A 110,528-nucleotide genomic window follows, 5' to 3' on the forward strand; every position below is an offset into this window, starting at 1 on the left:
TTGCTACAGCACTAAACGTTGACCGATCAACCGCTTTTTCGGCGTTTAAAAAAGATGGGATTCGATTTGAAGCTCGATATATGGGTGCCCCATTTGCTGACCGAGAAGAACAAAATCAAGCGAATTTCTGCAGCCGTTTCTTTACTCGGGCGGCTCAATAACGAGTCGTTTTTGGATCGACTAGTGACGGGCGATGAGAAATGGGTCCTCTACAACAATGTTCAGTGCAAACGGACATGGAAACAATCAGGTGAGCATGGTGACGCAATGCCAAAGGCCAGTTTGCACCCGATGAAGGTGATGCTCTCTGTTTGGTGGGATTGCAAGGGCATAATCTATTTCGAGCTTCTCCCCGCTGGCGAAACGATTGATTCGGACAAGTACTGTCGCCAATTAACCAATCTGAATCGAGAAATAAAAGAGAAACGTCCGATTTTGTCAAATCGCAAGGGAGTCGTCTTTCATCACGACAACGCCAGACCACACGTTTCGAAAAAGACGCTGCGCAAACTGAAGAACCTGAAATGGGATGTCTTAACGCATCCACCGTATTCTCCTGATATCGCACCATCTGACTATCACTTGTTCCGGTCATTGCAAAATTATTTAAATGAAAAAACTTTGACTCTTTGGAGGCCTTAAAAAACGGCGTCTCTTCGTTCTTCGAATCTAAATCGCGCAGTTTTTATGATCGAGGCATCCGTATGCTGCCAGAACGTTGGGAAAAGATTATAGAAAACGATGGAGAATATATCATTGATTGAATAAAGATTTTTGTTTGCCTAATCACTGTGTGACTTTTACTCACAAACTCCGCACGAACTTTTGCACTCACCCAATACTTTGAAGTTAGAAAGAGCATTTATTGCTGTCGTTTTATCAAGTTAAATATTAAAGAAAGATCATTCGACTCAGATTTCGTCTTATTTGCGACAAATCGTCCGTTGAGATTTAAAATGTGTGCTGCGTAATAAATAATTGATAATTATTCAATTTACAGGGAGTGAAGCTCCAGTAAATTTGACCTTGACACATGTTGAAGTCATCTTACTGAGCAACTCTCAAAAGATTTTAGCCGTCGTTGATTGAAGAATTATAAACATAGGAAGTTTCATAAATACAATGTAGTTTTCAGCGTTTTTCAACACTATATATATTAAAAAACAGATAGAGTACTCATCAATTTTTTTTAAACAGAATCTTTACAAAGCGTAATTATACAATAATAATTTTATTTGTTTATCATATTCTATTTCATGATGATATTTTATACGTTACAACGCGGCCATAATTTCGAAAAAATGTATCAATACGTTCGTGTTATTTATATTTAAAATAGAGTGATTAATGTTTACATATTACAATTCTACCTACACTGTGTCAAAGAAATTCATGTTCTATAATTATACAATTTCTTCTGTTAATAACGTTTTAATAAATTCAATAAGCGACGACGAAGACTTACAATGTGATACTTAAACATATGTTGTTAAAATCAACAACACATATCAAAGTCAAGGTCGTTGGAGCTGACTCCCTCAAACTGAATAATTACCAAAGGACGTTACGTACATGTACATATGATGTATCGCTGCCTGCTTTTCTGCATCCGTGCATCCTCCGTCTTCGCTTCTCGATCTAGCGCACTGCTTCTAGCTGCTCCGTCGTAACATTCTGGATAATCACTCGTAAGCGGTGACACTGACGTTCGCGAAGATGCAATTTGATCGGAGAGACGCGTGTTGAATAACACAATGCTGACAAGAACCAAATGTTTCATATACGACAGAATATTTTATCCATGACCGAATCGAGCCAATGAGCGACAAGCATATTTTACAACACAGAGCATGTGCACCGCGTGTATCAATTATTATAATTATTGTTGAATATAAGTAAAATAGCTCGTCGCTGCCTCTTGAAATATTTAATCGTGCTCTCGTTGATATCGCGTTAATTAACGCACCTTCAACAAATTCTGTCTATGTAAGTATCAATGTCGCGAATGATTATCCGGAATGTCAGCACTAGGAACAGTCAGGAACCAGGATGCTGAATTGAAAGCAAAGATAGAGAACAACAGGAAGCTGGGATGCGAGTAGAGATACATCATGTATTTCCAACGTATCGAATCAATTATTATGCAAAATATCTCTGATTTTAACGAGCACTTGGTAAGTTGAGAATAAAGAGCGATCTTTGAATATAAATCTACAATATCAATTACATTCCCGATCAAGAATGCTTTTATATTTCTGGAGATTGTCCATTAATTCTTCGAGTTGGAAATTTGCAGGATTATTGTAGAACTGAAATTTCGTCTCGGACATATGAGAGTTTTAAGCACCGATCCGAAAAATATATAACATTTTGCGCGGAGCGATCAGCGCGTAACGGTGAAACGCAAGTTTTGCATTCGATTAAAATACATCAAACAGCGCGTTACGCATACTTCGTGGTGCTTTCTATTAAGCGACAGCACCACGCAAGCTCGATCAAGTTGCAAACGCACATAGGATAGTATAGTACAGAATGCATAAATTATACAAGCTAAACTAAGCTGGCTCGTCTGAATACGGCCTAGCATGCGAGGATGACGAAGTGACGTTCATTAAAGCTCCAGTTGCAACAATTAATTGACAGAGCGCCGCAAGCTCGCTGGGACGTTATCATCGTTGAGCGACGTGGTGTTTGAAATTGAAAATGAAAATTATTCTTGCGAGAGAAGTCTTTGCCTCTTTCGTCGAATTGTTGCAAGTGCAAAGTGCAAATACTTTGGTCATATATAAAATTCAATGTATCACTTGCGATTTATTCGCGCATTGATTTTACCTATGGCAATAGTCTTAATTAGCAAGAACAAGAGATGTTTTTCACCGCTGTGAAACAATCCCAATTAACACAGAACAAAAGTTGCGTCCGATAAAAAAGTGAAGAAGAAGATACGCGCTGGCTTTGCCGTTTGCATCTCGGTACATAATTAAGCAATCATTTATATTCCTACTTGAAAGTTGCCGCGTAAAATTATTAATTGGGATTAATTATAAAACAGTTGATACTTATAAAGTGTATACATGAGTATATATGAATGCAAATTATGAAAGGAACGTTAACGGTGTCGACTTCGCGACGGGTACGTTATTTCGATTATACACTTCGGCGATACATTATTTAGATTTACGTAGACATGAAAGCCAATCATATGGCAGCGATTCTGTTTGCAGCGCCCATTAGAACTGTTATAATTATCAGCTTCATATAGCAACATCTTTGTTGTCATTTCTACACGAGTTGTATTTCCCATGGGAAATGTATCATCATATGGCTATAGGAATAACAAACGATCTCGAATCACTATCGTCCATTGTAACAGTTAATATATCCCGCATTACTGTAAGCGTAGTTGCAATGTAGCAACGCGATAATTAAATATGAACGCGATGATCGCGTTCTCATATCCTTATTTTTCTTCATTTATTCATTTAACGTTTATTCATTTAACGTTTCGTCAGACCGGAAAATATCCCCTCTGATTTAATGACAAAAGCTCTCGCGCGGCCAAGTGTTCATGGCAGTTTGGCAGCGTTCTACTTTACACTCCGCTACGAATCGTGTCCTTATGGAGGCGGGCATCGCGGCGAGAGAAAAATTCGACTCTGGCAGGCATACCGAAAACCATTTGAATCGGAAATGCAAGGATAACGAATCGACGATACAGTACGCGTCTATTGTGCCCGCCAAGAATCGCGGCGCTATATTCACCTGCGGACCCCGGTGAGAAACCGTTTTCTGATAAAAGATGCCATTCGCGCGGTGTTGCGACCGGCTTCCTAATCGATATTCTATACAAAAGCCACTATTCCATTCCGAATAATAAGAATAATAATGAAACCCGAGGTGTGTGATACACGTGATCAGATAGGATTCACAATTCGTGAAAGTTTGCGCACACTGCACTGCACTCGAGCGTCGGAAGCGTGGAAAGATTCAATTTCCATGCAATTTCTAACTTAGGAATTGAATGTAATTTCGCATAGAATAGCATATCCATCCGCGCCTAGCCGCGCCGGCGTCCAGAATGTATTCCGATAAACACGGAGAAGAGGAATATAAAAATAAAATTCGCGATACATCGCGATATCACTGCTGCTCATAAAATATGGGCATCGATAAAATTATGCGAAAGCGCTCCGAATGTCCCAATTCAATTTTCCCGGAATCGGCACCGGCCAGCGGCATAGGAAAAAAATACAAAGCTCGCGGAGAAGTAACAAAAGCGCGAGAGAGCAATTATTTCTCTAACGATCGTTACTTCGTACGCGGTGAAATGAAATTGCTTCCTCGATCGCGAAGCCACGCGACGCGAAAGCACCGCGAAAGCACCGCGGACAAACAAACGACGGCGCCGGCGGGACAGTCGGGACACTCTCGTGTTCTAGAGAGGAAAATCAGAGGATCTAGCGATGAACCCTCGCTTCTCCCTCCCGCTTTTGCCTCTCGCACGCCCGCGTGGATCTCGCCTTGCCCCGCTTGGGGTGCAGCAACTTCACCGACACCTACACACAATACACAGCACATCGGGCCGGACAGCGGCGGAAACACGGAGGCACGGGGGAGCCTCAATAATCGCTGTTTACCTTGTTCGCCGGCACGCACGACGACGATCGCACGAGTCGCCAGTAGAACGACGGTGAGGGCGACGTTGATATGCAGTGGATAGCGCCGCATCTCCGAAGCGAGAAGGGCCAGTCGCTACGTGCTGTCCGCACGCTTCTTCATGCCACCACCCGTCGCAAAGTTCCTCGGGGTGCTGTGGTGGACGAGCCGGAGATTCACCGTTGAAAATTACCGGGCCGAGCGCGGCTTAAAGCGTGTCTCGCGCAAGAGCACTCGTACTATCTCACTACCGCGTACTGTCCTCGCGGAGTGCTGCGAGTCCAGTATTTCACCGTCGCGATCGCGCCTCCCTCATCGTTTCATCCCGTCACACTCCTCCGGCAACTTCCGGCAACTCCCATCTATCTTAGGTAGTCGCCGTCTATTTTTATATCCCTCTCTGTATATCCGCGCCTCTGTTTAGTGTGCTCGATCGTGAGCGCACGATCGGCGACGGCGACGGCGGAGGCGGAGGCGGAGGACGACGAGGACACAAGGGGTTGTGTGCAGGGGTGAAGAGAGATCGCGCGCGCGCGCGCGCGCGCGCAACCGATCCGTTGCCGGCCGGAAGGTGCTTAGTATTGTGTGTCTACCTGGGACACAGCAAACGGCGCGCGTCGAAAAATGCGAAGAGCGTCGGCGTAAACGCTTCCGGCATGTCGACGGGAGTTATCTCGTGCGACGGCAACTCTTCTCGACGACCAGGCACGCGGCTCGCGGCCGCAACGAGTGCTGCTCGTAGGAATGCGCCGACCGTGCACGATGAACCGAGCATGGTGCGAACGGACACGCCGGTCGGTCGTTCACGTCCGCGTGTCGCCCGCGTTCCATCGACTGCGATTCGCCGAGAATGCCGATCCGTCGTTCAAGTATCGATCGGGGTCGCCGAATATCTCCGATGTGGCGGATTTTCCTCCGATTCTTTGCGCTCGTCCACCGTCCACCGTCGATGCCGAGACCGAGGCGCGTCCGCTGCGCGGTCGCGACACTTCAAGTCCTCGTAGACGAAGCTCGGCTCGAGGGGGATTCGGTAGTCGATTCTTTCTTCTCGCTAGATATATTGTAAGCGAGAGTATTATACGCGGAACGCGGAGAAAGTCACTCACTAATCCGAAGATAAATTAGACCGTCGGTACGATTGATCCTCCGATTAAGATAGTTCTTTGCTTCTTACAGAACGCGCTGCCGCGATATAAATAACGTTCGCCCATGTCGCGTTACGTACGTCGTCGTACGTTGAGTAAGGTAAATGTCGATAGCGATCAAGTCAACTAACGCGCGGCAGATTCGATGTGTAGCGATTACACGGCTAATACACGAGTAACGGCGGTCTAACTCCAGTTTCTTCCGCGCATCCCCATCGCTGGCTCTTCTTTCTGCCGTAAATCACCGACCGCCCCTTCTATAATCAGAGTCCTCTCCTCAGAGCGCTGGAGCGAGCGTTCAGCCGAGGATTCCTGGTTAGCCCTGCTCTCGAGGGTTCTCGAGGAGTTCCGAGACTAAGACGTCTCAGAGAAGCCGTATTTCGCGACGATATCGCCCGACAAACGCGAATATTCGCACGCGCGGCGCTTAACACACGCGGAGACGCGGTCGCGCAGTCCTGAGGATGAGGCCCCATGATCCATACTTCAGTCTTAAACGAAGACTATCGCGCGGGAAACTTTGCGGCGGGCAAACTTTCCTCTCTTGAACTCGTGAAACTCGCTTAACTGCTCTGCGGGAACGGAAAGAGCTATTCCGCTCTCTTTATGTTCTCCATTCACTTGCCGATCGCGCACATTCTTCGAATTTCGCTGCTCCCTGGCTGTACCTGTCGCGGTCGCGGTCGCGACGAGAGAGATCTACCAGAGACCGGTTATCGCTCTGTCTGTCTGTATGTTTTCGCTCGCTCGCTCTCTCTCTCTCTCTCTCTCTCTCTCCTCCTTTTCCCTCTTTTATTACGGCCGCGCCGTCACCAAAACACCGATCGGAAAGCCCGGTCGGACACGAAGACCCTCATTGGTGTCATGTGCGATCGCACGCGTCGAATATCGCAAGGTCGCACAAACATTCGCGCGAAACATCAATGTGTCCGGCGGATCACCAGCACCACCCTCCTGCCCTCCGGCCGGGGCCCCGCGATAACACTCATCGTCGCTGTGAGATCTATTTTCAGTCGTTGTGATATCGCTTGTCACGCGAGGATCCTCCGCTCACGTCCGATCAGCACGAGGGACGAGATGAGGGTGAGCTCGCGGCGTGACACAGGACCGACAAGAGGAGCGAACCGGGCGGCGCGGCGCGGCGCGACGCGCGTGCGGGCGGACGCGGGCGCAGTGGTGCGAGTTCTCGACAAGCCCGCCGCTCTCGCTTGTTCGGCGGCCGAGCGGCGACGACGCCGGCCGTGCGAGCCCGAATGATCGCACCCTGCTGCGCTCAGCGCTGGGCGCCCGTAACCTGGCCGCCCATCGCCGCGCACGCTGCAGAATTCGCACGATCCGGCAGAACAATGATATTCTTTATCTGATTGCACGTAAAGGTGAGCGTAATTCGCGTTGCATATTGTAAATTACGGTAATGCCGGAGCGAGGGAGCCGGCACGATTCTCCAGTCATTTTGGCGTCGCGACGTAACGAATGCTTTTAATTGCTTCTTTCGGGAGGAGAGAGAGAGAGAGAGAGAGAGAGAGAGAGAGAGGACGATTCCGAGAGTCGCAGAGAAGAAGGTAATGTCTCATTTGAATTTTCGAGTTACGAGACCATCGTTATGACTCGAGTTTACGTTCATGGAAAGAGAACGTCCGATTGTTACAAGTAGCGATTATCACGCTAATAACGCGCGTTGTCGAGGACGTTTAATTGCACGGACTTAGATATTTGTTCGCATTAAATTAGAGCTTAAACACGCCAACGATAAGCATCTCTTCATCGGGGCGGACAAAGTTAGCGGAATCTCCTCGAGAGATAATTTCTCGCGAAAAGAATAAGTTGAGAACGCGGATTAAAATGTCACAGCAGCTTTCGTTCTCTCGTAGATCGGGTTCGTTAACTGTTTCTCGATATTTATATTGACATTTTATACGCGTACCTTATTACTTGTTTACATGTTGTTTATATCTAGTATAATAAGATAGAAAAACTGCGAGATTTTCTACCCAGGAAATCCCTCTCGTGCACTATTGTGCACGACTTCGCGTCGTTTCGTGTTCGCTCATGATAATTCCTCTCCTTCATTGTGCGCGATGCCCGTAGCGCGCGTTCTTTCAAGCGCGAATTCATTCTGGCGAATTTAAAGTCGATTTTTGTTAACGAAAGTAGACGAAGCGTCAATCCCCTATTCATGGTCAGTATATTTTGTTTTCCCGCGGTATATATTTTGCATACTACACAGGTATACAAACATTTGAAAAGCAATGAATAACTACATGTTTTTTCTGTACTAAATAAATGTTAAAAGAAAATATTCTTTTCATTTTACGCTCCAACTATTGCAAAATATACGCAAAATTCTCTCGATACGTTCATTTTCGTTGATCTTTAGTTAAAATTAAAGTTGCCAGTTAAAATAAAATCCTACGATGATTTAATCCCTCCGTGTTTGAAGTCAAATAAAATTTAGAGCCTCGTTATGGACGAATTTCCACTTTCGAAACTTTACTCATCAAAATCTATTGCTATATATATGTATATATATATATCCTCGATAACTTATAATTCAAAAAGTACCGCAATGTTGAGAGAAATTCCATTCTTCTTAATTTGGCCTTGTAGTATCCGCGATAGAAAAAGAACGCATCCGGGATACCTCATATATCCATCAAGCATTTCACGATAGCAACTTTGGGAATTGTTTTTCAGAGAAATTGGAAATGCTCCAAAGAGGACTTTCCATTCCACTGCAGCGATATCGAAGAGCGCACGAAAGTAAATGAAACTTCAATAATCGATATGTAAATTCAGCGAAATAATCCTGATAATAACGCTATGAGATTGTACGTACACATGCACGATATTCTCCCCCTGGATTCAGTTATAAACAGCTAATTTGATTAAGAAACGATCAACTGTTTCTAAATAAAAAAGAAAAGAAAGATTTCTCGATATCGCAGTCAAGTTCTCGACGCACAATGCGTCGCACACGTCTGTTTTTCATGATTATATATTTTACGTAACTTATGTAAAAATCGAAAACCATGCGAGATTACTTTAATTTGTAACTTAACAATAGAGTAGAGTAAAGTATTTAGCGGAGCTGTAACAATCTCGTACGAGCAATTGTACGTATTGCGTGAGCGTGTCTAATGAAAAATGAATTTCAATGAATGAATTTCGATTTAATTTGTTGTTTAGTTTCATCCCGAAACAGAGAGGCCGAGATATTAAATATCTAAAAGTTAAAGTTGTTTTATATTTAACATGGAGAGAAACTGCATGTACTTGAAAAATGGAAAACGTACGATTTCCGGGGCAGCCCGTACGTGAAGGAAATCTTAGCAATGCGCATTCCGACTGTGTCATCCTCTACTTGCGAAACATCGCGAGCACTAAAGGCGAGATATGGAACTTTTCGTGAACCTTTCGGTGTTGGGACTGCTGATCTTAGATCTTTTGAGAGATTGAAAGGAACTTGCCATCCCTTGAACTGTCACGATTTTTCCCTGTCGACTGTTCGCCACTATTCAACCTTATCGACGTAGAAAAATTCTGACTACGCGAGTACTTAGTAATAAATGATTTCCCGACAGAATTGTAAACGTTGTTGTGCTCAAAATAAGAATATTTAACTACTAAGATGTACCGTATGATATATTAATACTTCCTTTGGATATATCAACAACGTTTCAAAATTAACATTATATTTAAGGCTAAAAGCTCGTTTGTCGTAACAACGAATTTGTCGAACATATCGATTTTCCGTCAGATAATAAAATTTCAGGGTTCCAAAGTTCCTTTCGAGCGTGTTACGACGTCTTTCATATTGGTCCGATTTATATTTGATGTCCAATACGAATAGATATGATTCACGAGCTTCAATTATAAAAGCCGTCATTTTCGAGAAATATCTCGAGATCGATCAAAAGACGCAGTCTCACGTACCGATGACAAATGCAAGTCTGGGAACAGATTTGCATCTCGCGCTGGCCTCATCCATGTAAAAAATGCGACGAACGGAGACGCCACGGGTGGGATTTAGCAAAGTATCAGTGATGCCACGTGATTAATTAAATACACGACGATAAGACCCAGAACGGAGAAGTGCTTCGGTCGCGTGATGATAGAATGGAGCTGCCATTTCCAGACACCTGTGACTCTAAATAGCGAACGAGAGAAAGATAGAGAGAGAGTGAGAAAGAGCGGGAACATACCCAGTGGTTCAATCACCTCTCGACGGTCAGATCGTTGGTCGTACCGACGAATTCCCGATAGACATTTAATTATCTCCGGTCAAACGAGGGACTTTTAAATTTCACGAAAGCCCGCATACCGTTCCGCCTGGTCGAGCGAGTCTGCTCGCTACGCGCAATTAGTAACTACACGTAGTACTACAGTAAGTATCGTATCGTGAGCAGAAAAAGAAAATAAAACAAGATGTGGCGAGCTGTAACAGGATATACGTTTAAATTGAGATGTTCGGTTTGATATAGCGACGCGAAGTTCGCGAGAAGTAAAACAGTGCGACTTTGTGACAAAATCCCTTATAAGAAAAATCTCTCTGCGAGTGAAATAACAACGCACATTATTCTTTTTTCAGTTAGGCTATTTAAATTCGGCTTGTTAGACGATTGCACAAATTAATATTGCGATATGGCAATTGTTTCGCAAAAAATTTGATGATATCAAACCGTTGATCGTCGATGTTATCGCACTTTGCGACAAGTAAAGATTATGAAAAATACAACGCAATTGTAAAATTCAGCAAGATGTCGCGATTAATGACAGTCGTCATGACACCCCATCACACATGAATTTTTTTAATATTGAAATTTGATTTCGGATTCGGATAGAATCCGGTATAAAAATACCTTGCAATCGCGAATGGAAATGTGAGATTGAATCGTGATATACCAGCCAGAGATTGTTATAAACTGCGGTATCACGAGTAAATTTCAGACCGATCTGAGTTCACAATTTGTGATAACAATCTATTTTAAGTGGAGAGTAGAAAATTTTTACCGCCGGCAGGACTCGGAAAAATATATTTCAATCCGTCCAGCAACAACTCATACGAGATCATCATCTTTTCGCACAATATTTAAATAATTACGATAATTACTTACTAATAAAAATTAAGTAATATTATTATATTAAAATATATAAATATGGTAATTATTGACAAAAACTTATTTTTACAGGTAATCTTGACCTCTTGACATATGTTATAAAAGTAAGAATATTGAACAACATTTTTTATGTTTTAATTAACAATCTTATATTGTTTTTGGGATATACATATGCGTCAATTAAGAAAGGAATGTCGATAATATTCCAAAGCCCTGTCTCCGCGCGTATCAAGTACTATTTTGTATCGATTTTTCATAAACCCCTTATACTATTTATTTTTTAATATATACAATATTGGAAAATTATACCGCATTTATGAACCTTCTTTTATTTATAACTTTTCAGTTAACAATGATGGATAACATTTTTTAAAAGTTATTTGACAACATATGACAAGATCAAACCAATTGAAGTTGCTTCCCCTCTTTCTATTGCAAACTTGCATCAAATTTTTTTTTAAATTTGCACAATATAATATATCCTAAAAATAATATAAAACCGCCGATTAAAATATAAGAAAAAGTTATGTATAGTATTCTCTTTACAATATAAGTAAAAGTGAAGACCATCCATGAAGTCGAAGCTTTTGTCAATAATTACCCAAAACATTATATAAGACAATTCTTGCAAAATAATCTCATACAGTTCAGAAGTTTCCAGTTGCACTGCAGGAATATTGCAATATTGCAAATTGCAAAGTAATATTGCAAAAACATTACAGAGACATGCAATTACAATATTTTATAAGCCGAAATGATCCAGTAACTTTGCAAAAATAAAATATTAAATATAAAACAAATATACGTTAGAAATTCATATATTTCTTATTAAATTGCTCTTATTTATGTCCAAAAATAAATTTTATAATAATATTTTTCCAATATACAAGATGTTTTTGATTTTTATGAATAAACTCTGCAAAGGTAAATAAGCAGAAATATAAGAAAGCAAAGTTAGAATAAATATAGGTTCAAAATTTCTATGGACCTATGATACGAATGTGTTAAATTATTTTTAACTAATTTATAATATATAATTATATAGAGTGAAAGAGAGAGGTAGTAATTTCATACACGTTGCCACATATATGTTACGTACCTGATACCTCAGATTTTAATGAATGAAAATTACGAATATATATAGGAATCACAGATAAAAAGTGACTATTGGTTAAAAGTAATACTTATATAATCATTAGTTTATATATATTCACTTTTTATCTGTGATGCTTATATTTATTAGCAATATTTATTGAAATTTTAAATATCTATTATATAACATATGTATGTATGTTTGTAGCAATGTATGGAATTATTACCTGTAACACGTTGATATGTGTTATTAAGATATTTCTGAGAGTATATATTTTAACGCGTTGCTATCATGTTTTATCGTAGTTTTTGAGGGCAAACATTTCAACGTTGCAATAATCTCACAACAATGTTGCAGGAACGTTTCGTAACTTGCAATATTACAGTATTACAATGTAGTGTCTATGCGATGTTCCTGCAATAACTCTATGTTACATGGGATATAACCAAAACAAAAATATTAAATAGAATGTTATGGAATATAATATGTATCACGTATGATATGAAATCATATAACTTTCGTCATGTTATTTTTGGTAATATGTAATATTTTTTCTCTCCTTAGTTTAAATCAAAGGTAATTCTTTATATATCACGTATAAATTCTATAGAATGTGCTACCCTTTAGCGGCTACTGCCTCCATCTAACGGCCGCACACGAAAGCTTTTAAAAAATCAGCTTATTACCCTCACCGAAAAAGCACAAAAATTTTTGGTGTTTACCGTCAACTTGAGTGTCAGTTGAAAGTTTACCATCAAGATTGTTATTTCGAATGTTACCCTGAAATAGTTGGACTCCTGAAATAGTTACTCTGAAACAGTTACCTTTATTTAAGGTGTCATTTTCGGTGTTACCATAAAGTACATAAGCGTCGATTGACTTTCAAGGTGAGTGTAATTTTTGGTGTTACCGTCAAATAACTGGGTGTGACGTTCATTTTAAATGTAATGTTTGGTTATGGTCAAGTAATTCAATGTCTATTGAGTGTGACTATTCATTTATGGTATGAGTTTTTATGTTATTGTCAAATAATTGTGATTTTGATTTTGGGTGTTATTTTCGATGTTGCTGTTAAATAATAGAGTATTAGTAAAGTGTAAACGTGTAACTGCTAACTTGAGTGTTGTTTCCGGTTTTTATCCTAGTGTTATTCATAAAATAAATATGTACTTTATATAATAATTTTTGTATAAATAAGGTTTAGAATAATAATCGTCATTATATACAAATAATTTTCGAGTCTTTATGTATATACTTTATTACACATACACACGCAAACACACACATACACACACATACAAATAGGAAAGTATATATGTAAAAGCTCTCAACAATTATTCATATGTATTGATGATGATTTATACATAGAAAATTAATGATTTACATCCAGAATTCACTGATGTATCTTTATGCATAATTGTCTATAATTTGTATAGCTTTCTGTTTGGTTATAGTCAAACCGTTCAAAAGTTACAATTTCAAGAAATAACCAAAAACTAATTTTGCCGTGTGTTGAGATTTATGAACATATATTTCAATAAATAACAAAGTTACTTTGTGACCATTTTCTCAATTGTTTGGGCGATTTGACTGTAAGTGAAAATTGTAAATGAAATGGATAGTATTACAAACAACTAGTAACGGCTCTATCTTGAGAAATATCAGTTAATTCTTTTACTCAAACTCGACTGTGAATCATTATTTCACATTTTTTTTATTTTTCAAATCCATTAAACTACAAACACAATAATAACATTTTCTGAATTCAAAGGTAATGGTTTTATAAACGGTTATTAACTTCATAAAAATATTTCAGGATCAATCCTCGTTTACGGATTTCCTTTATTTGGAAGTGACCCTATTTCAGGATATACCACTATTTGAGGATACTCCTATTTGGAAGTACACTCATTTGAGAGTATCTTCATTTGATGGTTCTTTTCATGATTAACCCTTATTTGCATGTTAACCACCAATTGAAGATTGGAATCGAATTTACACTTATCTGTTGAGGATTTGTTTGAGAGTATTTTTATACCCACTATTAGGCGTTTTTTTCGTAAGAGCAAAGCCGAAGATCACGGATTCAATTCCTGGCAGAATCCAAACATCATATACGATCACTCCCCCCTCTCGGAAAACAATGGCCACCGAGAATATTATATCCCCAGCTTAACAAAAATCTTCTCTAATCTTTAATACTGTCGTTCGGAGTCGGCGTTAAATTATTCTATATATATGCGGGTAATTTAAGTGTGCAACGGATGTATATTAAAAAAGAGAGATCGCCAACGTCTAAGATCAGCAGATGTGGCGTATCAAGGATTTTTAAATTACATGTATTTAAAAAAAATGTTTCAATGTATCTCAGGACATTCTATCAACACGGGGGATCTAAGTAGATGTACTAGATTTCCCCGAAGTATATACGGATGCAAAGACAAAGAGCAGTCTTACAAGAACGATTGAAAGTACCGCCCCCACTATCAATCAATTTGCGCAAATTTTAGATAATAAATAAAAAACAGCTAACGTTTGCAAATATCTTTTTATAATACTTTTTTATATCTCACATAGAGAATATATATTGTGATGTGGCATTGTTTTGATCTCTTTCAATATACATGCGTTGCGCACTTAAATTATCCGCATGTATACGGAACAGTTTAACGCCGATTCCGAACGACAGTGTTAGGCCCAGTTCCACAAAATCAAGTTTAAACCATGATTATCTGAACTGACGTTACATTTAACGGCATAGTTAAACTTATATCGCATTCCACATCGTGTTTTTAACTGTAATTTACTTAAACCTATAGTCTGTATGAAGAAACTGTCAAAGACTTCTCTTTCTTTTCAAACGTAGACTATAATTGGTTGTTTCTAAAAGTGGAAAGAGGGAAAATTGAAATAAGCTGGATGCTATGATACCTAGTAGAGAGCAATATATCTGTTTCGTATCAAGTAAATACTAACCAACATTAACATTTGCTCTATTTGTATATAAATATTAATTTATTAAAAGGTGGAAGTCCAGTGTTAATAATAATCAATTAGTTTATATTATTGATTTGATTGAATTTATCATGTAATAATTGACTTTTATAAATAACTGTTACTCTGTTTTAGAATATAATCTGTCGAAGCAAAAAACCCAATATTTTAAATTAAATTTATATACTTACTGTTCTGTTTTATGAGAAATTTCATGCTTGATTTCTGTTAGAACTGCAATAACAGATTCTTTTGAAAATCTAAATCGTGCATGAAAATCGACATTATCAAATTCTCCCAAATATGATGGTCGTCTTATTCTTATATTTCTTGTCCGTCGATAAATTAAGTTTTCAAAATCTTCATATTCAGATGAAGATAATATGTATTCTAAAGCCATGTCTTTTTGGTGTTCAAACGTTCAATATATTTGTCAACTGAACTCCAAAAGTGGGATAGTCATAAATTTGTTTCTCAAATTGATGGTGCTGCAGTGTTAAACTTCGTTTAAATTCGTTAAACGCCTAAAGTTTTGGGTTTAACTTTAACTGTGAGAAATCAACGTTAACCATGGTTTAAGGCAGTTGTGGAACGCAATTTTTCGTTTAAACTAGGGTTAACGAGTTAAACTTCGTTTACAGTAAGTTGTAGAACCGGGCCTTAGAGATCAGAAGAGATTTTTACTAGGCAGCGGGATATAATTTTCGGTGGTTTTATTTCGGTTTTATTATGGTTTACCATTACCTTCCGGGAGGAGAGCGATCGTATGCGTTTCTGCCGCGAATCGAACTCGTGATCTTCGGGCTTTGTAGACTAGTGCGCTGTTTATGTCACGCTCGCTCTCAATGAGACATGTGACTGTTTTGTATTATATATTCTCTACTTATTTTAAATTACAAAGGTATCAAATTAATTTGGCTAGGGGCCGGTTTAAAGCCCGTATCAGACTATGGATTGGGTTTGAGATTGGATTGAAATTTGACCAATTGGAGAAAAGAAAATAATCTCAAATATAGTAAACTTAGCCTTGATTGGTTAAATTTCAATCCAATATTCAATCCCAATCCGTAGTTTGGGCTTAAGGATCTCTATGGCTGCATTCAGGGAGACGCTATTTAGAGCTAAAAACATGCTCTGTCTTTGTTACTTATTGCAATTGAACAAGGACAGAGCACGCTTTTAGCGCTAAATAGTGTCTCCCCGAATGCAGCCTATATACACCTAATTTACATCTTAAGCAGTAATCAGACTAGCGATTGCTGATTGAATTGCAATTGCGATTGACGATTGACGATTACTTTTTAACCAATCAGGGCAAAACAGGCACCGATTGAGATGAGTAATTGCCGTTTAGACCAGAGCTGGAGACGATCTGCATATTTCGGACGAAATTCAAAAGGTGACACCCACCGTCCCCTTGCCAACGTTCCGCGCTCAGCGGCCGAGGTGACGATCGCGATGCATTTAGGTCCGTCGCTGTATAAGAAATCAGCTGGAGCGCACCCTCGCGTTATATTATTATTAAAATTTTTTCCTCGTTTAATAATCACTTTAAAATATATATGTTTGTGTTTTATATATATATATATGTATATACATATATATATACATATATATATATAAATAACGCATAAACATATATATTTTAAAGTGATTATTAAACAAGGAAAAAATTTTAATGATAATATGACGCTAGGGTGCGTTTCAGTTGATTTCTTATACAGCGACGAACCTGAACGCATCGCGATAGTCGCCTTGGCCACTGAGCATGGAGCGGAGGCAGAGGGACGATGAGTATCACCAGAGAGGAACATAAGAGCGGCCAACACGGCGTTTTCAGTGACACTGACTTTCCGCACTGTGAAAGGACGCCATCTGCATCCACTTTGAGAGGGGAACTACGATGCTACATCTGCTTTTAGGTTTCGGCGGTAAAACCTACATGTACTGGCAGTCTGTACTACATCCATTTTCAGGCGGTTCATGTCCGTGCTACAACCATAATAGCGTACTTGACAAGTACGGTCTTGCACATTGTTAATATCTCCGTTTTTATTGGGAACTGAAAGTCGAGCTTTATAGTGAGAATAGGATAGGTATAGGACTATATTGTGGTAAAAGCATGTTTCTATATCTTGAGCCGTTTAGGAGACAAAGACCCATTCCTGTATCTTTAACCGTTTAGGAGATGTCGAAGGTTAAAATTCTTCAACTTGTACCGTCAATATCTCCGCTTCTACCGGGAATCGAGAGTCGAAATTTAGAGTGAGAATAGGGTTGATACAGGACAATATTGTTGCAAAAAAACAGGCCTGCATATCTAGCCGTTTAGGAGATATCGAAGGATAAAGTTTTCCAACTTGTACCGTTGATATCTCCTCTTCTACTGGGAATTGAGAGTCGAAATTTATGATGAGAATAGGGTTGATACACGACTATATTGTTGCAAAAAAAACAAGCCTGTATTTCTAGCCGTTTAGGAGATATCGAAGGATAAAGTTTTCCAACTTGTACCGTTGATATCTCCGCTTCTACTGGGAATTGAGTGTCGAGTTTTGTGGTGAGAATAGGGTTGATACACGACTATATTGTTGCAAAAAGACAGGCCTGTATCTTGAACCGTTTAGGAGATATCGAAGATTAAAGTTTCTCAATTTGTACTGTTAATATCTCCGCCTCTACTGGGAATTGAATGTCGAGTTTTGTGGTGAGAATAGTGTTGATATAGGACTATATTATGGCAGAAAAGCGTGCCTATATCTTGAGCCGTTTAGAAGATATCGATGGTTAAATTGTTTACCTTTACTGTTAATATCTCCGTTTCTACTGTGAATTGGGAGTCGAGCTTTATGGTGAGAATAGGATTGAAATAGGACTATATTGTGGCAAAAAAACGTGCCTGTATCTTGCGCCGTTTGGGATATATTGTAGGTTAAATTTACTATCCATCAAGTTCGCTAACTAGCATTTATCTCTAGAGCGCTTCTTGAGAACATTCCATTCGAAGGGTTAATCCGCGATAGAAAGTTTCTTATGACCGGAGACCGCTCTTGTTTAAGGTTACATTGCAGCAACAGTATTGTTATCGGGCAGCCTTGAGACGGGCTGCTACCATCCATCTGTGACTCCTGCCTCGCCTTTGCGATTACCGGTAAATTCAGTTTTCTCGATTGCTCGCGCGATTTCAAGTAGCCATAATATATGGCGAGAATACATGGCAATATATGGCAATAATATACAGCAACAATATATGGCAATAATTCATGGAATATATTTTTCGTTACAAGAGTCAATGCAAATTTACGGCATGCACAATGTAATAATAAAAGGGCTTTCTGCGAGCATTGAGTCAGACACTCACCGATGATAATATTGATGATGTCCTGTTACATCCAACCAGATCCACTAATGTCCGCCCATGTCCGCTGCCGCTCTCCATGTCGCGCAACATCCATCTTGCAGCGCGTCTCACGTTGATGCTACACTTTCATCACACTTCCGCGACGCGGTCGATACGCGGTATTAGAACGGCGATATTTGCGTCAATTAACGAACGTTTTACTCGCCATCGGTGAAAACTTTTTGCGCGCTGCGAAACGGACTCTATAAAGTTGATCGGCGAAGAGCAAGAACTGTGTGAAAATTTATTGACACGTTCAACGGATTTTTACAGCGTTTTTCGCGATTGCGTCTGAAAAGTCGCCAAAATGTGGGAGTATCAATATCTACGAGTGAAATATTCGCGAATGCACACGAGGAAAGATTAGACAGTCAGAAACCGGTCGCCCCCAGGGAGCGCAAAAAAAGAGGAACGGGGCAAAGTTTTCACGCATGAGCTCCGTTATGACGAAGTTTACGTTCGCGATACTTTGGCGAAATGAGAATTTAAGCCTTCTTTGTTAGCAGCGCGGGTAAAAACGCGTATTTTGATAACCGCAGTCGTGATATTCAAAGGCACGCGAGCGAGGATACCTCAAGCTCGGCGTGCGCTGGTGCAATTTCTGCGCGCATTATACGCTACTCGAGACAATAAGGATCGTGGATCAATGGACAATATTGCCAAATAATTCTACAGCCTGTTTTGCAAATAAAAGAAAAGTAGCTAACGATATCGGCATTTAGGTATGAATATATTTTATACGGACAATTGAATATTGTCAAATAATTAAATCGTTAAGTAATTCTGCGGCCCGCTTGAGAAATAAAAATAAAACAACCGATGATGGTATCGCGTTTGTACATATGAATATCTCTTATTCAGATGACTGAACATCAAAAGAGAATCATTCAGTATTTTAAATCTCGTATGTAATGCAGGCTATCGATCAAGTAATCCCTTGATTGTTTCGAGCAATGTATTTTAGTCAACGTCACAAATACACACATGCAAGAATCTATTTGCAATTTGCATTGACTCGAACGATATTTTTTAGTCCCACATCCGTCATGCAGAATTTTGTTTCTCTTTTCATTTTGACTCACCGAAACGACTTGCAGTCAGAGCCGACCACGTTCCGCTTCAACTCTGTAACAAAAAATTCACATTTGCTCATCAGATCAATAGACCAAGATTTTGACCAACGAGTGTGGGTGAATAAAAAAGTAGTTTACCCTCTGCGATTGTAATTCAAATCGAGCCGGAAATTATATCCCAGCTCTAAATCGCCAAGGGTCAAACAGAGGAGACTATAGTAAACTTGTAAACTTACCTTCAAGCCGACTCTGCTTGGCCCGAACCGGATCCTCCGGTGCGGCATCCGCGTCCACCGGATTGCTGTTGCTTTTCGCAACAACTGAAACAGAAAAATAATTTTCTCGGTTGATAATCTGCGGTAGAGAGAGAATATCTTTGATCGGGACGAATCGAAAATACGGATATATTTTGATACGGAATTTTCATCTTTATATTTTTGTTCCAACATTGAAAATTTAAATGGGACTTGAAGCTTTCAAGAGAGCTGATGAGGAATAAGTTACAAAGGCAAAGATCGTAAAGGGTTAAACACAGATGTGTAGGAAACTTGTAAACTTTACCTTCCGACCGACCCTGCTCTGCCCGAACCGGATCCTCCGGTGCGGCATCCACGTCAGCCGGACTTGCTTCCCGCAACGTCTGGAACAAAAATTTAACGTTCTTGGTTGGTAAGCTGCAGTAGAGAAAGAATGTTTGGTTGGGATGAGCGGAGAATATTCACTACGATTTTTTTCTTCATTGACATTGAATATCTAGATAGGAGCTCTTGAAAGAGCTGACGAAAAAAAATGACAACAAGAAGCGGAGACAACAGTTATGTGCTCTCGAAAATACTCTTTTACGAATGGACATTTAAATTTAAATCCCGTAACGAGAGTAAAGACTTGAAAGAAGCGCTGACCGAAAACAAAAAAGGTCGCAGTCTAATAAGCGGTATGATGTTGAATATTCTACACAAGACCAGTATACTCACATGGTTGAGAATTATTCAGAATATTTGATTGAGAACATGATGAATTAGAGATCCGCGTTCATGGACCGTTATCCGTCTCTGTCTGGATCAATATCTCTTGTATACAATAACGCAATAAATAATTAGACAGACAGAGATTGACGAGAGTAATTGCAGATTCATAAAGTGTCTATGATTACTAGTCGGATGATGACGGATCGTAAATGCCGAGCGCTAAATTCCGACTTCTTATTCCCGGAAAATTCGTCAAACGTCCGCTCTCGTTATCGGAGACCTCCCGCATAATAAATTATTCCACATACCTGGAAACGTGACGTATTGCTGCCGGCGTCCTGCTTTCCGGCTGCTGGAGTCCTCCGGATTTCACTCGCTCACTAATGTCGATACTCGCGATTCGACCGTGTGGTTAATCAACGCAATGCCGACGCGATGCTGATTGAGTATCTCAAGGACCGACGAGATATATTTCTTTCAATTATACGAGACGGAAGTGACGAGCGCGTCGCGCACGGCTGCTGTTGATGGAATGAGGTCGAATACACGAGGTGCGCGAGTATTATAATACGAAGGGCAAAAAGTGTCGTCGCTCGCGAGCCGATCAACACAATCGGCGCGATGTAAATATTGCGGGCCTCGGCGGCGGTTGAAGCAGGAGAAACTTGCCCTTGGGCGTCTCTTCTTGTCTCGAAGGTTCCAAAACGATGAAGGGAATGCTAAGAGGCCTGTCAACTGTATGCGATATTGATGCACTCTATTTATTGATTACTGAAAATAAAGAAAATTACTCTGTCGAAGCATCGGACATTTGTTAGCTTTATGATAATTAAAGAGGAATGTGTACGATTAGAAAATGTGTTAGCAACTAATTGTACAGAGTGTTGAAGTTGTGACGCCGTTTTCGGAGAATAATTAAAGGTAGCATGGTAGCGTTAAAGAGAATTTCATCCTATGCGAATTTTGTCTCGTTCTTATTAAATGTTAGTCCTGTATAAAATGTCGTATTTAAAAGTATTGTTTCGCATTCACGAGATTTTGTCGTGAATTCTGCTTTGCGGGAATCTCAGATTGGATCGCGGGCCAACACTTTTCAATGCGACGGGGAATAGAACGTGAAAATCTTGTATGCCTCTGAATCCGAAAACAATTAGGAGTAGTGAATACTTTTCAATACGAAAGTTCGCATTTGAAAATTATCGATTACGATTGAAGGCATATTTGAAATGAATTGAATCCTTTTTGATGCGAAACATTCACCATTGCCATCTCGCATTTAGCGCAGTGAAATTTAATGAGAACTAATACTTTTTAGTCCCTTTCTTCGGATCAGAAAGCAGAATTCAGATGTCAATATTCAAAATGTCAATACTTTTTAATATGTTTCAGTTCGACATTTTATACAGGGAGATTATCCGCTGCGGACAATAACTCTTCTACTTTTCATCTAATATTCAGTGATGATAAATAACATTTAATTGCATTCGTTTGGCTTTTTTTATTTCGAAAATAAAAAAATATATACCAGGGTGAGATTTCACCCATGACAACATCAACGTGATGTTCTTTGATGTCTTTTTTAAAAGTTCAAATATTTCGTCGACTTGCGAGATATTTATAATCGGAGTCTCGTAGCGTTAATTAACACGTGCTCCTCCGAGCGGATCGAATGCTCACCGACGGCCACTGTCAGTGCCACGAGCGAATGTCTGGAGCGGACGGGATGCTGAATTGAGAAGCAGGACGAAGGGAACGGGATGCGGGCATTATGCGATACATCATGCGTCTCCAGACATGTCAAATCGTTTATTATAAAGGAGACTTTGATACGGCAACATGTATTCGAAGATTTAACATTTAATACGTACTTTTATTTTTCTGCTCCTCCCCCTCCCCTGCCCCCGCTCTTTTTAGACCTCCGGGCATAGTCTGGTATAGAGATGGCAACTATGGTTGCAGCACGGACATAAACTGCCTGTAATAAACTGAAAATGGATGTAGCACGGACTTCCACCACATGCAGATTTTACCACCGAGACCTGAAAGTGGATATAGCATCATAGTTCCCCTCTCAAAATGGATGCAGATGGCGTCCTTTCCCAGTGCGGAAAGTCGGTGTCGCAGGAAATGTCGTGTTGGCCGCTTTCAGGTTTCTCTCTGACTGGCAGTGTATTTCGGAACGCAGCCTGACGTCGCAGCTTGCGCATGCGCATGGAAGCTTCCGCGTGAGAGAAACGGTCTGTTCTTTGTAGCTGCATTGCTGAACTGGTGCAATAAGCTAGAATGAAAAAGCCTATATTTGTCTCACTTTAACTTATTACACCAGTTCAACAGTGCAGCTACAAAGAACAGACCAAATATCTTGCTAAAGCACATCACTGCCGGTTGCGGACAATCAAGCTGTAAGTTGTGTCTGACGAGACGTCTGTTATATCCGACGAAATCAAAAGAAATCTTGAATTTCAAATTAAAAAAATGGTCTAAAAGAAGGTAAATTTACAAATTTATTATATATAAATAATAGTTTCGGCAAGTAGCATTATTAGTAGGAAATATCTACGTTCAAAATGTAAGCGTGTTATGTCGGTATATAACCAGAAAATATGTTTTTATTGAACAACCAGTTAAATCAATAATTCCCTGCGATAATTATTAAAATCAATGTTATAGCATGTAATTACAAATATTATTTAACACAATTTAATTCGGTAATATATAATATTTGAAATCTTATGATTTAGTTGCATCATGTTACAATTAATCTTTAATTGTAATGCGAAAACGATTCCTTAAACTTAATAAGAATATTTTTTTAAGGAATATATATATAATTTTTATATTGTATTATACTCTTCCACTGAATAAAAATGAATCTGTAAATCTCTGCAAATTATTAATCTCTCTGTTTATTAATGAAAAGTAATGAGTATAATATATACATTTATATATCAAACTTAAACTCAGTTTGCAATCATTAATAAAATTAATCATGTATTTGCAATTAAGTTAATGTTGTTTGCTTTTGTTTTCATCAGAAAGATATTGATAAAGGATAGTTGATTGTACTCTTTTTTTTTTTTTTACTTAATGTATATAGCCAAAGAAGATGGGAAAGAAAGTAGCTGCTGCACTTTTGGTAGTAAAGAAGATTGAGCCAAAAAAGATGATCAACCTACTTTTTGAAAAGAGGAGTAGAAATTTTGGAATTGGTAAGTCAAACTAATTTGGTACATTTGTAATTTAAAATAAAAAAAGAATATAATGCAAAATAGCCACATGTACTTAAAAAGATGTTTCAATATAGATAATATCCAACAGAAACGAGATTTAAGTAGATTTGTGAAATTTGCTAAATACATAAAAATATAAAGGCAAAAGACCATTTTAAAAAAACGGTAAAGGTCCCACCACTGATAAATGAATTTTCACAAATTATAAAAAGTAAATAAATAGGTAATGTTTACAAATATATGTCTAAATATCTTTTTATAATACTTTTTGATATCTCACATAGAGAATAATGTGATATGGCATTGTTTTTGTGTCATTATAGCTACATAGCTATTCAAAGTATTGGAAAAATATAGACTGAAAACTGCAATCATGAAGAAGACTAGGCTGAAAGCAAGAGCTGAACAAAAGGTTACGAAAAAAGGGGATACATCGATGAAAAGACCAAATGTTATTTGTAGTGGAACCAATACAGTGACCATACTGGTGGAGCAAAAGAAAGCTCAATTGGTTGTCATTGCGCATGATGTTGATCCTATTGGAGGTTAGATTTAATTTCTTATATATGATGTATAATGCAAACTTTTTATATTATTTAACTATGATGACTGAATTTCTTCACCTGAGGACAAAAAGACATTATTTTTGTTCATACGATGACACATGACACTGAGTAATATTATATTTTCATGTTGATGTATTTTTGCAAATAGTATTCGCAATAATATAATATTGCATGTTATGCTTCTTTATCTATAGATTATATTATTCCTCCCTGCTTTGTGTCATAAAATGGATGTCCCATATTGCATCATTAAACGCAAAGCACGCTTGGGACGTTTGATGTGACATAAGACTTGCACAGCAATTGCCCTTACTTAGGTATGCAAAATTCGGTATGCAATACTAGTATGCTATGCAGACTAGTTATGAACATAACTCGATTCTTATTATTTATATTTTATTCATACATGTATCAATCTACATGACGAATACAATAAGAGCCAATCCAATGACAACATCGTGATATATGAAAAAATATTCTCTAACATAAATTTTCATGATCTTGATTTCTCTACTAATACTTTGATTTTACTGATATGTCATTGTTTATTTCAGGTGGATTCTGGTGATAGGGCCAACTTTGCAAAGAGTGTAGAAGCTATAAAGACGAACTTTAATGACCGATATGATGAAATCAGACATCATTGGGGCGATGGTATACTGGGGAAGTAAATCTGCAGCAAGGATAGCCAAATTGGAAAAAGCTAAGGCTAAGGAACTCGCTCAGAAGCAAGGTTAATATCATTTGTATCTTCTGCAGATTATCAAATAATAAAGGATAAAACATTTATATCTATATTTATTCGACAGCATCCCAATATTCACACATTCTTCCATTCTATATAGTATATAAAGAGTTTATATTAATCTAAAATAAAATAAGAAAAATCCCGTTCTCTTTTGCTTTAAATATATACAGTTGTAATGAATATTCTAATTTCATATTTTCAAATCTTCTTAATAAGTTTTTCTAGCCTCTTAATACTACCAACTTCGTGTTCGGGGCTGTCGTGTGTCGTATGACTCTTGGCAGCATACGCGGCATCCGCATTTTCAAGTTGCTTGAATTGCTCAAGCAATGGAACTTGTTCGGTCTTTTTTAATCCCTATAAAATACATATAAATTCTCTGTATTGAATATTTATTCACTTGAATATACAAACAATTGTAGTATTATATATAAGAAAAGTTACCTTCATGTCCAAGATTTTTTGGAACTCTGAGAACGGCAGGTCAGGCAATCGCATTCTACACTGTTTTACATAGTCACTTGGAGATTCGATTGGAGACATCACAATTTTTAATATCATTTCAGCTTTTGCCATTCCTTTGATGACAACCTACATAATAAAGGAGATGAAAAAAAGTATTAAATCAATATTTAACGTTCATCTAACTTTGTAGATTACTCAATTACCTTTGCATACGCTAGCGGAGCTTTCCTTTGTACTTGATAACCCGTCGATGGAAGATCCAGCAAAGCTGTTTTTAACATATGAACATCTAACAACAATTGTTCGGCGCCGACAGTGTTCAATGGTTTGCACTTAAACAACTGTTGTACTAATTTTGGTATAAAAGAGCTGAAATAAGTGTAGAATATAGGTTGAAACTTTGAAAAAATTTTACGCATTTTTACGCCGCGTATGTGCAGTAAACATTTTACCTCGCAAATTTAACGCAAAGCTGCGTGAAATATTTTCTACAAGAAGACAGCCTATCTCGTATAGTGGGTATTGTCTGTCGAAGATGCGCGATTATAGTATTAACGTAATTACTTTGATCACCTACAACTTCCACTGAACTCCATTGTACCTATAAAAAAATATATTTTTGTCGTATGATATTACTAGATAGTTTTCATAACACATATACATGTAATATGTTATTATATTGTTTTTTTTAAACAATGCAATATGGCATTTTAAATATTTTATAGCATCGCTATTATATGTAACTGCCAATTGCAGGTCTTTTCTGTATAATTTACCTTGGTCATTACAGTTAAAGCAGAATCGCAAGCAGTTTCTAGATCTTGAACTAACGACTGAATACAATTCTTAATCACACTGAAAATAATTGTCAGGAATAAATAAGCGTAAACTGTCGAATGATTAATAATATTACATATGTAGGAATTAATAATAAAAAAATGTACTCATTAAAGATATCCTGTTCCTGAGACAAGTTAATTTTTCCAGAATAACATTTATCTGTCTTCTCGCGCAGCTTCTCCTCCAATTGCTGTGTCGTTTCTAAACAATACTCCGCTGTCGTTAAGATGCTGAAAATGATATATTTCTATAATTATTTCCTTTAAAAAAGAAAATAGGACATAATAGGAAAATAGGAAATAATTATATAGATAAATAATTACCAGCATATCCGAGATTGTTCCTCTTTGTTGAGTCTGGCAGTTTCTCCCTCTTTCAAAAAGCTCTGGAAATTTTGGATAAAACCTGACGTTGACAGATCACGAAAGTCACGTGTGATGTTGCTCATACTCGTGCCGATTCCTACACTACCTGCGATTCTATATAACAATATTGTTGAATACGAGTAATTCTGAGATTGTCCTGATCTATGCAATTCTTACACTCACTTGGGTAAATTGTTCTGCAGGATCTTATGTGCATATTCTCGCAAATACTTTTGAAAAGTCTCAGCGAGACTTAACATAATAATACCGGTGCTCAGTTGTGTGCACTGCAGCATGCATTTCTTGTAAAACACGAACAAATCGGCGCATGAACTCAAAACACTGCTAGGGCCTTCGATACCGTCAAATTCTTTAGCGCCCGGAGGTTGTGTTTTAGCATCAGACACAAATTTGTCCATGAGATCCGCCAAATTGCGATCCAAACTCTCTATATAAATATTCAAGTATGACTCGAAACATCTTCCAATAAGATTTGCGAACGGGGACGGCTTTGGCTTTTCAACTTCAGCCTAAATGAAAATGAAAAAGCGATATGTATTCTAAAATATCGATTTATCGATAAAAATGTAATTACATAACAATGATACATTAAAAATAACTTTGATACCTGTTCATTTTCTTCAAAAGGATTTCCTGGTACTTGCTCGGCTAAGTCGTTACTGACTGTTGCACTCTTGGCATCGGTAGACTCCAAAGTACTACCGACGAAACGTTTTGCCAAGAGTGACTCAAAGTTACTGGTCCTCTGAATTGCGTAAAGCAATAATTTAACATCTATTTCACCACGTCTTTTGTTCATCAGTTTAGCAAGATCCTCGCGTGTAACGTGGCAAAATTGTATCGCTATTCGTTCGGAGACTTCCCAATCTTGGGGAAAAATAGTGCCGAACTTTGACTCGAAATCGAGTAAATGTTTCTTTATCCACGCGTATCTTCGATCTATCTTGTCCAGCCATGCAAAGTCTTGATTTTCATCGAATAGATGCGCGTATTCTTGCAATTGAATGTTTACAAACCAGACAAGCAGGTCTTTCCTGCGAAAGAGGGAAAAAGTGAATCTCTCACTGCTTTGATGTCGTTGACATTAATAATGTAAGTGAATATAAATTTTCGATATACATACTTCACTTTAGGATCTAATACTGATAACACTAGGCATCCTTCTGTTAATTGATTAAAGTGCTTTGGATTTTGGCCTGAAAAGGCCTGCTTGAAATCTGCTGTAATCTGTTGGGCCAACTCCACATGAATTTGACGTACCTTTCATTAGAAAAAGTTAACATTTTAAAAGGATTAATTCTGCAAATTACCAAGGAGATGTAGCTTATACCCTTACTTGGTCAGATAACATCTTCACTTGTGGTATATCCATGTAATTATGAAAATGTTGCATTACTTCCATCACTGCTTGCAATGGTAAAATAATTTCACCATATTGTTTCTTTTGTGTCAATACTCTGGAGTATAATCAAGAGAAAACATGATTAATATTCATATAATTTTTAAAATAATGTCTGAGTATGTGGTATATTTATATGTGATATATTTATATAATACACACTTCAAAGTATCTACTCCTTCCACAAGCATGTGCAAATGATTCAGAGCTGTAATCGAAGCTGTGAGATTTCTCTTAGCGAAATCTAATTGCTTAATATCCCTTGTAATTTCTTTCACCACTTCTTCGGACTGTTCAGCCTTATCTTTTATATCTTTTATATGGTCAAATAACTTCCTTATCACCTTTTGTGCATCTTCCAATGCTGCTCTACCATCCTGTCCTACATTTGTTTGACCACGTACCACCGACCGTATCTCTTTATCAATAGTATGTATTTCAAACTCCATTTTATTCACTACATCGTCAATGTTTGACAAAGACTGTTCGGTGGGAAATAAAGAGTTTATATAGTCCACCACATTGAAATTCGACTGATCCAACGGGTCGTTACTAGGTAAAACCTGTGTGATATGAAAAATAACATCACAATTGTGAAATTCATATAACAAATATTCAATATTTATAATCTAAAGACATGTTTTACAATCTTAATAACTGTCCTTGATGAATCGCACATTTGTGAGCGTGAATGATATTGGTGCTCAAAGAAAGACAGGCATGGAGAGAAATACTTTTATTGAAAGAATCATACATCGTACAGAGGAACTTTTGCAGGAAGCTCAAACGAGAGAATTTTATCTGCCACGTGCTCGTCCGATATCTCGCGAAGGAGAAACAAATGTCTCGAAATGTCGAAATGACAGAAGGGACATTGTGCGACCGTAATTACAGGAAGGCGACGAATTTGACAATAGATTCACGAGGAACCTAACCTGCTCGATCACATTTTGCACGTTCTGTGGGAATGTATAAACCGTAGAGCGCAGCTCTTCTAAATTGTCCTCTTCATGGCTTTCCATTATGTTACCAGTGAACACGAACTCGTAATTTCACACGAGCATCGCGTTACAACACTCGATCCATGCGTGCGGATTGTGACAAGGTGAGGACGAGGCAGCTGACATGTTTAGTGACGTTTGCACGAGCGCAACGCGGCGCGCGCGCGCTTATCCAATGCGAGTAATAGGCGTTGCGTAGACACGGCGACGGCGAGACCGATCGATTACGCTACATAACATACATTTTATGGAAGTTCTGACAGTAACTGATTCGCATTATCTTTCGTACGTGGCCTCCGAGACTGATCCCGAAAGTTGCTCATACGTCACGTCGGGGTTTTTTACCATTTTCTCGACCCGATTCCGGGCGGTTTAAAGAGTTCTCGTCCCGTCAGTTGTTTATCACTTGATATACCGTAACTATGTATCTTTTTATGTATAAAAATAATTTTATTGCGTGCACATTTATATGAGACATTTAGTACGACACGACATAGGTCAGGCTAGTGAGAAAAAGAAAAATAAAGTCACATTTCTCGCAGCTTTTATTAAAGTCTATCAGTGGAACAACGGCTGAGGTCACCTTCTCGAATGCTTAATAGACTGAAAATTAAGAAAGAAACAATAAAATGACTGAATCGATAATTAAAACAAGATTAATAGGAGACTTCTTACCGAACTCTACACTTCTCTACTCTTCATAATGACAACCTCGAAATCTTTTGTTATTTTAAGACGTTCATCTCTCTCTTTCTGACGAAGCATAGATGATGATCATGTGTGATATGTAAAATTATTAATTTAATCCTATATGAAAATTAACTGTTCTCGATTATCAGTTATCACACGCAAATTCAATTCTATGATAATTAAAGCAAACAAGTAGCAGCAGAAACGGCGAAATCCATCGACCTTGAAAAACAATGTCGAATCTCGTGGCCAAATGGCAAAAAAGTCGTAATTTCACCGAATCCTCGACAATGATTTTTCGTCCGGCGCGAGTCGACGCGAAGAAGAATCGACAAACGGCCGTCTTATCGCGTAAAACCATCGTATTTTCGTCCAATTTGGTCGAGAAGCTCGCGCGTGGCGAGCGCTCGCTCCGGCTTCGTCGTCATCATCCCTTAATAAATCGCGAAAGGCGGCCGCGAGAGTTCCACCTGAAGTACGCGTCGCGGCGCCCAGCGCCGCGTCGTCGCGCGTCGCGTCGCTCCGCGTCGGTGGGGGTCAGGTCGGTCGAACGGGGAACGGTCGAACGATCGAAAGGCCCTGCTCTCTCTCCTCGAGCTCAGTTGTAGCGCCGACATGGCACATGAAGTCGCGTCGTAGTTTAAAGGCACACTCTGTACAAACTAGACACGCACGCTCTTTTTTTTCTCTTCCTACGTATCTCCGTCTCGTCTCGTCTTGTCTTGTCTCGCCTCGTTCCGACCTGCCTCGCCTTGCCTCGCCCCGCCTCGTCTCGCCTTGCTACGTAGTGAGCAACAGATATACGTGCACGTAGAAACGGAAAAGCGAGCTCCAGCGAAAAAAAGAGAGAGACAAAAAAAAACGAAACAGAGAAAAGCAAAATGCAGCGGCCGGCCGGTGACTGGAGAAAAGTCCTACTCGTGTACATTTTGCAATTATTTTCATGTAAGTGAAACGCGCGCATGGGCGCGCGTGCTCGCGCTCGTTTATATCCCTCTCGATAATCAACATCGCGCTCCCTCCGCACGCGTGTTTCTCCTTGTGCACTCGGTTCCTCGTCCCTTCAACGAGCACACACATACACACCACGTCACCTCGAGGGCCTGGCACAGCGCCGGCAGCCGGAGTGAGCGAAGTCACTCGGCCGGATCCGTCGTCGCGGCTCCCGCCGCGTCGTCGTCGGGCGTGAGCTCGTCATCTGACCCGGGCCGCGTTCACCCCGCGGAGAGTCCTTGAGACCCTCGCAGGTCTCGTTCACGTCTGCCGATCCGTCGCGAGGACGATTTTTCCTGGACGAACATTTCATTGGACGCCATCTTCGTCCCTCCTTATTTTCGACGTTAAACGTCTTGGCATCAACGCGTCAAATGTCACATTTTCCATATCGACTGCCAGACGAGAAATGACTCTTCGTCGACGAAAGCCCGCGTCTTCCGACGACCGAAAAGCGCTGTATTTTCGATTGTCCGCAGCTGAAGAATTATTGATGTCCCGACGCTGCCCGCGGAGAAAAATATTGACTCCGGGTTGATCAACACAGAGGCGTAGATAAGAGTTTCTCGGCGGAGCTCGAGAGCACTTCGCAGGGGTGGGTCTCACCCCTTCACGCCAGTCGTTTGAAAATAATCGCGTTCTCACTCCGGCGATCTCCGAAGAATGATCTCCTCGTTTCAACGATACACGAAAGATTCACGAGTCTTTGACGTTTTTTTCCCGTCAGCGACCAACTCGCGTGATTTTTCTTCGAATCAACAGCAAATTCTTTCGGAGTGAGAGAGAGAGAGAGAGAGAGAGAGAGAGAGAGAGAGAGAGAGAGCGAGAGAGAGAGAGAGAGAGAGAGAGAGAGAGAGAGAGAGAGAGAGAGAGACGAACACCTTCGCGTCTCGTTGTTTTAATGTCCTGCAGTGTCTCGTTGTCCTTGGTAGAAATTGTTGCGTTGTTTCAGTTGACAAACGATGATGGTGGATGTTGCAAGCTGTGCAATTCAACACCCTGACGTTATTACACATTTTGCGTTTCACAGCAGTTAATAGTCCAGTGCATCTTTATGTGCCCTCATTGTTTTCGTGACGGAGAATAATTCTACGCCATGTTCCGTGGGATATTTTCCGGAGCGTATGTGGAGCGACACACCGTTAGCAGGTCCCAATGTTAGCAGGCGCAATGTTACACCGTGGGTAGAAAAAATATTTGTACACTCATCCATTTTAAAATAAATTTGCACAACAGAGGAAAATATTTTCCAAAGTGCACTCGCCGGGGTAAATATTGCTTTTACTTTGTATCAATATATTGAATCGCACACCGTGAACATGTTTCTCTCTTTGTCGCATGCGTACGATTATCCTAGAAAAATATGTCGCGTGTGCAAATACTCTACTCTATCCTACACTGCTACATTTGCTCCTGAGCCAGTCATTGTGAAAACACATTGCCAAAAATGGCAGTTATTTAAGTAGTTGTATCGAGCTTGCGCTCGCGCGGTTCTTAAACGGTTCACAGATCTTGCTTTTAAATGCGAAAAGATTTTCAGACAGAGCGACGTACATTAGAGACGCGTGTGTATATCATTTTACACATCACGACCCGCGCTTTGTAGCGTGCTCTACGCTTTGCAGACTACTTTGATTTCACTTTGATTTACGACAGATAATATTATTTTTGAAACGACCAATTAATTTCTTCACAGAATAACGAGCGCGACGGGACAAAGCCGCGGTAAATCGACAAAGCCGGAGAGCGGATCTTTTTCATTGAACCGCTTAAAAAACATGTAACGCGTGTGTATTTGTGTGTGTGTGTGTATGTGTGCATGTGTTGAATTCGACAGGCCGCTTGCAGCGTAGGAAATTCAACAGCGAAATCAATCGGCTCGCTCAGCTTGTGTTCACGCCGGAGTGAATAAAATTAGAACTCTTCGTTTCGTGCGAGCACACGAACACCTATCATTCATACTATCCGGTAGCAGAGAATCACTACAATGTACCGCATTTACTACGAGTCTTCAATGGCCTCTATTTGGCTGGGCACACGTACGACTCACATGTCAATATGACGCATGAACGAAAGCCGAACACGTTCAAACACTCCGGTCGCCGCACACGCGTAATTTTTCACCACCCGCTGATACATATCACTTATGCACGACGACTTACCTCCCCGTTGCCGTTTCTGAGAATGTTTCGTTGGTTGCGATCGCGCCGTTCGCATAAGTGTTTCCATCACGAAGTACCATAGAATCGAGTCAGTGTTCGTGACGAAAAGTGACTTGACCCAATTCAATCTAGTCCAGCCCGACTTTAAAAGACGTATGCATCGCTAATGCGTGCATTTATTACAGACCCGAGTGCATAAAACATTGAGAGCATAAATCGAAAGTCGATCATGCAATAATCGTAATTTTTGTCGCGCTTCATTCAACGTACGATGGAAAGAAAGAAAGAGAGAGATACAGATAGATAGATGGATAGAGAGAGAGAGAGAGAGAGAGAGAGAGAGAGGGAGAGGGAGAGGGAGAGAGAGAGAGAGGGAGAAAGAGGCGTTCGAGCACCGTCCGTTAAACGAACGCGATCCCGTAGTAATGTTAAATCGATGATACGTTGCAAACGTACTTAACAGCGCTTTGTCAACGTTTCCCTCGCAGTGGGAACTTTGTACAAGTCGGAGTTACCGCGAAACTAGAACTATATTCGCTCCACGCGGGAAGGTAATGTCAAAGGAAATGCTCGACATTGCTGTTTCCCGAAATTCCAGCAGACAAAAGCTCTTGATAATGGTCCGCTGCTATCTTAATCGTTAATCGCGAAATTCCTGCTCTTTCCGAAATTCCGCCGCTCGATGGCCCTTAACAATTGTATACGCGGTTCTCGATTTGCCAAATATTATCTCGATTTCTCCATCTCTTTACCTCTCTCTCTCTCTCTCTCTCTCTCTCTCTCTCTCTCTCTCTCTCTCTCTCTCTCTCTCTCTCTCTCTCTCTCTCTCTCACACACACACACACACACACACACACACAGCTTGAAAATAATTCTATCATTTTCTCGCAATTCGCGCGCAAACTGCTAGAGTTTAGCGATTAAAAGTTTGGAGCCGTACAGCCGTACAGCTTTGCGCTCATATTGGCTCCAAATTAAAGTTGCCAAAGTTTCCCTTTGTGAATATACAACTGGTATTATGCACAAGGTAAATAAAGCAAAAAGAAATTGGAAAAGTTCGCGCATGATATTCAAATGTATGTATTTCTTTTGCTATCAAGGGTGTGATATATATAGTGAAAATGATTCGGATAATTTTATTAAAATCACTATACTCACAAGTATATGGGATAATAAAAGTTGATACAACTTACTTTGGAAATAAGAAACTACCCGGAATTCCATATATTTACTAAACGCACGCGACTATTTTTATCACAAAATAAGTAAGTCGGTGATAAACGCAGAGAAGTCTCGGCGATACATCGTCCAACAAATCGAGAATCCAATAAAAGCCAAAAGGTCAATAAATCGATTTAATTAAAACTATCGGAAATAGATATGTTTTTTCGGTTACTCAAATAGCGCGAGTTTAAAGGCCATTGCGCAAATATCACTCGGCTCTTTATCGACTCGTTGAAATTGCGATTTTATCCTAACGGCGCAGTGTTTAAAATGCGACTTTTGAAAAGGAGCTTTCTGACGCGTTCCGCATCACGCCAAAGTGAAATCACGAAGGCCATTATCGAGGGCATTTACATTCCCGAGATTACACGAGATCCATCGCTGATTTATATTTTTTTCACGCAACGCTTCGTGCAAAAACCGCCCGTTGCAAAACCGCGATGCGGCACCAATACGAAGCTGAGCTCGAAGGGCACGTTGAAATATTGCCGGACACGCGTTTCCAGCGAAAATTGCGAAGCATTAGCATTATCCGGCGACACGATCGACCTCGAAAATAGGCCTCTCGTCTCGAAACGTCTCGAAATAATGCCGTGCGTGCGGCGGTAACGCGCGCTTTCACTCTGATCGATACAGTAACACCTCCCAGCAACAGGGCAGGCTGCCACAAGTAGTTACGGTCAGCCGAGGACCCTCCATTCTTCCCGTTGGATTAATTCACTCGCTGTCACGTTAAACACGGCCTGTCCTATGAAAATCGTATGCAACATGATTGCCGATCGCGATTGCGTCTAATCGAATCGCTAAGCGGCGACCTGACGTTTCGTCATTACTCTTTATAATTTACTTCGTCCGAACAAAGCTTCGAGGCTGGTAGATTGCCTCGCAACAAGAGGCGCACTTTGCCTTTTTGCGCGAGATGCCTCAAATTCCACATTTTCCCTTACTTGTGGCGTTCTTCTCCTTGTGGCGTTTCGGAGTCGATTTCTCCTTCACGAAAACGTCGAGCAGTCGACGATTTTTTAGTTGCCATCAAAATCAAGTACGCGGAGTGATGAGAAAAACCTTGTTTCCCATTTCGAATTTCTACTGAACTCTCCATACCTGGGTTTTAAATTTGATATCTCTAGTTGCACGCACGAAATATAACCTGTATGTAATCGAATATAGGTTTATGAGCTGCGACACCCTTCGAAGTTAAACTCGACTCATAGGCGGCTCCGAGCGAATATCACGCAAAACATTGATGACATGAATACATCGAAATAGCGGTTTTATGACCTAAAAACCTTGATTTATTTTTCCCGTGTATAGCAATTTTTTTGACATGTTTGGTCCATCGCGAAACGTTCCACGTTTGCTGTTTGTAGCGCATTGTAAAGAAAAAAAAAGAGAATGCATGTAGGCGAGACACAAAAAGATTTTGACGTGTTAAGAGTGGTGAGAGGAACCTATCACAAAATCTGATCGAGTGCGGGCATCCTAAAATGCAAGATATTTTGCCTCATGACGATTTCCACCTACGAAATTCAACCTCGAATTCTCAATTTTCCATTCTCACGTCCGCTCGTGTTGCAACTCACGTTGTCATCGTAAAAACATCAATCAATCGGGATAGCGTCGCGTCGCGCGACTTTTGCTCGCGCACAGCTCCAAAACAATGTATTGTCCAAGTGCGGCGGTTATCGACTCTCGTGTCGATTGCCAAAACTACACGCTGTCACGTACGTACGGTTATTTCACGATTTTCAGACGCGACACCGGCGGTGCACATGAATGTGCAGCTGATTGCACCGCAATATGTGACATATGGCGATACGGCCACCCTAGTCTGCAACCATACTGTCTCGGAAGAGCTGCTGCACAAAATAGAGTTTATGAAAGGCGAAAAGAGGATATTCAATTATATAAAAGAAAGGAATCCACCATACATTGCCGGGAATCGCATCGAGGGCGCCAGACTGGAGGTAAGCGTGATAGAATATTTGCATGCGCGCGAGAAATCGCATGAATTTTCAAAGGTATCTTTTGCCAATATGAATTTCTCCGAAGTCTTTACTCTCCTAATTGTTTGTAAATTTATCGTAATTTTCAACGATACATCGAGATGAAAAGCACAAGAACGGAGGACAATGTTCGATTTTACACGAGACAGTCGCGTGTATCGGTGAATCTTGTACAGCGCTGCTGAAAGTAAAAGTTTAACAGTTAATTTCATATCAGCGTTGGTTCACTCCAAGCTAAATTTACCCGCTAAATCTCCGTCCCATTATACATTATTTTTAGATGAAAATAAAGACTCGGTTAAGCTTCAAGGGGCAATTAATGTTAATCAACTTTGCTGAAACCGCTGGCAAATATCTCGCTGACGTTGCTACATTTGACGTGCGTCAGTTTTGCTTTGAAGTTCATAATTATCTCAAGAACACATCTTGTCGTCGCGTCGTAACTGACATGCAAGTTCAATAACTCCTCTGCGCAAACTTCACGCCCAATTTATATAGCTAACATCGATGCATTGACCTTTGCTTCTTATTTCATTCACACAGATTTATATATAACCGTATCTACATGACCGCCTTATAGACGTGAGAACTTAAAAATAATTTCTGTTTTCGCGACGAAAAATTGATTGAACGATCACGTGAAGCTTATAATTCGACATGGATCTGTAATATTCGATGACACTTGCCGCGCGAAAATAATACAACTCGACGAACATGATCCTTGAGTCGTAGAGATAATAATAGATCTGAACATTTTATGAACGAAAGTTTGTAAATTCGGTTTGAACTTGGTTTAATTTCATTTAGTTTCACGCAGTTGTCAAGGTTTATGAAATTGCCTAACGCGACGATGTACCAGCCAAAAGACTCGCTAAAATTAACATTCTCGTCGTTCTTATTTACGAAGAAGATACGTAAAAACAATCGTCCAGAGACAGAGAGAGAGAGAGAGAGAGAGAGAGAGAGTTCCTTCCAACTCAATCGCCGCGCCGAAGTCGACGACATCGTGCCAACTCGTCCTGATATCACTTTTTTCTGATCCCTAGGTAGTTTATCAAGTACCGAGCGTGTTTTGCCGCAATCGTGCACTTTGTTTCTTCATCGTAACAATTTTTACGCTACATTCTTATTACATCACCTTTTGCTTATATAATGATATATCGCTTTATTAACCCGCCGTCCGACATTACTACGACAGGCGTAGATGAAAATACACCGCTAGCGTCGATACGTGAGCTACGAGAAAAGCTCATCAGTTGTAAACAAAAGTCCAAAAATAACCAGGACACCCTCGATAACGTAAGCTGGATAAAGTGTCCAGAGCCCCTGTCTTTCGCCAATGGTTAAGGGAGCGAGGCTAACGCATTTACCTAAGGCGTAGTCTTTATATATCGACACAAAGCAGAGCTATTTACGTACGTGTACGTACACTCTACCATATAGATACCCTCCCCCTCTTTAATCCAACAGCACTGAGTCGCGACGTGTGGCAGAACAATTTCCTTCGCAAATTTTCGCGACGCCTGCAAGCGATGTAAGCGCGCGCAACGCGAATATATTTAGAAAAAGCAAGGAAGGAAGGCAGGAAAGAAAAAGAAAAAGGAAAAAAGAGAAGGAAAAAAAAGAGAGAAATAGGCGGGAGAATCGATACTTTCAACAAGCCGTATATAGAACATAATAACGTCGCGAAGTCGGACGCTTCGCCAGCGAGTGGACGCACGAGTAACGAGAGAGAGAGAGAGAGAGAGAGAGAGACTGGCCATGGTAAAAATGGAACATCCATTTCGCAAGAGTGGCAAAACCGCGCGCTGTCGAGGAGACGGCGATGCAAACGCCGAAAAAACACCTGTCACACCTTCGCCTGTGCGATCGTTGTATTTTTCTCTCTTAATGCCCCTCCGCGCGTCATACGCTTTATTCGTCTCTCGCTCGCCGAAAGTACAAATCGAGCGAGTTATCGAGCGACGTTACTTCTGAGGAAGATGATATCTCGCGGTTATCACGGTGTATCGCATGAAAGGCGTAGACTTGACAAATGAGCCACTGAGAATCATGTGCATGTAAACTACTTAATAACGTGGCCGAGCTAACGTGACAGTTCTCGCAGGAAGTCTCTCTCCTCCTTGTCTAGTCACTGTCTAAATACAACACGACTGTTATTCAACAAGTGGCGAGACGATAAAGAAATCGCCGCGACTTATTATCGCTCGAATTACGGAATTGCTCGAGTATTTATATCGACCGAAAGCTCTCGAAAATTCTCTCACCCCCTTCGGCGATACGCCGATTTTTATCTCCTCGGCGAATCAGGCTAATGTTTAATCGCACACGCTAAAGCCAACAGTCCAGGCGGACACGCGGACTGTATATAGCAGGGAAAGCAGAACAACCGTGAGCTTGGACTAAATTATCCGAAGTGTTCTGTTTGTATTTTCAGAGCCTCATACAGCCTCGTTACTCGTGCATCCACTCGGTATAATTGAAAGGGCCGAATGAAAGGAATACAAGTGACAAATCCTAACAAAACGCGTCATTACCCAAGGTCGCACTCGGGCTTTTACATGAAAACAAACGTAGCGTTCTTCAATTATCAAATTTGACACGTGTGAAAACGAGGGAGCGATATATTTGCAGGAAACAAAACAACGTCACAACGTATACTCGCGCGCGCGCCTGTGTATTTTATTCTCTCATTGTGCAAACACAATTCTCCTCTGCTTAATTGCTAAATCCGAAGAGTCCGGAAAAGCTGGCAAGGAGTGCGAGAAGCCGCGCTTTGAAAGGAGGCAACTTCGTCGCGACGTGTGTGTGTGTGTACGTTTAGGTCATCTTTTCCGGAATTTGTCACTTGTGTCCTTTTGAGTCCCGAAGGGACGCTTAATTGAGAGGGCGTGTTGTACAATCGCGCTGCCTCAGTAATCGCCAAGACACCGTTGTCCTTTTCCAGTATTCGAAGAATGGCACGACAATCAAATTGCACGATGTACGTTTCGAGGCTTCCGGCACTTACACCTGCGAAGTGACCATGACAACGCCCATTTATACCGCGGATGCCGACCCCGTGCAGATGAAAGTGATAGGTGAGTAAAATATACGCCTTACGCAAAAATAAAGACACCTTCTCACTAATAATGCCGATGCTATTATTGGATTAATTCATCGTAAGTTTGTCGCGGATAAGTTTGTCTAGTCGGCATCCGCATGTTGGTATTAGAAGGAGTTTCATACTTTTATTTCTCAGCATATCTTGTGATATTTCGGCTGACATTTCGAAGCATATTTCATGATATAAGCGATGTTTAAAGAAGTACACAGTTGTCCTTGTTGCGACTTGAAAATAGAAGACGATAATATGAGTTCCTCTGATGAATTATGCTTTATTATTTCCGTAAAGGCGAGAATATAAAATGTGTGCCGCGTGCGAGAAAGATGCCACAAGCGAACGCATGTGCAAAAGTGCTTTTCGAAATCTCGTGTAGGGCAAGATATCCAAGATGCTCCTCGCTCTGGTAGGTTGATATAATCACGAATGTCCAGGAAATAGCCACTTTAATCGATTCTGATCGATACATCACAGCTCGAGACACTTAAATCAAATTGGAGTGGTAAAAATGTTCGATATTTGGCTATATTTAATTATTTAACGGAAAGAAATTTAATGGATTGCATATCCATCTACGATTCATTTCACAGGAGTGATGAAACTGAACCATTTCATAAACAAATGGTGACCAGAAATGAAAAGTGAATTATTTAAAATAACGTTGGATGAAAATAATCAAGCGAAGCGAATCTCCATTACTTGCTCCTAAATCTGTGATTTGCACCAAAAAACATCGTTTTTTTCATCTGGCGAGATAACAATAAAATGATTAATTCGGGCAAACACTACTCAACTGGACACGCTGAAGAAATCGCCAGAAAGCCCGAATCCCGAATTAGCCAATCGGAAATGTGTCGTATTCCACGAGGAATTATTGACGCCAAATTTTGTATTAGCAAGATCTCATCAATGTCAATGTAGATCTGACGAAAATTGTTAGAATTTGGCTGAGATATTTTGCCTCACCTACCATATTCACCAGACATTGTCCCCTTACGGTTATTACCTATTCCGTTAATTACAAAACTCCCTATAAACTTCGCCTTTTTGAAGACGTGAGAGATAACTTGGAACGTTTCTTCACCGGAGAAGACAAGAGTTCTACGAGAGAGGAATTATGAAATTAAAAATGAATGAAATGAGAAAAATGGCAAAAGATTGTCAAAATGACGCATATATTATTGACTAAAACTGTGTTTTTGGCGTGAATAAAATATATTTCAGTTTTGCTTAAGAATCCGCACGAATTTATTAACCCAATAAAATCGTGAGTCACGAGATTCAATAAATCGACTAATAGCATCGAGCATGATGTTCATGTCGAAGTGTCTGAAATATTCTCGATGAGCCAGGCATGAAAATTATATAGTCGAATATCCGCCTCGTGATAGAACACATTCTAAATCTCAAAAAGTCGTGATCTAAACGCTGAGAAATATCGGTTGGATGTAGATGTCTCGATTTACATCTACTTCGTTTTCGATATACTCTTCACAGTCTCTTCTAGTTCCACAGACTGGCAATCCTAAGATTACGTTCAAGAAGAGCGTATACGTGGTCGGCGAGAGTCTGGAGGCGAACTGCACCTCTTCGCCCGCACGTCCAGTTCCTTACATAACATGGTTTATAAACGGGAAAGAGGTAAGGAATGCGCGACACCTCGAAAATACGGTCGCGCGGAAACGCGCTGCCTCGCCTCGGACGATCGTCAGGTCATTTCTGATCGTCGATTTCGCCAGGTGGATATCACTCTGGTCAATCACTACCCGCACACGCATCATAAGGACCACCTGATGTCCGCCACCGCGAGGCTGAAGGTGGAGGTTTCCGAGTTGCACGCCGGGCAAAATGGTTACCTGGAGATCAGCTGCCGGGCGACGATACCCGACTTTCCCATGTATCACGAGCAATTTGCCGATATCAGGAAAAAGACGGTGTCGGGTAAGTGACCGCCAATGAAAACAACAGATCGAAGCGACGCTTAAACGTGATAACCTATGCGATGAATTGGCACGGCGCGTATGAAATGTTGATGAGCATTGAGAGACGTACGGCATGGAGGATTTTCTAAAACGGGAATATAGGCGATGAGAAAAAACGCGACGCTGAAGGGAAACGATCGAAATGCTGTTCCGTCATGAAATTATTTGTTCATCCGGCACATCGTGCCGGTCATTTTGTTCCTCGAGTTACTCTCTCTTGTCTTCATTTATATCTGACTTGCATTTGCCTCGTCAATCTTACGTAGTATGCCGTTTTCAACGTTTTTTAGTGACAGCTTCCGTCGTCTTTTGTATTATTCATAAATAACAACGGCACGTCGCTTTGTTATCTAAGCGTGCATGAGTGCCTTGTTATCTGAACGTGCGACTTGTTTCAGTGCAAATCATACCAGCGCCGGATGTGACGTCTTCCGCGGCGATTCTCATACGAGAACTAACGCTACCTACGATATTGTGCATACTGAGCGCGATGCACGAGTTTATTCCTTAATAAAAGTCAATTGTTCTAGGATAATTCGGCTGTAACATACGTAATCGTAAGGTATTAAGGCGAAACGATGAACGTAAGATCGAACAATCACAATGTCTTCCTTCGAAATATCGAAATACACGGGGGCAGCGGTTTTATTGTCTTTGCAGAAGTTTTGTAACTCATAGACGCGGCTTCTTCGTGCGCAACTATTTTCGATTATTGCTTATAACGAGCGTCGTCTGTCTCGCGAAACATATCAATTCCCATGAGATGTAACGAACCCGAATGTTCGGTAAGGTGTGTCGGAAAGTTATGTCCTCTTCTTCTTCTTCTTCTTCTTCTTCCTCCTCCTCCGGATAGATCCATCTATTTCGCAGAGCGTTGCAATCTCGACGTTTCCAGCTGTAAGATTGAAAAGCACGGAACGGAAAGAGAATTGCGCAAAGTCCCTTCGCTCCGCGGCTCCGGAAAATTTCAACGGATAATGCACCGATATATCGCTGAATTAGTTCTGAATGTACTTCAAGAACGGAAAAATCATCTTTCCCTTATAGACTCTCGTATACCGTGCACAAAATTTCGTCTAGTTTCTAAGATTAAATGTGACTTTATTAAATATAAAGTGATCTCCACGTATAGTATAAAGTTACGACATAGTTTTCCGATACGCGTACTATAACATTTCATCTAGTCTCGCCTCGCCGTTTGGAAGCATCGTATTTTTCAAGCCCGCGAAATATACTTTCTTGTTATTGTGAGCGCATTTTTAGAACAACCGTGCAAAATGGCAATGGGGAGGCGTAAAAAAAAGCTTCTAGATGGATTGTACCAGTTGTATAAATTCTTCTTTTTTTCCTTTCTTTTTTTTACACGCTTCTTCTCTCGTTGCTTTATTTATGGCACTGCAACGAATTTCGAGCAAATTTCGCTGCAATTTGCGACATTCACGAAACGATTTCGCACGTTTTACGTCCCGTTTCAGAATGTTCCGTATCGATAATGTCAACTTTCCGACAATAATTTAGCAAGACGACGTCTTTTTCGCGTCTATTAGAGCATAGATACTAGAGCAAATTTTCACTGTCATTTTGTCATTAACTAGAGGAGAACCTGGGGGCGCTCCATTGAAAAACATATACACGAGGGATTCAAAGCAAGAACGGCGTAAATCAAGTGTGACGATATCTGAGATATTTACACTTTTGCGTACTTTCACATTGGAAAATATTCTCGAGCTATTTTCCACTTTAATAAGTTATATATCATTTCAATCTCAATTATTTTTTTAACAATATAACGAGAGAAGAGAGAGAGAGAGAGAGATAGTGAGAGAGGAGAGGGGAGCGGTACACAAGACTGTAAAAATATTTTATAGTCTCGGGCTATTTTTGCTTTCAATTCTTGATATATACATATATACATGTCTCATGTATAATAAAGTGAAGAACGTCGACGGAACGGGACGTGCGACGTACTTTTGTATGACGAAATTTCCTATGAGATTCGATGTACCTCGCCAAATGAGAGAGGCAAGCTTGAAAAAATACTGCGTCGACGGCTAGGCATCTAGAGAGAGAGCTGCGAGAAACTAGAGATAAAGAAACTAGAGACACTCGAGTTAGAGTCTGGTCAATGAGACAACGGTAAGTAAACAATCCGGCTTTATCACGTAAGCGAACGATAAAGCGTCATGATTTCTTCCGTTTAATTTAGTCGATAAAGCTTAATTAAACTTTACGGCGAAAAGCGGCGAGCTGGCCAAACCCTGACTCGACTATCTGTAGAAGTAGCGATTACGGCCGTCGTGCTTCGCGGCCAACTTTTCCGAAGCACTTGTCGGGCGCGTTACTCGTCGATACGACGCGACACGCGAAAGAGACGCTCCGATATAACCATCTCTCTCGTATCTCACACCGATCGGTTCGTCGCGACTGGACACGCGGGATCATCTTTTGCCCGTGCTTACGGCTTTTTGTAACGTGCGAGTCCTCTCTCCGCTTGTATGGACCAACAGCTTCCACACGATCACATGGTCTGTAAGAGTATAAGGAAATGCGACAGCGTTCAAGCTGCTGGTACTTGAAAGTGTGCCAAAGATCGCAAAGGATCACATCAGTACGCCGGAGCGAACGAAAAAGACGTGTTATCGAAAGCCTTAGTCCTAATCGTGTCCTAATCTAATCTTGATTATTGGTAGAGTGCGGAAGTGTTCGCGAGAACGGCCAGCTCTCCTTGGCTTTGGGTGGTCTAAACGTACTCAAAGTAGAGAGACTATATGCAATATTCTCTACCTAAAAGAATCGTTAGCTTCAAATTGATCCTCGTCGATATAAGTTTACGATTACATTACGAATAGATACTCGCGTGCGAAATTAAATATTTTTTGCTTATGACGAATAATACGAGGAGGAGAGGGAAGTTTATAAAGGTACGTCAATAGATTGATGAATTAGCTCTCTATAGCCGGGACCGAAGAGACATTAGGGAGTAACTCAGACTGTATATGCATATAGTGCGCTTTATAGATACTAAAGAGTACATCTATTTATGATTAATAACTTTTATACGTATTTCATATCGCAACTGTTTGCTAAAATCGGAACGACTAGTCCAATTTGATGCCTGCAGATTCTCGTATGCTTTCAAACTTGCAATAAACGTAACGTATACACCGCGTATGTACCGCGTTTCTTAACTTTTTATTATATTTCTAGCGTAAGAGCAAGCAACGGTATTGTCTAAGCAAAGTTTGAAAGCTTGGTAACAATATTTTTATTCGGAAGTGCCTTTTCATATCTGCAAATTAGAAAGGTGTAGACCTCGGGCGGATATCAGTCTGCCGGCGGGCGACGTTTTTCGCGTGGAAAGTAAAGCCGTAACATTGAGACGGTCAAGAAAAAGAAGTCGTCGCCTTATCAACGAGATTACACTCTCTAATAAAATTGCTTTCGTTCGTCTTCAGCGTTCGCTCCAGCGCATCGACGGCTCGAAGTCTATTACTGCGCACATTTGCAGCTTTGCTCTTTCTAATCACGCTTTCCTTTAGGCTATGTCATTGACCGTTTTGAGATTCTGGTGCCTACACTCTCTCTCTTTGCGGGAAAATTCGCGTTTTCATCATTCTGCACATTCAACGATATTACAAAACGCCATTAAAATTTCCAGTGTTTCTGCACAGAGAAAAGATTGCAATCCATTTGTTTACTTATAATAAGATATTTATTATTACCGCTATGTTATTATCGTATTACGCTTGCTTGCATACAACACAGAAAAAATGTGGACAAATGTATATATACATATATAACAAGAGCAAAGCTGGTGCAGCTGCAGATTCGCGCGAAAACAAAAGTTGACGGCACGTAGCACGGAAAATAGAGGATTCTGCGCTTTTACGATGCTCCTGGTGCTCGTACTGACGTATATCTGTCCGATTTCCCTGATGGCCGGCGAAATGAGCGCGAAACCGCAGAAACTCGCGACGACCGACGAGGTGGAGGTGCGCGTCGTCGGCGGAGAAATCACCGACATCAAGAAGTACCCGTTCATCGTACGTGCGACGCGCCCATCGCAGCCCCTTAACCTTTAACCTTTGGGGAAGATATCGGCACCTTCCCACGCAATGCGACCCACACCTAGCGGAAGTGCGTAAACACGCAGTAGACTCCGGGAGTTCTGACGTCGAAAGCGAGGGAATTGCGACGAGAGTTGAGGATGTTTCGTGTGAATACATCACGAATGCGACAAGACAAAACTTCGAGGAGATACCTAGACGAATGAATCGGCCTTTGACCGCTGATGACCTTTCCTCCAGCGCTCTTCCCTCGTAATGAGAGCCTGCTTCGTACCGCACGTTTCGTTTTCCAGTCGGCGGTTTACCAAAATAAACACAACAACATGAGAGCATTTGTGAATTACGTATCCCGCGGCTGCTAATGATGTTTCCAGTGAAATACCGTTCACTTGTAAAACCAGCTAGCGTGCTAGCTCTCGACGTGTCGTTTCTATCTTAAAACCTCCTACCTTGAGCTCTTGTACGCTCACGTCGCATGTTCGCTCGTGCATTTTCCGCGCTGCTTCTCGGTTCCCGCGGTGCAATTACCTGTTTACACACGTTCGATAGGTACCGATAATGTACACGATACACCTTTACACGCTCGTCAAACCAATTAACGTAACTGCTCGCATGGCGTTTCCGAAGCGTCGGGGAATTTCCATTTCGAGATGAGCGAGTTCCACTGCGGGGGATGTTGACGTCGCGAGCCGCATTGTGCAGCTCTTACTTTTCAATGCAAAATAAGCGGAAGCTTAAATGAATTTACTCCCGAGCCGAATTTTCTCGACGAATACCACATTCATCGCCGGTATCGAGAATAAAATTATTTAAAAGGGATAGACAAAATAAAATTTAAATTCGTATTTAAACTCGTGAAATTGGAATTTAAACAGCCTCGGCAACGCCATGTGTCAAAGCTGTCACTCTCATCCGCTCGAGAGCGCGAGGGCACGAAGGTTAAGGGGCGAACCGACTCGACTCGGACTCGGTGAAAATCCGAATTTTTCAAAGTCAATTCCTCTTAGGTCTCGGTGCAGCGCCGATTCCTTAGCCATATATGCGGAGGCACCTACGTCGCGCCCAGGTTCGTCCTGTCGGCCGCCCATTGCATGGTCAGGTGCGTGTCACAAGACTGCGTTTTCGCATTAGCGCTGCGTGTCGCGCGCAGGAGAAAAGGTGGTGTAGTTCTCTTTCTCTCTAGCCGGGGCATACACTTTAGCACTCGCTGTGAAATACTCGTACACACTTATACGCGTAGCCACCCCCGACGTAGCCTTTTAACCCTCGGATGCGTAAGACCCTCTCTCGCATGATGTTTCATCAGCACCGCGGGGGGTCCCGCGGATTGATCCTAGGATTAAAACACGAAGATCCTCGAGGGCCAACGACGGGAGTAAAACCCGGGGGGGGGGGTGAAGATCTTGTGAGAGATTTTTGGTATAAGAGTATAAGAACACACACGGAGCTAAAAGCGTTAGTGCACACTGCTCTTTTAGCTTTGAATTATCCGTTGTGATTCTCACGATGTGATCGTTTCGATTGCATGCAATTGAAACGTGTGTCTGTCTCGTATATTCGTTTGCTTACTGTTATTTTTGCAGATGTGTACGTGCGAAGGCATGCACACGGGAGCATGTTCAATTAAGATCTACGTAATCCTTTATCGATTTTCCAAAGGCCTCCGTGGCCAACTTTAATTAGAAAACACTGCCATATCGTACAGCGAATTTGTCGTCTTTTCATACTTTTCTGTGATAAAAATGTAACTCGTGATGTACATGAAATTGGAGAGATTAGCTTATATGTTGTTTCACATTGTTAATTTGTTTTTTTCTTTTGAGGAAAAACTGCAAATAATTGTTTTAAACTGTTTGTTTCTCTTAAACTATGCAAGGTTTCATAAACTTGAATAAATTTAAAATTGAATAAATTCAAATTTAAAATTTCTCGAGAGAAAAGCAAGATGAAGAAATTTAAATAAATAAAACACAGGATTCTTCATGATTTTTCTATTCGAAATGTACGATATAAAAGATATTTTGTCTATTTCGTATGATATTTTATCGTTTGCTTTACGTAGAAACGTTATCTAGAACGTTTAAGGTAGAATTGAAACATGAAATTTCCTTCGATGGATCAAGGGAAAAACGTTTTTCGCTTTGAACTAAACTTTTTAAAAAACTGAGGGAACCGTCTCAGATTTCAGCGCGATTAACTTTTAAACGCGGGGCTGTACTCTATGTGATCTAAAGTCCTCTTAGACTTAAAGCAAGTTTCGCGGATGAAAAGGTCTTGAAAGAAGAGATCTCTCCTGTTGACTGAGATATTAATTATACTTGGATATTCTCGGGAATATAATGATTATGTACTTGTAAAGCAAATCTTGGACGCCCTGGTAAGATATTTCAGGATTACACCACACAATCACACGAGGTATTAGTAGCCGTATTTAACCTCCTTGCTACTGCAGATGTACGTGTAATGTTTGTTCACGGGAAATGCGAGGCTTGAGTTTCGACATGTTAATGATGTATCTTGCGGAGATATAATTGCGCTGCCATTTGTGAAAGACGATCGGGGGCGAGTCGACCGACTTAAATTTTCAGTGATTCACTTGAGAAAAATCGCGCGATACGTGGCTTTTAAGAGAAGGAAAGAGAGACGGAAGAAGAGACGGAAAGAAATCGAGAGAGAGAGAGAGAGAGAGAGAGAGAGAGAGAGAGAGAGAAGGAGGGGGGGTAGAAAGGGCGTCTTTTAAATCGTACATATTCGTACGTTTTATTGAAACAACGCAATATATCCGTACAGCGATTGTGTAATGTATAAATCTCAGACGTGTTCACGGATGGTAGCCGATTTATATCGCGCCACCAGACCACGTGGTGTAGATATTTGAATTTGTATTTTCGCTATTAAATGGAATCTCTGTGAATCATCGTATACAACGGCGGCTGGACGGGATCGGGCGGTTGAAATTGATCTCAAGCCGGGCAACACACCCGAGAGAGACATCGCAGCGGAACTCGACTATAAGAATAACTGCTTCTTGATAGTCGCGGTTACGATAGGACGCTACACGTTTGATTCGTCCCGTTCGCCCGCCGTGATTACACTTTGTTTGTTTCTGACTGTGAGTAGCGATGTGCTGTCTAGAAATTATATATTTCACGAGTAACGAGGAAGGTTAGCGGCGCTAGATCCTAAGGCAACGATATCTGTCGCGATATCTATCTGTGTATCGATTAGCTGTGTACTAGCGGTGATGTACTGTTCGCGCGAGAGCGTAGTTTCTGTTTTACGAGTCAGCTCGGCCGCCCGTGATTGTGCAGGTGGGTTGAATCGGGGGCGCAATCGGACATCTGCTCGTTTACATATGATAAGACTAGTTATATGCTATGCTCAAGCGATGAGTCCAAAGAACAGAACAAATTGGAATATAATTGAAAGAGAGAGAGAGAGAGAGAGAGAAAGAGAGAGAGAGAGAGAGAGAAAGATTTCTTATCTCTTGCAGATAAAGACCGATTTGTATACCAGTGATTCGAATGCCTTTTTGATCTGAATATCCCATAAATGAAGCAGGAGATATCATTGCTTGCAATTAGCAAATTCACTCTGGTTTTAATATTTTTTTATGATTATTCTATTTCTAATTTCTAAACTCTTTTCCTAAGTTCCAAAAGTTCGTCATCCTATTTCAATGTTTCACATGACAATGCGCTGAGGAAAAACCGAGTCGATGCATGATGCTGTCGTTCGTAATAGGAAGATCAAAGGGGTGTTGATCTTCCGCGGGGTCCGATTGCTCGCCCATCATTTTCGCCCACCACTCTGATGTTAGGTGAAACAAACTGGATATCATTAATTCGTCGTTGTTTAAAAAGACGGTTGTCCGACGGCACGTGGAGGCCGGAGAATCCACGGCGATTCTACGTGATCGCCGGCACGACTAACGTGTTCTTACCAAGCTGGGGTTCCATGCAGATGGAATTGATAGACAAGACATTGCCGCACGCGAAGTTTCGATTCTTGGACTTGCAACACGATATTGGATTGTTCAGGGTGACTATTTATGCCGTGTATATAATTCTGTGTCGATAATAAAGAGAGTAAACCTTGTAACCGCGCGAGATGGCGATTCTGAATGTCACCCACGCTCGCTTCCGACAGCTGAGGAGGCCCCTTCGTACGAACGCGTACGTTCAATACGCCCTGCTGCCACCGGAATACATCGCGAACTTGCTGCAAACCTACATGAAGCAATGCATCGCGGTTGGATGGGGTCGACACATACCTGATTCAAATGTACGTCGTAAGTGCATAGTCGACATAGGACTGTCGATTTGATTGTTAGTGAGAAACTATAAGTTTGTTTTCTATTGCTGAACTGACTGCGTTGCCTCATTCTAGTTCTCTTCTCCTTTTTTTTTTTTTTCCGACAAGTCACAACTCTATACCTGTCTCTGTAAGTTCCGGGAATATACACCAGTTCAACAATAGAAAACAGACTTCCATTTCAAACTCTGCTTGAAGGACCTGCGCGACGATATTCATTTCTTTCCCGTAGTTTATCCAATAGCAATCGAGTTAGAAATCCCTTGAAAAATGAAATTAATTGATTGCGAAGATATTTATCGGTATATTTTTTCGACCATAGGGTTCTCTTCATAGTTAATTTTAATTCTTAACACCTCTTAATTCTTATTTTAACTCTTAAATTAATTTTGATTTGAACTCTTAAGCGTTAATTTGAATTCTCCCGTACCTGAAAGAACTGTAATACGTAGCTTTTTTCACTCGGTACTGCGAAAATCGAATTAACAATTTTATGATGTATGATTTATTTGTTTCTGATTTATTATCAGAGGGGAAGCGGTACATATTTACGGCATGTTCAGATGCCCCTGATCTCAGCTGTCGAGTGTCCAATGCCGAATGTACACAAGGAAGCGCAAATATGTACCGGTCTGCAGGAAGGCGGTCGCGATGTCTGCTTGGTTTGAGCTTGAGAACTCTGTAAATCTGAAAGGGCTCCTATGTTGAAACTTCTACACGTCGGTTTTGCGAATTTTCAGGGCGACAGCGGTGGACCATTGATCTGTAATGGAACGCAGGTGGGCATTGTTTCCTGGGGCAATCCCACGGGATGCGCTCTTCCGAATTCAGCGAGTGTTTACTCCCGCGTGGATTTTTACCTGGATTGGTTGAACTGCACTATTCAACGAAACGGAGTCTCGGAATGTTCATTTCGACCCGTGACTTCGATCGCCTTCGCGTTTTATTGGCTATACTTGTTCTTAATATGCTAATTATCATATAGTATGCGAATGAGAGAAAGATAGCGATTGCATTTTGCATTTAGCTGATTATTATCACGTCGGAACCTCATGGAATATCTCTTCAATTATCTCAAATAAAAAATTACTTACCACTACAAATGTAATTTTTTTTTTATCGTTAGGCTCTCAGATCCACGATAAAGATAACAAAGTAGATCGATACGTAGATTAGGAAGGACAAAGTTTATGAATTTTCTTTTTCGTATCTTTGCTTGTTCATTCATTTCTTACCTCTTAATCCTCCTAATCCTTCTTTCTTTATTTATTTCTCAAACTATGTATAGTTATGAAACATGCATGAAATCGTAGGATATAACATGAAGCTAATGTCTCAGTAATTACTTTAAAAGCAATTTACGAAGAGCAAGTGAAAATGATCTAGCATGGCTGACACACGTCTGAGTTTTAACAGTTTGTAGTTCAATAAAATCTGAACAAATTGTCACCGTGTCCTACATCGTAGTATGAAGTATGCAATCAGTATTCGCACTATTAAGAAAAAACACGATACTCACGATAATAGATATCATTATTTGCGGAGTTCCGGTATCATTTATTTAAGATCAACGCTATCAATACGATCAATCAATCGATACAAGAAATTATCGTTATCACGTGAACAATATAAGAATAAAATAAACATTTTTAACAAAACGAACTTGTTATATCATCGACGGGATCCATTAAATACGGCAAATACTAACTGGTCGCTGGTTAGATCGCAAGTGCGCAGTGCAAGAACGACAGATCTTGCATATTTGGATATTGTTGTAACAAATTGCAACGGTGTATATATGTTTTATATTAGAGAATTTCTGCAATACCGTATTTCGAGCCCGATAAAAACGAAGACTCGCGTTCGAGGTAAGATTATATAATAAATTAACGTATGAATAGTGTTGGGCAAAAATTAATATATTGAGGTACGATATTATAGAACTTTTTCAATATAAAATACAGACACACACTGTTGCAGGTTGTTACAACACGTTAAGCAGCCATCAGGGCATTTGATGCGCTATGATGTTCTTCACCGGTCTGACGTTTCTGCTTACGGTTCTACTTGTTGGCGCTTTTGACGATGCACACGGTGAGTTTATTTATGTCTTTCTCTGTTTGTTTGATTAATATCTAATAAATACTTATACTACATAAATTTAATTCCTACTCTTATTCAAGCTATCATAAATATGATATATTTCGTAAAAAAAAGAAGATTTAAAATATCACTCTCCAGAACTGAAACTTGATAGTGAGACTAAACTATTAAAATCTTTTATTAGAACTCGCGGATCCAACACATGATAAGGTCGTCGTTTGTTACGTCGCATCCTGGGCAACCTATAGGCCATCCGATGGCGCGTTCTCCGTGGACAATCTGCGTCCAGAACATTGTACTCACTTAGTTTATGCGTTTGCTGGCTTAGACGTTGCAACCTGGACTATCAAAAGTACCGATCCTTGGACAGATACGGAAAAAGACGGTAATCTAATCAATCCAAAATCGCTCTGAAACAATACCAAGTCCCGATCCCGTAAATATAATAATATAATAATTTAAAAATATCTGGGTGAACACACAGGAGTAGGCAACTACAGGAAGATGACAGCTCTCCGGCAAAAATATCCAAAACTAAAAGTAACACTCGCTATAGGCGGATGGAACGAAGGAAGCATAGGCTATTCGTTACTCGCTTCATCACCGGAACGCAGGAAACTATTTATCGCCAGCACTATCAATTTCCTCCAGTACGTTCGCTGCTATACTTATGCCAACGATAATGAGATATCTCTTATTGGAGAAGAAATTAATTCGGCAGAAATTTTCCTTGTCTCACAAAAATTTTTAAAGCTACGCTATCTTTTAGCGTAGCTTTTCCAGCTATTATGAGATTTTAATTTGTTGTCACGATGTATCTTTTGACGGTTAAAACTTTACTTTATTTCGTCCTTGTATTTTTTCTTCTTTTATATTTGATTTCTGCTTGTATTTTCGCTCTCGCCTACGTTCTTTTTCTAAATTGCATTTTGTTACAACAGAACATACGGATTTAACGGGCTCGACTTTGTTTGGATGTATCCCGGACATGGCGGAGGCAGCACGGAAGACAAACAGAACTTTGTCATTCTCTTGAAGGTATGTTTATTAGAGTTTAGTATTTCTTTAACTAATATTTTTAATAATTTTATTTTTAGGAACTGAAAGAGGCCTACAAGCAACCCGGCCTTACGATAACGGCAGCTATCAGCGCGGTGAAAGAGACTATTAACTTAGCATACAACGTAGCCGAAATGTCTAAATATGCTGATCACATTCACGTAATGTCGTTCGATTATCATGGATCGTGGAACCAGAAAGTTCTTCCACATGCACCATTTCAAAGCAAGGATGGGTTAAATGTGGTAAGGGTAAAACTTTCATATAAAAGTTATCGTGTTATACAAGGATGCGAGACGTGATGCTTTTGAATAAAAATATTCAAGTGCTTACTTGTATGTATAAAATCCTATTTGCTAAACAAAATTCAATGTTGTCATGTCATAATTCGCATATTCCGCGACAAAAAGTATTGCCGAGAGATATTGCTGATCGGTTTCTAAAATAACAAAATATATTGATCATTGGTATCAATATTTAGGAAGATTCTGTTACGTACTTGTTGCAACAAGGAGTCCCGGCCGCAAAAATGGTCCTAGCGTTGCCGACGTATGGAAGAACTTACATTCTGACGAAACCACTAGAGAAACCAGTGAATCCAATTGGTCTACCTGCTCTGCCAACTGGATTTAGGGGACCTTACACTGGCCAAGATGGCTTCATGGGATATAACGAGGTATTTAATTATTATTTTACATATTTATATCGTATTTTATATCATTTTATAGTAGAGATGTGCGAATTATTCGAATTCGAATCCCTATGATTCGAATCCGAATAATTCGAAAATCTCGAATCGCGAAGATTCGAATACGAATCAAATATATTAGCGTTTGTGCGTATCAGTTATAAAACGGGCCATCTGGGCCTGTATATTTGAACCCTTAACTTATTTTTAATTAATTATTAATTAATAATGTTTAATTACCGTAATTAACCTAACTTATAATTAATAACTTAATTATAAATTACTATAAATATTTAAATATATATTTTATTTTAAGATAATATTACAATATTAATAATCCCTTTCATATTAAAATCTTCCATCATTATTTGCACGTTTAATATTCATGTTAAATTTTTTAATGGTTCGATTCGATTTGATTCGAATTCGAATGAAATTTCATGGATTCGATTCGATTCGAATTCGAATTTAAAAAATGAGATTCGATTCGATTCGATTCGACATAAAAATTCTTGATTCGCACATCTCTATTTTATAGCTTATGGCGAAGATTGAAAATATACATCTTAGATATGCATAAATTGTACTTTTATGTAGATTTGCGAGGCACAGACAGAAAATCCGAAAGCCTGGACAGCTGGATGGGATAATGAAACCAGCACGGCTTATTTAATTAATAAGGACCATGTTATCCTTTACGACGACGTTAAATCTATACAAGCCAAGGTATTTCTTTTCATGAAGCATAGTTTCTCATAAAAATTAAATTTTATCGTATCGGTTGTGTGTGCGAATCGATTTTATTCTTACTCAATGCATCGTAACAATACATCGAAACTGTCAATCAGGTGAAGTACCTAAAGGAGAAGAAGTTAGCGGGTGTCAAGATATGGAGCATCGACACTGATGACTTCCGCGGCAAATGCAAGACGTCCGACTACCCACTTATGAGAGCCATCAATGCAGCTTTGGCGGCCAAGTAATTCGTGCAATTCTTTTCGTAATAATTGTGTCGCGAAGAAACGTCAAGCATCTGCAATTGACGTAAAACCTTAATAAATTACTTTTATCTCAAAACTTGCGTTCTCTCCTTCAATTTTATTTCATCAGTCTGAATTCTATTGTATATTTTCCGTGATCTTCTGATTCCGCGGTGCGAAAAATGATTCGCTCAGTAAACGTTCTTACCAATCGTCTCATAAGTTCTAGCTCTCTTGATCAATTTGTTAAGCTTATGTTATCCCTACGACGAATTTAAACCCGCCATTCTTCGCAAGTTCAAAGACTCCACATTCTACCGCCTTTTCCCCTACTATCTGGCGGTTGAAAGGAGGAAACCTGAATCTTAGCATCACCATGAGCGCCATCGTAGCGCTGATGCTTTCAGGCTTATCCTCTTTGCCACAACATTCACGTCTCCTTCCTCCAATTTCTTTCACCTAAATTTCCTTCTTTCCTTCCTTCCGAAGGCTTCTTTGATTTCTCTCTGATTTTTATTTCTTCCCTCGTGCATACTTATCCTCCTGTTTACTCCTCCAACTCTGTATATATCCTACTATATTCTTCTCATACTTTACTTACTTCGCTCTTCTCTTTTTCCTCCTCCTACTGCTCCTTTCCTCCTTCTTTTTCCTCTATTTCTTTTTTAGGCAATGTCTATTTATAAAAGCAGATGTAAAGTCTACGCGGGATGTGACACGCGAGTGACGTTGCATTGTTTACTCGTAGGAGAATCCGCGGAGAGCAAAGTAAGTTTCACGGCGATGTGCAACAGGTTCTGAACGCGTCCTTCTCGTTGTCCTGCTGCTCCTCGAGCTCTCACTCGAGAATAAACAGTTACGAGTGAAAGTAATCTGGCCTGGCTGACGCACAGCTATCCGACTCCTAGCAGTCTGCAGTGCACGGCCGAATGAATTGGTACCGGTGTTTTGCGTTCTTTCAGCTACGTGCAATCGGTAGATCTATGCTGTTAAAGCATATCGTTCACGGTTTTATCTAAACATATGGCATACTACACCATCACTTTACTCGTACTCGTTATCACACGCAATTAGTGATAAAAAAATATTACATATCGCTAACAAGTGAGATGTGTTACCGCGTCTTTTAATTACCAAGTGATAACATTAGTCTACAATTAAGTCTCAAGCGCGTGATAAAGAACGACAGATCGAAATAAGATTCATAACTTTTTGCATAGAATACAAATTTTATAAGTGTTTTCCAAGATGTTCTCCAAGTGCAGCATCACAGAAATCCTCTAATTCAGAATACCGTTACAGCTCGTGTCACGGTGTGTTAAATAAATATATCGCATTGAAAAAGATCGGCGTGTTATTACTACGATGTCCTTCACCGTCGTGGCATTTCTACTCACAATTCTACTTTTTGGGATCTACGATGCTCGCGGTGAGTTCGCCAACGGTATAATCTCTTATTTGCATTTTATATCCAAAGATGTTAATATATAATTAATATATGCAATTGTATGTGATGCAATGTGACGGTACGAAACGGTCAAATAACGTACATTGCGTTCGATGAGTGATGATAATTCCCGCATTTCCCCGTATCAACGAACGAAAGCAAATGCCGACACGCCGCACAATGGGGACGCGACATTTCCATAAGACTCATGAATGTATATACAAGGTGACGCAGAATCACCGTCGTTTCTTTCACCTGCGAATCCCCCGAGTAACGCGGAATCAATTTTTTCTCGATGCGTTCAAACACCATTTCTCAAGTGCTTTTTAATATACCACTTTAATGCTCACGTATAACTAAAATACTCAATTTAAATTTGTAAAAATAAAGGATATTTAAATTAATTAAGAAATATAAAATTTCCGACATATATTTTTATTCAATAAATTTCTCATTCCTACTAAAACTATTCTTTATTTAATGAAGAATCAAAACTTTATAGCATCGTCTATTTTCAAAACTGGAAAATGGTTAAATGATGCTATTTTTTCATTTCTTTTTTCAGGGCTTCTGAAACCAAAACATAATAAAGTAGTCGTCTGCTATGTCGCATCTTGGGCAGCCTACAGGCCGGACAAAGGCGCGTTTTCTATAGGAAATCTGCGTCCAGAATTCTGTACCCACCTGATTTACGCATTTGCTGGTTTAAATATTTCATCCTGGACAATCAGTAGCCTCGATCCTTGGGCGGATACGGAAAAAGACGGTAACCGCAATATTGATTAAAGAACAAGTCGTAATAATAGATTAAAGAACAAGTCGTAATAATAAATTACTATAAATAATCGATTATCTTATACAATTTTCCAATCATTATCGCAGCATGAGATCGGCATAGTAATTAAAAAAATCAAATAATGGTAATTAAAAAATCCCACGACAAACTTTTAAAGTATAAAATTATCCAATATACAATAATTATTAATTCCTAATTATATTAAGACTCTCGTTAGTTCGATAATTTTATTCAATCTTGAGTATGCTAAATATAATTTGGAATATATCTGGGTGAACACAGTAATAGGCAACTACAGGAAGATGACAGCTCTTCGACAACAATATCCGGGTATAAAAATATCGCTGGGTATCGGTGGGTGGAACGAAGGCAGCAAAAATTATTCACAACTCGCTTCATCACCGGAACGTAGAAGAACCTTTATCGCCAGCACCATCGAATTCCTCAAGTGCGTTTACCCTGATATTTATACCGACGATTATAAGACACCTCATTAGAGAGGAAGTCGATTTTTCAAGTGAAACAATTATTACTTGGGAAGAACTTCTAACGTACACTGATCGATATGCTGTCTTTCCTGAAATACTCTTTATGAAAGAAAGATGACCATTCTTGGGGGTTTCTGGGATCTCTCCTCTATGGTTCAAGTATTTTATGATTAAAATTATTTATTATAAAATGCTGATCAAAAGTTGTTAAAAAAGTTTTCTTGCAAGAGATATGTCCCATTGGTCCTGAAATCTTTTGTTAGGAAAATTGGTTTTTATCTTATTTTCAAAGATTTACAGTATTTTTTCTTGATGTTACCCTAGATTTAGACTACATTGAGTTCTGTCAACTATTTAGTGCACGCTTATATGTTGTTTATGCATATTTATTTGTATCTATTCAATTCATTTTAAATACTGTCCTACGCGTCTCATTCGTTTTATTTATCATGATACGTATGCATGTGTGATTATTAATATTATTAATATTATTAATATCGATGTATTATTATATTATTATCGGATTTATATTATTATTAAATATGCATTATTATGATCTATTGAAAGAAGATAATAGTCTCATTCTCGAATTCGGATATATCATCACGTCATTCTGAAAATATAAAGTATTTGGTTTACTTCTTAAATTATATTTTGTTTTATATATATTCTTTGCCAAAATTCTAATGTTCTCTACTCGTCCCCTGCATTACCTGCAAACTTAAGATGCTGATTATGTTAACCTTTCAATATAAGTTTTCGAATAAATCTTATTTAATTTCTAGAGAAAAAGACCAAGAATGATCACCTTCCTTAGTTTGACATTACGATGTATTTTTTGGTAGTAAAAATTTTATTGTACTTTCTCCTATTTTTTTTTTGCTTTTCTTTCACTGTGTACTTTATTTTTTCTTATTTTACTTGTTGTTATTGTACTCTTGGTCTTATTTATTTGATTCCTGACAATTACTTTTGTTCCAACAGGACTTACGGATTTGACGGATTAGATTTTGATTGGGAATTTCCCGGTAGTCGCGGGGGTGTTCCAGATGATAAACAGAATTTCGCTAGCCTCGTAAAGGTACAAGAGTTGCACATTTTATTATCTCCCTTACTGACACGTAAAAACACAATTTATTTTACGTTTCGTAATAGGAACTGAGCGATGCTTATAGAGAGCCTCGCCTTTTGCTGACGGCTGCTATAAGCGCGGACAAGAAGACTATCGATCAAGCGTACAATATACCTGAAGTTTCCAAATATCTTGATCACATTTCTGTAATGGCGTACGATTATCATGGTACGTGGGACAAAAAGGTTCTCCCAAATTCTCCGCTTCGGAGCAACGATGGATTAAGTGTGGTAAGAATAAAATTTGTACTCGAAGGTGAGCTTTTTAAAATCGCAGCATGATTTTTTCGAATGAGAGTAATCAAAGATACATCATGTATTTGCATTACCAAACCCGTTATTCTAAAAATCGCTGAATATATTCATTATTATTTTTAACATTTAGGAAGATAGCGTTACATATTTGCTGCAACGAGGAGCACCAGCCGAAAAACTTGTCTTAGGATTGCCAATGTACGGAAGAACATTCATTCTTACGAAGGAACCCGAAGAATCCAATGTAAATCCAATCGGCCTCCCAGCTTTGATAACTGGATTCAAAGGACCTTATACCGGCCAAGAAGGTTTCATGGGATTTAACGAAGTGCTTAGTTACATATTTTATAAATCTATATCTTATTATATATACTTCTGATGAGAATAAAAAATATATATCTTGAATATGTGTACGTAAATTGTTCTTATATATTTCAGATATGCGAGGCATTGACAAAAGATCCAAAAGACTGGTCGACTGGATGGGATAACGATATTAGCACGGCTTATGCGATTAAGCAGGACCATGTTGTCGTTTACGACAATATCAAAACTATAATGACCAAGGTATTACTTTCTGTGTATGTTTTGTGCAAAATATAATTTCTTATTATGATTAAAATTTCTATTGTGCGATTCAATATTATTCTTGCGTGTCAAACTGCGTATTGAAAATATTAATAAATCATTAGGTGGAGTACGCAAAGAAGAAAAAATTAGCAGGTGTTATGGTATGGAGCATTGACACGGATGATTTCCGAGGTGATTGCTATGGATCCGAATTCCCGATCATGAAAGCCATCAATAAAGTTTTAGCAAACACCACTGCCTTCGTAGCTCCGCCAATAGCTCCGAACGCATCGTCCGTACAATTATTTTCATACATCTCGTTAACATTATCAATCATAATGATTTATCTTACAGTTTAATCAGAATTATATGTATTATTATCTTTAATAAAATTTAATTATTACGTACATATCACGAATGATTATTTTGTTTAAATAAATCAACAAAGAAAATTCGATTGTAGTTAGACTTTTGTTTAGTCAGAGGAAGTGAATATGTGCGTGTATGTATAATAATAACGCTAATATAACTTTATTCTGTCTTCGTGTCTTTTATACTATTTGAAAACGGAGGTCTCTTTCAATCTGTTGTTATATCATACTAATTATAAATTAAAATATTGTTACCTCTAATATATAGTTAAGTCCGTAATATTTGATAAATAAAAGTACATCTAATAAAAGTATATCTACTAAATGTAAGTATATCTACTAAATGTAAAATGTAGTAATGAAACTTAACAAAATTAAATTATAAAATAACGACAGAAATCAATTAAAATTCAAATAAAATATCGAAATTCAATTTCAAAATATCGAAAAGACAATCGATTCTCTAAAGCTGAATGTATACAATGAACGAACAACGAACGAACAGCCAATGCAAATGTTCGGATTCTCATTCGTTGTTTGTCTATCTCTTTTCAACTCAGTAAATTTAATAGAAATAAACAAATAACGAAAATAAATGCAAACCTTAGAATATTTAAATTTACTATTCATTGATTGTTCATTCATTCAGTGTATATTAGAAAGGAACATGAGAGCGGCCAACACAGCGTTTTCAGCGACACCGACTTTCCACACTGGGAAAGCGCGCCATCTGCATTCATTTTGAGAGGGGAATTACGATGCTACATCCACTTTCAGGTTTCGGCGGTAAAACCTGCATGTACTGGCTACTGGGTCCGTGCTACATCCATTTTCAGACGGTTTATGTCCGTGCTACAACCATAATAGCGTACTTGATAAGCACGGTCTCGCACATTGTTACGCGTTTATAACATGAATTAACATGTTAACATGTTAATTCATGTTATAAACGCATAAAAAGAAAAGAATTGACATTGTGTATGATTAATATCATGAAGATCATACGGAGTGTTCGGTGATTAGCTGCCAACCCGAAGTGTGAGGGTAGATTGGGTTGAGACAAACATAAAAGTCCCATACCGTTTTGCAAGATTCGCAATAATTATCGAGTTATTAATGACAGAAATCTGAGGAGTAGGAGCGCACCGACATAGATGATTGGAGAAGCGTTGCGCAGCGGCCGAATGTCCAGAGCGGACGGGATGCTGAATTGAGAAACAGGATGAAGGGAACGGGACGCGTGCAACGATACATCATGCGTCTTCAGACATGTCAAATCGTTTATTATAGAGAAGACTTTGATACGGCAACATGTATTCGAAGATTTAACATTTAATACTTTTATTTTTTCTGCTCCTCCCCCCTCGCCACCGCTCTTTTTAGACTACCGAACATAGTCTGGTATAGAGATGGCAACTGTAGTTGCAGCACGGACATAAACCGCTTGAAAATGGATGTAGCACGGACTTCCACCACATGCAGATTTTATCACCGAGACCTGAAAGTGGATGTACCATCGTAGTTCCCCTCTCTGGTGTATATTCAGCTTGAGAAAGAGAGAATCGAACATCGATACATCTGCCTTGAACATGGCCATTCCGAATCAAAAGTGACAGTGGCAAAAATGGCGTTCTCCAATAAGGATGTGTTACCTCTGTGGCAAAATGGACCGTCGCCTGGTGCATTCTATCATTTCCCAGGTAGCCAGTGTGGCACTGGTGGATTCCAAAAATCACAGTACGTCTTATTCAAATGTAATTCACAAATTTTTTGTGTTTTTGTATATTTACATGCCATAACCTACACAAATGGTGCTCGTGAAACTCGCTTGTCATCTTCTCTTGCACAGTGAAAATCAATGAAAATGAACTGGAAAAGTAATCGAAACTGCATCGAATTAAGCAAATTTACGAAATATAATGTAGAAGAAACTTAATATATGTGTTTTATCTCTTTTAAATTTATATTCAATTTTTTACAGGTCTCCGATAACAACAGGTACATCCGTTGTTGGCATTCAATTCAAAGATGGAGTGATCATTGCAGCTGATATCCTTGGATCTTACGGGTCGCTGGCTCGTTACAGAAATCTAGAACGTATTATGAAAGTTAACGATAATATTATTCTCGGTGCGTCCGGAGATTATGCGGATTTTCAGTGCATCAAGAGTAATATAGAGAAAAAAATGTAAATCTAAAATATTATGGATCCTTACATTTAAAGGCTGCAACAGAAAGTATAACTGTATCACTTAATATTCATGCTTTAATTTTAGTCTGGAAGAACAATGTTTGGATGATGGGTTCAGCTTAAAGCCAAAAGCTTTGCATTGCTGGTTAACACGTGTTATGTATAACAGACGGTCAAACTTTGATCCATTCTGGAATAATTTTGTAATTGCTGGCTTAGAAAATGGAGAGCCGTAAATATCACATATATCTTGTAACTTTTCAAGTATGTATGAATCTTGGTCTATTCATAAATTCTTGCTTTACTTTTTAGATTTTTGGGAACTGTAGATAAACTTGGTACAGCTTATAATGATCCAGTGATCGCAACTGGATATGGTGCTTACATGGCAACACCTATATTGAGAAAAGCTTATGAAGAAAACAGCCAAATGACTAAAGAAGAGGCTATTGAACTCTTATACAAAGTAATGCAGGTCCTCTTTTACAGAGATGCCAGGTCTTTCCCAAAGGTGAGTATATAAAATTAAACACTTATATAAATAATGTAGATCGTATTGTTAATGTTTACTTTTTTAGTATCACATTGGTATAGTCATGAAAGAAAAGGGAGTAGAGATACAAGGACCACAAACTTTAGAGAGTTATTGGGGACCAGCAATCTTGTAAAACTTCTCTTAATTCTTTAAAATAAATTATAATAAAGATATTCATATATGTATAAAACAAAGATATTGAATCAAATTTTTTTGTCAATATATGGCAGTTTGTGACTATCCACTTTTGTGTTTATATAAAATAAAATATAGACAATGGTAATAATAACGCTTTAATGATAATGATAGAAATTTTATAATTTTATAATAGAAATTTTAAATAATAATAGAGAAAATAGAAATTAGTATTTTTTATTTTATTACATTTACATTTTGATCGTGCAATGAACTTCGTTACATACAAGCGCGCGAAATATAATAAGAGTATCTTAATTGATATTTACATTAACAGATGTGACAAAAAAACAAACTAAAATGTTAGTACTTCACATCCATCATCTGTAATTAGAATCGTATGTTCAATTTGTGCCGTCCTGGAATTATCGATGGTGCAAGCCGTCCATCCGTCCTCTAAAATTTCAAGCTGTGTCGTTCCTTGACTTAAAATCGGCTCGATAGTGAACGTCATTCCCGACTGCATTCTCTCAGAATAATCATTTGCTAAGAAACAAAGAACATGCATCACATTCTAGTGTATATGTATTGTTCTAACAATATTGAATAATCAAACTAATATGTAATTAATTAAAATATGCCCGAGAAAGCGGACGTGTGATGTGATTTCAATCGGTAATATTTATACATTAACACGTACCAAAATGATAAATGTCCGGAGCACCGTGAAAATAAGTCCCAATACCATGACCTAGACATGCTGGTATCACGCTCAAGTTATGTTTATTCGCTATTTCTTCTATCACGTTACCTAAAAAGAAATGGATGTTTGACAAAGATATAAACGATAACGGAAACAAAAGTAATGATTCTCAGTTTTGTATACACATTACTACCAATATTGCAGAAACGTTCGTTCGGCTTGCATATTTGTATGGCTTCTTTTAGGCATAATTCTGTGATTGTTATCAGTCGTTTACCTTCAGAATCAACTTCACCTATTTGAAACATATTCGAGCAATCGCCATGATAGCCATTGAGATATACCTACTTAAACAAAAATGTCAAAATAATCTTTAGTAATAATTTGTAGCATTGCCACAGTAGAATAAAGATGGTAAAATATTTGAAATGAGAAAAATAAAGAAAGAGAAAAAGAGAAATATACATATTTACCGTTATATCAACATTGAGAATATCGCCATCTTGCAGAGGTCTATTGTCTGGAATACCATGGCAAGCAACATTGTTAACACTTGTACATATAGACTTAGGGAAACCACGATAATTGAGTGGACTCGGATAAGCTCCATTGCCAATAATCATGTCGTGCACTTGTTTGTCAAGTGCATCAGTTGTAATACCAGGCTAGTATATGCCGATTTCATCTTACATTCAGACTTACAATATATAACATGGTTGTATATCTGAAAGTTACTGATAAACTTTGGGAATATATTTCATAAAGAAATTTTTGTGCAAACAAAAACTACTTAACCTCAAATTACATATCTTACTTTGGTAAATATATAATGCAGAATTCATATGCATTAGTTTAAGTTTGAAATCTATGAATTTCTAATTTTGATTTGTAAAACTTATACACCCAAAGTTGGTTCATATCTTTCGGATATTCTCTATATAATGTTCCAGATTTTGATTCTTTAATTAATTAATAGTTGATAAAAACAGGTAGTGCAAACCTAGAACATCCTATACAATGCATATAAAATATAATTCACCTTAATTAATGTATTAACTTGACGCAAAATATAACTAGCAAGTTTACAGCTGTTCCTCATACATTCTATTTGGTACATATCCTTGATTTCAGATATTTCTGGTCCATTATCAGGTATCGATGTTTGACTATAAGATGGCTGAGGTATATATGCAGGTACATCATTCTTTCCAGAAACTAACCATGGTCTAACAATGTCATATTTGCCGAAAGAATTATGGCCAAAACTATATGTCATTACATTATCAATCTAGAACAAACATTCTCCATTAACAATCCTGTAACAAATATATCGAAGTTGCACTCAAATTTTGAAAGGAAAAGATTGATAAGAAATGGAAATATCAAATTATATGAAATATATAGAAAAATATACTTTTGACAAAGTTTTGAAAAAGTTCAAAAAACATGTTTTAAAAGACTGCGCCGTTTGAATGATGCTTTTGGTCGACCACATGCTCCACGTATTATATTTATAAGATAACTTATCGTAATAACAGAAGACTAATTTAGTAGAGATTAATTTAGCTTGATATATAGCTTCCTATTTTGGTGTTTTTATAAGCCAGCACTGTACACAAACGATCTTATACATCAAATCTGTCTCCATCACACTTTCTATCTACACTTCCTACACTTTCGTTTCTTTTCTGTTTTGAAGACAGCATACATATACATGCATGTAAAGTGATGGAATTATTAGATAATATTTCTTTTCTACATGTTCTGCAATTCTCTTCAAAAGAAATAGATAAATATATTCAGCCTTAAAAGAGAATAAAATAGAAGAATTGATTATGAAGTACACAAAATGTATTGGGTGAGTGCAAAAGTTCGTGCGGAGTTTCAATAGATGGAGTTATAAGCGTCGTAAAGTGTTGTCATTAATACTTCCATCTACATATTATATAACGTTGGAAAGGTGACGTCTTCAGCTGTTATTAAAAAAAAATCATTTGTTTTCATACAAACTGCTTCGAGAAATATCACTTTAAAAATGAGTATCGATAAAGTGCATTTACGGCATGTTATGCTTTACGAGTTTCGGAAGGGAATAAACGTTGCCGCAGCCGTAAAAAACATTCAGGATGTTTATCAGGAAGCACCAGCTAAACGAACTGTGGAAAAATGGTTTGCTAAATTTCGGCGCGGAGAATTTAACCTTGAAGACGAGCCACGCTCTGGTCGACCTTCTGACATTGATGACGATGTTTTGCGTACTTTAGTGCTCAATAATCCGCGAATTTCAACAGAAGAAGTTGCTACAGCACTAAACGTTGACCGATCAACCGCTTTTCGGCATTTAAAAAAGATGGGATTCGATTTGAAGCTCGATATATGGGTGCCCCATTTGCTGACCGAGAAGAACAAAATCAAGCGAATTTCTGCGACAACGCCAGACCACACGTTTCGAAAAAGACGCTGCGCAAACTGAAGAGCCTGAAATGGGATGTCTTAACGCATCCACCGTATTCTCCTGATATCGCACCATCTGACTATCACTTGTTCCGGTCATTGCAAAATTATTTAAATGGAAAAAAACTTTGACTCTTTGAAGGCCTTAAAAAACGGCGTCTCTTCGTTCTTCGAATCTAAACCGCGCAGTTTTTATGATCGAGGCATCCGTATGCTGCCAGAACGTTGGGAAAAGATTATAGAAAACGATGGAGAATATATTATTGATTGAATAAAGATTTTTGTTTGCCTAATCATTGTGTGACTTTTACTCACAAACTCCGCACGAACTTTTGCACTCACCCAATACATTATGAAGGAGCGATATCATCTCGATTATTTTGATCGATTATTTTTATCTTATAAAATCGATTATTATATGGTTTCTCACTTTGATTATTCCTTAATTATTCACCTTGCTTATAGATAATAGTTTTTTGTTCGATTATTTTAGAAACATATTACCTTGAGAAATACATTCGATAATATGTAATCAATAGAATAGCTTTGTGTAACGTAATGTTTTCTTGCTGAAAAACGGAACATAACAAATCAAGTTGAATCGATCCCAAGTTGAATTGATTCAAACCGAAGTCAATCGAAAATGTTATCCTTCTTGCTCATTAAAAAATAACAGGTCTAATGAATACTTACTGATTTGAAAAATATAAACAAATAGCTAAGCAGGCGCTCTCATAATTCCATTGACAAAAAAGAGCAAAAACACTTTTTCTAATCGCCATTGTGAATATTTCACATCAAAGATTGATACGGAATGTTTTTTCAACTCCTAACGACAAAACGGCTGTTAACTCCCACCAGAGAGCATCTAACTCAGCTTGCATCTAGAGCAGCTTGCCTCTTGGTTGATTTGTAAAGGAAAAAAGGTTACAAGATAATTCGGAAAATATACAACAATAAAGAAAATACAATCTATTATTATACAAATACATTATTATATTTTAATATTATAATTTATATATATTACTAATAATTTATTAGTAATATTAAAAAGTAGCAGTATATGTATTTCCATGACAATTTTATTTTCTTTTTTGCAATTGTTTTCGTTTCACTACTTTCTTTTTAGGCTTTACAGGCTTCTTTGTCTGTTTTGCTTTGTCCTTTGTAAACTCTTCATTCTCACCTGAGACTTCAAACTTTTCTTGCACTTCTATTGCTTTTTCTAATATACCACCCTTAAATATTTCATCCGTGGGATTAAGAGCATAAGATTGTTCAGGCTTATTTACTTCTTGTGCCATTTTTTGTTCTATTCTGTTTTTATATTTTCCTGCTGCTTTTTTCGACAACGATTGCCGATACTGAAATTTTATAAATTATAATAAACAATGTTGTGATAAAAGGAATAATTTAGTCATAACTTATTTCTACAATAGAAAATAATTTTACGATACCTTAGCAGGGGAAATATAATGGGGATTATCCCACAAAATATCACCAGTAAAACTTCCAGCAAATATCTTGACAGGATTGAGTACAAATCTTGGCCCAATTTCAGCCAATGCACCATCTTCAGTTAAAATTTGAAAATTTCGGAACCATATTCTATTATCCAGAATACTAAACATGTATACGTGATCATGGAATGGTTGACTTTTTGGATGATGATAAGGTACTCCCAATATTTGCATCAATAACTCCTTCAAGAGATTATAATGTGCATGTTTGACAAAAGATTCATCAAATGAAAGTAATGGTCGAGATCCTTTTAAACAGTTTCCAGTCATCTTCAGTTCTCCCATTGTGTAAACTGTAAAATATTAGATACAATTATTTTCTATCATGCAAATTTCAAATACAGATAGATAGAATACATACTGTTTTCCACAAGGAATTTTACAGTTGGACCATTAGGTACATTAGCGATCCACATATAAAGATCCCGCTTCAGCCGACCTTCAAACAAGATAACTTTATTGCAATTCTTCATCTCGCACATTTCATTTACCACTTGCAAAGTCTTGGTACGTTCCATTTTGCATTCAGGTCGATGATGTGGCATAAGTATTTTCAAGTCTTCCATGAGATGTCGATGCCTGTGATTGATCCCTCGAGTAGCAAATATTAATACTCGTTGCCTGTTGGTCCATTTGGGCTAACGTGTAAACATATACAAAATTATTCTCTAAAAATCTTAAAACCTTATTTTAACAAGATTAGAAAATCACATGCATCCAATTGAATATACCTATAATTATATATAATGACATTAACTTTTATATTTACATTGAAAGTATCAAAACATATAACATTATTAAATTTCATCAAATTTGATAAAACGATTTTTTATTTATATCTACTAGTTTAACTTACCTTTGTAACAGCGGATTCTTCCAATATTTTTTTCGTCGGTACTTGTGCATCATTATTTTCTTCTTGCTTTCGTTTTCTGATTAATTTATGTTTTAACCCCATTATTATTCTTTATAAAACAAATATATGGATGATCAAACGAAAGACAAGATTACGATTATGTACACACGTGTTTCAATAGAGTAAATAGAAACTTAGAAGCGGCCATGCGCATTTTATTCAATACTGCTCTGCAGACCGATGTGCCATCTGGCGTTATAAGATCAAACTAGTTAACTATAATGATAATAAAGCTTCTCAAATGTCCGTCAGTTACCATTTTTACCAGTTTTACCATTGAGACGTATTTTGAATATCAGATTTTAATAAATTTGTACATTTTTTATTTCAAACATTATAACTCAATTACTGGCGAGAGGCATTTCTTTTTAATTTTAAATAATCTTAACTCGATAAAAAACAAATGAATTTTGTTTCATTAGCACAATTAAATAGCATGTTACTCAAAATGATGTAATGAAGACTTCTTGACCAAGTTTGTTCAACAACGAAGTTGTCTCGTCGAAACGATTCTCGTTGATGTTGAGCATCACTATTCATTTTCAGCTGTTGCAATCCGTCGCAACTCACCCTCGCGTGATCGTCAATAATAACTTGCAATGAAATAAAATACAAACGTTTCTCGTTGCCAAAACGATTTGATATTGATACAAATAAATTATCATTTTTTTCGTATACACATTAATCGCTACGTACAGCACATTTGAGTTTTTTTGGCACCACCTTGATCCTGTTGCGAGCGTGAGGGCTTCTCTGTTCGCGAGTCCTGAATCATCGTCGATCGGGATTTTTCATTCTACCGAAGGTGAAGACACGAAATTTCGATGTAACAAATACGCGTTCTCTGGATATAAGGCACATAGTGATACGGCACAATTAACTATGTTTTTTTAACTGATTGGAAACCATCTGCTAGCGAGATGTGGTGCACGAAGATTCTACGAGTGTGCTACGGGAGATATATATGTATACATACATATATATGTGTATGTACGTATACATATGTGTATATGGTGCCATTGAGAGAGAATACACAGCTATCCATAAAAATCTACTTAAACTAAAACTAGCGTACGATTATTACCGTTTTGCGGCTTAACAGTAATTATGCTCACACTTGTCGCGCATTGTAAGATCGTTAAGCGTGAAAATGTGTGATCTATCGTGATTTAGCAACCGCGCAGCTAATTCGAGATATGTCAAAGTATATATATAATATATATAACCTTTTTATATATATATATAACCATCACATGTGTGTCAACAGATTTGTATTTCGATCATAACTACAACTGATTTCGCTCCGCAAGTTTCACATGCGGATTTTAGCATTCTGTATATGTGTGTGTGTATATATATATGTGTGTATGGTTGTCGCAATATGGCAAAGGAGATGCGGAATCGTGTGCGAATTTTCAACGTTAAAAAACAGCATTCGTCAACGGAACAGCGAGAATTCACGGAAACATAGTACACATGTGGTATGAGTAGAACTCTGCCTGGTGTGCCGAGTCATTGAAAACAACCGCGAGATACGGGTGTTCTTTACCACATCGTTTACGCAATGTAGCCGCTACGATCCACGGGTGTGTAACAATCGATAAAATGCAGAATCACATTGATGATTGGAATAAGTGGTGCGAAGCAACGTAAGTTTCACGCGCGACCGCGTTTACATGCAATTCGCGAATGTTCGTGCACTCGTACTCGGGAAGCTACGAATTGTCCAGAAGCGAATCGTCTCCCTCTTCATTTCAGTTTTCACCGTTCGACATGAATCCTTCGGATAAATCTTTCCTCGCGCATACCTCTCCGTCTAAAATTCACCACAAGTGTATTGGTCTAGCCGTAAAAAAGAAATGAAGGAAAAAGGGTGTTATCCACCTCTCATAAAATCTACTCGAAAGTTTACTTCGGCAAAGTAACTTATTCGAAAATCGCTGTAAAAATTTTACACTTGCGCTTGACTTTCTCGCGGTGAGAAGACTTCTCCTGCTTCCTATACCTGTTGTACGTGAAAACCGAATGAATAATAATAACGATTGCAGAAATGTATCTCCTTATACGATTTACAGTTGATACAAGAATGTGAAAATAGTGAACACTTTATCCGCGAAATCGTAAAGTACAATTGGCTTCTAATTATCGTCACGTGATCCTGACTTTATCCATTTTACGACGCGTTTTATAAAGAGATGACTTAATTTTAAAATTTCAAGATGTACTAGATACAAATTTCTCGACCATCTCTCTCTCGCTCTCTTTCTCTTTCTCCCCCTCTCTCTCATCTTTCTACCCTCTCCCCTCTGCATTTCTCTCTCTGTGTCTAAAAACTGTGAAAATATTATTTCACTCTATCGTAAGTCTATTTAATTAAGTACAAAAGATTTTTCGTATTTCGTTAACATTCTCTATCTGTTTCCTTTTTCCACATTTCAGCATAAAGCATATATAAGATATACGCGGATAATTGGTATGTTACATAGACAATATAATGACTCTGCGCGTAGCACACATTCAAATTGTTTCTTTTTTCTTTCCTTTTTTTTCGTATAACTAAGATCTCGTTATTCGAGAGAGAAACCGCTCTCGCATTTCGGACAAATAAATTAGACTATCAAGCGTTCTCTCGATCCTTCATGTTCGCTCACTCGCTCGCTCGCTTGTTCGCGCGTTCCACAATTTGTCTTCCATTCGACATATCGCAGAGAAGAAAAAAAGAGGAAAAAAACTTAACAAACGCTCGAATATTTACATAGACTGGATGCGTAATATGGTGATGATACAACTCGGTTATGTAAAACTACAGCCATTATTGATCAGAGTAAGTCTATACCCTTAAGCCAGTACTGAATGATAATGTTTTGTATGTATCTGCCTCGGTACCTGCGAAACGTATCGCGACCGTCGGCGATGTTATCACGACACGCACACTTGAGCAGTCCATTACTACTGACGTGTTTGTAATCAATCGTGAATTTCGAACACCTACGCCCTGTATAATTAACGCTCTCTACGTTATTAAAGAGTCCGAAAGAAACGAAAGTATCAAAAGCTATGTGCATTTGATTTGTGTACGCGAACGTTAGCGGTCAATTAACTTCTGCACTTGTATATCGTGTGAGAATGTGTAGGTGTGGATGTGTGCACCTCGGGTGTGCGCGTGTTCGTGTAAGGGTGTTTGTGTTGTGTGTGAGTCAAGCTTTCTTTCCGGTGTTTCGTACTGCCGTGCTGTTTTGTAGTATCCCGACAAAAGTAGCATCAAGCCGATTCGCATTAGCTTTTGGTACTCCCCGATCTTCGAGTGACAAAATGTGTCAATTAAGAACGTTTGTCCTGAGACTTCAGAACGCAATCGGGGGTGTTTAGTCGGTGAGGGAGATCTGAGCAAATCCTATTAACGCCTTGTCATCTGGTATTTCGTTTGCTGCGTAGCCGGAATTCTGTAATAAACAAGTGACAACACTTAAACATGTTGGCAACATTTAATAGCAGTTTTCCTTAAGTTTCTTTCGTTACTAGCTTCTACTAGATCAATCTTTATATACTATACGGAACAGAATTACTAATGGTATATTTGTGTTTATTGAATATGAAATTTGACAAAACGCGCAACGCAAACCACGATACTCACCAAGGAAAATGTCACTGTCCGCAACTGTCCCGCGCTCTCTATTAACTTTTTCAGATTCGCCGCTATCACCACGACGTCTTTACCGTCAACTAAACCGGCGGCAACCAATTCTGCCGCGATTCCTTGCGCGGAATCCACTCCAACGGTGAATTCGAACCTAATGTCGTTAAGTTCCCGTCTCTCGTTTCTATAAGAAACAAACACATGAATAAGAGGAACAAGCTGAAACTCGACTGGATGGATGTGAGGATTCGTAATGATGATTCTACGTACCGTAATCGGAGCACCAGATTGATAGGAACATTTTGCTCGGCAGCTTGTATCACGAGTTGACTCGGCGCTAACTTGATTTGACCCTCGTACTCTTCGTTCTCGCCAGCCTCCTCGTCACTGCTGGCTTTCTCGATAGTGTTAACCGGTAATGCTTCCTTGGCGGCTTCCTCGCCGCTCGACGCGCCGCTGTCCTCCTCCTCTGACGACCAAACCCACTCTCCAGTCACCGTCCGGTGCAAGCGACCCGACGTGCCAGGCTGTCTTTTCGATGCCTGCGAAGAAACAGCGCGAGTCTCTCCTTTAATATCTAGTAAGTTATCTGTTTAGCAATCTACAAGATTGCTATCACTGCTGTTCTGCAAATTAAAAAGACGGTCGAGAAAATGTTATAGACACAGGACACTCTTATCTCTAAATTTCTTAAAGTGGAAATTCACTCGAAGCCACAACGAAAATATTGTCATCCGAAATCATAAGACTCGAGCTTAGAACGAATTCTAACTTCACACAAATGGATGTTTCGATTGACAGAGTGAATATGATGCCGAAACCCAGCAGATTCGCTCTTCAATTCCAAGTGAAAGTATTCATTCGACGATTCAGAGTGGAGATTTCTCTGAGAATACTCTGTATGAGTGAAAAGTCACTTGAAATCCAGTGACTAGTCTATCAATTTGTTTCATGAGTGAAATCTAACTTCATGAAATTTAGTATGATCAAGAAATTTAGAGCCCTAAGCTCTAAACCAAGACTCCAAGCAATTTAGAGTTCTAGAATTCTATAAATTTAATTATTCAAAATTCGACTTGCGGAATTTCGTTAGGACTATGCGAATCCAAATGCGTACCTTTTGTACACGCGTTTCTAAACTAGGTCCTATTGCCACTAGCGTCTGTTGCAGATACTTCTTATCTTTGGCCTTCTTGAAGAAGGGATGCTTCAGCAGCTCGGTGGCCGTCGGTCTGAAAGGACAGAAGCCGTTGCTTAATAACAATAATATCTATTTCTTCGGTCCTTCTTCTAAAGAATAAATTATAGTAAAATATTAAAATACTTGCAACTACCGCAATGCTCAACTATTTTTATTTCTTTATTATTCTATTTTGATTTTTAAGTCCATATACTGCGATCAGCAGCTTCCGTTTAGCAAAATATAACATACAAATTCTGCGTTTGCTGTGATTGCTCTAACTCTTCCGGTAAACGATGAACAGAAGTAGGAATATGAGAGTGTGCGGTTGGATTTACCTCTTAGTAGGATCCTTTTGTAAACAGTCGACGATCATTTTCCGGAATGTTTTCCCGTATGCCTTGTACTGATCTTTATCGTCCGCGGCGGTGTCCAGGGTTGGCGGATCGTTCTGCAACGTCAACATTAGGACCTTCATCGGCGGATACTTGTGATACGGAGCTGTGCCACTGGCCATCTCGATAGCCGTGATTCCAAGTGACCATATGTCGGCCTTGAAATCATAGCCATGGTCCTGCACAAACAGAAACGCATATCGTAATTGATTTTACAGTGTACACATGACGAAAGGATTGTCAATAGTAATAACAATAATAATAATGATAATAATAATCTCATGAGATCGTGCTCGTGAAGGTCTCACATGCTTGGCCAGAATCTGCTAAACGCGATTCCCAGTTGCAGTCTCGCACGCAGTCGGTCGTTATCGGGAAATATTTTCTGTTTAATGGACTTTTTGCAGAGTTTGGAACGATTTTTCTGTCGATACAGTGAACTATATTTTCATGATGCGCCTATGTTTAAAAAACTACACTAGGAAAAGAAATTTAGTATCTCTAACAAAACTGTTTAGTTGAGGCATTTTTTAATAGCAACCAAATATCTTGTTTTATATAACAAAATATTTAGTTGTCTCAACTAAATATATTTTTCTGCTTTGTTCTCTGGACCAAATGATTTTGCTCTTAGACTTTATATATAAAAATTAAGCATTTTAGTTGTTTTATCCATAAAAATTACATAATAACGAAATATTATTTTACATAAACTAAAATAATGCTCAATGGATACTATTTTATCTTTCCGTGCACTAAAATTTAGATTTTATATATTAAGAAAAAATTATAGTGTTTTTAACAAAATTCATACAGTTAAAGCTTTTTGGTTGCTATAACAAAAGTATTACGTTATACGAACAAACCGTAATCAAACAAGATATTTGTTTACAGGAACTAAACAGTTCTGTTGGGTATATTTTAACCAAATTATTTTGTTGTTAGAACAAAATTTTGGTTCACGCAACAATATATTTTTCCTAGTGTAGAAGACACTTCTCGTTCTAATTCATATAATGTGTAATAAAGTTCCAGCAGTTCCGTGCGCCTAAAATTGCTTGCGTGAAGACGTGTGTGCACAGTCAACGTGTGCAGTTAAACGAGATTTTCTCGACTGTGAGTATGAAAGTGTGTAAAACGATTAGATACGCAGACACAAAAGTACAGAACGAAATGTCGGACAATAACGCACATAACGTATCGTTCTGATATCCGACTATCCGTATATGCGAGAATCGATTCCGATTTAAAAACTTGAAACCGCATTGTTTAAATGATTCTGATAATTTAAATTATCCGAATCCAAGTTTAGGCCATAAGAAAATATTAAGATTCAAATTGGAATTAAAAAAAAAGTAGAACACATAAATTTAATATAATAAAATTACCCGAAATAATTATTCTATAATAGAATTATTCTTCAAATACATAAAAAAGCACAATTGTCTCAGATTAAGTCATTAAATTACAGTTACAAAATATTGACCTATTGATTTTTGAGAGGAAACATGATTGATCAAGATGCAAGACATAAGCTGCACATACCACCGAGAAATGTAAGGAAAGCGGGCTTATTTCATATTGTGCTGTATAAGCATAATGCCGGGTTCGGTGATCTTATTAATCATATTTGTTGACAGGCAAAATCGTATCTTTTTTGCTCGCTTATAGATTATTTTATCAACAAATTACTGCGATGTCAATCAGTTACTGATGCGTGATTTGTAACTTATTATAAAAAACCCAAGTTATAATTAAAAAATATAATTTTAAATATAATTTTTTCCCTCTTGGATCTTTATAACTTAATTTTTATTATAATTTCTTAGGAACTCAAGAAATAGAAACTCTCTATAGTCACTCATCTTGTGCGCTAATCGATATTCCCGTATAAATAAATAAATAAGATTACTGCAAATGTGCTTGCTTGGCTGATCCCGCTGCGAATTTAAATCCAGATTTGACATTTCAACCTAATTTGAAAAATTCAAATCCCCGGACGACCGGAATTTCAAACATCTCACTTATCTGAATAATCGGGCACTGGGATACGTTCGAGTTTAAACGAATATCAAAGACCTAATGAACGAACGTCGTCGAAGTGATAAATCGCCCGCGGCGGCACGCCGCATTGTGATCGCAATGTTTCTTCAGCGTGGTTTTCTATGCGACTACTTGCATATAACATGCCTAACACACGGATCGTGTCATGCTCAACAAATGACATGATTGCTAACTCAAATTAATTCTTGCCTTAACAAGGTGATAAAAGCATTTCCTCGTGTCGCACGCAACAGCGAAACCGCAGCACGAATGCGAGACGCACGCCGTGGTGTCGTCAGTCGACGATAGCAGAAGCGGTATTTTACACGCGATTTTGTCGATCCTGGCGCACGCACGCATTTCCCGTCTTTGCCGGGGCAAAGTGTCCGCGTGTTACACCGACAAATGCAAACACAAGTAAACGTAGGCAGACACAGAAAACGCAGGCTAAGAAGTCGTAGTGTTACTTTCCTCTCTCACCTGCTCCATGACCTCGGGCGCCATCCAACACGGCGTACCGACGAAGGTGTGCCGCACCTTTTGTCTGCTGAGGTCGCGGCCGGTCGCGAGCCACGCGCTGACACCGAAGTCGGCGATCTGCACCGTGCCATCCTCGCCTAGTAGGATATTACCCGCTTTTATGTCCCTAATATTATTCTGCCGTTAAAATTCGTCTATACACGTAGTAAATAAAATAGTGTAAGTTTGCTTATCTCAGCGCATTCAAAGTCGGTCACGAAATCGCCCGTCTCTCAAGGCTGGTCACGAGTTTTCTCCTGCAATATGCAGCGAATACTGTTAACATCGAGTTCGTTTGTAATGAGAAACGCAAACGAGGAAAACTCGTGATACGACCGACTGCGTTTGAGTTTTGAGAAACGTGAGATCTCGTGAGACCGATCGCTTATATATCAATAATATAATAATCTGAGGGCTGTTCCAGCCGGAAAATAAATGAGGAGAACATGTGGAGAGATTGTGGAGTGTCACACGAAGAAAAGTAGATCGCGATGATTCGGAAGACAAAATGACGTTGGATTACCTATGAATCTGCCCATTGCTGTGAAAATACTCGAGCCCTTTGAGGACTTCTCGAAGCACAGTGGCTATGGTGGCCTCGTCGAACACTCCGTGCTTGCAATTGGTAGTCCTGGTCTTATGCTTGATGATATCCAGCAGGGATCCACCCTCCAACAATCTCAGAACCAGCCAGAGCTCCTCTTTCACCACAAACGACGTGTAGTACGTCACCACGTTCTCGTGATTGCAAGAAGACATCGCCTGTATCTCTTTCTAGATTCCCCCGCATAAAGAGAACGTCTTGATCAGTAATAATAATAATATCCTTCGCTCACTTCCCGATACATTCTACATTGATGGATCAATACGTTAAATTAGTTTGATCAGTATTAAGGGGAGATACGCAGGCGTGCAAATTTTCCATGAAACAACATTTGTGAATTCACATTTTATCAAGGAACAGATAGTCACGCTACATAATATAAAACGTTATATCCTGTTGGATAAGATAAACATTATAATTGATAAGAACATCCAATAGGATAATCCAATGAATCATACAATACGTGAAAGTTTTATCAAGAGATGTATTGATCTGTCGTTGCGCGAAATCCAATGTCAAGATGACTATAAAAAAGGGAGATAGAATGAGAGAGAGAGAGAGAGAGAGAGAGAGAGAGAGAGAGAGAGAGAGAGAGAGAGAGAGAGAGAAAGAGAGAAAGAAACTCACCAGCAGCTCGTCCATGTTCGTGTTCCATTTTTCTAGATTTATTCTCTTGATCGCGCATTTCTCTTGTCGTGGTATGCAAAATGCTGCGTGGACTACAGCGGTCGCTCCAACCCCTTGAATTTAACGGAAACATCGACAGAATTAGCATCGCAAGTCTCGCTAAAAAGCTTCAAAGTTTGAAGAATATCTAATTGTGAGCGGAGAAACAAAGGAGATAGGCAAATCTACCGCTCGATACAACGCCATGTATTGAGACTCCAGAGATGCTCGGTTAAAATGCGGTAAAAAATGGAACACAAAGAACCGGGACACTGATATATGCTTTAACTCTACTAACGACACTTAAGCAGCCAACGTTCTTAAAAATCTTCGTTCTTAAACACACGACCGGCGCACCATTCTGCGGACTCATAATACTACACTAGAACATTATCCATTTTTCTAACACTGGATTATGTATTTGTTTCACTCAAAAAGCAAAAATTGCACCTTAGTTCAATCGAAGAAGACAAATCTGAAAAATCATTCTTCTCAGAATAATCTCCATTTACTCTAATTATAATATTATTTTACTCTTTGCATATAGAAAAAAAATTTAATCGAGCGAACGTGATAATGTCCAAATCAAATATATTTTGGTCGAGAGAATAGAATTTTTATTTCTTATTAACAAAATTTGGTTCTAAGAACCAAAAATTCTTTCTTCAACGTCAATATATTCGGTTCGTTTATCATCACATTAATTCAATTAGTCTTTTTCCTCCGTGCAGTAACATCGGAAAGAGATATATTTTCCCAAGTATCACGCGTATTCTAGTAAAATATTAAATTCGAAAATTCAAAAATTATACCGCGAACTCGATTCAATCTAGCGAATCAATTTATTTCCGCTTCTTCTGAAGATATTGTTTGTTACATACGTAAGTATACATATAAAAGTAAGACTAAACTCGTATTTCAAACTCTCTTTTATCGACGAATGTTCAGAATACCTGTCTAAAACCAACAAATCATTAACAAGAATGGAAAATAAAAAGAAAAGAGAGCAAACTCATCGCCCGCTAAAAATAACATCCACATATTTACTAATTTTCATGCGAGAAATCTCCAGCTCGAGCCAACACGTAACACAAATTTTCGCTCGAACTCAGATCTGCTATCGGCCGACAATTTCGCGCGACACGGCTACCACGGTAGTTCCCTCCGGAGGGCCCCCGACCTGAGCATACAGATACGTCCCTGATAGGCGCACACCGCACCGTCCTCCGGTGCAGGTTAACTAGGTTAGGGCAGAACATATACCGTCGCGCGGCACGGAGTGCTTCGCGGTGACAGTGCGAATGAGACAACAGCCGATGGAACAGCTGTGTCATCTCGTTTTTAAAACGTCACGACGATCGAGACATCGTCGCACAGCATCGCACCGTTTCCACGCACGCACATCAACACGAGCAACGCGACCGACAAACCGTTCGCGTCATCGACGTCGTTCTCGTCCTTGTCATTCTCGTCCCTGTCCCTGTTCTCATCGCCGTCACAGTCATCGTCACCGTACCGTGACGTTCCGTTATCTCGACAGACGAGCTGCTGCCGCTCGTCCGTCTCCCCGAGTTGGACGTCGGTCGGCCGGTGCGCGTCCCCGGTCGGACGGCCGACCGGAACGGCAGCGCAACTTCCCGATCGACCGGCGCATTCGTTCAAATGTCGAATAACCCGGCCGGGCGATCGGTACTCACCGATAACCTCCTTCAGTTCGTAGTCGTCCTTAGTATTCGGCCAGCCCTGCACGACCGTCGAGGAGCTCGCGGACGCCATTTTGCTGGCCAGTGCCGGGCCGAGGCGTGCGTGCTTGGCGGCTGCTCGGGCGCCCCGCGACAGCGACAACGACAACGAGGCTGCCCGCGCGCCGCAGTCACGTGTCGAGACAGCGGTCGCGACGGGGGCGCTGGTGGTGGGGGTGAGGTGTGCACGAGGAGCGTAGCGATCGTTCGCTGCGGCGACGGTGACGGTGGTGGCGGCGGCGGCGGCGGCGGCGGCGGCAGGTGCGCCTCGTCTGTCGTTCCGCGGGCTGGAGCTCGGTGTTGTTGCGGTCAACGATGCTGCTAGCACCGCCGGCACCGGCACCTTTGGCGGCGTAGACGAGCGAAATGATCTCTGTCGAAACACACCCGGCGAGCACGACGGCAACACGTCCGGCGAGATTTTTCTGAAAAACGAGAAAATATGAGAAATATCACGAGTAACGATTGGAATTGTTGGATTGTTGGATAGAGAAGAGTTGCGCTTAAAAACGCAAAAACGCGTCGAATGGTCTGTTCTTTTTAGCTGCGCTATTGAAAACTGGTGTAGTAAGTTAAAGTGAGAAAAAATATAGTTGTCTCATTATAACTTATTGTACTAGTTCCGCAGTGCAGCTAAAAAGAATAGACCAATTACCCGCATCGGTGTCCTCACGTGTTTCGACCTTTCGGCTGGGTCTACTGTAGGTATATTGTAGTAAGCCTCAAGCCGTAAGAAATTGAGCTACCACAGTCGAATATGAGAAGAATAATCAAGAATCATATGGTTAGTCAATGTCTTACGACTTAAAACTTACTACATCTATTAGAGAGACCCTCCTAGTCTTACGCATCGCGATGGCAATCGCATCACTTTTTCCAGGAACGGAAACGTAAAAAGAGAAAAGTTTCACATTAACCTGACGACTTTAATGATCCGGCAATGGAAATGAGAAATTTCTCGCTTTTCATATTTCCGCTTCTAACAAGAAGTTGTATGATTGTTGCGCTGCGTAGTAATCGTATAAGTTTCTGCTAAGAGCAAATGTAAAAAGGGAAAAGTTTCAATTCAACAGATTTAGCAATTATGTGACTTTTCGAACACAATAGAAATGTGAAACTCCTCACTTTTCACGTTTCCACTTATGCTAAAGTAGACATTTTCGAACTTGAAAGCATTTGAAAACGTTCACTTCTCACGCGTTCATGCTGCAGAATGAAAGATTCATTTTTAAGTTGATGAATTAATTGAATTATTATCGATCGCACTAATGAAGATTGGTTAATTTGTATTATTTATTTGCCAGTTATTTTGATCAATTACAATTTTAATCGACTAATGCCCAATACTGATGCAAACTGGTGTGTCCGATTGAACCGGATTGAACAATCGTCGAAGATTTAAATCGAAAAAGTCGATGTAAGTTTCGCGAAGAAGATAGAAGGAATAGATTGTTTAAGAATTCATGGAAACTCAGCTCGGTTCACTTGTATGTCCAACACTTCGGTTATTATGATAAATGTCAAAGGTCGTGTACAGGGTGTGTCCCACAATTCGCGCCCTTAATTTCGACCACGAGCATTCTGACCGATCTGGAGTCGATCTCTTCAAATGACTGTTTTAATTCGGGTGTACAAAACGTATACAACATAGCGAGAGGTCGACAGAGTCTCGATTCGAACCCTGATTACAAAGATGTTAAACAAACAATGTTGAGAGTACAGTCAGCTTAAGAAAAGTCGCAATATCTTCATCTCAATGAATTTTAAAACGCGTACAGTATACAATAAGAAACTTTATCTTTTGACAATTACCAAAAAACAATTTTTTTCTATTGAAAAGCGAATGCGTTCTGAAATTCATTAAGGTAAAAGTTACAATCTTCCCCCCCTGACTTTACAATATCAAAGAGAGAAAGCTTACAGTGTTTTCGCTGAGCTCGAGAATTTCGCTGAGAAACGACCAATTCCAGATTCCTCGTAAAGAGGAATCTCACGTGACCAACGCGGAGGAGGCATGTGCGTTGGAGTCTCTCTTCGAGAAAAAAAAATTATCGACAGACGAAGACACGCTTATCAAGCGCCCCGTTGAAGCACAGCCTCGTCAAAGAGAGAAGCGCGTTCGCCGATAACCGTTCCGCGGTCCGCCTCGATTCATTGAGACGATTGATGTTTCTCGGAGAAACAGAGAGCGATCCTCGGGGAGCAATGGTCGGCCCATATGTATATACATCGCAACACAACAAATTAATCATACGGCCATTCGTCATATTCCCGACACGATCGTGCCGGCGCTCACAAGGCGACGCACCGAATTATTAAACAGCGCGAACGAAACATTGTCGTTGTCGTCGTCATCATCATCGTTGGCCGTCGATCACTTTAATTGGTTGGAAAAATAAAACGGCTTCACAGCCAACCCGTCGAGATTCATAATGGAAGATGAAGCTCCGCAATTACCAGACTCTCTCTCTCTCTCTCTCTCTCTCTCTTTCTTTGTTAAAACCTTTCTTGATAACAATATTACTCGGACATAGTTACGTAATCAACGCTAGAAACCAGTTTTTTCCCCCACGGGCGTTTTAGAAGGATGCTGTAATACATCAACGTTCGCTCCGTTGTTACTACGCACGGTATAGTCACCGATTTACGATCTAACTTAAATATTCTGTTAGCAGATACCGAGTTTCCATGTATTTTTATCTAATTGAGCTAGGTATACCTTGCAATTTGAAATTGAAAGTTTCGGAAATGACGATAGACTCGTCTTCGCTCAATATGTAATTGATAATGACAACAGATTGTGTCTGTGTTCCAAAAACTCAAGAGCTGATCTTAAAGATCTTAAAAATCTACTCTTGTCCAAAATTTTGAAGACCCGACCTTAGAAACTGAAACTTAAAGATCGAATTTCACGAGAAAAAGAAAAAAGTGTGAATAAACAAAAAGAAAAGAATTTCCCTCAGTAATATTTTAAAAATAGATAGTAATTTTTAAAATTTTTTAAATAGATAGTAGTGTCTTAAAAATAGATGACACAATCGATGAATGAATCTTTTGTACCGAGACAAAAATAACTTTCATATGAGGAGAGATTATTTTCCCTTTACGACGAACTCTTCCTAAGAGCAATCAAATCTTATAGCCAAAATCGTCTTAAATTTATTTTTAGAGATGCTGCACGTTTTGCCGGCTATATGAAACATCTGAAGATAAATCGATGTTAAATATAAGATCTGATTATGAAAATATCGTCCTAAGATATTATCGAAACTTCCGGCAAGCCGATATCGTAGTCGGGCTGGTTTCATTTACAGCCGGACAACCCGATGAACAGATATAATTGAATTAAGCAAATTCGCGCTCATATCGATACGACGAATCGCGTAATCGACTGTGATCCCGCGACTACTAACAATCGCGCGGTAGCGCGCGATTAGAGAATTCGATTAGAGTCGCGTACACGCAGATGCGATACCGCGCCCGTATTATCGCCGCTCTTTATTTGCACAGGGATCTGCCGATGACCTTTCTCGCTCGAGAGCGACAGGTGCTTTCCCCGTGTCTGACAACCGGTGCGCGTCATTCGTACCGATATCATCGGTATATAAAATCGACCACCCGCACTTACAGCTCCGATTCGTATTCCCAGTTATCGCGCACTCTGATTCTCACAACGAGTTGACGGATCTTTGAAAACGCGCGCCGCACCGCCAACACCCTCCGTGAGTTGAGCCGTGGACCCGCGATCATGTTCGGGAAGACGAATATCCCCATAGTAAGTCTTGATCGTAGCGATCATTTCAGTGTACTAGTACAGTGTACTTTTATGTATTTGCAAGCAACGCGTTTTCCCCGTTTGGGCGCGGAATTTCACGTTGAAATTTGACGTTCATGCAATGAGCAAGAGATAAATATTACAAGTCACGCAACGTTCTCGTATGCAACAGTGAAATTAGATCTATAAATATTACATTGTTTATGCTGTCTCTCTGAATTCTCATTATTAATTTACACACGTTTACTTACACACAGTGAGATAATCGTTTCACACTCACCTCTGTGAAATTCGCTTCGAAGCAACTGATGAATCGCTCGATCGAAAGAGAGATAAAGAGAGAGAGAGAGAGAGAGAGAGAGAGAGAGAGAGAGAGAGAGAGAGAGAGAGAGAGAGAGAGAGAAAGAGAGCAGAAATCGTGGAATAGACACACTCGCGTTACTCTCTACCTGCTAGATCGTCTCTTGTTGCGACGTTCGCGCAGACGAAACTTGTGCTGAATTTTCTGGCGCGGCGGATATATAAACCAAATTTCGAAGTGGGTCATGCGGGAGCAATCACGTGTGTCTGATTTCCGACGTCGCGTACGCGGCCGGTCAGTCAATCACTCAGTCACTCACCTACTTCTGCCGAGCACCAGAGTCGTCAGAAATCTGCTGTCCTGAAACTTCAGTTGCTCCTCCTCCGTCGATATAGGCGCCGGAGAGCCCAAGGCGCCCGATTTCCGTTGCCCCATGTTGCCTACGGTCCTGCAAACGGACACACGCGCACGTTAGACGGGTTGCATAATGTTAGGATTCGTCTAATCGGAAAAACTTGACAGAGGCTGTAAATGTCGTGTCTCTAAACGCTTCTGCTACTAAGACGCGCAAATTGTATATGTATATGCGTGTGAAAAGTTTTTTTAACACATTTTATGTGCATGAGACAGTTAAAAAAGGGAAAGGAACATCTTTCAATTGTAAAATAATTGAAGCAATCTAAAATAATAACAATGTGTAAATATAATCAATTCCTCTTTAGTTGTGCTGCGATAGTACAAAAAAAGTTTATCAAGAGCTCGTAACACTCCATCTAGCTAATTGAAGTTATTTTTATTTGATATTTACAGCACTTGACTTTTGCATCAATCTTTCGAGTACACGAAGTTCGAAACTATGATCAAAGGATTTTTGCGAGTTAAGTCTTGATATTGAAAATGATACTCTCTAACTTTATATTGTTCAACTTTACATTTCTTCGCAAACTACAAATGTAACAGTGAATATTTTATAGCCCAACGTAAAATTGGTCTAAAATAAAATATTTAGTCTAACAAAATTATCATTCGACGCTCAACGTTTGAATTTGCTAGAATATGTCGAACCGCTCTCATCATTAACAAATATTCTGTGTAGTATAATTTTTCTAACATAGAATTTGCACATCGAATATTAAATAATTCTACAAATATCCTCGATCTATTCTTTAAAAATTTAACAACATTTCACGAACGAGATCACGAATGAGCGCTCGCTCATTCGTTCGAGCGAACATACACGAGCGAACAATTCCACACGGAGGTGCAGAGTCTAGCGCAAAAGGATCCTAAACTGGACTTGATTTTCAGTGTACACGGGAGATGCGAAGGATTATTCGCATCGAAACGATACGAGTGAGAAGGCCCCGGTGCTTCGAGCGCGTGGAATATTTCTAAATTGGCGGTGTCGATTGTCACCTAAATATCTAGATAGAATAATTGGGCCTGGATTGGCCTTACCGGCTATTTTTAGCCAATGCGAAGGGGTAGACTCCATCCCGCCGGCTAAAAATAATCCTATGGCGAACGGACTGACATACGCTCAGGTCCTGCTCCCTTCTGACGGTTTGTATCTCATTGGATAGGTTTGAACGTTTGTCTTACAGAAAGAACTTGTACGAATCATCTTATTATGAAAAGAGATTCAGCTGAAAACACATAATTCAGACCTTACCAAACGAGATAAGAGATGCACTCGATATGCGAACAGTCATCGGTATAATCAGAAATTTGACTCTACGATGACATTTCTTAAAATCGCAGCTAGACTCTCTAAATTTCTTGAAATGAAATCTCACTTGAAACATGCAAAAATTCAATCGACGCAATGTTGCAAATACTACTCGAATTTGCAAGAGAGTGAATGTTTCACTCAAGCTTAGAACAGATTCTGGCTCTATATGAGCGAAGGCTTCAATCATTTGCAATTAATTTGTACCTATAAACCAGTGAAAAACCAGATTCAATCTTCGATATTAAGCAAAAATATTCACTTGACGATTCAGACCTTCAAAGATCGATTTTTTCGCGAAAAGAGTGTTCTCTGTAAACTTTTCTAAAAAATAGATCAAAGATGTTTTTAGAAATTATTTAATATTCGATACTTAAATACTCTGTTGGAAAAATTGCTTTCAACAGAAAAAATATCCGTACACAAAAAAATAAATATTTCAAGCAAATGTTATTTTTTGTTTGAAATATTTCATAAATTTATATATTTGCAAATCCATCATATAAGTTTATCACAAGCATCAAATTTACTCATCAGCATCAAAATATAATCTGAATCCTGGCATACTTAGTCAGTCAAGAATATTAAATTAAAACAGGAATATCATATTGAAATAAAAATTAAAATTACTTCCTAAATACTCGTATAGTATAAATTTTATATTTTTAAGAAGAGAATAAATTCTTTTTTGAAATATATGATAATAAACTTTCCTAAACTTTGTAAGAAATATATTTTAAGCAAATATTCTTTGCTGAAAATAACTATTATTTGAAAGAAAAAAGTATACTATCTACTAAGTAATCGTTTGTCTCAACAGTAGATCGATAATTTTCAACGTTGACAATGTTGAAGAGTTGATTATGCACGAAAGAAATACTTAAATTCGAGAAATTCCTCCATTTGCTCTGCTTTCCGAGTGCAATTTCACAGCAAGACTTCTCGAGAGGAGCTAACGGAGCATTAAAAACGACGCAGTTTCACCTCTTTTTGCGATCACTCGGCAACTTCGAATCGCGGATTTGCGAATCCTCTTGGCGAAAATGACCGAAGCACATATAACATGACGCGTAATATACGTAGTAACCGATCGAAGCTCATTGACAAGAATCTCTTTCCTCGTTGCCTAACATCACCTGATTACGATTAACAGATCTATAAAGATCCTATGCCAAACTGCTGGTCTAATTACATTCTCAAACACGGACAGTGCTCGCGCGAAAATGACACCTGCGATGTGTAAGAATACTCCACCGATACCTTATTTTAGCACGTACTTGTTAACACCTCGTCCGCGGCTCGCTTCGACTTCATATCACGCGCTCGAAGGGCTCGACCGAATTAAATCTCGCGTTCCCAAATAATACCGAAATATCTACGAAGATCTATAACGAAGAGTTCACGTTCTTCGCTATTTGTCTTGTGGAAATAGTTGGATAGCAATAATACTTTTGAGAAAATAACTAGAAAGAAAAGTAATAAGCAGGAAATAATAAAAATATATAATAATGATAAGAAGAACAATACGAGCCGATCGAGAGTTCAATTTGCTTACAATACGCAGATACAAATCGATAAGTCATCAATTGGAACATGACGACCATTTTTTGTGGTGATCCTCAGTCAAAGTTCGAAAGATAATTTCCTCAGTCGAAAGATAATCAATTTCGATGGGTACATTTTAAATCTAAGTATGTTATTTTGGCTGCAGCGCTTTTTACACGTTTCATACGTTAAATAACATATTTAACATATTTAAGCGTATCAAATTGTAATTTAATAAGCTCGCATTAAATTATAATATAATATACTGAAATGCGTTAAATGTATGAAATGCATGATTTAAAACGTTACGAAATGGTATAAAAAGAGCTTCACTCAAATTACACTAATATGTAAAAAAATAACACATTGAATTTGCAATGTACCTTCCCGAGATTAGTATATAAAAATAATAATAAAATAACTTAATAAGGGAATATAACATTGTTATAATAGAATAATAGAAAACTTTTTTTCTTCTTTTTCTTCTTCTTCTTCTCGAATAACTATTCTGGTATGTGTTCTTATGTACTTATTAATTAAGCGTGTCAGCTGAGTCAGCTTGTTCTCTCCTTTTCTCTCTCTTTGTTTCACGGGAGAGCCGTGGAGAAGCCAAATTTCCGCAAATGATCCCGGAAGGAAGACGAGACGACGACACTGCCCACTGTCTCACGCGCACTTCGCTCATCGTTGCTCGTCGGCCTGCTGATATTTGGGTTAAAAGTTTAACTCGCCGTCGGGCTAGAACAGCGATTTTAATTCGAGTTTCTGAACCGGGCGTGCCGCGCCGCGTCATTCGTTGCTGCCTACGTTCAGTTTGTGCGCAGCCACGAGAAATACTCTTCAAATTTTCATTCCCTCATTTCCTCCACTTCACTCAGTCGCCAGTGTCACGCGACGCAACGAACGCTTTGTCCATTTATTTGTTCGTTCGTGCGTTCGTTTGTATTCTTTTCGCACGGCGTTCTCTTCCTTTCCGCGAGCCGTCACACCTTCCGTCATCTGGACTGAAGACAAATCCTAAAGTCCTCGTCAGAGACATTTCTTTCATGGACTCCAGAATATGCCTCGATCGCGAATTACGTCTATTAACGGGGAATCATTTTCCGAAATTCATTTTAAGATTAAAATTTAATTTTCAAAAAATTATAGACGTACAAATTTGTCCGTTTCTTATAAAGAGAGATAAGGCTCTGGCAATGAATGACCAGTAAGAATGAGACATCGAGAGAAGAAAATGGTTAATGTCAATAAAATTATAGTCATTTTCAGCATCAACTAGATGTTCCTGTTGTTTTAACAAAAAATAGCAATTATAAGCAATATGCGTATGAAGCTATTATAGTCAACACCGTGACATTTTCTTTTTACTACAAAAATAGTCCTCCATAGTAAACACCAACTAGCATTAATGTCACATCAATATTATAATTTCTCACCCAAAGCAATGTAAGTATATACGTATAACACATGTTATACGTAACAGTTACATTGTCAAGTGGAAAACGGTGACATTGATGTAGTGTTAATGTTAGCTGGTGTTTATTGGATCCTGACTCTAATTCTCTCGCTACGCAATTATAGTTACAAACACTTTTTTTCCAAGATAAGCTAATGAGATTTAAATGATCGGCTCTTATTCTTAGCTTATTGTTCCCGCTTCTATTTCTTATTTTGTAGGAAAAACAGAACTTTCTAACTAAACGAAACTATATTAAGCATTCATGCCAAGTACAAATTAATTTTTTAAAACTCCTCTTTTCTAACGTCTCTTCACCTTTTCGCGACACTTGATAATTCGTCAAGTTCAAGACAGGTGCCAGGAGTGCCCAATAAAAAGCCCGGCACCGTCTGTCGAACACATTCGCATTAGTTCACCGTATTGAAAAGTAGATTGTTGCCAAATATTTACTCGACAACAATATCAGCCAGCGAATCGGCCTCGGTGTATTCTGACGTGTATGTACGACATACGTAGACCAGCACGTCACCAAATGAAATTGATGGATTCCTGCTGAGCGCGGAATTTCTAGGGATACGTGGATTTATTGAATTGACTTTGCATCGATCTTAGTCAGCCGGCGTGGTAGCGCTCGCCAACAATTGAACAAACAAATGTGTCGTCGCGATCGCCGTCTAGCCGGACAGGAATTATGACCGCCGTAACATCGCATCGCTACGTTTCAATTTGCTAACCACAATATAGGTCACCGAGTCCTTGATGACGATCCTTCAGTGAGGTGCATGAAAAAGCGCGCCGGGGATCTGGAAGGTATGGCTCATTGAGCGAAAGCTTCCGTTGTCTCGCCTCTATGACGACGTAATTTAATAAATACGCCCATGTTGATGTACCAATGGAGTTTTAATTTATGGCGATGATAATCGATCACGTGGTCCGCTGTAAGTCGATTATACGGAACAAATATTCTTTCACATGTTTCTTAAAAACGAAAAAAAATTATATTCCCAAACACGCAGGCTTTTAACTCGATTTTCTCCGCGGTGTTCTCCATTTTTGTTGAATATCGGCGTGATTTCTTGTTCCGTGTTTACCGATATGAGGAGATATATTCTGCAATACGAGATATATGCTGTGTAAAAACTGCGGACACATATGTTGTAATATAAATAAAGTAAATGTCCTCTCATTTTCATCAAGAAAAAAAAGAAGATATGTTCTCCAAATACGGGCTTTTAATCCGAACTTCTTCACGATGTTGTTCATCTTCACTGACTGAATGATTTTTTGTTTCTGTGTTCACTGATGTGATATGAGATATATATTGTTTAGATTTTACCGCAATGGACGCATGGACATATGGAGTCGATACTGTGATTTCTCTCTCCTCCTCTCCAAGCAATAAATTATTACAGGAATTTCATTAAATAGATTATAAATACACCAACTGTACATTTAATATTTCACAGATCACAGTTCATATTCATGTAACAATCATTAATTCGCAGACTCTTAATTTCTATAAATAGATCTCCCACATTTACTTTTCTCTCGCGATCGGTGACGATCTTCCTTTTGTGCATAACAAAAACGGTAATAAAAGACAGGTAAGAGTGCGGAAGAAATGAAGACGGTCTGTGAAGAGGAAAGAAGCGAGCGCTCATGGCACTGCAGATAGACAATCGAATTAGGATTTTCGAAGAGTCGAGATTTCGAGTTCCGCTCTTGTTCGAGTCTGCTTAATAACGCTCCTCATCAATGGGAACCTTTACTCGGCCGACCGAGGGTCAATTGCTTATTAACTCAGAGAGCCGTAGCGGCTATTAAACGATTTCATTGTCATTGAAATTGTTTGCAAAAAAGTGAGAACCGCCGCGTTCGCGCTCGCGCGGGGACACATCTCTCTGCTCGCTCGCTCGCTCGATTCTTCGATCATTTCGAAAATCATCGGCGGCTCCTCTGAAGAAGTTGAAGCAGAGGAGACGCATCGCAACGTTCTGTTCATTCGGCCGCACTTTTTCGGCATGTCACACTTCTTCAACGTCGACCTCTCGCGTTCGTCCATCATACGCGGAAACGCAGCGGTTTTGCTTTTGATGCCGATCCACGAAGATTTTAGAATAGACATACTCTCTCGGACACACAACGGCCGGCCTAAGCAACGCCGCATCAGCAGTTATTCGACGCCGTTACTTATGTACTTATGTACCATGTCGACGTTCGATGTGTCATCAGATGTCATATATACATTATAAAATCACTATGTTATCATCGTGTTCGTTACGGAATTATTGTTGACAGGAATATCTTGGGTCCTATATCTTGCGTACACTAGACTATCTCTGCTCCTCTCTCTCTTTCTCACCCTTCGTTCCATATTTTGTACGGACTTATCGTTTCTTTCACAAACATTCAGGTAGATATAATCTTTTCTGAATTTCATCGGCTTCAAACGCGAGACACATTTTCATTTTAATCTTCACTTTTTTCAAATTTCAAACAGATCGAAGCAGCAGGCCGACTTTCTTCGCGAATCCGCGAGCATCGCGATGTTTCGTCTTTTCGTGCGCTAATTAATACATTAGATTTCTTAGCTTTATCAAGCGCTTCTTCGGTCGTACGTGCAATTTGTATTTGTATTGTACGCTGCCCGTCGCGTTGGGAAAAACCGAAAGTTGCCGCGCGATTTCCTCGCATCCGGCTTTGACATTGAACGCGGTCGTCGTGTTAAGCAAATAAAACTTAGAGTTGGCCGCTCGCACTTAGCGCGCCTAAACGTGGCTATCTGATCCTCATGTCACGTTGACATTGAATGCTATCTTGATAGGCAAATAAAACTCGCGAGCGGATGATCACATTTAGCGTTAAACGCGCATCGAGAATGGGAACCTTTCTTTCCGATTTCACCAGCTTTCCTCAGATGTAAACGAGTGCATCAGAGTGCATTCTTTCGTTTGACTAACGTCTTCGACATGCGAGTGACTCGTGCAATCATCATTCTTTCAAATCACCGTAGAGAGATTTGATAGTTTCTAAATTGATGTTAAATATCGCCTGTTAGCATTTTTCCTCTTCGAGGAATGCGTCTACATTTTCAGAGATTTTCTGAAAATATGTCTACATTCATAGGCGTGGTCAAACGTTGTATTTAATGTCCAATAAAACAAAAATCACCATCATTATCATCATCATCATTATTATTATTATTATTGTTATTATAACACTTGAACGATCAAAGCACCGGATTGAATGGCCGCGTTGAACGTTGCATCGGATGTTTTAACGCGACTATTTTCGAGCAACCGAAAGAATCTGTTCGTTAAACTAGGCTGCATTTTCGGGCAAGCTTACTTTTCTTACTTTTCTTTGAAGTGAAACAAATAAACTAGCGTCGAAGACAAAAAGGAATGAAGTTTCAATTCAGCTAAAAGAAGGAAACCGGCTTCGAGAGTTCAATGATCGATTGCGATTTGGACTTTCGTGAACTTTCGTTATACTGGGGGAAACCCGGACAAAACGGAAGGACGCTCTATCGACGAGGCGTGAGTTGGTCACGCTCCTTATCAATCTCTTATCGGTCTTACCTGATGGACGTCGACTTTACAGAGCCATTCGCGTAGAGATCGGCTGCCATAGCATCGGTGTTAGCCCAATGACATTCTGATCGTGGACTCGCCGACGGATGTGCGGGCTTGCGCCGCTGATCGCCTCGATTTCTCCCCTCTTCGTGTCCTCCCGTCAATCTTCCCTCGGTCCTTTCTTCCGTTTTCCGAAGGAATGTATCAGGACCACGTTCCCGGCTCGGGAACGCCTGAATAATCCTGGGAATCACCTGGCGAAGAGAAGAGGCTGCGTGTCACTAATCAATCAATCAATCGTCAACCTTGACCGGGCCCGTTCTCTCACTGCGAACACACCGATCGCCTCGCTCCGAGCACGTTCGTCGTGCCGACATCGTTCCCGTGTAACATTCGTCACGTGCGGCTCGCCCGATGTCAAGGAGAAAACAAGTGTCTTTCTATTTTTCGTGTCGTTTGTAAAACGCCGCAATCCCGTCAGAAACACGAAATGTGACGCGATTTCGACCGAGGAACGAGGGATCGTCGCGCGGGCGCGCGCAGCGAGTGCAATTTCGAGGGAACGACTGTCGCTCCGACGCTGGGCTGGCATTCAGCGGAGACGTAGGATCATCCTGAGCCCGCCATCGACTGAACTATGTATGTCAGACGGGGGCACTGTCAATTGGATAACTACCTACCCCACATTGGCGTGTTGTCGCGTGTGTAATGCGTATCGTTGTGATGCTAAGAGTCGACGTAGCTCGTTTCTCTCTCTCTCTCTCTCTCTCTCTCTCTCTCTCCCTCTCTCCCCCCTCTCCGTCTTTTACGTTGTTTTTTCTGGATCTCTCATTTCGCCTTGCCGAAAAGTTCTCGAGTCGAGCGAATAGCTGGTACATTCGCGACAGGAGCAGAAGGATCTGAGACACGATATTAATAGTAGAAAAAATATTCATATATTTTGTCCTGTTTTTTTCTTTTCCTTTTGCTTTTTGGATAAATTTGTACGAAGTAGGAAAACATCGGTGTATGCTAATTTCACTTGCGCTGTTTGATCGACAGGGCAATTGACACATCGCAAGACTTTCCTTTTTCGCGTAAAATTATCCCAGAGGAAGAAGTGCGTCGATACCTTTGCGGATTCCTCGGCGCTCATTGGTTCTAATGTTACGCGGAATCGAAGGAGCGTACGTTATTCCGTGCGTCGTTCTGTCGTCACTTCGGCAGCATCGCGAATTAACTCGATGACGCGGGGAAGAATAATTTATATCGTACGACACACATATCACGTCAGCTCAATCAGAACCGACCTTGCGAACCGACTAATACCTATCTTCGCGGGAAAGCCGTCGTGTTCCTATTGATAAATTCGTGCGTTCTTATTAATGCGTCATCCGTCATACGAGGCGTAATGATGCATCAATATCCTTCTTCATTGTATTCTCGACGCGTGCGTCGCCTTAAACATTCCGTCGACCTCAGGTTTTCTTCCTGGTCCCCTAGAAGTTTTACAAAATTGCGTTAGAAGCTTAAAAATATAATTAGTAGCGACAAAGTTTACATTAGCTCTTCCTAGCGAGCGAGACGTGCAAATTGTTAAATATATTTTTCGTTCTAATCGTTAAATAAATTTCCTCAGCGAGATCTCTTTGTCTTTCTCTGTGGCGAGGATAAAAAAAATCGAGATTAGAAATAAAGGATCCGCGAGAGAAATTGGAGACGCGTGTCGCGTTTCATCGATATGACGGACCGCGTGAAACCATTTCGCCAGTGTTGCAGTACTCCAAACGAATGATTCATCACAACTCCGTTCCCACTTGCTCTCAGGACCCTCCGTGCGCGATTTACGTATCATCGGGTTTGATGGGTCACTAAAGGCTGCTGACTGAGACCTCCATCGAAGTTTAGGTCCTATCAGTGACGCAACGTGACACTTAAGGGGCATTCACGATTCTGTGTCAGCGGTAAAAGTGATTCGAACGTGCAGCAGTTCGCGACGGCTACTTCCCTTAAGATATCTTGATCCTTGCCGCAAAGTTTATCCCGCTTTAATCACAGAGAACTCGATAGATCGTCCTGGAAAGTTGTTTAAAATTTATTGTAAACATTACCTTGTATAGATTTTTAACGTAGAATTTTATTCGTCACGTTAATCTAAAGAGAGAGGCATTGATCTCAAAGTTTCACTCATCTTCATGCCACCGGCTTAATAACACACGTCATTGTATTTAAATCGTTGACCTTTTTTAACTTTGTAGATCGTGCTGTTCTTCATCATCAACCACGTGTCCTGCAAAAGGCAGAATCTCACTCAGCTGATTAAGGAGAGTTTCAGAGGGGAGCCTCAGCTATATTATTCGTACGATCTACGTAACATACCGGTGGTGAGGGATATCTCTTATCTGCCAGAAGATGATTATGACACGGAGAATGAAGCAAGACAGGACGAGCTGCAACAGCTGGACAGAGATAATAGAAATTTAATGCCCGTTAGTAAACAGTTTTCCACTTTCAGAAATTGATTATTTCGTGTGTAAGAAGATCAGGAACATCCCAGATAGCACGTTTAGAAACGTTTGTTTTGTAAACTGTTATAAAACGTTTCATATATTTAGAAAACTTATGTAAAACCGACACATGCTTTTAGAGCCCAAGAGTCATTTTTACACGTTCGTAGATTGTAAGAATCCAATCTTTAAAATTGGATACTCAATGAGAACTCAACGCCCCGTCGCGCGAGCTCTCGTCAGCTTTTTTCCGATTCTATATGTACTATCCCCTACATCCTTATCTCTTATTCAAGCGTCTATATATGTAATGCGCGACGTCGCGTTATGAGATAATATGATGTCTATATTAATCTTCTCTCTTGTACATAGGAGTACCGTAATCTTTGCGAAATAAAAACAAGAAAAGTGAAAATGGACAATTCCATTTACGAGCATCAGCCGCAGCATTATCACGAGGTCTTCTGCAAAAGCTACTCGTTATCGGACGACGATGGAGGGATAAGGAAACATTCGCAACAGGTAAGTTCATCTCCGCGCAGTGGCGTAAATAAGAAAGGCCGCGTAGCTATCGTGATCTCTCGGCGACAGATCGCGTGAAGTCTTGCACACAATTTTGTATATAATTGTGCAACACATGAAATAATGATCTATTATTTTTTATTTGGCAGAAATGCGCTTATCCAGGATTCCATTGCGTACAGAGAAGCCGACAGTTGCTTCTAACCCGACGGCGATGGGGCACTGATTGCTGGGAGCCGTACACGAGGGAGGTCGCCAGCGGTTGTGATTGCATGTGGCCGGTCACAACCCTCGACGAGATAAACGCACATTACTGATCTACCGAAGACGAATCCGTGAATTAGCTTAAGTTCAACAGTTTCACTATCTAGTACAAAGATGTCGAAAAGCTTCGGACATATATCTGCAATATAAACGTGCCTTTCTTAAAAATATTTATTCACTGTATTACAAATATGAACAAGTGAAATATAACGGATACTAGCTAACGGTCTCGCCGCTTTCTCTTGCATAGAAATGATTATTGCGAAAATTCGACCAAGGTGGAAATACGTTTCACTAACTGATGAATCCGCTCGTCTCCCTTCTTCGCGACGGGATCATTTCCACGAGTTCGCCTTGTGCTTCGGCAAAAAGTGGAATCCGTCAGGCACTTTCCCGAGCAGCATCTCCCTGAAAAGGAACGAAACTGTGTAAATATCGCAATTGCACGTCAGTGTCAATTCTAACTCGACGAAAGCCGAAAGCAGCTTGAGAATAATAGTCTTACGATAATTTCACCCAGTCGGCACAATTGGAACTGGCCATCAGTGTTTCCATATCGTTACGACCTCTGTAGAACGGTGGCCGCTCGTTGATCCTCTGCGGTGGTCTCTCCAAGATTCCAACGGGAACATATCTGTAACGTGTTACATTGTAAGCGAATACAACAGCAAAGTAGTAAATATTTTACACGATATCATATATCATATAATACAGTATATCATCAGGCTCTATATAATGCAACATGATAATAATACAATATGATGACATTTTAACAGGATCGGAAGAGAAAAAATTCCACTTACCAATAAAATTCAATATTAACAAGATACATAAAGCAATCTTAACACGATACAATAAACAATACTTAAACAACACTAAGAAAACAACAGATTTTATCCTATTTTAAACAAAATGAGATCAATTTTTTAATAAGATATCCCGAAGAAAGAGTATGATTATATTTAAACATTTTAATAGAGTCAAAAAAGATGGAAATTCTACTTACCAATAAAATTCGGCATTAATAATATAAGATAATCGCAATATAACTTAATAAAGAGCTTCGGAAATAAAATATCAAATTTCTCGACATCGAACAAAATGAAATAAATTTTCAAACAAGGACGAAAGTGTTTGAAGAAAGGCAGCTGGCTGCAAATTGCACAGTTGAATTCAATCGCTGCTTTTACCAGTGATGAGGAATTGCGAATAATCGTATTCAATTAATCTCTCTCGAGGCTAGTTTACCTGTGAAGGAAGGAAATCCATTCTAGCATGAATCTCCTCGTAGTCTCGACCCCGCGAGTGTCGGATCCCCAATGCTCGAGCCCGTAATTCGCATACTTCCGAAGAATGTCGAATCTTTCTCCGCTCGGTATGTCGATTAGCTTTCTCTCCTTAATCTCTGTAAAGATCCACGGCTTGATTAAGGCACCGCGACCGATTGTGATGCCCTGAACAGTACTGTAGGTCTCCTTCATTCTCTGGTAATCGTCGAAGGATAAAATGTCACCATTGCCGAATACGGGCACCGGACTCGCTGCCACGGCACATTTTTCTATGTACTCCCAGTCGGCTAGTTTCGTATATCTTTGTTCACGGGATCTTCCATGCACCTATTGAGAAAAATAACAGCTCTTCATTTGCGCTAAACATGCGACAAGGATTGCGTCGGTCTCTCCGAGAAGCTCGTACTTCTACTGCCTCTTTCCCGCATTTTCTAGAGGATAATGATAACTCTATCAATTTTCCGTAAAAATATTTCTGATTCGAATATCATTGCATGTTAAAATGTTTTTACATAATTTCCCTTACATGTCCTTTAAAAATGAATTTCCTCAAAAATGCTTTCAAGTGGTTTTCTCGAATTTTCTTTAAAAACATATTTTCCTAGAAATGTTTTGAAACCATTTCCTTTAAATTTTCTTTAAAGACTGATTTTCGTTAAGAAGTCCTGCTTCGCATCAAGAATACGTTCTCCTCGAAGAAACCGATTCAGCGGCGACCAAGAAATATAAATCCAACAGACTTACTCACAGTAATCATGGACACACCCCATTCATGAAACTTGGGCATTAAGTTATGCGCGATCGGTTTGTCTATGTAAACTCCGGTCCTTGTCTTAATAGATAATGGTATGTCCAACACTTGACTAACGGACTTTACCACAGTCTCCAGTACGTTCAATCGGTTGAGCATACCGCTGCCGCCACCCTGCCTATAAATCAAGTCGATCGGGCAGCCAAGGTTCAAATCGATATAATCCACGTCGATTTCGCGATTCAGTAGCTGGGCGCATCTCGTCAGCACGCCCGGATTGTTGCCACACAGTTGCACGCCGAATACGTCTTCACACTCGTGCCTCTTCACCAATGCCCACTCCTCTTGGGTACCTTTCAGTATCTTCGGCGCCAGTGCCATTTCGCCGCACGTGATGTCCGCGCCGTACTCTTTACAGATTCTGCGGAACGGCAGATTTCCCACAGTGGTCAGTGGACTCAGCAGAATCTTGTTTCTCCAGTCGATCTTCCGTTTCTCCGATTGACGCAATTTGATCACGTCGCTGTCGTCCACGGGTCCGATTCTTGATCGTTTTGATTCCAATGAGATATTATGCTCGGACAGGTTATTCTCCGCTTTTACACAATTGCTATCATCGGCGGTATTCGCGGACTCTGCAGCCGCAACTTTTGGTCCCGGCTTGTTCTCAGCTTCTGTCCCACGCGTCTCCTTATTGCTTATGTTGGTCTCGTTGGACTTGGAGCATTGCGATTGCATCTTCTTCCTAGATGGATCATTGGCTTTGACAATTGCCTCTGCTCTGGCGAAGTTGTACTTGTGCTTACGCAGATTGTTCTGCAAGTCCTTTGAAAGATGGTTCATTGTGGATGGTGAATGCTTTTTGTACTCCTCGAGTCTCTTCTCATCAACAATATTGAAACCATCTTTGGTGAGATGTTGTGAGCCTATTCTGCACGTGGTCCCTCGCGGACACTTACCAGTTATATTAAAAATATGACATTCTATGCCAATGTCCGCTGGTCGTATCTTCAGATACTCTTCGCGATTGTGGAGGAACATGCAGCGTTGATTTACACATTTTCTCTCTGGCTCGTCCGCCGTTTGATCCGCGATCCAGGGACATAGACTTAACTCCCTGGATGCCTTAAATGGCGGTGGCCTTGCTTTATTTTGACCTCGAAGTTTCTCCTTCTTATCATCCTGCTTGAATTTTTTAGCAGACGGCTCATCTGATGATGGCACATCTGGATCTTCCACATTTGTGCCTGAAAATACCTTCTGCTTGTCGATTTCTGTCAAACACTCCTCGCTTAGCTGCCTCACGTGATCTTCGATGATAAACCTGGAAGATAATATACGTGTTAGTTTTAAAGTAATATTGGGATAATTTATTAATAAACATGACATGTGTGAAATAATATAAACACATAAAAATATTACCTATATAACATTTAGTGTAATGATTAAAGAGAATGAGCATTCTTAACAATATTAAGTAGCAGTTTAGTTATAGTCATTAATACAATCATAAAAGTTTGTTGAATCAGGTCTACAAGAACCATGTGACTGGGGCAATGTTTGGAGGTTAAATAAAGAATAACGTTTTTATGATATGGTTCTTGAAATGAACCCATGATCAAAAAGTTGATGGGACTCTTATAGTATACCTACGTACTCTTCTTTTATCAAACATACTCCTTTTTGCTTATCCTCGCTGAAATCAAATGAACAGTCCCCACATTTTTCGTTGCATTCCGCCATTTCGCTCATGCACTTTGGTGCAGGTGCTGATCAGTGTTGCCAGCAAAACCGTGTTCGATTGTGCCAAAAAGTGTGCCACATTAGTGCGTTTTGTGCCATTCGAGCTAAATTAATATATTTTGAAGATTTCATAAGAACTGAGGAATCTATAAGTAGTTTTTATTGTCTAATCTTATATTTGCATCTTAAATCTGCATCTTAAAAGCTAACACTTTTTGTGTATCTTTAGAGGTGCGGAAACTTTACTCTGAAGGCCGTATTCATAGTCCGGTCTTATATTTAAGATCGTCTTAAGTTCATTTTCAGCTGCTGTACGGATCATTTCATTGGCTACAGAATATTTGAACGTGAACTTAAGACGGTCTAAATATAAGATCCGACTATGAATACGGCCCTGAATGTAGAGTAATTTGCATTGCTGAACTGGTATAACAAGTTGAAGTGAGAAAACCTACGTTTGTCTCACTTTAACTCAATGCACCAGTTCAGCAATGTAGACAAAACGAACAGGCCTATAAAGGCCATTGCACGTACAAAAGTTTTAGTCGTAACCGTAAGTCCGTAATCAAATTGACCAATCACAATTCATATATTTCGAGATGCTGGGTTGTGATTGGTCAATTTGCTTACGGTCTTACGGTTACGACTAAAATTTTTTTACGTGCAATGGCCTTTAAGGTCATTCTACAATATGTGTCGTAAGTTGTAAGCCGTAAGAACTGACCAATTATAGCCGATTATTTTTGTAATAATCGACTGTGATTCGCCAATTCTTACGGCTTACAACTTACGACACGTATTGTAGAATGACCTTTAGACGCAAGACACAGAACGCAAGTCGCAAGTCGTAGGAATTCACTAATCACAGTCGAATATTCTCTTAACATTCGATTATGATTGGTGGATTTCTACGACTTGCGAGTTGCGTTCTGTGTCTTGCAACTAATGTAGAACGGGCTTTATGGATGAAAAACTAACTTCAATTATGCGTTCCATATAATTCCATTGCGTTCCATAAAATTCATGATAATCTGTCCGATTACTTAATCCCGTATCAGACTATGAATTGGGATTGAGATTGGATTGAAATTTGACCAATTGAAAAAAATAAAATAATCTCAAATATAGTAAACTTAGCCCTGATTGGTTAAATTTCAATCTAATACTCAATCTCAATCCGTAGTCTGATACAGGCTTTACATTTGTATATATTGGGCTGCATTCCGAAATTCACTGCCAGTACTGAAAATACATAGTTTGTGTCACGTATATTATAAATTGTCAGTGATGGCAGTAAATATTGGAATGCAGCCATTATATAGAGTCTATTCCTTACAGCTGCATTACTGAACTAGTACAATAAGTTAAAATGAGACAACTATATTTTTTCTCATTCTAACTTATTGCACTAGTTCAGCAGTGCAGCTATAAAGAACAGACCCTTACACTGTCGCTATAGCTAAGAAGATACTGCATTTTTATTAACCATGTTGATACTGTGTTGTTTCATCAGCTAAGTTTTATCATAAGAGAATAAATATTTTTTATAATATCAATCTACGAAACAGCCAATGAAATAGTTGGACATGAATTACGCGAATACAAAGCAGGATACCGGGCATGAATCTTCTCCTCTTGCGTAAACTTGTAAAAAGTGAAAAATTTTTTATGTAAAAACACGAGAATGTTCACTTTCTTAAATTTACATTAGTGAAAAAGACTTATGTGTGATAGATAATAGTTCGTTTGCAGAAAAATCACATGCAACTACGTAAAATTCTACATGAATTACTTGGTGTATGTTTTTAGATTCTGTCAAAATTAAAAGTATATACCAATCAAATTAACGAATTTTACAATTGTCAAAATAACTTTCTCTATTAAACGTAGTCATTTAAAATATTCGTATGTGAATGCATATAATTGAATTTGATAAATTAAACTTTCTTTTCGATTTGTTCATTTTGTCCCAAATGGAAATAGGAAAAATCAAAATTTATTAAAAACGATAGATTTATGTGAGATCAACGTTGCGTTTTAATGTTATGTTTTAATGTCGGGTAACAAGAAAGCGAAAGAATTTTAATTTTATTCATCTTGTAAAGGAACAAAGTATAACGTTAGTTCAATTAAAAAAAAGAGTATTATTTTGATAGAATCTATATTTTTTGGATCAGTCCTTCTGAACGAGTGATAATGTTTCTTCAGGATTCCTCCAAATAGAAGGTTGTTAATAATAATTCTGGAATTATGTTTTTATCCATTTTATTTACAGAATTAATAAATATGCAATATATTTCGCTACTATGTAATGATAGTTAATACAAATTATGAATTACATAAAATTTGTTATATTGTGTTATATCGTGTTTGAAGCATTAAAACACATATTGTTTCAGAATGGATAAAATATTAATAGAGAGTTCCTCAGATGAAGATGATACATATACAAACTTTGCTGGCCGCTTAAGAGGTAATATCTTATTTAATCTTATTTAAAAATAACAATTATGGTAGAAAAAGACAGAACTGTGAAATTAGACAATTTTCTTTTTATTATTAAAAATATACAATTAATTTACATCAAATATAAAATGTTATGATTTTAGCATTGAAAAAGAAACGTCTTGAAAACGAAAAACTTGCCAGGTATGGTACTATATATACAATATTTTATCTCATGATATACGATTCTTATCCATAACCATTAAATTCTTTTCATGCGCCATTATCTGCATATTTGTTATTAAAATAATAAATATTACTTTGAGTAAAAAAATATCGATAATTATTTCATTTTTAGTGTTGCAGTAACAAGTGGTGAAAATAATATAATAATTAGTGATGATGAAGTTATGTCAAATAACATAACAAATAACATAATTATAGAAAGAGAAACTAGAATTACAAGATCCAAAAATGGAAATAGAGGTAAAGCTAGAGGTAAAAACAGAGGTAGAGGCAAAGACAAAACCAAAACTTATCATACTATGTCAACTACGGATAGGGTAATTTTTTAATATATACTTATATTAATTTTTTAATACCAAAAAAGTTAAAATTTTGCTAAATAACTTTATGTAAACTAAGTATACCAATAGATATGATTTCATGATGATTTTGAAACAAATATCACAAAGATACAGCACATAAAAATCAATATTTAATATGTGAGGATATATATATTTTTTGTTTATGTTTTCTAGCCTTCGTTTATTAATAATCTAGATTGTACCGAGATAGAAATTGTACCAGATATTGTATTTGAAGAAAACTTTAACTCAGTTTCTGAATCTAGTAAGAATGATATCGTTGCCTTGTCTTCGGATGATGATGCTTGCAATGAAGATGACAACTATGAAATAAATATAAAAGTATTATGGAGATCTGTTAGGCTCGACCGTCTGAATATGCGTAGAGTATGTATTCCAATCTCACAGTTGGCAACTAATACCATTTATACATGCAACTACAAACTTTTCCCTTGTTATTGCAGCATGACAGCTTTTTAAAGATTTTTCAACATTATGCTGACTTGGAGAAGGTTTCTGTAAATGAAATATTAATTATGAAGAATGATAAGATTATTAGTCGCATTGACACACCAGCTTTGCTTAATCTCTCAGTTATAGATATTCTCGGTTAGTATAAATAAATCACAGACCTCTAAGAATAACAACAATATTATATAATGATTGTATCATAGATGGTGGTATAGTAAATCCAGGTATGAATGAGTTACCCGATAAAAATAAAAAAGATGATGAAGAAGACATATGCAGTATTAAAGTACAAACTGGAAACAAGAAGGAATCGTTGACCATCCCACTCAAAAAGAATCAACAATTTAGAACGTTGTTTTCTTATTGCGCAGTACAATTTGGTGAAGAAGAAAGCAATCTGAAGTTTTATTTCGACGGGGAACAGATTGGCCTATCAGATACGCCGGAATCATTAGATATGGAAGGGGAAGCATGCATTGATCTTCGAATTTCGTCCGCATAGTTTGATGCATTGCAAAGTAAGGTAAATGCCCCAGTAACTGGATGTTTAAGTGTAGGTCGTCACGAAAAATACAATAAATAATATTAAAAATAGTTTTGATATAAATATTTGCATTTATTCGAAAACTTAAGATTCCCTTAAGTAGAGAAAAATTATTTAAACCAATATACAAGGTGAACCAAAAGTATGGAAACTATTAAAAATCTTGAAAGATATAAGTTTTACAGAAAAGTATTTCAAATAAAAGTTATAAGGCTCCAAACGATGTATTTACTGATCTTATTGGTTTGACCTTGAGTGGCGTTGCCTAAGTCAGGTCAAGGTCAACTTAATTTTTTAAATGGAAACCGCCATTTTTTATTATATCATCTTTTTCTACCAATTAATTTGAACAACTTTTGTCTGGAACATTTTTTTATTTATCTAATATGTTTTGAGATGTTTAAGGAAAACTTGATGACTTTTTCAATACAATATTTTGCTAACTATTTGTTGGAAGAAAGAATGGTAGTAGACTGTTTTACTCTATTTGGTTAAGAACATATTGTTACAACAGCACCCTGACTTTTGTTAATTTGATGATTTTGAAATTTCCAAAAGTCAGGAAGTTAATAAAAGTTAGGGAACTATTGTAACAATATGTTCTTGAGACCAAATAGAGTAAAAAAGTCTACTACCATTTTTTCTTCCGACAAATAGTTAGCGAGATATCGTAAATTAAGTATTGAAAAAGTCATCAAGTTTTCCTTAAATATCTCAAAACATATTAGGTAAATAAAAAAATGTTTCAGACAAAAGTTATTCAAATTAATTGATAGAAAAAGATGATATAATAAAAAATGGCGATTTCCATTAAAAAAAATTAAGTTGACCTTGATCTGACCTTGGCAACGCCACTCAAGGTCAAAAACTATATCAGTAAATAAGATCAGTAAATACATCGTTTTGAGCCTTATAACTTTTGTCTGAAACATTTTTCTGTAAAACTTATATCTTTCGAGATTTTAAAGGGTTTCCAAACTTTTGGCTCACCCTGTATATATCTATTATTAATGAAATATTTATACAAGTAATGAAGCACAATAATATGTGACCGGACAGTTGAAATATAGCCTAATGTTCAGATATAATTTTTCCCAATGTCTGACCGCAATTAGAAAATTAGTATGTGCTAACAAAAAATAATATAAATATAGATGCTGTCTCTTAATCAATTTATTAACAATTGACCATTATTTTACTAAACCATAGGTGCATGCTTGTTTAATTAATTTTTATTTTAATACAAAAGTATCAAATTGGGTATATTTTTTTTAACTAATCGTCAAATGTTGGAGTTTGTTTACAATAATTATTACTTTCATTCATTATTGTTAAAATGAATAGTAAATATTTTTGATCAAAGTGGTCGGATACTGGGACGTGTCCAGCTATTAGGACGTTTACGCATTGTTTTTTTTTTTCTACAGAATATTTTACAACCATTAACACCGTGCCTTTTATGGATTTCTACAGTTTAATATAAGAACGTTACTCATTTGAAAATGTTGCGCATTCCCGAAAAACTATTATCAATATAAAATTGTAGTGTATAAGTAAGTTATATATTATTTAATAGAAAATATCAAATGGAAGTTCATATATTAAGTTAAAGCTCAGAAAGCGAGAAATTTAAATAAAAATTCAAATCTCGTTCACAATCGCATCACATGAAATTATCAACAATTTTTTAACCATATTTCATTTTATTTATTTCAATTGTATCCATATATATGATGATGAAACACAATATTCGGTACATTTAATCTTATAAGAGTATAGGACACATATTGAATTGACAAAAAAACTATATACATAAAATTGTAACAATTGTTTAGTCTTATGCGTTATGTTGTATATTCCATTTTAAATTATATGTGTCAATATAGCATTACATTTTTTAGCGTTACACTCCTGCAAAACTGAAGTTTTTTAAATACACCTTTTCAACAACAACAATGATTGATATATTTATTGTATTGATACATCGTTGTTTTATACATAATGTACATAACATAGTGCTTTATATGTATATAAGTATATATACTTATATATATATAAAATACACTCGACAGCTAATATCTTTATTTGTACGATGTTTTGCATCATTTTGAACGTATTATACTTTTTTCACAATTGCTATTCATTTTCAACATAAGTAGTCAAGAACATTAACTACTATGAACTCCATCAGTTAACATTCCTAATCAACTAAGAAAGTATGCTTGGTTTATGAAGTGACTTTACAGAAATTTTAATGGTTATTAACGATGTCGAATATTATAATAGGTGTGTGAAATATTTTTTTCCTGTTTTTGGATTACTTTACATGCGATATTTCATGTTCTTAATTTTATTGAGTGTTTTCGTAGAGTAATGTACACAGTTAGTTCACTGCTCCAATAGTGATTATATTGCACGGCAATCATCCATCGTGTCGAATACTTTCATTGAGAATATTGAACGCGAATCTCTCAACGACAGGAAAATATCGTACGCTAATTTTATTCTACATAATACACTTGAGTGAAAGGCGACAATAATCTGCTCAATAAGAAGGAATGTTTTGGAGAGTTAACACTGTCAAGGAGAGGTAGTTTAATCGTTAAACTTGCGGTTCTCGTTGCGTCCGAACAGGGCACAGCGGATCTCGGGTATCAATTGCTGAGCTATCAGCTCTAATCTGGTCTCCAAAGTATTGCTCACCTTTATGCGGCCTGTAGGAGTTAGATATTATTTGTTATTAATACAGGCATATTAATAAGCGTTGCAATAAATTTTATTATACAATTGTCTTACCAAAGTCAGATTTAGATAAAGTTGAGATACATTGAGCTCATTATAATTTGAATATAGTATTGTAAATATATTATCACTATTACAATTTTCTTTTAACAACTTACATTGATAATAATATTGTGATTATATCGAAAAATTGAAGGTTTTTCTTTGATATATTTACCTTTAGATGCCAATAAGTCTACACCTCCACAGCTTTCGCTGGGCAAGAAATTATCAGGATCGATTTTTAGGGTAACATCTTTCTTAGTCATGTACTTATACTGTTGTTGAACACTCTCGAGAAGAGATTGTACAATATGTACATCAGCTTGACGTACGCGAAGAGTAACATGTGGTTCTGTTAGCTAGTAAAAATATACATCATTAATGAAGAGATATTGAATGTTCCATTAATATTCATTATTATATACTATAAAACTCTATGAAGAACATAATGATGTGATGATGATTATATTAAAATAATAGATATATACTTGATAAAGGCCTTGGATAATCAACAATTGAAGAATTTCCTTATATCGGCTAGAATCATGAATCACTTCGCCTAATCTTCTTCTAGCTTCATCAAGGACATTGCGTACATGATCTTCACGGACTTTTAGAGCCTTCAATCGTGCTTGATTAAGCATATTTGAGGATTGTCTGTAAAAAGTTGTTAATATAAAAGATACAAATATATATTAAATTATCTTTTAGTAATATTTTCTAATAATTTCTTAGTAAGAAAATAAATTGAATAAAATGTTTGATCTTTTTCAAAAATTTTTTCCGGTATGTATAAATTTTAGTATAATTATAACAAAACATATATCAATTTAATAAAAATGATGTATACACCTGTCATACATACATCTTTTTCTGCAATTCAACTTGCTTTTCTTTCTTCTCATAATATTCCATGATCTTAAGACGTTGCTGTTGCACCAGACGTCCCTTTTCAATGTTAAATTCCTCTTCAGCTTTGGCATCTATTTCCTCAGCCTTTTCATTGGCCTCTTGTTCTATGAAGGCCATCATATGTTTGATCTATAACATCATTTTTCATTTTATTACCTTATAAATTTTCTGTGATAATATACAAAACTTGTCTATTTTTTTTTGGATCACAATACTATTTTATTATTAATAATTTAATAATAAAATACATAAAAGTACATATTTTATTAAAATCTTTTTCTAATCAAGAGTTAATCTAGTTTGAGCTTTGAGTACAAAGTTCAAATTTCAAAATTTTTAGACATAAATATACATCAGAAACGAGGCAATTTTTTGATAAAATCAAGACTACTAGTAAAGGTTTCACAAGCAATAATTATTAATTTATTCGATTTTATCAGTATTCGGATATTCACAGACTTGCTCAAATTGCTTCTCGATTCTAGTTGTAATTTCGTGACTCACAGAGACGTGAAATCCGATACCCGTATAACGTACAGGATCCGCAAAACATCAGGATTTATATTTAATCAAAACAACGGAATAACATAACGATAAATTATAAAAAAAGTATTAATAGCATGAATATGTGTGACATATACGTCGAAGATGTTACAAGGTTTCAGAATATAGCGGAGTTTTTCATTATTAACCTGCTTCTGCACGTCAGCGTCGCTGAGGGCCATGGTGCTCCGTGTGTTTCCGCTTCACGAAAAAGACTCACAAAGTTCGTCAGGAAGCACTCGGGGAACTCGCGGAAACTCAACAGACAGACACACCGGAGAGGAGTCAACGCCTATGACGGCACATCAATTCTGGCGTAACGTCGATCATATGACCCGAAATGTGACCGTCGTTCCGAAACCCACACCCACATGATCCGGATGAATGCTCGAAATACAAACACACCCTAGGTTTGTTCTTTTTAGCTGAATTAGTGCTGCACTTGAACTGGTTCAGAACTAGAACTGACGAGTACAGCAAAAGTTTATAGGTGCAGAAATGCTAGATAGGATGGAAAAGAATGTGTAGGAAACATTATGGCGCAACACGTTATTCCAGCTAATGGTTGCGTTCAGCAGAACAAAGTGATCATTGTCTGTGACTGGAGCATTCTTTTAAATTCTTCATAGACCCAGAAGTATTTACCAATCAGAAGAGAGAATCACTAAGCACTCACTGATCATTTTGTTCTTCTGAACGCAGTCTAACAAATAACAACCAATAGGAACATCTTACGCCTGTGCTTATATTAAATAAGGCTGCGTTTCGATATTCACTGCAAGTACTGAAAATCTATAATGTAACAAGAACTATAGATTTTCAGTACTTGCAATGAATATCGAAACGCAGCCTATGAAACGTTTAAACTAATAATAAACTAGTTAATTAATTAAGTTAACTAACTTAGGCCTGGTCTACAATACGTGTTGTAAACTGTAAGCCGTAAGAACTGACCAATTATAGCAGATTATTTTTGTAATAATCGACTGTGATTCGTCAATTCTTGACTTACAACTTACGACACGTATTGTAGACCAGGCCTTACAAGTTAGTTTGTTAATTAACGCCTATTCGCGGGTCTAATGACCTTTTGATTCGCTATTGGCGCCAAAAAATTAACTCAAAAATGAATTAGACATACTTTTGCTTTATTCTAAAAAACAGGCAAATTCGACGAATTATAATTTCGATAAAAATAATATTATATATTGATATATTTTGGAAAGAGTTTTAAAGTTTGGAGAACTTATAATTTTCAATTGTAGTAATATAATTTTACTACTGTTTTTTATTGACATATATACCAGGTATGTCGGTAATTACTTTCCGGTTTTTGTAACAGATGTCACTAGCCATAAGTATGCAATGTTATGATTTGATACATATGTCATTTTATTCTACTGACATTAACCTCAAAATTACATAAGTTACGTTCCGCCAAAATAACAGCGTTATAGGTTAATAATTTTTTGAAAATGTCGAGTTTTGTGCCTGGAAACGTGCATTTGCGGCATGCATTACTTTTCTTGTTTAATCAAAAGAAAAAAGCCGCTGAAAGTCATCGTTTGCTGGTAGAGACTTACGGTGAGCATGCTCCAACCATAAGAACATGTGAAACGTGGTTTCGACAATTCAAATGTGGTGATTTCAACGTTCAAGACAAAAAACGTCCTGGTAGGCCGAAAACGTTTGAAGATGCGAAATTGCAGGAGTTATTGGATGAAGACCCAACACAAACTCAAAAACAATTGGCAGAAAAGTTGAATGTGAGCCGAGTAGCAATTTGTGAACGATTACAAGCGATGGGAAAGATCCAAAAGATGGGAAGATGAAAAATGGCATCCATAAATTGCCTGAGAGATGGGCAAAACGTATAGAATCAAATGGCCAATACTTTGAATAAATATATTTTAACTATCCATTGTAAATAACGTGTTTTTTTTAGCGAAAAAACCGGAAAGGAATTACCGACACACCTGGTAAAGTTAATAAAATAAGAAGCGACTATTTAAATGCACAAGAGTTTTTGAAATTTTCTTTGTAAAAAACATAAAGAATTAATTCAAAAATATATCCGGCAATTATAGAAACTTTGAGTTCATATGGAAAATTTTCTAAATCTCTTCATTACTATTATTTTTACAAGTTACAGCTTGTTGAATTTCAATTTTTATTTTTTAATGTTATATGTATCGATTATTTTGTTTTATAAATTTAATATAATCTTAGTGTGTATATAATGATAGTGATAGATGTAATAGAATAAGAAGAAATGATTTTTTTTGCTTTATTTTACTCATATGATATACGAGGGCGGTCCGATAAGTACTTAGCCTCACCGCCCGATGGCGCCACTATCGCAAGAGAAATTTACTATCGTGTAGTACATTCTCGTAGACGGCTACTGTCGAAATTTCAGCCGAATCGGACTCGTAATTTTGTTTTGACCGCGTGTGGAAGCGGGCGTGTCCGCGGATTTTAGAAAAATGGAAAAAGAACAATATCGGTCGGTGATTCGATTCTTGTTTTTGGAAGAGAAATCGCGCAGCGAAATCAAAGAGCGCTTGGATGCTGTGTATGGTGACTCTTCTCCTTCGATGGCGACCGTCAAAAATTGGTTTAACGAGTTTCAACGTGGTCGCACGTCAGTTTTTGATGAGCCACGCTCAGGTGCCCCGAAAACGGCTACCACGGAGGATAACATGACAAAAATCCACGATCTCGTATTGGCAGACTGCCGATTGAAGGTGCGCGAGATAGCTGAGATAGTAGGCATCTCAAAAGACCGCGTGGGTCATATCCTGCATGAAATTTTGGGCATGAGAAAGCTGTCGGCGCGATGGGTGCCGCGTTTGCTCACTCCGGACAACAAGCGCAACCGTGAGACCACTTCAGAGCAGTGTTTTACGCTGTTTAAGCGCAATCCGAAGGAGTTTCTGCGTCGTTTTGTGACCGTCGACGAAACATGGATCCACTGGTACACACCAGAGACCAAGGAACAGTCGAAACAGTGGACTTCACCCGGCGAACGTGCTCCGAAGAAGGCGAAGACTGTCCTACCGGCCGGAAAGGTGATGGCCACCGTTTTCTGGGATTCACAAGGTGTGATCTACATCGACTACCTGGAGAAGGGCAAAACGGTCACAGGGCTATACTATGCCGAATTATTGGGCCGATTCGACGCCGAATTGCAGAAAAAACGGCCCCATTTGGCGAAGAAAAAAGTGCTCTTCCACCATGACAGAGCACCGGCTCACACCTCCGCCCTCGCCACGGTCAAATTGGTCGAATTGGGCTACGAACTGCTGCCCCATCCACTGTATTCTCCAGATTTGGCCCCGTGCGACTTCTTTTTGTTTCCAAACTTGAAAAAGTCACTCGCCGGGCAGAAATTTGAGTCGAATGAGGAGGTCATCGCCGCCACGGAGGCCTACTTTGCAAGCCTCGAGAAAACGTATTTTTCAAACGGGTTAAAGAAGTTGGAGCATCGCTGGGTCAAGTGTATCCAGCTAAAAGGAGACTATATTGAGAAATAAATCGCCACTTTTCAAAAATTTTCGTTTTTCTTTTGTAGGCTAAGTACTTATCGGACCAATTTCATGAATAATGTACAATGTCATAGTATATGATGCACACATAGATAATATTATTAAATGAATATATGTATATAATTAATTCATTTTGAATCGCTTTCTCTTTTAAAAATAATACTATGCATACTTGTATCATGCTCTTAAGCCTTTAAATTTAATAATTAGGCGATTTAAAAGTATATTTCATACATATATAATTCAAGAAAAATAAAACATCTCTTTTCTGTAATCTTTTATACTTTCTAATATTATCTGCTTGAAATGTCGCCGATACTCATCATATAAAATTGTTTGTATTATATATAATACAATTATCCAGTGTATAAAGTATAAAGTAAAAGTGTACAAAGCATGTGGAATCAAACTGTTCAATAATATTTTGTACTTCATAATTAGCATACCGTACTTATCACAAACATACATGTATTTAAATGTAGTTACATAAAAACTTACATATTTA

At 38.7% G+C, this 110,528-nt stretch overlaps 15 protein-coding genes across 37 annotated transcripts in view; 8 read left to right on the plus strand and 7 right to left on the minus strand.

Annotated features, from left to right (window-relative positions):
- The window catches only part of LOC105185030 (alkaline phosphatase), a 214,952-nt gene extending 207,925 nt beyond the window's left edge, over positions 1 to 7,027 (minus strand). Inside the window, exon 1 of the mRNA XM_025302019.1 lies at positions 4,638 to 7,027. Within this exon, the coding sequence (XP_025157804.1) occupies positions 4,638 to 4,728 (91 nt within the window). The 5' untranslated portion in view covers positions 4,729 to 7,027. The remainder of the gene's footprint in view (positions 1 to 4,637) is intronic.
- Positions 7,028 to 24,049: 17,022 nt separating this feature from the next.
- LOC105184989 (60S ribosomal protein L7a) lies at positions 24,050 to 25,029 on the plus strand. Its single transcript, XM_083287594.1, is given in 4 exon segments — positions 24,050 to 24,187; positions 24,437 to 24,559; positions 24,797 to 24,904; positions 24,906 to 25,029. Coding segments are annotated over 4 exon segments (444 nt in total). The 3' UTR covers positions 24,981 to 25,029.
- On the minus strand, positions 25,023 to 29,282 carry Vps53 (vacuolar protein sorting 53). Its single transcript, XM_011144148.3, has 13 exons — positions 29,016 to 29,282; positions 28,243 to 28,643; positions 28,018 to 28,138; positions 27,805 to 27,941; positions 27,289 to 27,715; positions 26,844 to 27,190; positions 26,619 to 26,774; positions 26,400 to 26,525; positions 26,232 to 26,310; positions 25,908 to 26,056; positions 25,659 to 25,824; positions 25,435 to 25,581; positions 25,023 to 25,347 (listed from the first exon to the last, which is right to left on the minus strand). The coding sequence occupies exons 1-13, from the start codon at positions 29,100 to 29,102 to the stop codon at positions 25,189 to 25,191; spliced, it is 2,502 nt and encodes an 833-aa protein (XP_011142450.1). The 5' UTR covers positions 29,103 to 29,282; the 3' UTR covers positions 25,023 to 25,188.
- Positions 29,283 to 30,317: 1,035 nt separating this feature from the next.
- Positions 30,318 to 46,707, plus strand: LOC105184987 (uncharacterized). Of its 3 annotated transcripts, XM_025302091.1 has the most exons (7): positions 30,672 to 30,716; positions 33,837 to 33,953; positions 35,903 to 36,117; positions 39,104 to 39,236; positions 40,767 to 40,900; positions 40,999 to 41,200; positions 41,640 to 46,707. In XM_025302091.1, exons 3-7 carry the CDS (start codon positions 35,923 to 35,925, stop codon positions 41,750 to 41,752), a joined length of 777 nt encoding a protein of 258 aa, XP_025157876.1. In that variant the 5' UTR covers positions 30,672 to 30,716; positions 33,837 to 33,953; positions 35,903 to 35,922; the 3' UTR covers positions 41,753 to 46,707. The 3 variants fall into 3 exon arrangements, with proteins under 3 accessions (XP_011142448.1, XP_025157876.1, XP_025157877.1); XM_011144146.3 differs by lacking the exon at positions 33,837 to 33,953 and having other exon boundaries at positions 30,318 to 30,716; XM_025302092.1 differs by lacking the exons at positions 30,672 to 30,716; positions 33,837 to 33,953 and adding an exon at positions 30,723 to 31,359.
- A 1,296-nt stretch (positions 46,708 to 48,003) lies between these two features.
- On the plus strand, positions 48,004 to 50,596 carry LOC105184986 (trypsin-2). The gene is made up of 4 exons (XM_019842256.2): positions 48,004 to 49,349; positions 49,458 to 49,592; positions 50,153 to 50,284; positions 50,363 to 50,596. The coding sequence occupies exons 1-4, from the start codon at positions 49,122 to 49,124 to the stop codon at positions 50,594 to 50,596; spliced, it is 729 nt and encodes a 242-aa protein (XP_019697815.2). The 5' UTR covers positions 48,004 to 49,121.
- Positions 50,597 to 51,263: 667 nt separating this feature from the next.
- On the plus strand, positions 51,264 to 54,549 carry LOC105184985 (probable chitinase 2). Of its 2 annotated transcripts, none has more exons than XM_025302090.1 (9): positions 51,264 to 51,490; positions 51,587 to 51,716; positions 51,910 to 52,110; positions 52,210 to 52,375; positions 52,667 to 52,763; positions 52,823 to 53,029; positions 53,266 to 53,460; positions 54,070 to 54,198; positions 54,321 to 54,549. In XM_025302090.1, exons 2-9 carry the CDS (start codon positions 51,647 to 51,649, stop codon positions 54,453 to 54,455), a joined length of 1,200 nt encoding a protein of 399 aa, XP_025157875.1. In that variant the 5' UTR covers positions 51,264 to 51,490; positions 51,587 to 51,646; the 3' UTR covers positions 54,456 to 54,549. The 2 variants fall into 2 exon arrangements, with proteins under 2 accessions (XP_025157875.1, XP_011142446.1); XM_011144144.3 differs by having other exon boundaries at positions 51,265 to 51,490; positions 51,603 to 51,716.
- Positions 54,550 to 54,800: 251 nt separating this feature from the next.
- On the plus strand, positions 54,801 to 59,532 carry LOC105185029 (probable chitinase 2). 10 transcript variants are annotated; one of them, XM_011144242.3, is made up of 9 exons: positions 54,801 to 55,220; positions 55,755 to 55,896; positions 56,465 to 56,665; positions 56,978 to 57,143; positions 58,168 to 58,264; positions 58,339 to 58,545; positions 58,700 to 58,897; positions 59,008 to 59,136; positions 59,262 to 59,532. In XM_011144242.3, the coding sequence occupies exons 2-9, from the start codon at positions 55,818 to 55,820 to the stop codon at positions 59,496 to 59,498; spliced, it is 1,314 nt and encodes a 437-aa protein (XP_011142544.1). In that variant the 5' UTR covers positions 54,801 to 55,220; positions 55,755 to 55,817; the 3' UTR covers positions 59,499 to 59,532. The 10 variants fall into 10 exon arrangements, with proteins under 10 accessions (XP_011142544.1, XP_025157871.1, XP_025157866.1 ...); XM_025302086.1 differs by having other exon boundaries at positions 54,804 to 55,220; positions 55,755 to 55,881; XM_025302081.1 differs by lacking the exon at positions 54,801 to 55,220 and adding an exon at positions 55,242 to 55,556.
- Positions 59,533 to 61,053: 1,521 nt separating this feature from the next.
- Positions 61,054 to 62,476, plus strand: Prosbeta7 (proteasome subunit beta type-4). The gene is made up of 5 exons (XM_011144143.3): positions 61,054 to 61,247; positions 61,492 to 61,698; positions 61,787 to 61,933; positions 62,014 to 62,212; positions 62,280 to 62,476. Exons 1-5 carry the CDS (start codon positions 61,135 to 61,137, stop codon positions 62,367 to 62,369), a joined length of 756 nt encoding a protein of 251 aa, XP_011142445.1. The 5' UTR covers positions 61,054 to 61,134; the 3' UTR covers positions 62,370 to 62,476.
- Positions 62,477 to 62,611: 135 nt separating this feature from the next.
- On the minus strand, positions 62,612 to 64,747 carry LOC105184982 (methionine aminopeptidase 1D, mitochondrial). Of its 2 annotated transcripts, none has more exons than XM_011144141.3 (6): positions 64,489 to 64,747; positions 64,114 to 64,362; positions 63,548 to 63,739; positions 63,268 to 63,418; positions 63,072 to 63,182; positions 62,612 to 62,917 (listed from the first exon to the last, which is right to left on the minus strand). In XM_011144141.3, the coding sequence occupies exons 1-6, from the start codon at positions 64,567 to 64,569 to the stop codon at positions 62,727 to 62,729; spliced, it is 975 nt and encodes a 324-aa protein (XP_011142443.1). In that variant the 5' UTR covers positions 64,570 to 64,747; the 3' UTR covers positions 62,612 to 62,726. The 2 variants fall into 2 exon arrangements, with proteins under 2 accessions (XP_011142443.1, XP_011142444.1); XM_011144142.3 differs by having other exon boundaries at positions 64,114 to 64,390; positions 64,489 to 64,556.
- A 1,841-nt stretch (positions 64,748 to 66,588) lies between these two features.
- LOC105185028 (ribosome biogenesis protein BRX1 homolog) lies at positions 66,589 to 68,189 on the minus strand. The gene is made up of 4 exons (XM_011144241.3): positions 67,905 to 68,189; positions 67,410 to 67,686; positions 66,986 to 67,341; positions 66,589 to 66,892 (listed from the first exon to the last, which is right to left on the minus strand). The coding sequence occupies exons 1-4, from the start codon at positions 68,004 to 68,006 to the stop codon at positions 66,611 to 66,613; spliced, it is 1,017 nt and encodes a 338-aa protein (XP_011142543.1). The 5' UTR covers positions 68,007 to 68,189; the 3' UTR covers positions 66,589 to 66,610.
- A 393-nt stretch (positions 68,190 to 68,582) lies between these two features.
- On the minus strand, positions 68,583 to 91,767 carry LOC105184980 (serine/threonine-protein kinase OSR1). Of its 3 annotated transcripts, XM_011144138.3 has the most exons (12): positions 91,474 to 91,767; positions 91,141 to 91,388; positions 83,146 to 83,274; positions 78,706 to 79,175; positions 76,970 to 77,082; positions 76,262 to 76,512; positions 75,691 to 75,865; positions 73,120 to 73,355; positions 72,719 to 72,833; positions 71,872 to 72,143; positions 71,599 to 71,785; positions 68,583 to 71,407 (listed from the first exon to the last, which is right to left on the minus strand). In XM_011144138.3, the coding sequence occupies exons 1-12, from the start codon at positions 91,525 to 91,527 to the stop codon at positions 71,330 to 71,332; spliced, it is 2,328 nt and encodes a 775-aa protein (XP_011142440.1). In that variant the 5' UTR covers positions 91,528 to 91,767; the 3' UTR covers positions 68,583 to 71,329. The 3 variants fall into 3 exon arrangements, with proteins under 3 accessions (XP_011142440.1, XP_025157878.1, XP_025157879.1); XM_025302093.1 differs by lacking the exon at positions 91,474 to 91,767 and having other exon boundaries at positions 75,700 to 75,865; XM_025302094.1 differs by lacking the exons at positions 91,141 to 91,388; positions 91,474 to 91,767 and adding an exon at positions 84,285 to 84,415.
- On the plus strand, positions 82,408 to 94,627 carry LOC105184981 (uncharacterized). Its single transcript, XM_011144140.3, has 4 exons — positions 82,408 to 82,525; positions 93,372 to 93,602; positions 93,993 to 94,142; positions 94,292 to 94,627. Exons 1-4 carry the CDS (start codon positions 82,499 to 82,501, stop codon positions 94,457 to 94,459), a joined length of 576 nt encoding a protein of 191 aa, XP_011142442.1. The 5' UTR covers positions 82,408 to 82,498; the 3' UTR covers positions 94,460 to 94,627.
- On the minus strand, positions 94,563 to 98,311 carry Dus3 (Dihydrouridine synthase 3). Of its 2 annotated transcripts, none has more exons than XM_011144136.3 (5): positions 98,104 to 98,311; positions 96,444 to 97,770; positions 95,655 to 96,022; positions 94,912 to 95,040; positions 94,563 to 94,814 (listed from the first exon to the last, which is right to left on the minus strand). In XM_011144136.3, the coding sequence occupies exons 1-5, from the start codon at positions 98,196 to 98,198 to the stop codon at positions 94,742 to 94,744; spliced, it is 1,992 nt and encodes a 663-aa protein (XP_011142438.1). In that variant the 5' UTR covers positions 98,199 to 98,311; the 3' UTR covers positions 94,563 to 94,741. The 2 variants fall into 2 exon arrangements, with proteins under 2 accessions (XP_011142438.1, XP_011142439.1); XM_011144137.3 differs by having other exon boundaries at positions 98,096 to 98,311.
- Positions 98,312 to 99,591: 1,280 nt separating this feature from the next.
- On the plus strand, positions 99,592 to 104,040 carry Rad60 (DNA repair protein Rad60). 7 transcript variants are annotated; one of them, XM_011144129.3, is made up of 9 exons: positions 99,592 to 99,986; positions 100,346 to 100,415; positions 100,589 to 100,662; positions 100,799 to 100,838; positions 100,993 to 101,197; positions 101,396 to 101,608; positions 101,686 to 101,830; positions 101,896 to 102,215; positions 103,664 to 104,040. In XM_011144129.3, exons 3-8 carry the CDS (start codon positions 100,590 to 100,592, stop codon positions 102,192 to 102,194), a joined length of 975 nt encoding a protein of 324 aa, XP_011142431.1. In that variant the 5' UTR covers positions 99,592 to 99,986; positions 100,346 to 100,415; position 100,589; the 3' UTR covers positions 102,195 to 102,215; positions 103,664 to 104,040. The 7 variants fall into 7 exon arrangements, with proteins under 7 accessions (XP_011142431.1, XP_025157847.1, XP_025157842.1 ...); XM_025302062.1 differs by having other exon boundaries at positions 101,896 to 102,210; XM_025302057.1 differs by lacking the exon at positions 103,664 to 104,040 and having other exon boundaries at positions 100,367 to 100,415; positions 101,896 to 102,283.
- A 679-nt stretch (positions 104,041 to 104,719) lies between these two features.
- Vha26 (V-type proton ATPase subunit Vha26) lies at positions 104,720 to 106,830 on the minus strand. Its single transcript, XM_011144127.3, has 5 exons — positions 106,625 to 106,830; positions 105,886 to 106,061; positions 105,509 to 105,677; positions 105,196 to 105,379; positions 104,720 to 104,950 (listed from the first exon to the last, which is right to left on the minus strand). The coding sequence occupies exons 1-5, from the start codon at positions 106,655 to 106,657 to the stop codon at positions 104,832 to 104,834; spliced, it is 681 nt and encodes a 226-aa protein (XP_011142429.1). The 5' UTR covers positions 106,658 to 106,830; the 3' UTR covers positions 104,720 to 104,831.
- Positions 106,831 to 110,528: the final 3,698 nt, after the last annotated feature.

Source organism: Harpegnathos saltator, unplaced genomic scaffold, assembly GCF_003227715.2.
Source record: "Harpegnathos saltator strain DR-91 unplaced genomic scaffold, Hsal_v8.6 scaffold467, whole genome shotgun sequence".
NCBI lineage: Eukaryota > Metazoa > Arthropoda > Insecta > Hymenoptera > Formicidae > Harpegnathos > Harpegnathos saltator.

Bases quoted from the DNA above. Each gene is read 5' to 3' on its own strand.
- LOC105184982 (XM_011144141.3), bottom strand. From the start codon at position 64,569: ATGTGGTCGACCAAAAGCATCATTCAAACGGCGCAGTCTTTTAAAACA. The intron at 64,363-64,488 runs GTATATTTTTCT...TGTTTGTTCTAG, and splicing joins TTTTCAAAACTTTGTCAAAA to ATTGATAATGTAATGACATA. The intron at 63,183-63,267 runs GTAGTAATGTGT...ATTTCTTTTTAG, and splicing joins CGAACGTTTCTGCAATATTG to GTAACGTGATAGAAGAAATA.
- LOC105184987 (XM_011144146.3), top strand. From the start codon at position 30,653: ATGCAGCGGCCGGCCGGTGACTGGAGAAAAGTCCTACTCGTGTACATT. The intron at 30,717-35,902 runs GTAAGTGAAACG...CACGATTTTCAG, and splicing joins CATTTTGCAATTATTTTCAT to ACGCGACACCGGCGGTGCAC. The intron at 39,237-40,766 runs GTGAGTAAAATA...AGTCTCTTCTAG, and splicing joins CGTGCAGATGAAAGTGATAG to TTCCACAGACTGGCAATCCT.
- LOC105184986 (XM_019842256.2), top strand. From the start codon at position 49,122: ATGTTAGGTGAAACAAACTGGATATCATTAATTCGTCGTTGTTTAAAA. The intron at 49,593-50,152 runs GTACGTCGTAAG...ATTTATTATCAG, and splicing joins GACACATACCTGATTCAAAT to AGGGGAAGCGGTACATATTT. The intron at 50,285-50,362 runs GTTTGAGCTTGA...GCGAATTTTCAG, and splicing joins GCGGTCGCGATGTCTGCTTG to GGCGACAGCGGTGGACCATT.
- Prosbeta7 (XM_011144143.3), top strand. From the start codon at position 61,135: ATGGCGTTCTCCAATAAGGATGTGTTACCTCTGTGGCAAAATGGACCG. The intron at 61,699-61,786 runs GTAAATCTAAAA...CTTTAATTTTAG, and splicing joins AGTAATATAGAGAAAAAAAT to TCTGGAAGAACAATGTTTGG. The intron at 61,934-62,013 runs GTAAATATCACA...TTTACTTTTTAG, and splicing joins GGCTTAGAAAATGGAGAGCC to ATTTTTGGGAACTGTAGATA.
- LOC105184985 (XM_025302090.1), top strand. From the start codon at position 51,647: ATGATGTTCTTCACCGGTCTGACGTTTCTGCTTACGGTTCTACTTGTT. The intron at 51,717-51,909 runs GTGAGTTTATTT...ATCTTTTATTAG, and splicing joins CGCTTTTGACGATGCACACG to AACTCGCGGATCCAACACAT. The intron at 52,764-52,822 runs GTATGTTTATTA...TTTTATTTTTAG, and splicing joins ACTTTGTCATTCTCTTGAAG to GAACTGAAAGAGGCCTACAA.
- Vha26 (XM_011144127.3), bottom strand. From the start codon at position 106,657: ATGGCCCTCAGCGACGCTGACGTGCAGAAGCAG. The intron at 106,062-106,624 runs GTTAATAATGAA...ATGATGTTATAG, and splicing joins ACGCTGACGTGCAGAAGCAG to ATCAAACATATGATGGCCTT. The intron at 104,951-105,195 runs GTAAATATATCA...TAACTCCTACAG, and splicing joins AGACTTATTGGCATCTAAAG to GCCGCATAAAGGTGAGCAAT.
- Rad60 (XM_011144129.3), top strand. From the start codon at position 100,590: ATGGATAAAATATTAATAGAGAGTTCCTCAGATGAAGATGATACATAT. The intron at 101,609-101,685 runs GTATGTATTCCA...TTGTTATTGCAG, and splicing joins ACCGTCTGAATATGCGTAGA to CATGACAGCTTTTTAAAGAT. The intron at 101,831-101,895 runs GTTAGTATAAAT...ATTGTATCATAG, and splicing joins CTCAGTTATAGATATTCTCG to ATGGTGGTATAGTAAATCCA.
- LOC105185029 (XM_011144242.3), top strand. From the start codon at position 55,818: ATGTCCTTCACCGTCGTGGCATTTCTACTCACAATTCTACTTTTTGGG. The intron at 58,265-58,338 runs GTACAAGAGTTG...GTTTCGTAATAG, and splicing joins ATTTCGCTAGCCTCGTAAAG to GAACTGAGCGATGCTTATAG. The intron at 58,546-58,699 runs GTAAGAATAAAA...TTTAACATTTAG, and splicing joins GCAACGATGGATTAAGTGTG to GAAGATAGCGTTACATATTT.
- LOC105184980 (XM_011144138.3), bottom strand. From the start codon at position 91,527: ATGTTACACGGGAACGATGTCGGCACGACGAACGTGCTCGGAGCGAGG. The intron at 73,356-75,690 runs GAAAGTAACACT...CTGTTTGTGCAG, and splicing joins TCATGGAGCAGGTGAGAGAG to GACCATGGCTATGATTTCAA. The intron at 72,144-72,718 runs GTACGCATTTGG...GTTTCTTCGCAG, and splicing joins TAGAAACGCGTGTACAAAAG to GCATCGAAAAGACAGCCTGG.
- LOC105184981 (XM_011144140.3), top strand. From the start codon at position 82,499: ATGTTCGGGAAGACGAATATCCCCATA. The intron at 82,526-93,371 runs GTAAGTCTTGAT...TTAACTTTGTAG, and splicing joins GGAAGACGAATATCCCCATA to ATCGTGCTGTTCTTCATCAT. The intron at 94,143-94,291 runs GTAAGTTCATCT...TTTATTTGGCAG, and splicing joins TAAGGAAACATTCGCAACAG to AAATGCGCTTATCCAGGATT.
- LOC105185028 (XM_011144241.3), bottom strand. From the start codon at position 68,006: ATGGGGTTAAAACATAAATTAATCAGAAAACGAAAGCAAGAAGAAAAT. The intron at 67,342-67,409 runs GTATGTATTCTA...AATATTTTACAG, and splicing joins AAAATTCCTTGTGGAAAACA to TTTACACAATGGGAGAACTG. The intron at 66,893-66,985 runs GTATCGTAAAAT...ATAAAATTTCAG, and splicing joins ATTATATTTCCCCTGCTAAG to TATCGGCAATCGTTGTCGAA.
- Dus3 (XM_011144136.3), bottom strand. From the start codon at position 98,198: ATGAGCGAAATGGCGGAATGCAACGAAAAATGTGGGGACTGTTCATTT. The intron at 96,023-96,443 runs GTGAGTAAGTCT...TTTTCTCAATAG, and splicing joins GGGGTGTGTCCATGATTACT to GTGCATGGAAGATCCCGTGA. The intron at 95,041-95,654 runs GTAAACTAGCCT...AACACGTTACAG, and splicing joins TGGATTTCCTTCCTTCACAG to ATATGTTCCCGTTGGAATCT.
- Vps53 (XM_011144148.3), bottom strand. From the start codon at position 29,102: ATGGAAAGCCATGAAGAGGACAATTTAGAAGAGCTGCGCTCTACGGTT. The intron at 25,582-25,658 runs GTAATTGAGTAA...TTTATTATGTAG, and splicing joins CTCCGCTAGCGTATGCAAAG to GTTGTCATCAAAGGAATGGC. The intron at 25,348-25,434 runs GTAACTTTTCTT...TGTATTTTATAG, and splicing joins AAAAAATCTTGGACATGAAG to GGATTAAAAAAGACCGAACA.